General features: G+C 35.8%; 8 protein-coding genes, 2 long non-coding RNA genes and 1 pseudogene across 14 annotated transcripts; 6 read left to right on the top strand and 5 right to left on the bottom strand.

Annotated features, from left to right (window-relative positions):
* Window positions 1-15668: 15668 nt before the first annotated feature.
* LOC121982278 (peroxidase 64-like) lies at window positions 15669-17528 on the bottom strand. The gene is made up of 4 exons (XM_042535264.1): window positions 17293-17528; window positions 17026-17214; window positions 16232-16394; window positions 15669-16132 (listed from the first exon to the last, which is right to left on the bottom strand). Exons 1-4 carry the CDS (start codon window positions 17497-17499, stop codon window positions 15738-15740), a joined length of 954 nt encoding a protein of 317 aa, XP_042391198.1. The 5' UTR covers window positions 17500-17528; the 3' UTR covers window positions 15669-15737.
* A 1018-nt stretch (window positions 17529-18546) lies between these two features.
* On the bottom strand, window positions 18547-24120 carry LOC121982280. 3 transcript variants are annotated; one of them, XR_006112059.1, is made up of 5 exons: window positions 23494-24120; window positions 19739-20188; window positions 19031-19167; window positions 18880-18956; window positions 18547-18801 (listed from the first exon to the last, which is right to left on the bottom strand). It is a non-coding gene; the product is annotated as an uncharacterized LOC121982280 (long non-coding RNA). The 3 variants fall into 3 exon arrangements; XR_006112056.1 differs by having other exon boundaries at window positions 19031-20188; XR_006112057.1 differs by lacking the exon at window positions 19739-20188 and having other exon boundaries at window positions 23494-23810.
* On the top strand, window positions 24111-25052 carry LOC121982279 (GATA transcription factor 15-like). The gene is made up of 3 exons (XM_042535265.1): window positions 24111-24299; window positions 24393-24500; window positions 24580-25052. The coding sequence occupies exons 1-3, from the start codon at window positions 24264-24266 to the stop codon at window positions 24811-24813; spliced, it is 378 nt and encodes a 125-aa protein (XP_042391199.1). The 5' UTR covers window positions 24111-24263; the 3' UTR covers window positions 24814-25052.
* A 7723-nt stretch (window positions 25053-32775) lies between these two features.
* On the top strand, window positions 32776-36790 carry LOC121982277 (60S ribosomal protein L19-3-like). The gene is made up of 5 exons (XM_042535263.1): window positions 32776-32980; window positions 35677-35799; window positions 35870-36183; window positions 36388-36434; window positions 36517-36790. The coding sequence occupies exons 1-5, from the start codon at window positions 32869-32871 to the stop codon at window positions 36539-36541; spliced, it is 621 nt and encodes a 206-aa protein (XP_042391197.1). The 5' UTR covers window positions 32776-32868; the 3' UTR covers window positions 36542-36790.
* A 9429-nt stretch (window positions 36791-46219) lies between these two features.
* On the top strand, window positions 46220-49652 carry LOC121982276 (translationally-controlled tumor protein homolog). Its single transcript, XM_042535262.1, has 5 exons — window positions 46220-46369; window positions 48367-48440; window positions 48717-48845; window positions 48947-49104; window positions 49382-49652. The coding sequence occupies exons 1-5, from the start codon at window positions 46342-46344 to the stop codon at window positions 49497-49499; spliced, it is 507 nt and encodes a 168-aa protein (XP_042391196.1). The 5' UTR covers window positions 46220-46341; the 3' UTR covers window positions 49500-49652.
* Window positions 49653-60656: 11004 nt separating this feature from the next.
* LOC121980139 lies at window positions 60657-79175 on the top strand (annotated as a pseudogene).
* A 2235-nt stretch (window positions 79176-81410) lies between these two features.
* LOC121982275 lies at window positions 81411-87736 on the bottom strand. Its single transcript, XM_042535261.1, has 3 exons — window positions 87390-87736; window positions 86030-86157; window positions 81411-82013 (listed from the first exon to the last, which is right to left on the bottom strand). Exons 1-3 carry the CDS (start codon window positions 87556-87558, stop codon window positions 81729-81731), a joined length of 582 nt encoding a protein of 193 aa, XP_042391195.1. The 5' UTR covers window positions 87559-87736; the 3' UTR covers window positions 81411-81728.
* LOC121980138 (zinc finger CCCH domain-containing protein 6-like) lies at window positions 87600-89730 on the top strand. Its single transcript, XM_042532103.1, has 4 exons — window positions 87600-87720; window positions 88576-88757; window positions 89209-89388; window positions 89464-89730. Exons 1-4 carry the CDS (start codon window positions 87600-87602, stop codon window positions 89728-89730), a joined length of 750 nt encoding a protein of 249 aa, XP_042388037.1.
* Window positions 89731-90232: 502 nt separating this feature from the next.
* On the top strand, window positions 90233-94388 carry LOC121982274. The gene is made up of 3 exons (XR_006112053.1): window positions 90233-90473; window positions 91283-91346; window positions 94079-94388. It is a non-coding gene; the product is annotated as an uncharacterized LOC121982274 (long non-coding RNA).
* A 3324-nt stretch (window positions 94389-97712) lies between these two features.
* Window positions 97713-137320, bottom strand: LOC121980137 (piezo-type mechanosensitive ion channel homolog). Its single transcript, XM_042532102.1, has 15 exons — window positions 136957-137320; window positions 133234-133314; window positions 129861-130020; window positions 125225-125370; window positions 122246-122402; window positions 121929-122115; window positions 121535-121649; window positions 121358-121456; window positions 118655-121200; window positions 118132-118527; window positions 112447-112605; window positions 104661-105164; window positions 104429-104567; window positions 102969-103113; window positions 97713-98444 (listed from the first exon to the last, which is right to left on the bottom strand). Exons 1-15 carry the CDS (start codon window positions 137051-137053, stop codon window positions 98309-98311), a joined length of 5067 nt encoding a protein of 1688 aa, XP_042388036.1. The 5' UTR covers window positions 137054-137320; the 3' UTR covers window positions 97713-98308.
* Window positions 137321-138399: 1079 nt separating this feature from the next.
* On the bottom strand, window positions 138400-141904 carry LOC121982273 (haloacid dehalogenase-like hydrolase domain-containing protein 3). Of its 3 annotated transcripts, none has more exons than XM_042535258.1 (4): window positions 141738-141904; window positions 139692-139970; window positions 139038-139244; window positions 138400-138938 (listed from the first exon to the last, which is right to left on the bottom strand). In XM_042535258.1, exons 2-4 carry the CDS (start codon window positions 139947-139949, stop codon window positions 138627-138629), a joined length of 777 nt encoding a protein of 258 aa, XP_042391192.1. In that variant the 5' UTR covers window positions 139950-139970; window positions 141738-141904; the 3' UTR covers window positions 138400-138626. The 3 variants fall into 3 exon arrangements, with proteins under 3 accessions (XP_042391192.1, XP_042391194.1, XP_042391193.1); XM_042535260.1 differs by having other exon boundaries at window positions 139692-139966; XM_042535259.1 differs by having other exon boundaries at window positions 141613-141750.
* Window positions 141905-144179: the final 2275 nt, after the last annotated feature.

Here is a 144179-nt window from a genome sequence, read left to right as displayed (position 1 = left end):
GCTTCAACTAGACTCTGCTACTCTGACAATCGATAACCACTTCATTCATCTTTGTATTTGTCGGTATAATCTTTTAAAGTTTAATACTTGTACTTATTCACTTGTAAAAGATTTTCGATATTATAGTTGTTGCCCACCGAAAACAGTCAACAACCGCAGGCCTTCGAATAGGAGTTGAGATAGGCTCCGAACGAAGTAAACGACTGTGTCTTCTGTGTTTGTTATTTCCCTTCTTTTCCGCTGCGTTTACACAAACAATTTCCGAAATCGACTGTGAAAGCCACGAGCACTATTCACCCCCCTCTAGCGCTTTCGATCCAATAATAGGGAGAAAAGTCTAGGTGGGTCAAAGTTGCCTACACATCTGGTATACAATAAGTCCAAGTGGATCAAGATTGACCAGATACTTGGCACAAAGAAAAAAGTTCAAGTGATCAAAGGATAGACCGGACACTTGGTGAAAAAGTCTCGGTAGGTCAAAGTTGACTAGATACTAGGAAATGAGAAACCTCAACAGGTCATAGTTGACCGGATGTTTGATGAAGGGAATCTTAGACTTTGGTTTAGAAGTTAGAGTTTGATAATCATTTAGGTTAATCGATTACATCGTGTGTCAAACGATTAAGCATTTTGCTTAATCACTTAAGGAACTATTTGTTTGAAACATAAAAGGTTGTAATCGATTAGCGCAATCGATTACGACATGTTTAATCAATTAATGTAATCGATTAAGCAGTTTTCGTGAAATTCATAGAGAACTTCCTAATCGATTAGGAAGACTTAATCGATTACGATAATCAATTGAGTTGTTTTCGTGAGTGCACAGAGAGCTTCCTAATCAATTATGAAGGTTAATTGATTAGGGTAATTGATCAAGCTTCAGAAAAATAGTCTTTATGCAGGTTGTTGATATGGTAAGAGATTAAGGTGATTCTTAATCACATAAGGCGCCCAACGGTAACCTAAAAGGGCATGGATGTGTGCACTGTTTAAGCATTTCTTCTTCCACTCTCTTCATCGAGCCCAAATTATAACCGCAAATTCTTAAAGCTTCTTGGAGACAAGTGATGATACACTTCCAAGGTCAAGAAACATTCCCAAGCAAGAAAAAGAAGCTAGTTAGGGTTTCATTGTTATAAATCTTGTAAAATTTCATTTGTATTTGCTTCTATTTTCTTCTTGTTGTATTGGGAGCTAGTACGAGGCTTCTCCGCCTTTAGAGTATTTCTAAAAAGGAATATATTCATAATGGATGTGTGAGAGAGGGTCGAATCCTTGGATTAGTCACCTTATTTAAGGTGAATACCAAGTAAATCTTGGTGTTAGCATTTGCTTGAGTGTTTTCCACTGTAACAACTCATCGACCAAGCGAACGGAGCTAATTACCCCTCTCTTGCTCCCAAAGTGACCCAACAGAACACCAGTGAGGAGATGAACACTACAACGCTACACACTAAGTTGTCTAAGTCTGCCAAGGCTATAAAAACACTAAAGCATCAAGACATTAAAGAAATAAAGAGCCAAGGGCAATTGTCTGCTAAATTAGAGATTGTGACGGTTGTGTCGAAAGACATGGCCCCAGCGTTAGCTCTACAGTAGAGAGACATGATCGTCATTTTGGGCACAACCATGCCATGTGAGTTTCTGGACATGCTTTGGCTAGCTCCTGGGAAGACATAGCTATGTCTCATAAGACACGATCATGACAGCCGGAAGAACACGGTCATGCCAAGGAACACAGTCATGTCTATTTTTCCTCTAAAACTATTTCAATGTTCATTTTTGCTCCGTTTTTCCTCTAACGGTTGCTTACTATCAATGAAAATACACAAATAACATATCTCTGGATAAAAAAAATAATTATGATGACACAATGATGAAATAGGGTGCAATGACATAAACCATGCTCATGAAATATAAATAATACAAAAATTATATATAATCTATGCATATCACAGTCTCAGTTTTAAATCTTTGATTGTCCTTAAGCAAAAATTTAAAATCTAAACTCTTATATTGGAATTGTGCATCATAATTCTTAATGAATCAATCTAACTCTATCAATAGTTTCTGTAATAAGCATGATAATAAAGTAAAAGAGATATATCCTAACTTAAAGGTTAATTCAAATTTAAACTCCTCTATACATGCTAAAAATAATTGTCATTATTTACCCATGCAAAATTTTGGATTTAGATATCATGATAGGAATAGGGTAAATGTTAGAGATAACCCTAGGAGACCTATGCATGATAAATCTAGAAATGGTAGACCTAAGGAGAATCTAGGTAAAAATCTAAAAAAAGAGAAGACATATGCCTAGAAAAATGGATAGGTCTAGGAATGTCCAATGTGGACATGTTGACTCTAAGTTTAGAAACCTAGAAAGGGAGAATCAAGCTTTAAAAGCAAAACTTGATCGTTTAGAGAAACCCCTAGATAGATTCAATGTTGGATCTAAGGGTTTAGGTATGGTGTTGGGTAGTCAAAAATCTAACAATGATAGATCGAGTTTGAGATACCAATCTAATGTCTCTAAGGCTAAGGAAAAGTCTTATGCTAGGGTTGCATATAACTATAGCAGGAAGAAACCAATAAATGACAAGAAAAAGTCATTTAATAGTAAGGAGAAGTTAACCATGGACAAGATATCTAAGGTTAAAATGGTTAGATTTATAAGCCAAGTGTCACCGGAGGTGCACCGATGTGGCCTAGCGATTGTGAATGAGTCACCTAGGAAGGTGGCTAAGGTTAACAGCTCTAAGGGGAGTTCAAAGGGTCAATTTGGGACTCATGGCAAATGGATCTCAAGTGAGTTTTACTTGAGAGTCTAGAGGAGTCATGGAGTGTGCCAAATGGTTTGGAGACAGAGTTGAGTCTCAAGCCTAGGGATTTGGCACACATAGGATGTGTTTCATGTAAGAAATATGACATTGGGGTTATATTGCATGACAATTAATTTTGGATGTATATATGTCATATAAACCAATGTTAGGGACGCATTGTGGGTTGGTACGGGCAAATACATCAAGAGGAAGCCAAAACTAGGACTTTAGGTCAAGGTTCAATTGAACAATTTAGCTAGTTTTAGATTTTGTGTCAATCTTAGGATTAGTGATAGATACATTTTGTAATATATTTTTTTTCAAGTAGACGCTGGTAAAACATACCTCTCCACAAAATTTGAAAATTTTTAGAAGTCTGTGAAATTTCTGGTGCATTTCTAAAGTTGATCAGAAAAGGCTAATTTTTGCAGAAATATGATACCAGTCGATTGGTGCAGATACCAGTCAACTGGTAATAGTATTTTTTAGCACAGAATATCTCTGTAAGCTCATTTTGACGAGGGTAATCGACTGGTGCCTATATCAGTCGGCTCGTAACAGTATTTTTCGACCACAAAATACTTCTGTAAGGTTGTGTCGAGGGGATCAGTCGACTGGTACCAAGGTGCAGTCAATTGTTACCAGCTTGAAAGTGTTTTCAACACTGATTTTGACTGTATCAACTCGTTCAGATGTATGAGACCCATAGGGGGTAAATACATGAGTTTATGGTCAGTTTGATGATCAAGTTTTCGACAATTAAGATATTATTGGAGAGCTTTTTGAGTGTTAGGCAAAGGGGGAGAAGTAATGTTTAGTTGGAAAACCTTTTAGTACCTTTACGTAGGGGGAGCCTTGTGATAGATTCTTAAAAATCCCTACGGGAAATTCCTAGCTCATTGGGGAGCTTGGGTGTAGGGGGAGCCTTGTGATAGGTTCCATTGCATGTTTTGCATATTGTTTCGGCGGTGTAAGTTCAAGTGTGTAGCCTTGACAATGTAAGTCCATTGTTTTTTTAGCATGTTCATTTGCAATATGTTTTCCCTAATATAAACGTATTGTTAAACATCAAAAAGGGAGAGATTGTTGAAGCAATTCCAATGGTCCGTACGACCATGTGTTTTGTTGTTTGGGCAAAGGGTTTAAATTAGGATTACCTTCGTTATTTGATATGTGTATGTGAGTGTATAGGTTTGCGGATACACATATGACTCAGCTCGATGACTTTAGGTCCAGTGAAGGATGGAGCATCCTAGGGACCGTGGACAAGGCAGTAAGGACAAGGGTCGAGGGAAGCAACTTCGAGGTATACGCGAAAGATGACATTGGGGATGAGCCGCGTGCTTTAATGCATCCGAGGGACGAGAGCCAAAGGAAGTAGGCTTGAAGGCAAGAGGTCAAAACTGTAAAGAAGAGTCAAATGAGTCGTGAGGGTCCGAGTACGAGAGAAATGTATTCGAGAAGGGGAGATAGGGTTCTGCCAGTCGACTGGTGGTGAGAACAGAGAGCTTTTGTGCCTGAAATAGCTGGGATTAGTCGACTGGTCCATAAACCAGCCGACTAATAGAGAGTTGTTAAGAGAGTCGTTGGGTTGGCACCAGTCGACTGGTACAAGGACCAGTCAACTGGTAATGGTAAATCAGTATTGATGTTTTCTTCCAAGCTCTATAAGGAGCTTGGGATGGCCGACCATGGTGATAAAATTAGACTTGGTTAAAGTCTAATTAGTACTCTACTAGTTCTCAAGTGCTTATATAATCCAAGAGGTCTTAGTGAGTTTTGTGGTGAGGTTTCTCTATACACAAGGAGCGACTTGAGATAGTTAGAGTTTGTTAGGGATAATCCACAGACGGATAAGGATCGTCCACCTTACGAACAGCCGTGGAGAAGGAGTCATAATCTCTAAACCACATTAAATGATCGTGTAGCTTGGTTTGATTTCTTTTCTTGTCGTTAGCATTCGTATTTGTGTTTGTATTATTGTATTTTTGCTTGCGCACTAAACAAATACGTAGGAAGCTATTGAATTGGGGGCACGACTATTCAACCCCCCTTCTAGCCGACCTCACGATCCCCCTACACATCCTACATATGAGCTTGCATCCAGAGATTGAGTTCGCCAGTTGATCAGTATGGGGAAGGGGATAATAATCCTTCAGGTAAACTTTATTGATGTCTCATAAATCCACACAGACTCGTCATTTGCCTCTTAATTTGGGTACCAATACCACATTTGCCAACCAAGTCAGGAACTAAACTTCTCAAATGTGCCCAGCTTTTAATAATTTGGTGATCTCAGGTAGGATAATTTTATTCTACTAGGTCTGAAGTGTCTATTCTTTTACTTGACTAGCCGAGTGTCTAGAAGTATATTGAGCAAGTGCACCATGACTATAGGGGATTTGCTGATGACTTCTCAAGCCTACTAGATGAATATGTTGTTGGTGCAGGAAGCATCTGACGATCGAACCTAAGTTTTGATAATGGCAAAGGGATTCAAAGTTAAGATTCTCTGTTATCTAACATGTTGAATGAGTGTTTCAGGAAAGTCCTAACTGCGGTTAGGCAGGGAAAAATCCTAAGGGGGGGTAACCTTAGGTCCTAGGGGGTGGTAACCCTAGGTTAAGGAAAATCCTAAGGGGAGGTAACCTTAGGTCCTAGGGGGTGGTAACCCTAGGTGAAGGAAAATCCTAAGGGGGGGGGGTAACCTTAGGTCCTAGGGGGCGGTAACCCTAGGTGGAGGAAAACCCTAAGGGGCGGCAACCTTAGGTCCTAGGGGGTGGTAACCCTAGGTGGAGAAAAACCCTAGGGGCGGTAACCCTAGGTCCTAGGGGGTGGTAACCCTAGGCGGAAAGCCCAGTTGGTCTGGAGGACCGGACTGACATAAGGTAAATCTCCTGAGTGGAGTAGGTGAGGACGCGTTCCCCTAGAGGGAACAGTAGGCGTCGGGTCGACCTAGGGTTTCCGGTCGGAAATCCGAAGTCAGACCCGGACAGTCCGGAGATTGTCATAATATTCTTTATCATATTTATACTGTTGTTTTATGCTAACTTTGTGTTGTAGGATATTGTTTGGGACTAACATATCTCGCAGGTACAAAATAATGATATTTTCCCTCGGATGAACAGTGTCCGAGGCGGCTCCATGGAGCTTGGAGGCGCCTCGGGTGCAAAACCTGAAGCTGGCTGCGAAGTGGAGCTGGAGGCGCCTTCATAGGGATTGAAGGCGCCTTGGACCATTGAAGGCGCCTTCAGGTTAGGATAAGTAGTAGTCAGCGGAGGTTATCACAGCGCAGGAACAGGGATAAATTTTGGGGTTCAAGGCGCCTTGACTGGCACTGGAGGCGCCTTGAACGTCCAATAAAAGGACATCTCGACCAGCAGCTTGAATCATCGTCTTCCAAGTGAACTGTCTGCTACAAGCTGCCTACGAGACGATCCCGAAGTGCTGTAACGACACCCCGACAACCCGGAGCTTCAGATTTAGTCTTTTGTTGTCGGTATAATCTTTTTACTGCTTTGAATTGTAATTAGTTTGTAATAGTTTTTACGAGCTTATAGTTGTTGCCCACGGAAAGCGATCAAGGATCGCGGGCCTTCGAGTAGGAGTCGCCTTAGGCTCCGAACAAAGTAAATTCCTCTGTGTTTGTGTGTTTGCTTTTTTATTCCGCTGCGTCTTAATTACTCGAGTGTTTTACAAATCGAACGATTTAGCCACGAGTGCTATTCACCCCCCCTCTAGCACGTCTCGATCCAACAATTGGTATCAGAGCGGGGTCGCTTCGAATAGGTGAAACCACCATTCAAGCATTTCTTTTGTGGCTTTTTTGTCTATTTAGGCTAAAAATAAAACCTTACGCCTTTCGTTTTTTTCCTCCAAAATTATTTTTAAAAAATTCATTTTCATCTCTTCATGGTTTATTAGTATTGAAAAAATATTGAATTTGACAAATTTTGAAATAATATTTTTTAATAATATTTTAATATTATTTATTATTTTTTCCCAAAATTCGTGAATTTCTATTTCTATCCTCATACCGCACTACTAATCCAGGATTAAGTCATGGGACAAGTTTTTTGTTCATTTTTGTGCTAGGTTTTTAAATGGCCTATGAAGATGGAGACAATACCGCAAGTCTACCACTCTTGTCCAGCGAAAATTTTAGTTACTGGAAAGACCAGATGGAGCACCAACTAAAAATACAGGAGGAGATATGGACCATAGTCCAGATCGGACTCATTTCCCCCATCGAAGACGGAGTACCCATCACCTGTGACAAGTGGGATGCACAAATGATAAGAAATTTCGAGACAAATGCAAAAGCAACCTGTATTCTCCTATGCGGGCTGACAAATTCAGACCTTGATCGAGTTGGAAGGTTCAACACTGCTAAGGAGCTTTGGGAGAAACTGCTCAAGCTTCATGAGACTCCTTCAGAAGTTGAACAAGACTGCGAACTCGAAAACGAATCTCCAAAGTCAACCTCCGAACCAGACTCAGAAGAAACAGACCAGACCAATTTCATAACATTAATGGCCAGAGAGGAAATTGCTGAATCTGAATCTGAACTCGAGGTGACAACAGTCAAGGGGGAGTATCCTGTCATGAATCTGAGAGGTAAGATTGTAAATTCAAAATGCAAATGTCACATAATTTGTTTTAAGTGTAGGGAGAGAGGGCACTATAGAAACGAGTGTCCTACTCATAAGACTCGGTCGGTACAATCGAAGGAGAAGGAGAAAACGATCAAAAGAGGGAAGGAACAAATTAAATGCTCTAAATGCAAACAAATGGATCACAGCAAAAGACACAATAATCCAGAGGGAGAAATCAAGGTAAATAAATTTACATTGTATGAAAATCCAATTTTTACAACACATGATTGCAGTAGTTCAACTAATCCTGCTTGTTCTAGTATAAATTTTTCTTCAAAATTAGATACGCATGCTAATAATACCATGATTAAATTTGATTAATATCTAAACAAGAATAACTCAAAATTATTAAGTAAAAATAAGAAATTAACTTTAAGAAAATTAGGAATACAAAATAATATTTTAAAAGATAAAATTGATAAATTAGAGAAGATTGTTAATAATTTAGTCAAATCTCGAAATCTAGACTTGGGTTATAAGTCTAAAGTAAAACTTAAACACTACATACCAAGCAATAATCAAGTACCTTTTATTTACTAAACATAATCTAAATATAACCTAAATCTAATTCATGAATAAATAAATAATTATCTTATCAAATAAAAATTAGAAGGAGGATCCAGAATAGCTGGCACCCCCAACTTAACTACATGACTTGGTAACCCAACTTAATCTACCCGAAATGGGTAAACAAGAGTAGACTATCCGGTAGGGTAATTAAGGTTAGATAAAATGGGCTAAGTTTAACTTGACCCACGGTACTGGTGAAGTTTTTGGATGATAGTACGTTAGGGAAGCTTGGGCATCGCATGTCTAGGAAGATATAGTTTCGACCTGATGCATTTGGCCAAGTGGAACTGACCGAAGCTACCCTTAAATGGATCCTAACTAGTTAGACCAAGGTTTAGTATTAAGTTCAATGGGTAGGACTATTTGGAAAACCTCGAAGGCATGGTTACTTTAATGAGTTCCTTGTGACTCACCATAGCCCAGAAATTTATCCAAAGAATGTCTACTTGTTGAACCCAAAGTTAAATCCGAATCTAACACAAAAGTTAAACTAAACCCTTTAATTGAACCATAATTCATCTCACAAAAATTATAGGATTCCTTGATTGAAAATTTAGATCGGGTGAGATGACTAAGGAATAGAAATTCATAATTAAAATTAATTCTAATTCAAAATTAAATTCATAATTATAATTAACTCAAATTCAAATTAAATTCATAATTAATATTATTTATTTTTAAAAAAACTTAATTATTTAAAAAATTCTTTCAAAATCATTTTAAATTGTAATTAGTTTGTAATAGTTTGTAATAGTTTTTACGAGCTTATAGTTGTTGCCCACGGAAAGCGATCAAGGATCGCGGGCCTTCGAGTAGGAGTCGCCTTAGGCTCCGAACGAAGTAAATTCCTCTGTGTTTGTGTGTTTGCTTTTTTATTCCGCTGCGTCTTAATTACTCGAGTGTTTTACAAATCGAACGATTTAGCCACGAGTGCTATTCACCCCCCCCTCTAGCACGTCTCGATCCAACATATGTCACGATTGCGTAAGAGTCATACAACTAATTCTTGCTTAAAATTAGGGTGGAGGTCCATAGTAACCTGATTGGTTCCATTTGGTTGCTTATAATGGATTTGTAATTCTTCTTGCTCTTCTGTTGGTCGGGACATGAGTATATCTTGCACAACTTCCACTTTAGCTCCCTAAGTTCTTTGCGTTGGATCGTGAAGAACGCTAGAGGGGGGTGAATAGCAATCGTCAAAAATCGTAAATTAAATCGAGTATGCAGCGGAAGAGAAAATTGAAGCAACGCTAACAAATCAATTTTACTTGGTTCGGAGCTTTCGTCGACTCCTACTCCAAGGCCCGCACGTGAGAGTTTTCGCTGGGCAACCACAGACAGTGCCTCGTCGTAGTGGGAGGGTTGTGAGGCAACCTGAGACTCTGAGAGATTCATGTTTTTGGGAGAGTCTTCGGACTTGATCCGGGGTAAACATGAACCTGATCCCAGGACATATGACGAAACACTCCAAGATATAGATGCAGTATCTTGGCAAAAGGCAATGAATTCTGAAATAGACTCTATGTATTCTAATAAGGTCTGGGAGCTTGTAGAACCACTAGATGGTGTAAAAGCCGTTGGATGCATATGGATCTACAAAAGGAAAAGAGGGACAAACGGGAAGGTAGAAACCTTCAAGGCAAGGCTTGTTACGAAAGGGTATACTCAAAAAAAGGGAATCGATTATGAGGAGACTTTTTCGCCGATAGCTAAGCTAAAGTCTATCCGGATATTCTTATCCATTGCTACTCATATGGATTATGAGATTTGTAAATGGATGTCAAGACAACTTTCCTTAATGGAAGTCTTGAAGAAAACATCCATATGAAGCAACCAGAGGGGTTCAATGAAAATGGCAAAGAGCATCTAGTGTGCAAACTGAATTGGTCTATTTATGGACTGAAGCAAGCTTCAAGATCTTGGAACATCCGGTTTAAAGAAGTGATCCAGTCATATGGATTTATTTAGTGTCTGGATGATTCTTGTGTATACAAGAAGTGTAACAGAAACATGGTGATATTTCTTGTACTATATGTAAATAATATTTTGTTAATTGACAATAATGTCAAAGTGTTATCGGACGTAAGGGTATGATTATCCAAACAATTTGATATGAAGGACTTAGGAGAATGTGCACACATTTTTGGGATCAAAGTCATAAGGGATCGCAAGAAAAGGATGTTGTGTCTATCTTAAGTTTCATATATAGATACAATTTTTGCTCGTTTTAGCATGCAGAACTCCAAAAAGGGTTTCTTACCTTTTAGACATAGAGTAGCTTTATCTAAAGAGATGTCTCCGAAGACATCAAAGGAGAAAGAGAACATGAAGGCATTTCCTTATGCTTCGGCTGTGGGAAGCTAATGTATGCAATGCTGTGTACGAGACCTGATATCTGTTTTACCGTGGGCATGGTTAACAGATATCAGAGTAACCCTGGACAAGGACATTGGACTGCTGTATAACATATATTGAAGTACCTGAGAAGGACTAGAGATTATATGCTAGTTTACCAAGCAGATGACTTGCTCCCTGTGGGGTACACGGATTCAGATTTCCATTCAGATAGGGACAATAGTAAGTCTACATCAGGCTATGTGTTTACTTTAGGAGGTGGAGCTATTGCATGGAGAAGTTTTAAGCAGAAATGCATTTCTGACTCAACCATGGAAGCTAAGTATGTGGCAGCCTCTGAGGCAACCAAAGAAGCTGTATGGCTCGGGAACTTCCTAATGGACTTAGATGTGATTCCTGGTTTGCTCAAAATCATCACAATTTATTGTGATAATAGCGGTGCAGTTGCAAACTCGAAGGAACCACGAGCCCATAAGGTGAGTAAACATATAGAACTCAAGTACCACCTGATACGAGATATCGTCAAGCGAGGAGAAGTTGTCGTCGCCAAGATTGCATCAGCAGATAACCTGGCAGATCCTTTCACTAAGGCCCTTCCAGCGAAAGCTTTTGATCGGCATGTAGAGGGGATGAGAATTAGATGTATAACAGCAGATATGACAGCTTAGTCTTTTAGTATAAGTGGGAGATTGTTAGAGTGTATACTAAAAGCCTAGCTTTTGTAAACATTTATTTATGAAATTAAAGAATCACATTGGTCAAATATTTATATTTTATTTGTTAAGTGTAGTTGTTCAATTAATTTACATTGTAGATAACATGGTGTGTGGTGTCACACACAAAAGATCATGTTATCAGTTCTTTATAAATTATAAACAATTGCTCACGACTAAGATGGAAAGCAACAAACCATTGGAATAGTCGTAGTGTAATTAGGTATTAGTTTATCTTGACTAATAAATTACACTAGTATACTCTAAGTGTATTGAGTAGGACCATTTTAGGTAAGTTTTTTTTATACTGACTTAATAAAAGAACTAGACCTTAGTTATTATGGAAGTGTGTGCTCTTAATCCTAATATAATAACAAGCACATATATTTAGTATTTATTTCTTTAACTTATCAAAGGGTGAGATTTAGCTCGATAAATCAATAGGCCCGATAAGTTGGGAAATGATATTACTTATAGTGTGTGCTGTTTATTATAAAAGGAAACTGTGTCCTAGTAATCTAGGTTGAGAACGCCCCCAAGAGGAGCTCATAAGGATTGTCATGTTAAACTCTGCAGGTGGACTTAGTCCGGCATGACAATAAGGTTGAGTGGTACTACTCTTGGACTAAGACATTAATTATAGTGAGTTGTCAGTAACTCAATTAAATTAATAGGCATTCGTTATATTAAACACAGGGAGACTAACACACTCATGATAAGAAGGAGCCCATAATGTAATTTGGGATTGGTGCGATAGTGCATAATAACTCTCTAGTGGAATGAGTTATTATTGATGAACTTGAGTTGTGTGTTCGGGGCGAACACGGGATACTCAAGTTCATCGGAAGGTCAAAACCAATTTCTCCTCTAGGTCCCTGTCGTAGCCTCATTAATGCCTCAAGTCCATCCAAATAAAAGACCTTCTTGGTGTCCAAGAAAGGGGCCAACCCAAGGCTTGGTGACCAAGCCAAGGGTCGGCCACCATCTCCTCAAGAAGGGTCGCCCCTATGCTTGGTGCCCAAGCAAGTAGAGGTCGACCATAATAAATTCAAATAGAAGGGGTGTTTTGAATTTTTAAAATCTTCTTTTTGTAGAAAACTACAAGTTTTAAAAGAGAGATTTTAAAATATAAAACTTTTCTTATTTGAATTAGGCCACATGGTTTAAAAGAACTTTTAAAAGTTTTAAAACTTTCATTTTTTAACCATCCTCATGGTTTTAAGAAAAAAGAAAAATAAGTTTTAAATTTTGAAATTTTCTAACCATGTTAAAAAAAGAAATTTTAGAAGAGAATTTTAATTTTTTAAAACATGATTTTAATTTTTAAAACTTTCCTTTTTTAACATTCACTTTAGGAAGTTGAAAGAGAGCTTGTAAAATTTTATAAGAATTTTTTTCTTTGCTTATAAAATTTTTACAAAGGTTATTTCTTTCCTTTTTTTTGTGGTCGGCCACCCTTGCTTGGTGCCCAAGCAAGGGGCCGACCAATCAAGTTAATCAATCTATGTTTGATGATTGAATCAATCAAGAGGAAAGGAAAGGAAAAATAAAAAGGTTAAAGGAAAAAACAAGAGAAAGATTTTAATTTTCGTAAAAAGTTTTCCTTATTTGCCTTGGGCAAGTAATATAAAAGAAGGGGAGAGGAGGCCTTATGAGATAACAATTCTTATTCTCTTATTAGTGATCCTCTTGTGGCCGCCCCTCTCTCCCTCTCTTTTCCCTTTGCTCTCTTTTGCTCTTTGGTGGTGGTGGTGGCCGAAACATAGAGAAGAAGGAGAAGCTCTTTGGGTGGTGTTCATCTTGGAGGTTCGTTGCCCACACGACGTCTAAGGCGAGGCGAGGAATACGACAGAAGATCTCGAGGTCATTAGCATACAAAAAGAAGGTATAACTAGTAATTTTCTTTCCCATCATGTTAGTTATTTTTCTTTGTATAAATTCCAAACACAAGAGACATTAGATTCTAGTTTTTCTAATTTGTTATTCAAATTTGTGTTGTTTTGTTTTTCGAATTTGTGATTCGATTGTTCCTTTTGGTTAAACCTAGAGTTATATAAGGAAATTAAATATTAGCTTTCCTTAAAAGGCTTTGTCTAGGAAGTGGTGGTTGCTCCCATATCCAAGAAGGCCTAGTGCCTCGCCATGTTTAACCTGGAAGCCAATTTTGGAAATTAATATTTAATTGAATTTATAACATAGGTTGATTTAGATCAATAGTGTTAAGTTCCACTTGCGATCCAAGTCTAAACTATTAAGAACAGATAAGTTAAATTTGGAATCAATAATGTTAAGTTCCATTTGTGATTCCTAATTTAACTTCTAAAGAACACAATAGATTATTTAGGAAAGGTTCGACATTTGTACAATTTTTTTGTATAGTGGAACCAGTACGATTTTCCTAGGATTAACCAACATGGTCAACTCTTTAGATCACAATAAACCTAACTTAACTTACTTTGTCATTCATCAAAACTTGAGTTAGACCGTTAGTGTAACCTGCACCAACAATCTCCCTTTTTTTGATGTAATGACAACCTGAATTAAGTTAGGAAAAAAATCATGCAAAAAATGACATGAACTCTCTCTTCTTAGTTTCGTGTAGCTAAGTATGGTTGTAGTAATCTCCAATACATTTCCAAAAAGCTTGATCCTTTTGAGAGTTTTTTTATTGTTGAGTTGATGATAATATTGATATATGAATTTGCAAGATACTGCTCTTCTTCTACTATCTAAAATGTTCATTTGTTGCTCATCTCGGTATCAACATTGGAGTCATTTTTTTCCACCTCAACTTGTGCCGAATGTGATGGAAACTAATTCTCCAGGGGTGAAGATGGTGTTATCGGTTCTTTCTCGGCTCATGCACCCAAGGCCGTCTCAAGGTTCCATGAGGTCCCGAGCCAAAAAGAATTTTAGTCTTTAATAATGTTTTTAAAAAATTTAAATTTTCGTCACCCTTTTCCATTCGGACTTGGAACCGACAATGATGGATTTATTTTAAAAAAAATAAATCAAAATTAAAAATTTACGTCGTATAATTTTAATTTTATGATATTTTAAAATTTGACTATTACCTACACAAATACATAAGAAAGTATTAAATTTGATTTGAATCAATTAATTTAAGCGGTATATACTACCAACACTTAAAAATATATAATAAATCAAATAAGTGCACTTAAAAAGTATTAAAAATTTTATTAATTATATTTTATGATTTTTTAAGCGCATAATAAATCATGTTTGTGATGGTAGTAAATTTGGCTGCACCGAAAAAAGAAAAAAAATTCTCCAATTGCTAATAATCTATAGGAGAAGGATATCTTCTTAAAGAATCAACGACAAGGGAGGAAAAAATGCAAATCGAGATTAGTGAGAATGAGTAAATGATCAGCTAATTACAAAACGTGATTGAAAAAAATAAAATTAGGTCTAAAGACTTATATAGTTATATTGTAGCTCTAGATAGAATTTTAGGATTAGATAATATAATAATTATATTTAATATATAATTAAATGTAGTTGCCATTGGAATTAATTGAAGAGCAATATGGAAATTGAAGCGAACACAATTTCAAGTAAAATTGTGTGCATTAGAAGCCAACAAAATCTGAAGCAAAATCTAAAGAGCATCGGAGCGGAAATTGAAGCAAGTCAAATCTAGAACAATATTTGCACTCGTGCATGATGTAGCCTGGGAACTCGGCAACAAGACTATTAAATGTAAATTTTAGTTATTAAATCTATTTAATTTTTTTAATAATAATAGACCTAAATAAATTTTAACGACCTATGCCTTGAGTTGGACCTGCATGCAATATTAGTTTTTCTTGATTTATCCGAGATCATGACGGGTGGTTGTGGAGGAGGATACATATAAAGAGGACATTGTTGAAGATTTTGAAAATTTTAAAAATTTAGAATATATCGTGTATGATATGAAAAGTTTTATGGATATTGCGAGCATCAGGTAGATTTTAAAAATTTAATGGGTATTGTGGAGAAGAGGAAAGTTGAGAAAAATAAGAAATTAGAGTTAGTGTAACTATTTTGAGACGTTGCACTTTTTTTTTCAAGATTTTGCAAATTCAAAACATTACTAAAAATCCACTAAAATGGTCATCCATTTCGGATGAAAATGACTAGATAAAAGAAAGATAATAAAATTGTTAGAGTAATTATAAGTTATGAATTGACCTACGATAAATAGTTATAGTTTGAATGTGAAAATAAAAGAGTTCTTCATTTAGTCCTATCCACACTCTCAATTTTGAGAGAAAAAAAAGCTGTTTTGGAATTTCACAAGTGCTCTTAGAATAAAAACTTCAAATCTTGGTGCCCACAATATTGTCGGAACTTTTTTTTTTTTTTGTTCTTTTTTGTTTCACAAATCTTTTCAAACATCTTACAGGGGAGTTGTCCTAAGTTACATGATAGTGAATGGGTTTTTCCCACCAAAAGAAAACACACACATATACGGTAATAATCTTACCTAACTTTCTCCGATCAAGGTCCGTGCTTTTCATTTCACTTGATTCATCACTCAAATATAAACAAACATAATATATAAATTAAAGTCCAAGTAGCAGCACTTCACCGCAACCAAAATCCAATCACTTTCAATTAATCGCCCTGCAATTCTTCCTCACTTCCTCTCCACCTTCTATACTTCCCATCCTGATGATAGACTTCACAAAGGCCTGAAAGAATTCTTCCTGTGAGCTCGCGAACTGGGACACGAACCCTGCGGTTTTAGGATGGGTCAGAAGGGCCTCGTCCGAAGAGAACAAGCCCTGCCCTTGCAGCAGCATCTTGTAGTAGGTGTTGTCGAACACCGTGGAGGTGGAGTCCATGGCTGACCCCGCGCTCTTCACTCTGTTCTGGGCAGGGCAGATCTCCTGCAGACGCGCCGCGAAGCTCGGGTCCAGCGTGGGGTCCACGTCGCTCTCAGTGTCGAAGTCGTGGATCCGGTTCTGGAAGGAGGAGCAGTGAGCGAAGCCCAAGGTGTGCCCTCCTTCAACGAGGCCATCGACGAAAAATTAAGCTTCAATGATTGACCTCTCTCATACTTTGTAATGACTAGGAAACTTCACCAAAATTCTTCTTTAGTTACCTGAGAGCACCACTAAGTCTTTGGTGGAGAGTCCTCTCTGCGAGAAGCTCTGCTTCAGCTGTGTGAAGTTGAAGGTCGGAGCCGGGAGCTGATTTGTTTCGTTGGCTCTGGAAAACCGCCCGTCTTTTCTTCCCTTTGGAACCTCCCACGTTGGTCCACCCGACTACACGCCAAAGCAAATCGATCGTATCATACATGAACTGATCAACGAAAAAGTGATCGACCAAACAGTTGGTTTAATGTTTGGAGGGATGTAAATGAATTAAACAGTTCATGAATTATTTAGAATTTGGTTCGATAAAAAATTTGTTTGAGTTTGTTCGTTTATTTTATCGAGCCGAGTTCGAGTTCGATAGTTTTATCAAGCCAAGTTCGAGTTTAAGGATATTCGGCTCGTGAATTCGTAAATATGTTCGTTTGTAGACTCACGAGTAAAAAAACGAACCTTAAAACGAGTCTTAAATCGAATCAAAAAATGAGTTTTAAAATAAGTCAAAAAATGAGTTCTAAAACGAATCTTAAAATGAGTTTTAAAACGAACCAAAAAAATAAAATCTAAAATGAATCCAAAAACGAACCCGAACTCACTTAACGAATTAGGCTCGTTAATTATGATAATCGAACTAATAATGAGCCGAGGTCAAATTATTCACGAGTTTGATAATTTCAAAATGAACCGAGCTCGAACCTTGTAATAAAAGTTCAATTCAAATTTGAACCCGAATATAATTTAAACGAACCGAACTTTAAGTCTAATGCTGTTCGCATCCCTATTATGCTTTAAGCTGACTTACCAATGCAACTGAATCTCTAGCAGCCAAAGCTAAAATGTCAGCGCAAGAAACGACGCCAGGGCACATCTCCTCCACTGCCTTCTTGGCATGGTCTATGACGTAGAACGCATGGAGTGACTCGTTAGGTGGGCCGTCTTTCTCTGCCTTGTCGCTCCCCCTCGACTTCAGCAACACAGAAGCATCGCATCCCTGCAACAATAAGAAGAAACACCCTTCAGCTGAGCCAATTAATGGCACTGAGGGAGACAGAGAGAAAGGAGAAAGCACCCTGATGAAACAGTCATGGAAATGCAAGCGGAGTAAAGCTGCAGGAACTGTGTTGTCATTGGCGATGGCCTTCTTCACGACCTCAGTCACTGCCAATTCGGCATCCGGGCAGGTCTTCGCATAGTAGTCTATGCACAATGCATTGCCGGAGACAACGAGAGAGATGGTGAAGAGGATGAGAAGAGGAGCGACTAAGGGAGTACTCATTGCTGCTTTCGTTTAATTGAATGAGAAAGGCCGAGGTGGGATGCAGCATATATATACTAAGGTGTGACTCATGAGTGGACCTTCGCATGCAGAGATTGTGACTCACTAACAAACTGTAAGCACTCAGTCACTGATGAACGGTGATAAGGTTTTTTGCGATTTGGGACGACAAAGATTAGCACAATGATCGGATAATTAGTCAACCACTGGGTATCCAAATGGTGGTTGGAGTTGAACTATCAACAAGGCATAATTAGTTAGATCATAATGCTTTCTTGGCAAGCTTCATCTCCCAGCAGCATATATATAAAGCGATGATGTGATGCAGTAACAAGCATGGAGCTCCAAAGTGGGAGTAGGACTGCATTATGTATATCGTCCTCGCCTGAGTCAGAATCAATGAAATTCACGATGGTTAAAATATATTGATATTCTGCTGATGAATGATTGCAGGTCCTGTTTGCTTTTTTCTCTTTGTCGTGGAATATGTAGCTTTGAGCATTTCTGCAGTGGAGTTGAGTACGTGCATGGTTTGTGAGGGGCGCTAGGACCACGACGACTACGATGACGACTGAAGATAGCAATGATGAGCAAACGTTTGTGTTTATTGATAGAGTCGTAAATACAATTGCATGAAATCCGAATGAGTGGTACTCCCAATTGCATGAACTCGAGTGAGAACATTATGTATATTGAACTGATATAAAATAAATTATTACTAAATTAAATACTAAGTACTACATTTGTTCATGAATATTTAATTTATTTAATTATACATCGATGTGTGTGATTATCTTATTTATTAATGTTAGGTTAGATTGGACATCGGACCGGCCGGGCGATGAGAATTTGGTGGCGTCGGTGTGGCATGTGCTTGCTTGTCTAGGAAGACAAGCCGTTAGCAATGCACAAAATTAATTTAACGACTTAATGACTTTTCTTATTAATGATGAGTGGGAACTAGACAGCTTTATTTCCACAGGGAAAATATATATAAAGTGACCTGTCGATCAACTAAATGCATGAAAAAAATCAAGTTAGACCCCCTGACGAAGTCCTATTTCTCATGAAGGCTTTCTCGTAATGACATTCATGGTGAGCACATATCAAGTATCGACGGGCTTGATTGCTTTTGTAGAGAAGGAACATTTAAGGAAGAAAATTCATCAGCTAGATTCACTAACTGCAAGACACTTTAGGATTTACTTCGTCCTTTTTGTACATGGAAGGTTGTGGTGGCTGACAAAAAAAAAATCAGCTTCAGCTCCCATAGGCCATCCTACTAGAAAGCAGATTATAGACCTACAATAAAAATTAGAAAAAATTAGAAATGTTAATAAAGTGTATATTACATATCCTGCATTTGCATTTTAGAACTACCAAAAAATATTCATTCAAATCTTCGTATTCCGCCAGCGTGCATGTTTCGATTTGTCTCTCATGCTTCTCTCAGCCTCCTGTATTATAACAATCAAAAATCAAGATCAACCAAATAGGAAAGAGATTTAACTGATGAAGATGCAATTAGTACCTTTGCTATTGTTTGATAAATTGGAGTTACAACTTTTTCAAAAATACTTCTTTATCAACACCATATGCTGGCTTTATATTTTCACTAGTCACTGAGCCTGTATTCTCAGCTAACATTTCATATAGCTCAGAGGGCATCTGACGAAGAGCATAAAAAAGAAAGATTTAAAGTTGCAGCTTATAAAGTACAGGGATACCATGCTAAGATATAAACTAGAGTCTGAAGTCCAAACCCTACTTTCTACCGATAGTCCTTTCTCATTCTGCCCAAGGTTTCAGGCAATACAAGCACATGAATTTGTAAGATCATTAAGGGGGGCTGAATAGCAATTTAAAAAAATTATATATTTTCTAAATAACTCACTAATTCAAATGTGCAGCGAAAGGTTAATTGTTGATTTTAATTAATCTAATTTATAAAAATGAATTTAAATATGAAGAATAACAGCAAAAAAGAACTAAGTGACACAGTGAATTTTACGGGGTTCAGTAACTTTCAGGTTCCTACTCAATGGCCTAATAATCAGTTAGGTGAATCAACCTTTGTCAAAACCCACTATATTTTCTCTTTTCTGAAATATATTTCAAAGGAGAGGAAACCTCTTTACAAAAAATAATTTGGCTAACAAATAATCAAGAATCAATTTGCACAAGCCAAAATAAGACAGACTAATAATGATATGAACAGCTTATGGAAATAATAAACAACATTGAAATACTGAGCTGTCGCTGCATTGTGATGCCTATAGAGATCTTCTAGACAAATGAAGAGAGCTTTAGCAAGGTTTGGAGCATGTTGAAAGCCGCAGTGAGTTGCCTATAGAGATCTTCTACGAGCAAAGAGAGCTTTAGCATAGTTTGAAGGGTATTGAATTGTAATTGTTTTAGATGTCTCCTTCAAAGCCCTTTATATAGGTGTTTTTCAGATGCCCTGATTGACCAGAACGCCTATTTGATCACCTGAATGAACTGTTATCGGAACGACTGTTATTCATCTATTATCCACTATTTGGTGGCCTGTATCATACTTCCAGTCGTACTGAAGCATTCTGATTGACTAAAATAACTTCTTCGACCAAATAAGAGGAGGTTTCCATGCTGTCTTTCTGTGCTAATTAGAATATTCGGTCACTTGGATCTATATTGTGGTCGCCCAAAACTACAATCAAATCAAAAACTCTTACAGTCACCCAACAAATAAAATTTTCATGAATTAGCCAAAAAAGCATAAAATATGTTGTGAGTGATCAAAAGTGTCTTCTGAATTAAGGCATACAGTGGAAATTATTGCTGGTTTCTAGGATAAGCCAGCACCTAGTTGTACAAAAGCTACTCTCATCCCAGAGTAACAGTCATTCCCTTACAACTCTCATCCCAGAAGACAGCCACGGACAGCAGTGGACAGAAAGGCTGCTCTGAGGACTCAGCTGCAGATTTGAGACAGTGAATTGGAGAGGATGGCAGGCAGATGTTGCTCAGCTAAGTGGCAGAAAGGCTGCTCCTTTACAACTCTCGGCTTTGTTAGATTTTGAGGGATGTCCTAAGGCAATCATCTTAAGGTTTTTACTAAATATAGATTCACTATTTGAGCGCATATTAAATGTTTGATTGTCTTCAACTCATTTACTGAATGTCCGCAATACAATTCATAACATGAGAAAAATTGTGATTGGATCACAACTAGTGATTATCTCTACATGTGCAATTATGAACGTATTAGAATTTCTCTAGTCGTCGAATTGATATATTTGGACATTATCAATTCTGTAAGACTAGTACGGATTATACTCTTTGGTTCGTCAAGCAATTGTTTTCTCACTGGCTGAAGACATTGGGATGTTGATAGTTAAACGTAGATGCTAGTTATGGTAACTAGTTCAGTGAAGTGACTCGCTGTAAGACTTTATATGGTTATTTATATATATGGATATATTTGTGAAGCTGTTACTGCAGCTCGAGTGCAAGTTTCCTTCAACTTGAGGTATACAAGTCATTTTGGTCATGGAGTCTTATACTTTGACATCTTAAGCAAACATCTCATTGAGATGTGGACCTGGGATGATTGGGTATAAATCGAAATACCTGAAGATGTTTGGATAGCCCACAGAAGATTCACTGCTCCTTACGACGAGACGTATACCATATGGCCACTCGTTAAGATTATTACTCAAAGTTTTTTGCCAAAGCATATGTTAAAAATACGAGACTCTTGTACATATGTATGTACGAGTATTTTGAATGCGTAGAACGAGGAAGTATTACTTGGGCTAGGTGTGACATAGTCAATAGTCAGGACAGACACATATAGACCATGTCCTGAAGCAAATGAGTATAAAACGAGTGAAAGGAACAAGACACGACTCATGCTGAAGGATTTAGAATTACTTCTAAGATCAACTATGATTTGCTAGCTAATTGGGGATCATGATGACTGCTAGGTGTCACTCATGATCGTTCTATAATTAAGTAGTCAATTATGGACGACCAAGATAAACCGAGAATCTATTGGGTTATATGCACTAATGAGTCTCTAAAAGACATAAAACAAGTTAAAGAATAGGATTTTAGATCAAGAGATAAATGTTTGATTAGACCATACATAAGATAAATATGGAAATATTTATCATAATGGAAGCGTGGATGAGCTACATCTCTTATGATAGAGTTAAATCATATTTGGTTTAATCATGAATTAGTCATGAACCAACTTGGTTTAGTTGTGAAACAAACCAAGGGATTAACAGGCCAATTTTTGATTAAGGGATAATGAATTGAATTTGGGCTTTCTAATTCAACTCATTAAAGAGGATTATATATAGATGTAATTGGGAGAGAATTAGATACAAGTTTGGTTGATTGACTTTTGAAAACCCAATCCTCCTCTCCATCTCCTCTCTCTCCCGGTGCCAGGAACCCTCTTGTTGCCGTGACCACCACAAGGGAGAAAATTTCTCCCTTGTGTTTTTCTCTTCTTCTTACTCTTGATCCCTCTTTTTCGCTCGTGGCTAGTAACTTTCGAAGGAGAGGCTTGTACTTAAGGAGTTGTCTTGAGGGACTCAGCATAGATACAAATAGAGACGAGGTCCGACAACATCGCTACAGTTGATGCACTTCTCGTTACAGGTCATCCTTAAGGTATACCTAGCGTAAATTTACTTCTCATAAAATTTTAATTTTGTGATCATGTTTGGCATGTTGTATCCTTGTATGCGTGTAGTGTGTGATGTAATAATTAGGAATTGTTATTGTTTTATTTTCCGCTACGCATGTTTACGAAATGTGTTCTAACACGTACCCGCATCGGGCATATCCCAACAGACCCTCCTGTTAGAGTCGAGAGGAACTTAAAACCTGAGTGCAAGATGGTTAACCTTGCCATGTATGTCATCGATCGTGAGCATCTCGCCACACTCTATTCAAGATGATCCCGGCTTGGCTGACCCCAATAGGGTCTAGTGTTAAACTCGCAAAGACGTTGGTACCGTGATGGACTTCTCTGTGATGCTTCTTGCACTCGCTGCTCTCTTCCACTTGGCACTCTTATTTCCCTTCCGGTTCGTTCAGTGATGCTGACCATCGTGGTCAAGCTCATTGGACTAATATTTCTCCTACTTTGTTTGACAAGGCCGTTAAAATTAAAACCACCTTCACCATGTTTTTGTAATTGGGAATATACAATTCCCTCGGGATAGTACGGTGGTTAAGGTATGATATGTTGCCACATAAGGTCTTAGGGTCAAAACTTGATGTGTCCAAACATGTCTTCCCCCATGGGCCACCTGCACTAATGGCTAATAATCACCTATGATTCACCTCCTCCGTGTTGATCTAGGGACGGATTGGCGTGGGCACTAGGGGCGAGCGAATCACCTTTTGGCATATGTAATTGGGAATATACAACTCTATTGATAACTATAACTATATCTATAAAAAGAGGAATCTTACAATCCTAGAGGAAAAGAAGACAAAACTCTTACAATCTTATACTCAAATTCTTCAAGGATGTCTACTAACATTATAGCTGCTGAATAAAATCCAAGCACAACAATATGAATTGATTCCTTCCCCAGCTTGACAACTTTGCCCCGTGAAAAAATCAAGTGGTCGACTAAGACCAGTAGAACATGGCCACATCGAAAGCATTTGTGTATTCTATGTTACATATAGAGCAACTGCTTACTTCAGTATAACGTGATAATAATCCCAACACACTCTTTATAACTCAAAAAAGATGTAACTAAGAAACAACAAATTGGACCGAAACAAAAAAAATCCATTGCTATTGCATAATCAAGACAAACAATAGAAAGGGCATGAAGAAGATGAACAACATGCATGATGCATGCATCTGAATCACGCAATAGAGATGCACTGAAAAAGCCGTCCAACAGCACTTTGTGATGATTTAAAATGCATGTAATTAACAAAAGAGGATTCCATAAAGCGAGCAAGAAAATAACTCACAGAGATAAGCAACACGCGGGTTCTGTAACTCGACTTCGTTGGCGACTCGAAGAATGGGTGCGACCTCGACGAGGGACGAAGCCACGACCTCCCTGTCGAAGATGGACTCCCCAAAGACTACCCATCGTCTGTGTCCGCAGAATCCGTCTGGCGTCCGGCTGATTCTCCATCGCCGCCCTTTTCGACGAAGACATCTCCCCCTCAGCTAATACCATATTTCACCATGCAATTTGGCAAGTTCTCAGCAGCTCCTTCTCTGACCGTTCGATCTCGAACGAACGCCGTGCGATCTTAAGAATGAGAAGGTCAGTTTAGTCATTTCATTTTTTCCTGTCTAGGTTGAAGCCGAATCCTCCGCTAGGGTTATCGCAAGATTCCGCCGTCATCGCTGCTCTCGCTTCCCGCCACTTTCACGGATCGACTGTCACAAAGAGAACAGCCAACACTTAATTCTTAGTTCTTGGAGGTCGCATGATCGCATCCCTCTGTCAAAGAGTGACGCATGACGTAGGTTAGGTAAACTCTGTTGGAGGAAGAACAGCGGATCCGGATCGACTCTAGCTCCAGTAGTGTTCAATTATTAATTCTCGCCGCAAGGCCGATTAAAACCCGCATCCATCCCGCCATCTGTTTGTTTTATTACTCTCACCAAAATATAATTTATTCAAAAAAAAAGTTGAGTAAATGCAGTAAAGAGCGAGGAGGAGATCGAACTCTGCTGTCGTTGCAGGCTTGCAGCCTCTCGCGGAGGAGGATTGTGCTCTGGTTTGATGGATCAGCGCGCGGTGGATTCGGATCGTAGAACGGTAAGTCAGCTTTCGAGATTCCGCTGCTTCTTCATCCTTTTTTTTCCATATGCAATCGCATCGCTAATTTATCGTTGATTGTTCGATCTGCAGTCGCCAGAATGTGGAAACCCCAGTAGCAGCGATTGCGATATCAAGAGCTGCGGGGCATGCCGCACCACCGAGACGCCCCTCTGGCGATCCGGCCCTGCCGGCCCCAAGGTAATGCCTTTCCCCCAATCTGGCTTTCTTCGTGCATGAAAGCTTCGATCTTTACCGTCTCCTGGTTTCTGCTCTTTAGACGCTCTGTAACGCTTGTGGGATCCGGTACCGGAAGAACAAATCGGATCTGGGAACGAAGATGAGGAAGGAGAAAAATGAATTGGTCCTCGAGGTTCAGATGACGGGATTGGGACTGAGAAAGAAGCGATCTGTGATTCAGAAGCATTGGAGGAGGTGGTGGAGGAGGGGCATAATCGGGGAAGAGGAGCAGGCTGCTGTCCTCCTCATGGCCCTTTCCTACGGCTTTCTTTAGGACAGGAGTTGAGTGCATCACCACCTTTTTGTCATCTCTATTATCTATTTCCTTCAATCTTGTAGATTGATCCATGCAATATCCAACTTCATTGTTATTCTCCATGGAGATTATTTCTCAAGTGAAATTTGAATGAAAAAGACAACAATTTCATCCTTGCAATTTGCAAAAAAGAATGCTGTGCACTATAATTCAGATTGCCTCAAGCAGTCAATGCTTAAATGCTGCTATTAGTTTGATCTTTGTTTGGTTTTTTTTTTATCAATATGACTTACATGGTGCTGCTTTTGGTTTGTTTTGAATTTATCAGTGTTGAAATTACGAAGTAAACAACTTCATCTTTCAAAGTTTAGGAAGGATTGTATTTTTTTTGAGTTCTTTTATAGTTTCATCCAAATATTATACATACTATAAAAACATCATTTGATTGTAAAATAGTAATAATGAAAAAAATCAAAATAGTAGTGGTGGAATGGACTCAAATTTTCTAAACATCTGAGGAGAAAGCATGTGTTCAAATTTTATTAAAGCTTGATTTTTTTTCCTAAATATTTTTAACACTCAACCATTTTTATTTTATTTTAAAATTTTAAATTATATATATATATATATATATATATATATAAAATTAAATGATATGGATTAAAATCTCAATATTTGCATTTTTTTATTTTTAATTAAATATATAGAGTAAAAGTGCCCCAACAAATTAACAAAGATTCTTCGGTCAATAGTGATTCTCCAACGACCAACTTTTATGTTTTAGCCCAACTAATGACGATGCTCTAGTTGATCAAGAACCCTTGATCACTAAGAAAAATAAATAAATAGTTTTAAAAATATTTAGATTTTAGAGGCCTAAAATGCCCATATTTTTAAAAGAGAAGCCTTGGAGGGCAATTCATAAAAGAAATGGAAAATATACAATTTCTATGTTTCATATGCTTTGTGTTTTATTCTTAATTACTACTCTTCTACAGTGTAAAAACTACTTTCTGTAACAGAGAAAGGAATGTTCCATGAAGACTGCAAAATGATGCCTTATTCATGAAGTGACAAAAATGAACACAGGACAGTGAAGCAGGGAAAATGCCATAGAACAAGACAAGTGAGAGAGCTTAGCAGGCAAGCAGATTAATAAGCTGCTTAATGCACCAAACAAGATATAAGTCATTTTTAACAAGCATGTATCACTACTTGAGCATTAAGAATTATTTGCTCAGCTGAAACAAACAAACTACTGCAAGGGCACAAAACTGTCACTATTAATTTGATAGCTGACCTTTTGAAAGGGAAAAGAGAGCATTGCTTCTGCCAAACTTAAGTGTCATACCTTATGAAATCATGAGTTGAATCAGGAAAGTTTATACTACTACATGAGCATCAAGAATTATTTGCACAGCTGAAACAACCAAGCTGCTGCTGGGGCACACAGCCACACAAGCATCACTATTATTTTGATAGCAGGCCTTTTGGAAGGGAAAAGAGAGCATTGCTTCTACCAAACTGAAGGGAAATAATAAATACAATCCTTCCTAAACTCTCCTGGCTCAACTCAAGGTTTCATAAGATATGACACTTCAGTTTGGCAGAAGCAATGATTTCTTTTTCCTCCCAAAAGGTCAGTTATCAAAATAATAGAAACACTTGTGTGGCCAAGCAGTAGCTTGATTTTTTCAGCTGAGCAAGTAATTCTTAAAGTTCAAGTAGTAGTGATAAACTTTCCTGGCTCACCTCATGGTTTCATAAAGTATGACACTTCAGTTTGGCAGAAGCAATGCTCTCTTTTCCCTTCCAAAAGGTCAGTTATCAAACTATTTAGCAATGCTCTCTTTTCCCTTCCAAAAGGTCAGTTATCAAACTAATAGTGACAGTTTTGTGCCCCAGCAATAGTTTGTTTGTTTCAGCGGAGCAAATAATTCTTAATGCTCAAGTAGCAATAAATGCTTGTAAAAATGACTTATTATCTTGTTTGGTGCATTAAGCAGCTTATTAATCTGCTTGCCTGCTAAGCTCTCTCACTTGTCTTGTGCTATGGCATTTTCCCGGCTTTACTGTCCTGTGTTCATTTTTGTCACATCATGAAGAAGGCATCATTTTGCAGTCCTCTTGGAACATTCCCTTCTCTGTTATAAAAAGTAGTTTTTACACTGTAGAAGAGTAACACTTAAGAATAAAACACAAAGCATATGAAACATAGAAATTGTATATTTTCCATTTCTTTTATGAATTGCCCTCCAAGACTTCTCTTTTAAAAATGTGAGCATTTTAGGCCTCTAAAATCTAAATATTTATTTATTTTTCTTAGTGATCAAGGGTTCTTGATCGAAGAATCTTTGTTAATTTGTGGGAGCACTTTTAGTCTATATATTTAATTTAAAAAAAATACAAAGATTGAGATTTTAATGCATGATTTTCATTAACCAAATAATGAATAAACCAATAAAAAAGACTTAAATCAAATAAATAAATAAATATCTACAAAAATAAAAAAAATGTCTGAGTGCTAAAAATATATAGAAAATAAAAAAAATCAAGATTTAATATGTTTGTAAACTTAAAATAAATTTTGAACAAATACTTTATCCTCATATGTTTAGAAAATTCGAGTCTCATCCACCTCGGTACTATTTTAATTATTATTTTTCGTTATTATTATTTTACAATCAAATGATTTTTTTTAGTTTGTATATATGTAGATCAAACTATTAAAGTAAAAGTAAAAGGTAAAAAAAATCCAATCCTTTCTGAAGTTGAAAGATGAAGTTTTTGACTGTTTAGGGGGCGCTTGGTATATATTTGGCAATGGAAATGATAATGAGTTTTAATTGAGGAGTTAATGGCAATAGGAATGATTACTGGATTGATGGTGCTTAGTATATATTCCTGGAATGGATATTATTCCCATTAATATTTCTTGGTTTGACTTAAGTTATGGAATGAGAGTCGGCCAAAATTCTCATTTTACCCTTATAAGCAAAATATAAAAATAATCACACCGAGAGTCATGGACTGAATGATTTTATTAAAAAAACGCAATATGGTGGCAACAATTCTGTCAATAGTCTTGCATAATCAAAGCATCTATCTCGATATCAAAAATGATAGAAGCAAAAAAAGTATTCATCAAATCCAACGACATCACAAACATATTATTCCAAGCAACTGAGTATAAAATCTTCAACTTCAAAGGGATGCAATCTGAATAATAACTCAACCTTCATAGAATCTTTACAAATTACTTGAGCAGCCTTGTACTTGTTCTTACCAACGAAATCATACTTATTCAACATCTAAAGAACTTGTGGCATTTTTGAGGATTTACCTTGAACCCAAGATGACATTTACTCAAATTGTGAGTTAACAGTTTGCATAAATCCCTTAACCTGAGCACTGAGTAACTTGAAGTCAGAATCAACATTTTGTACAACTAAAGTCTTTGCCCTCTTCGAAACTTTTTTAACTCTAGCAACCGATGATTTCTTTTTCTCCTTAGAGTGAGATGCCCTTGATGTAATAGAAGGTTGTTGATTTTGCATCGAATCAACTTCAACTACTTTTTAAGCAAGTGAATTGTCATCTGATATGGTCAACCCAGCATCCACATCAGTGATGTTTTATGCAACCATCATAGGATCTTCCGCAACAAGGCTTGTTGCTCTATCTTTATCATATACCATCTCTAACTCCGAAAAATAAGGGAATGATACATTATAGAGACTTTTAGCGTCATTATGATTCTGTCCAAAAAAATAAAACATAACAATCAATTTAACAAAGTTTGATAGCGCATAATTTGGAACAAAAACCAATAATGACTAATACACATACCTTAATCCATTCAAGATACCATGTTTCTTCACAAGCTATCTTCTTTTCGACATCATTCCAAGTATAACCACTTTGCCTGCACATTTCATTGATGGCATGGAATTTCCTCTTTAAGTTTTTGATCCTAGATTCAATGTGATTGACAGATTTTGTGAAAGTTGGCAGCTTTTGGATCATAATCTTTCTTATCGCGACCATGTAGTTGTTCTTGAACCCTCCGTCTGTTTTCCAAAGAGGATCGGTTGCCATATCTTGCAAACATCTTATTAATATCCAACTGTCCTCTTTCGTCCAGAAAACTTTGTTTTTACCTCTTCCTCGTGCTACATTCTTTCCCACAGATTCCTCAAGATTACTTTCCATTCTACTATCTTGGTCATATAAGAGTCACATAAAATATAATATGAAGGGGAAAGAATGTTACATAATATGACATATAATATAACAATGAAATTACAAGAATATCAAATCTAGTTAAAAGAATGTTAATGACACATAAGAGTTTTTTTTATAGCCAACAAACCAAATGAAACAAACATCAAAATAAGGAGTACACATAAATTTTTTTTACAAAGTTGCATAAATAACAGAACAAACATCACAACAATAAAAGTCATTCTATATCAAATACTTCATTTTTCCAATTGTTAAACATTTGTTGTGCTAAATTATTCCTAAATGCAATCCACTGATTAGTTGGGGCAACTGTACGTATGTATTCCATTTCAGTCCCGCGATCACTATCAGCACCTTCACTTTGTTCATCTTCATCAGGAATACAGTCCTGAGGATCATGGCTCATGAATTTACAGATCAAGTTATGAAGTAAACAACATGCAATGATAATACGAACTTGGGTTTGCATTGGAAAAAATGAAGGGGAAGCTAAGATTTTCCAACGACTCTTCAACAATTCAAAACACCTCTCAATAACATTCCTAACTCTAGATTGCTTCATGTTAAAATATTCTTCGGCTGTCTCGGGATAACGACCTTCCTATTCATTGAGGTGATACCTATGCCCTCGATAAGGTGCTAGAAATCCATCTGAGTTGCAATATCCAGCATCGACCAAATAATAACAGCTTAGGACATTAGTTAATAAATGCAAGTATTCCGAAAATTTGAAACTCTGTCATAATTCTAACTTCAAATAAAAAGTTTTGTTATTTACCTTGGGGGACTTTAAGACCAGATGATCTACTGATGGCATCACAAAGTGCCCGACTATCATGGGCAGAACATTCCCACCCAGGTAACACATATATGAATTGCATTTGTGGCAACACACTCCCAACACATTTGTTACAATCCCTCCTTTTCTTGTGAGATAATGTTGATTTTCTTATAGGGGTGTCAAAAATGAACCCGACCCGACAACCCAACCCGAGTCGACCCGAAAAAAATCAGGTTCGGGTTGGGCATTTTCGGGTTCGGGTCGGGTTCGGGTTGGAGGGTTGGAGAGTAAAAAATTTTCGGGTTGGGTCGGGTTGGGTTCGGGTTGACCCGGGTTGGCTTAAATATAGGGTTTTGTGGATTTTTTTTGGGTTAAATCATATTTTATTTTAAAAATTTAGATATTTTTATGTATATTTGTATGATAATGATGGAGTATTGAGATAAAAGTGAAGAATTATAGGGAAAATAGCCCAAAAAAGTCGTTTTGAATCGGATTTTCAGGTTATATGGGTTGGGTTCGGGTTGATCGGGTTGGTCGGGTTCGGGTTCGGATTCGGGTTTAGGTCTTTTGGGTTGAACTTGGGTTCGGGTCGGGTTCGGGTTGGGTTAAAAAAAAAAAAAAAACTCAACCCGACCCGACCCACTCGAATTGACACCCCTATTTTCTTATTTAGGGGTTGTCACTTGGATAAAAGTACCGTCTAAAGCACCAAACAACCCTATAATAATTTTTAATTATAAGAATTATATATTGAAATAAAAAATACAATTAAACTGAAGAATTATAGGCGATTAAAAAATGCTTACCTTAAATGGTTTCCATCTATCTTCTTCATAGTTATCGCGTATCAGTTCAGGTTTCTTGAGCAATATGTTGTGTAGTTGTAAAATTGCTTGAAGACATAGATTGAAATGACAACTCACTGTCTCCCGACTTCGTTTAAAAAGGAGACTCATCGTTCATTTTTTTTATGATGTGCCAACACGTAGACAAATAAGGCCACAATTTCATCAATGGTGACATTTTTTTGTGGCTTTTAAACCTCCAACATCTTGAACCATATCACACAATATCCTGAATGTTCTCCTTTCCATTCAAAGTTCACTAATACTTATTTCATCGCTCTCTTTTGTAAGGTTGAACATCCATTTCACACGTGCAATCGATTTATTCTCCCTACTTTTTATTTGACGAATCCTACTTCGACGATATGCAAGTATTGCAATTTGATAAAGTATGACAACCAAAGGGTTCCTTGAGCATTCCATACATATTCCACAAAGTGCATAATAATCTACGTCTTCTATAGTTTAACGATGGTCGTGCCATGTTTATCTGCATTATATAACAACCGATGTCACCAATAATGAGTCAGAACCAAAACCATACATGAATAAATATCATACAACTTAATCTCAACATTTTAGATAAAAAAACATGTAACCTCATTGACTTATGTCTCCTACATAGAAAATTGGATTTAAACAGTGGTTCAAGTTAAACCAAGGTATAGAAAAGTGATATAAATTTAGGTAATAATTAAATAGTTTGTATGATTTTTTTTTCTTTTTCTTCTATGAGTTCTTTACTTTTCTGCATTATTAAAATTTACTAGGTTATATATTCAGAATTCTTGATCTAAATTTGTTCACCACTATCCTAAATATCAGGCCTTAGAAATTCAGTTGGAACGATATGTTTCACAAAGGCAATTATAAATCAAATAAAGAGAAGAGATCTTCTTACCCATTGGTTCATTAGGAATAAGCAAGTACCGTGAAATATTGGTTCATCGTCGTAGATTAGTAGAAGCAACAAGCTCTTGATCTAAACAAAACCTGATGAATAGAATTTGCATGACCTCTCAACTTTAATTTTTTACATGATTAAAGGAAATGTGTATGCTTTAGCAATTAATTAATGTCAATGCGTACAAAACTAAATGCATTGACATTTTACATACGACAAGTTACACAATTAATTTTATTGATCCGTACACATAAAGAAATTGCCTGCCACAACTTACCAAGGGTGGTCGAGTGGAAGAGGCGTTGGCGGCCAAGCAGAGAGGACGAGAAGAGGGGGGTCGGGGAAGAAGAAGCGCGGGCGATCGGGGAAGAAGAAGTGCGGGCGACCGGGGAAGCAGAGCCACGGGCGAGGTCGTGGAAGAAGAATCGCGGGTGGGGACGGGGAAGAAGAAGCACCGATGACCGGGAGGGCAGCCGTGGAAGCAGTCGTAGGTGGGCCGATGAGCGGGGAAGTAGAGACGCGGCGGCGAGCGAGGAAGAATGACGCTAAGATGAAACACGAAAAGCAAAAGAGAAAAAAAGAAAAGAAGAAAAGGTTCGGAGGAGGGGGTTGAGCCGTAAAAAAACAAACGAATAGGGAGTAATGAGTTTAACGATAACCTAGGGATGAGTAGATTATGAAATTAGGGGTATCAAATCCATATTTTGATTCCGATTCCCATCTATCAAGCATCAAGAATGGGAATAAAACAGATTTCATTTCCATTCCAACATCCTAAACCTGCCTACCAAGCACCTTCTTAATTTCAACTTTCAAATATAAAATTTTTGCACTTTAATTTCTTTTTATAACTACATACTGCAAGAGCCAAACGACGAACGGAACAAAATAATTATGAAAAACGAAGACATAAAGATATATTATTAATCTTTCATAGGGTCATATTTAAAGTTTATATACTTTTAATCTACATTGCAATTTAAATTAAATTTATTATACAAATATAAATTAGTTAAAATCTTAAAAAACATAGATGATTTTTTTTTTTAAAAAATAAATATAGTTTATTCTCACAAATTTAATGGTAATTTATGCTGTATTAAATGATTAAGCAGGCCGCAGCCCAATCTGTTGTGGCCCAACCTGGTAATGGAAGTATTATTACAATTTTGCCATTGAATGAAAACCCTAGATGGATAGGGGAATGGACGAGCATTTCATCTACAAATAGCCTCCGCCGCCGCCTTCTTCACGTTGTTCCTCTGTGCACGAGGAAAGCAAGGGGAGGTGGATCGATGGTGTCGCTCAAGCTTCAGAAGCGGCTCTCCGCTAGTGTCCTCAAGTGCGGCAGGGGGAAGGTCTGGCTCGATCCCAATGAGGTCAGCGAGATCTCCATGGCCAATTCCCGTAAGGACCACAACTCCTTTTCTCTTAGGTTCAATCTTCACCTTGAACTTGATCAATACGAGAGGAAGGTGCCGTCTTTTAAATTTTAATTCAGTTTGCTTGGCCTTGGCTGTAGCTATTGCTTTGCTTTTGACTGTTTCGTTCTTGGTTTTGTTTTGGCCTGAGATTGCCTCATTTTACATGTTCATAGGTTCATTTAGTCGTCGTACACTTGAAACCTGAAGACCTTTTCTTGCGTTTGTTCAGTATCCTATGCCAATATCTTGACATTCTTAAAATATGTTTTAATTTTGTTATTTATCTATAAGATTATTAGTTTTTGTATGGTGAAAAAGTTTTCCGCTTAAAGTTTTCGCCTTTCAAATCATGACTACACGCTATGTTTCTTATATTGTTTTTTTTTTTTTTTTGCTTTCCCGTGAACTTTGATATGTGTCGAGATCTATGGCCAGTGAATTGTCATCTGTATTAGTTTTTAACTGTAACTGAGGCTTGTCTCAATTCAAAGAAATGGAGCGAATACGAAGGAGAAGAAATGAAGTGAGAGGAATGAGATTATATCACTTTAGAGGATCAAATTAAAGGAGTGGCAGGGAGCTTCTTCCCTGCCCAATGCAATGGAGGTCGGTGCGTTAGCACATTATCCTTCTTGGTTGCTTAGTGACCTGACCATTAATTAAGGAGAATACAAGTGTTCTCTCTTGTAACCCCTTTTATTCTATCAAATGTTATATGTTTCCCAGCCTTTTAGGGTGTCACATTCTTTCACCCATGCATCATTAGTTTATGCCAGACCTACATGGACTCAAAGCAACGTTGAGCAAATTTTCTGGTAATGTTAACTATTAATTTCATGGGATATTCAAATGGATTGGTAGGTGGCTTGAATTTGTGCTGTGTGGATTAATAATATTTTCTGGCATTAATCTTACATGATTTTGTAACAATTTGAAAATGTAGAGAAGGAAAATATAGAAAAAAATTAGTTATGGACCAGAACTTCATTTTTCTGTGGGAGCATCGCGACTTGGGTATTTCCTGATGAATTTTCATTATAATGAATTTCAATAACAAGCCCTTCAAGACTAGTCTCTTGAATATCCACCATCACCTCACCTCTTTTTTCTCATGCTGCATTATCTATTGCAGTAGCTGTAAATTTTTTTTCCAACTATCTAACCCATATCCTTTATCCAACTTCATCAAATTCATGAGCCAACTTGTTACTTGTGTGGGTTTACAAACTGGCACTTAGACATAGTCAGAAATGACCTAAATGTGGAACTGAATCCTAGTTCTTGCTGACTCGTGTTCCAATTCATGCACTTGTGATTTGTGAATTCTAATTGGTTTCATGAGTCCATTCAGCGCTAGTTGACTTATGTGGCTGCGGAGCCAACTTATGCTTGTTAAGCATTTAGCTGTCTAGTTTTTCTATTCTGTCTGTTCTTGTTTAACAGGCATAATCTCTTACTCAACTTTATTTTTCTTGTTTGCTGTCTTCATCTTGCCTTGTTCTACAACAGTCCTTTTCTTCTCTAGTGTCTTCATCCTTCAACTTTTCACCATAGTGCTATCTTCTTATCAGCTGTCTATCTTCTATTTTGTCCTGTATTTGTCAGTCGCCTAGTTCAGATTTGGCTTCTACTGTACTTCTGAATTCTAAATGTCAGATGCATGCTGAAATTTTCATTCTTGTTCTATGGTAATTCTGTGGCATCTGCCTTACTTTGTTGCTTAATTGTGACTTTTAGTTGTTTATCCCAGTGTCTCTTGAGAGTTTTAATTGTTTCCTTGCCTATAGTTCTTAAAGCTTACAGTATACATAGTCTCATTAAACTCCAGCAAGCATCTGCTTTGCACTTTGACTGAAATAATTCTATAAACGAATATGATTCTATTACTTTTGCACTTTGTAATAATTTGTAGACAATTGAGTTTATGATATGGGTTAAAAAATATTTATACTAGTTTATGTGGGGAACATGAGACTGACAACCTTGCCCTATTCATGGCTTACATTTACTTCTTTTGATTCTACTATACCTGTTTGTTTTGACATCAGATTCCTTTTGAACTATCATCATTTTTCATATTTAAAACATTGGAAAATGTTGATGGTCCATCAACATAGAGATTTACTTGAGTTTTTAAAGAACCCTTCTGAATTTTCAACATTAGCAAAATTACACAAAATGACTTCTAGAGTTTGTCTGATCGTCATTTGATTTCTACATACTAATACTGTTGTTTGAAGAGTAGCTAAACTTTTCATGTTGAAATGAAGTTTCCCCTATGAACACTGTAAACATGCTCTTGTTTTTTCTGGTGGTACTAGGACTGGCCAAACCGATTCAATTTAGCCCTCATAGCAATTGTCTATGTTATTTCCAACACATGCTGTGTGAGTGAAAAGACTCATTTGGAATGAGAGATACTCTTTGGATCATTATTTATTATCAAATCATATTATGTCCCAGCTTTGGGGTATAGTTTTAGGGTTTGAAAATTTTTAATTCAAGTTGTCATGGTCTAAAACAGCCCTCAGCCTTTTTCACCTGGATTTGGGATTGCCATTTATGGTTTTGAGTCATTGTTTGCATTAGTGGACATAATTTGGTTATTTATGATTGGAACATTCACTTTGAAGTTGTTCAAAATTTAAATATTCTCAAACCGAAGATTTTCAACGGCAGGCCAAAATATTAGGAAGCTCGTGAAAGATGGTTTTATCATAAGGAAGCCAACCAAAATTCATTCACGTTCTCGTGCAAGGAGGGCCTTAGAGGCAAAGAGAAAAGGCCGACACTCTGGATACGGTAATTATCTATATTCTAAAAAATTCTCTACTTAGCATTCAGTTAATATTTTTTTTCCTCCATATTGCAGGTAAGCGCAGGGGTACAAGGGAAGCAAGGCTTCCCACAAAGGTACTTTGGATGCGCAGGATGCGAGTCTTGAGGCGCTTGTTGAAAAAGTACCGTGAATCCAAGAAGATCGACAAGCACATGTACCACGATATGTACATGAAAGTAAAAGGTAATGTATTTAAGAACAAACGGGTCCTCATGGAAACTATCCACAAATCTAAAGCCGAAAAGGCCAGAGAGAAGACTTTGGCAGATCAATTTGAAGCTAAGCGAGCCAAGAGCAAGGCTAGCAGAGAAAGGAAGATTGCTAGGAGGGAGGAACGCCTTGCTCAGGTGCAATATGATTTCTTTAGTTTTTCTTTCATTACAATTGGTCATGCCGCTCGGATTTGTTCTAGTGGATTAATTCGTCCATTGTCATGTTTGATAAACAAGAATGATAAACAATTTTTTACCATGTTCTCAGCTCCTTGACTGACAAACTGTTCCATCTCTCTTGTTTTGCTTACTTTTCTGTGTTGATTTTGCGGAAAATAGGGTCCTGCAGATCGCCCCGCCGCTGCACCTCCTGTTGCCCAAACAGAGTAAGCCTATTGTTCTTTGCCTATTACGCATAAAGTCTACCTATTTTGTTCATACAGTGATGGTGGTTTGCTATCCATGCAGAGCTCCCAAGAAAGCTAAGAAGTAGAGTATCGGTGGTTGCAGAATAGGTTCACGGGGACGACGTAGTTCCTTACCTGCTCTTCAAGCAGTAACATGTCGGGAAAACACTGTTAGATTTTTTTTTATTTGCTTCGAAAATCCATGTTTTGCTTCGGTGGACTTGAAACCAATTTCTATTTTCTAATGCTGGTATTGAATTTTGGTTGATTGACTGTGTCCTGTGGTTGCAGCCTTTATATTTGTACTTCATTATAACAAATGTTCTGCCTTTGTATGTCTGCTGCCTTTTTCTTTGTGGATTTTAGGAAAGATATATATAATTATAATTATTATTTTTAAATATTTGGTATAATATAAAATTGTCGTTCAGTAATTTTTGCAGGATTTTAAGTCATTTATCATAAGCTGTTCATTTATCTTATTCTAGAGTGATAGGTAGGCTTGGTGTGAAAAAATATATTCTATAAGAACTAAATATGAGAAGATTTTTTAAAAACATTTTTTATTATTACACTCGAACATTAAAATAGTTTTTTTTTCTCTATAATTTTTTAGAATGTGCTTTTATTAATAAATTGTTGTTTGCCAAAGAAATACAATTCTGATATTCCTACACGATGTATCATAAAAAAAATCAAATATAATCTTCTGTTAAGACTTTTATTTCGGCAAATTATTAAAGAGGGCACTTAGTTTATTTTTGGCTAAAAAACACGCTACTACTCTGATAATTCACTTTTGTCTCTTCTATTTACTCTCTCAATTGTATGTAATATGTAATTAATGCATGCACTTTCCTCTCTGAATTATCTTCTCCTTTTCCCACTAAAATTAATTTAAATCCTCTAAATTTATTTTTATTTTTATTTTAAAATTTCGATAAAAAATTTAAAAATATATAAAAGAAAATTAATAAAACATCAAAATTATATTAAAATATTTTTAATATCTAATTAGAAAAATTAATAAATTAAAGTTAATGAAGATTATGTTATTAATAAAAATAACAATAAAAATAAAAAAATTTGGTGCTAGTCTTTAAAAATCAACAACGTAGCACAAATATCAATATTGTTGTGATATTAGTTTCAGAAGACCATCACTACAGTTCTCTAGATGTCGAGTCAACTGTTGCGCCTCAACGCATTTCGGGGAGAACCAACTAGCTCTAGGTTCGAGTGGTGTTTCACCTCTAACCACAACTCATCCGCTGATTCTTCAACATCAGTCGGTTCGGACTTCCATTTATTTTCACCCAAACTTCATCCTGATCATGGATAGATCACCGAGGTTCAGGTCCATAAGTAATGACAATTGTCCTATGAAGACTCACTTTCGCTACGGCTCCGGTAAAGTTTCAAATCATTTTGAACATTGTTGGGAGAATCTTAAAACATAGGTGACTCAAATTTTTAAAAATATGAAATGAGATGGAAGAGGTGAGTGTGTAGAAGAGAGATATAGACATATAGTGAGAAATTAGGATCATGTGTCTCGTACACAAGGTTATAGACCTATACCAATTGATACAAAGTTTGAAACTTTCTAAACTTTTGCAATGCTAGAAATCTTTTATGATGATAACGGAGGACACTCTTAGACTCTAGGGTACTGTATAAACCAACACGAGTTGGAATGAGTTAGATTACGACTCTCTAGGTCCATTAATGGGTTTGACCAAAACTCATTGATAGACTTAAATGACTTGAATTTCTAAATTTTTGTAATGAGATGGAAGTGTAGAGTGTGTAGAAGGTAGATATGGTGAGAAATCTGACTTCCTACATGAAGTTATAAGCCCTTGTCAAATGATACAAAGTCTGAAACTTTCTAAATGTTAGTAATAACCCTAGTACCAATTATGAGATAATTGTAAATAACTCATTTTTGTATCATATTTTATTATTAATAAAAGACAAAGTTGGTTATTATATTTATTTTAGTTCAGTGCCGATTGAATAAGTATAATAATGTCCTTTGGTAGTAAGTTCTTATCTATAACATATTAATTGGTTGAATTGATAGTGAAATATTGTAGATATACATAAAATATTACTCTTAACTATTCTTAGTCAAGCATTAATATACAAAGACAATATTAATGCATTGAAACTAGCATGCAGGTCAACGGATAACTTTATCTCACAAGTCATGAATATGAGATATCAAATTGACACATGTGTATATATTAGAGAATATGTACAGAATGATCCGCCATGAGAATGTTTCATGGATCATTATATGAGTGTCATAAACATTCTCATGTGACTATTGGTATGAATATTCCTTAGACTTGAAGTCACTAGGGTTCCCTATATAAGAAGTTGTATACTTTGGTATCGGCAAACGTCACCTGTAACAAGGTGGACAATAAAGTTGATCATTGGGTATGCAATGAATTATGCGGAGTGATATGAGTGATGTAGATGAGATCTATCCCTTCTATATGACGAAAGCGATATCTGTAGGCCCCTTGATTAGTAGGACATAAGAAAGCATGGACATGCTCAAATGAGTCAATATGAGATATTGAGCTTATTTGATTGAGTGTGTCTACTTAGAGATCAAGAAACACAAAGGTTGATAAGAAGATAACACGACCTATGCCTCATTGGTCAATCTAGATATCAAGGATAGAGGAACCAAGTCATACAAGATAATAGCCACGGGAAGGCTAGGTCGGATCTCGACTTTCTCGTCACTTGGGTAGCAATGATGCTTTGCTAGATTTCACTCATTGCTTATGTATCTAAATGTTGATTTGGATACATGCCAACGTTATGAGAACCTATTAGGTTACACAGAAAGAACAAGTAGATTTGGAGATTGATTCATATAATGAATAATTGGATTAAGTCTAATCCGAATTGGACTTATTAAATTAGATCCAATTGGATATAATTATTGGGTTGAGTCCAATTCAAACTAAACTCAAGGAGTCCATTCGAATTAATGAAATACTGATTCATTGAATTCGAAATTGCATGAGATTAATTAAGTTAGACTCAAGTGAATCTAACCATATGGTTTCAATAAAATCCGAATTAGACTTGAGTTAGACTCAAGTGAATTTATTCACTAAAGAGGATTAATGGAGATTAATTCATTCGCTTGAATTAGAAGAATTTCAAAATTAATTATTCATTTAATTTTGAAATTGAATTCAAAATGATGAGTTCAAAGGTGGTCCTGAATGGAATGTTAAGTCTCATTAATTGAATTAATGCTCATTATTCATTGGATGAAGTACAAAAACATTTTTCTCTCATTTTGATAGGGTAGATTTACCTTCTTCTTCCTCTTTTTCTCTTGCATTGGCCGAAACTCACCTTCTTGGTTGCTAGCACAACCTTAGGTAGTTGTCCTTCTCCACTTTGTGAGTTTATGAGACAAACAGAGACACTTGCTCATGTGGATACCGAAAGAGGCACGGACACTTGATCGTACTGAGATCCGAGCTGTCGGATGATCGTGTGCACGCATCAAAGGTATAGCCTTCTTATGATGTAAAACTTAGTATATATTGTTATTTTATTTCCCTTCGCATGGATCTTCTGGAGGAACTAGATATTTTCATTGCGCTTTAGCGTGTTTAGTGCTCTAGTAATGCTGAGAATCTTTTACGATGATAACGGAGGGTACCCTTGGACTCCAGGGAGTTGTATAAACTTATAGAAGTTGAAATGAGTTCGATCAAATCTCTCTAAGTCCATCAATGAGTTTTGATCGAAATCCATTGATAAACCTAAATTATTGGGACACTTCGGATCTAGAAGGGGTAGAGAATAGCTCTCTCGCTTCACTTCGATGGTGATGTGCAACAGAATGGACTCAAAGTAATGCTAACAAAGAGATATGCTTGGTATTCAACTTAAGAAGATGTGACTAATCTAAGGATACATGTCTATCACACTCTCCATTATGAAATACACTCTTTCTCAGAACAATCCGGAGGTGGAGAAACCTCTACAACTCAAAAATAAGAAATATAACTCGAAACAAGAATTAAATACATAAATACCCATGAAAAACTTTCTTGCTTGATCTCTTTTATAAGCTTCGAAGTGTAGCAACACTTCATCCCTAAGCTTCCAAGAATTGGCGGAGAAGATGGAGCGGAGCGATGATGTTGAATAGTGCACGTGAACACCTTTAATCGGACTCACAACGACTAGTTTTCAAGCGTAATCTATTTCCCTAATCGATTATGCCTTCCTAACCGATTAGGAAGCTCTCTGTTCGCACTAAAGTAGTCCATAAGCAATTAAGCCTCCCGACTTAATTTCTTACCAAACATTCTGTTTCTCACAGAATGGAGCAAGCGATTTAGCTCCCTTCTGTTTCTCGCGATTCCAAGCTTAAACGATTAGGGTAATCACTTAAGTTAATGCAATCAATTAGCCTAATCAATTACCAAACCCTAACTTTCAAACCTAAGTCTAAGGTTCCTTCACTCAACATCTAATCAACTGTGACCTGTTGGGACTCTTTCTTGCCTAGCATCCAGTCAACCTTGACTTCCTGGGACTTCTCCACCAAGTGTTCGATCAATCTTTTGACCCCACTTGAACTTTTCTCCTCGTGCTAAGTGTCTGGTCAACCTTAACCCACTTGGACTTTTCTCCTCTAGCCAAGTGTATAGTGAATCTTGACCCACTTGGACTTTCCACCCCGTGTCAAGTGTCCGGTCCTCCATGACCCACTTGGACTTCTAAACACCAGGTGTCCGATCAACCTTAACCCAAATGGATTTCCTCATGCTTGGCTTCACTCACCAGAGTTTTTTATCACCTAGGTTTACTCACTAGGATTTCCATTTGCCTAGCTTCACTTACTACTCACTAGGGTTTTCCACTTGTCTTTACTCACCAAGACTTTTATCTGTCTAGTTTCACTCACCAGGACTTTTCAACTTCCTGACTTTACTCACCAGGACTTTCCATCACCTAGCTTCATTCACTATAATTTTTTTTCTTCTGCCAACCTTCCCATTGGTCTTGCCCTTGCCTAACCTCTAATTAGGATTTTCCAGTCAAGTATCCAGTCAACCTTGACCTACTTGATTCTTCTTCACATTGAATTAGTCAACCTTGACTAATCTCCTCAAATGGATAATTGCACATGCAATTTTCATATATACATCAAGACTTAAGTTTGAGTAAACTCTGTTGGGGTTGCAAGGTTGCAAACATAGTCCCACATTGAAAACACATGGGAAAGATCATGGGTTTATAAGAGAAAAGATATCTCTATTGGCATGAAACCTTTTGGGTACAATCCAAGAGCCGACACCAGACACCATGCAGAAAGTCCTAGTTGCGGCTAGGCATGAGGATTTTGGGGAGAGCCCAAGAGCAAAGGCATGAGGATTTAGGCCCAAAGTGGACAATATCATGTCATTGTAGAGATATTTAAAATTCTTTTCGATCCTACAAACTCAAGCTTAGTCAAACTAGTCAACCTTGATCTAGGGTAGGTAAAGTTATAATCGCGTGCCAACTAGTACAAACTATGATGCTGATTTTTGAAGACTAGCATCAAAGAGCAGCACCACAATGTTGGTCAAAACCAACATTGTGATGTTGATTTCAGAAACCAACACCATTATGGTGCTGGCCTTTGGAATCTAGGAGTGTAAACGAGCCATGTCGCTCGTAAGTTATTTGAGTCTTGGCTCGAAAAAAAATCTGTTCGAGTTCACTTGATTAAGTTAACGAGCCGTGCTCGAGCCTAATTCTCGAAAACATTATCGAGTCGAGCTCAAGCTTAACAGTATTTGATTCGTGAGTTTGCGAACATATATGCTTAGAGGCTCGTGAACGTATTTGTTAAGAGAATCACGAACATGTTCATTAAGGGGCTCGCGAACATGTTCATTAAGAGGCTAGTTTATCTTATTATATATATATATATATATATATATATATATATATATATATATAATAAATATAATTATATATTATTAATTATTATAGCTAATTAGTTTAAACGAGCTCGAATTAAGCTTGTTTAATTTTTAAATGAATTTTTTTTAGCCGAACTCAGACTATTTAATTTTATTACAAGTTGAGCTTTAGCTTAAGAACTAAAGTTCGAATCGAACTCGAGTCAAGCTCGAGCTTTGGGATAAACAACTGAGTCCAAGCTAGAGCCTCTTACTGTTCGGCTTGGCTAAGTTCGATTGCACTCCTATCAGAAGCTAGCGACATTAGTGGTTAAGTTGCGTTGTTGGTTTTTGAAGACAAGCACCACCATGAGCACATACATTAGATTCCCCGTATGCTTAAAAGTCATGTGATCGATGTGACAAAAGATACATCAGCCATATGAAATCTAATGTACTATCTTAATGCTCCATCTCCATTCGTATTTTCTTCTGTACCTTAATCTGCAATGCATATACGAAATTGTGCTCTAATGCCATGGTGATCAAAAGTAGTGTAGAGTTCGAGGGCAGGGATCCTCTGGTCCAGGATTCCTGAACCAATCATGGACCCTTACATGTTTATTGGATGGATGGACTGTACCCTACCTGTTAAATAGGTGGGGTCCAGTTCATTCCACCAATGAACATGCAGGACCTTCTGTGGTCCAGAAGATTCTGGACCAGAGGATCTGACCTCATAGTTCGACGGGACCAATGCAGGAGGACTAGCCTACGAACGCATCTATGTCACTTAATTTTTAACACCAATTTCAATTTCTTAAACCTTTCTCGAAGGATAGCGAATGGAAGTTGATTGAGAAATTAATGAATGTCATAATATATTTTCTTATTATAGCATTAATAAGTAAGACACAGAGAGGACTATTGGATATAGAACTTGGTAAAGAACAAATACCTGCTCAATAAAAACAAATCACAATATGACCAATACGAGATGTCAGATATCAATGTGAGTGTTCTATTTATTTTTATAATTATTGTATTTTTATCATTGAGAATTATATGCTACTTATTTTTTCATTTAGTATACTGTACTCAAATTTAAAATTATAGATTTGACTCTGTCGGTAGGTTGATCATGCTATCTCGTGACGATATATTTATGGAGCAAGTCATCACATTTAATTCAGAAATGTGTAAACTAGATCTCTTTAAATTTAAAATTCTGGATCCACCCTAATTACGTACCATAGTAATTTTTATTTTATTTTATTATTTTTATTAATAAAATCAGTTTTAATTATTTATTTTATTTTATTAATCATTTATAATTAGAGATTAAAATAGAAGATATTAAATAAATATTTTTGATGTTTTATTAATTTTTTTTATATTTTAATTTTTTTTATTAAAGTTTTAAAATTAAAAAAAAGTATTAACAAATTTAGACTGTTTAAATTAATTTTAAAGAGAAGAGAAGAGAAGAGAAGAGAAGAGAGAGGCAAATGAATTGATTAATTAAATGTTACATTCAACGGGGATATAATAAGAATCTAAGTGCATTATTAGGAAGAATGAAATTTGAGTGTCTTTTGGACAAAATTAAATTTGAGGTGCGCCCTTTAGAAATTTCTTTTATTTTATATTTAATTTTAAATTATTTACATATGATTATATTCTTTTATATTTAATTTTTCTGTTAAAAAATAATGAATAATTATATTGGAGAATAAAAAAATACACTAACGTTTGTTTAGTAGAATGTAATCCAGCTTATAATATAATAAAAATTATATTATAAAATTAATATAATAAAATTTATATTATAAAATTGATTATTTTATTTGATATAATTTTAAAGTCTTAATATAATATAATATAATATAATATATATTACAAAAGGTAATGAAATTTTATAATTTAGATTACAAATCAAATATTATGTAATTGGATTACATATGAAATCATCGTTGAACTAACATTTAAATAGTAAATATGTTCGTAGTTCATTTTCGACATCAATCGATCATCGACGATTCCTTCCACACCCCGCCATCGCCATCGACCGGCCACCGCTGCCGCCAGTCGCTGGCCGGTCGCCACCAGTCGCCAGTCACCAGTCGGTCGTTGCCGGCCACCAATCACTGACCGACCATCGTCGATCACCGGGCAACCGCCACCGACCACCTCTGAGCACCGTCGTCGGTCATGATCGTCGACCACTGCCTCCGATAGAGGTACGATGTCAACTTCCGACAGGGACGGATTTAGAAATTAGAATTATACTGGGCTATAATTTTAGATAGATTCTTGTCTTAATATGTATAATTTGGTCTCAAATAATTAAAATGATAAGTGTTGATTAAAAGAAATGATAGAACACTCAGTTTAACTTTTAATTTTTCCCTCATTTTAATCATGTTAAATAAATATCAATATTAACTCATATTTAATATCAATTATATACCCATTTTTTTTTAAATAATGATACAATATATATATATATATATAAAGACAAATACACTCATTTATATGTATAGAATTATCTTAAAGATTTGTCTACTATATCTTTTTTGAGTTCATAAAAAAATACTTTATCATTTTAATATAATCCTAAATAACATGAGTAATTAATTTTTAGAATTATTAAATTAATTAAATAATTTAATCAATTTAAATCATTTAATTTTATTTTTATTAAATCATTTACAATTTACACTCTTAATTACTTGACAACTTAAATTCACATTTAAATTATTTTCTAATTACCAATAAATTAAAATTATTCTCAATCAATCAAAACTTTTTTGAATTACCATATTTAATTAATTAATCTGTACCCTTTTAGTTTCTTTTATTTTGAACCAAAAATTAGTTTGTACTCACATTTAATTAAACTTTTCTTCTTTTCCCTTCCTTTTCTCCATTGCGATGCAAACTAGTGGAAACTCTTGTTGCTTTTTTGCTTTCCCTTCGTTTTCTCCCTCAATAAAAACTTCAGAACCTCAAAGGAAAGAAAACTTCTGTTACTTTTTATTCTTTTCCTTTCATATTCTCCTTACAATGTAAAATCAATAGAAACTTCAGAACCTCGGATGATGGAAAACTTCCGTTGTTTCTTCTTCTTTCCCTTTCATCCTCTCCCACGTTTTAACCGGCGATGATCACTCAATAGAGGCAACCAGGGAATGATCTAGGAAGAACTGGGTTATAGCCAAGGATAGCCCTTGCTTGGATCCGTCTTCGACCTCCGATAAAAATCATAGGATATTTTTATTATTTTATAATAATATAAATATATAGTAATATAATAAAATTCTATTATATTACAAGTATCCCTAATTAAACGTAGCATAATGTAGTATAGAGATGCATTGTATCGTTTAATAAAAATATTTAATAAAATAATTGACACTTTGGCTTTGTATTTTTAAATTGCACATTATACTTTGTATTTTATGATGCATTTTTTCAATAAAAAAAATATTTTTTTTTATTTAAATTTATTCAATGTGAGTAAAGAATTTTTTAAAATAATTTTATGGAGGACTTTTTGAATATTTTTTTATGATATTAAATATTTTAAATTTACGTTAAATTAGTAGATAGTTGAGTCAAACTGTTCTCCAGGTTTTAACCGTTTTTAATTTTTTATTAAATAAAATCATTAATGAAACTTGGAATATATTATATTCTACAAAACCACTTCCAGTTAGGGTTAGATATGCGCGGCTGAGATCACAATTATAGCCGTTGGATCATCATCCTGCGGTTAAGATGAAAGAGTAGAGCCGAGACGGAAGGGTACACTGCGTCGCGAGCCCTAAACATCCACTATAAGTTTATCGGCCTCCCTCGATCAACTTCTCTCTCTTCCTCACGCCGCCACTTCCCTCCTATTCTCTGCGTGAGGTGTCGATCAACTCATCTCGGGCATCATGTTGGTTTATCAGGATCTCCTTTCTGGTATGAGTAAAAATCCATTTTTTATTGTTTTTTCCCTTTCTTTGGCTACTTGTTTTTCGATTGGTCGTAGTTTTCGTAGAATTGAAGTAGGGATCTGGCGTAAAATTGGATCTTTGGGGCTATTCTTCCATAGCTGATGTTTTTTCAGTTTTTCCCTTCTTTGCTTGCCAATTCTATGTTGCTGCGCCGCTTTCTTATGCTCGTCGAAGCATGAGTACGATTTTTTTTTTAAATTTCTTTTTTGAGATTAAGGTTCGTTCAGAAGAATTGTTCCTGAATAGCTACCTAGTTCGCAAGCGGTGTGGTGGTGATTGCCTCGTCTTGCAAAATGGTCTCTTTCATTTTGATAATAGAGTCTGGAGATTTTTACGCCGCTTGGTTTTTGAAGCTTATGATCTTATACTAAAATCTTACAAAATTGTACTTTCTATAAGGAATTATCTCCACAGTTTTCTTATTTGACGCTACTCTTAGAGTTTTAACAATTCTATAAAATTCACTATTTCTTTGATTACAAAATTTGTTTTTTTATCTTTCGAAATGCTTAAATTTAATTTAAGATTTATTGCAGTTTCGTCGCAGCACTTATATTTTTTGTGCTTTATTATGCTTCAACTTGGGCGTGGAGTGACTTCTTGTCAGGAGTAGATCTCCTTCAATTACGTTGCCAATTTTTTTATAAGCTCTCTTGTGGATTAGAACACATGCATAAATCCATGTCTTGTATGAGGGTTGATACATGTGTTCAAAAAAGTGCTATTAATCCATGTCTTTTTAACTTAGGATCCTAAATTATCTACTTATTCTTGAATGACAAAATTGCAAATAAACATATTATTTTACTTATAATTTCAAATTTCAGTTTTGTAAATATGCAGTTACAAATCAGGAAATCATGCATTAGATCAATTGGATTTTTTATTTTTATTTAAAAAAAAATAGTAATAGAGTTTTGTTGATTGGTAACTTTGCCCTTGACTTTGGAACACACAAAGTTCTTTTGAAGCAGATCATTATTGATATTTGGACTATTTTGGTTAATTTGTTATATTATATTTGATATTTTCTGATGATAAGTTGACACTTGAATGTGAAAAAATAGTTAAAGTGAAAAAAATATAAAGTGTAGGAGAAACGTTAAAATAAATAATTTGAAAATCATAATAGGACATTTTGGGAATATAATTCTAACTAAACATCATTGAGCTAAGTTTAGTTGAAACTAATGGTTTTGATGGAATTTTGTAGGGTTAGAGACATGTGTAATATTAAAATTTTTAAATGGAAATATTTTATTCATTGTTTTGAAAGGTTTAGTGTGTACAATGCAACATTGATGTGGAAGTAACTATGGATAGACAATAGAGCATAAGTCATCTATATTGAGTCCTCTTTATATATATGTTCATCAAAGATGATTGCCATTTTGGTTTTTGTTGTCTGAAATATAGGCAACTACCAAAAGTTGTTGTCTATAGGTTCATAATCAATTGGCTGAGTTGAGCTTGGATACATTTTGAATGTGTTTCACTTTGAATGTTTCACAATTGTATTAGTCATTAGTTGCAATTTGAGTGGAAGATATGATGATTCTTTTTCCTCCCTATTCTTGTGTGACAATGAACGAATTCATGAGTAAACATGTTATATTCACTCTAAGATAACAAACAATTCATATATTTCTCCATTGCATAGCCTCTTGAGAGTTCCCCTTGCAATATTCAATTCAATTTTTATCCATGCACTGATTTCACTCAGAAATTAATTTGTTTCTAATGCAAAATCTTATTTTTGGGTAGTCAAGCCTCTTTGTTTTAGTGAATAAATTAGAGATACAAGTGCATTAATTATTCATCATCTTGCGCACATCTTAGTCTTCTTTCTTAAATTGCTCTTTTGTCCCTCTTTCTCAATATTTTTCAATGCTGTCGGTGTCAAATAATGTCTTCATGTTCTTTCACATTTGTTTAATCAAATGTAATTGTCTTATTTTCTAGGTGATGAGCTCTTGTCTGACTCATTTCCATACAAGGAAATTGAAAATGGGATGCTCTGGGAGGTTGAAGGGAAGGTAATTTATTTCATTCTTATTTGATTTCAAATTTTTTATCATTTGATTTTAAATTAAGTTGATCAATCTTTGCACTTGATTTCTATGTTTGTTTTGAATGTTCCCTGTCGTGAACTGACTATAATCTTCTATCAATAGTTATGTTACTTTATTTTGTTTGCTCAGATAACACTGCAATTAGTATTCTAGTGTTCCTTGGAAGATAAGAGTACAAATATTATTTTCAAATTTTCACATGTATTATTCAGTTTTGAATATATTAGATATATTTGGCAGTGGGTAGTCAAAGGAGCCGTTGATGTGGACATTGGTGCAAACCCTTCAGCCGAAGGGGGAGGAGAAGATGAAGGTGTTGATGATAGTGCCATTAAGGTTGTCGACATAGTCGACACTTTTAGACTTCAGGTTAATATTTTTTCTCTTTTTCCTCTTAAATAAGCATATACTTCATGATCTATTCTTTCAAGATATCAACTATAACTTTTTGTTTCTATCATGGTAAACAGGAACAACCCCCATTCGATAAAAAACAGTTTGTGACCTTCATTAAGCGTTACATCAAGCTGTTAACACCTAAGCTAGATGAGGGAAAGCAAGAACTGTTCAAAAAACATATCGAAGGAGCGACAAAGTTTCTACTTCCAAAGCTCAAAGATCTGCAATTGTAAGAATTAAATTTTCTTTTATACTCCATTTAGCTAGTGCTTAATAAAGTATATCATTTAGAAAATTTTGATATGCCCATAAAGAACGCTCAGTGCACAGTTGTTTTTCAATGTTGGGGAGAAGGTTTCTAATGTCTGTAGCTTTACTCGAACCTGTCATCGTATGACAACAATTTTATTATTGCTCCTGGACTCTCCTTCAAAATTTTGTATGTGCCCATGATAGTTGTAAAATCTTCACGTTTCTGACTAATCTTCTTTTATCATATTTGATAGTTTTGTAGGGGAGGGCATGCACGATGATGCAAGTGTTGTTCTTGCATACTACAAGGATGGCGCAGTTGATCCAACTTTCCTGTATTTTGCTTATGGATTGAAAGAGATTAAGTGTTAGAAGACATGCTTGCACCAATGGAATAAGTTTTACTTATTTTTTCTACGAAGAATATTCAAGTTTATGTATTTGTACTCTTTTGGAGTTGTTCAAGTGGATGGTTTGTACGACGATTTTTGTCTATTTAATTTATGAAACAAGTATCTATGGTTATTCTCGTTGATTTTAATTGAAAAAACAATGTGACTCTAACTGAGATTTTGAACTGTTTTTTACTTAAATTGGCTCTTAATTTTACTTAATAGCACATTTCAGTTATTTTATATGATATGAATTTATATATTTAAATTTCTACAATTTGTGTATATATATATCTATTCTTTTGTAAACTTTTTTTTAAAATTTAAGTGTGAATATGAATTTGTAGTTTATAAAATTATAGAATATGAATTTTTTATATTGATTTTCAGTATAAGTTTAGACTTTTAGATAGAAACTTGAGCTATAATTCTTAACAATAAAATTTCATAATCAGACATTCATACCCTAATGGATGTGAACATCTTGAGCTATAGTTTGGGTATATATATTTGAAAAGGTTTAAATTTTATTTTATTTTTTATATGAACAGTAATCCAAATGATATTTTATATGAAGAGTAATCCAACTTAAGTTTTGAATTCTTTTGGGCAAATGAAGTTTTAAAATATTTAAAGAGAAATGATATATGTTTTGAATTTCCATCTCCAACTTTCATCTCGACCCAAGTGGCTTCCTGCGTGGACATTTCTACATCAACATCAAATTTTCTTTCCGCCATATTTCTCTCCGCCTCTGCTCCATCTCGAACTCCCATTTCTCTCCGCTTCCCTAAACCCTAAATCTCTCCACTCTCCGCCCCCATCCAACACCCTCTCTTCGCTCTTTGCTCTTCGATCTCCGCTCTCTCCATCTCGAACGCTTTGCCCCAAGCCAACCTAGATTCTTCCCCCCCGCCCTCCCCTGCCCTAAATCTGTCCTGAATCCAGGTATGAGGTGCTACTTAGCTGATTTTACAATTTTTGTGATTTTTTTTTTGTCCAAATCAACTTTCTTTGATTTTGATCTTAATTTTCCTCGATTTTCTTCTGTTTAGTTGCTCGGCTCACCCCAAGGTAACTGTTGGGTTCGACTCTCCTTGCAAACAAGACTAGACTGTGGCACAATACACTGCACCTTCCAAAGCAGGTAACTCTGGCAGACTGAATAATAATCTTTTGTGAATGTTGTTCGATTTTCTTATCCTATTTTGATGCTTGTATACTCTGCTTTAGTATGTAGTACCAAACTATTTTTTTGAAGAAACTACTTTGTCACTGAACCACAACTGCTTTTGAAGAAACCACGAAAGTTCAATTCAAGCTCTTGTTTTGTTCTGATTGACTTGTGCCTGTGCTATCCACCTGTTTGTTTTCAGTTCCCACATCTTCCATGATTATCTGATATGATCACCAGGCACTTAAAAATTTTTTTAGACTTTTTTTGAGTATTGTGAGATTAGTTACTTCAATCTGCTCATTTGCTCACGGATGAGATTTAGTGATTCATGTTCAATTAATTACATCAGGGGGCTGCTGTATCGGATGTGCCTAACACGATAAAGGGGAAGACTCCCAAAACTATCCACAAGACATTCAACCTCAAAAATGACTTTCATTATTGTATAGTAATTGATCCTGTCCGAATCGTTGAATCAACGGACGCTGGGCACGTGGCGCTCTCCAAGTTGCTGACGTAGATCTCCGGCCGGTCGTATGGAGCTCCGGCGAACCTGCAAAGAAGTCGGGCCGGGAAGGGGTTCCCGGCGACGACCCTCCGATGCTCAAGTCAGGCAAGTGAGCAGCAAAGAAGTGGCTCCGAATATGCAAGAATGCGTACCTCCGGTGAAATGCGAGGCTCCTTATATAGAGTTGGGAAGGAGCTCATGCACACATACCGAGGCGAATACGTGTCCCCAGCCCATACCTCAATAAGGGCTTGTCAGAAAGCTTGCCTGACACCATACTGCTACAGTCCAAGCACGTCTTCGATGGGACAGTGGAACCCTTTGTCGTAAGGTTTGGAGTATGGCCTGGCCATAGAGCATGCACATTGTCAGAAGATGTTCCTTGTCCTTTTCTCCTTATTCCATGACGGGTGTCCGGCCGGTCGGCACTCCCCTCACGTCCGGCCGGTCATATGTACTGGTCCACTTAGGAGATTCCCGGTAATGTGCTCTATGGAGACTTTGCAGTATGCTACTTTATGCCTTCGGCCGAACGGGCTATCCGCTCGGCCATATGCCTCTGTTCAACCCGAGCGTCGAAATCCCTAGTCTCGTAGGGTACTCTATGGTTCAGCTGGGACCCCGTTCAGCCGACCGGTCTACCACGGGTCTCCGGTCGGACGTCTGGTATTTTGATCTCCCACGTGGCGTTGACTCCCCAGAAAGGGGGTCCCCCGTTCTTACCGCCGGATCAGTAACCATAGACCAACACACCCACGAACTGAGTTAAGAGCAAAGTTTGATTATGTTTAAGCTTAATAAACTGAGACGTAATCTAAAAAGTTTATGAATCAGATCAATACAATTTATTTGGATCAGAGTCAACCGAAACAAAAGTCATTTTGATAGAGGACAGTACTGCACTGATAGACATCTCTTATAACTTTTTTTTTAAGCATCTCTTCTTTACCATTTGGAATGTGGATTTAGCTTAGCAACTCCATTCCTTTTTGCTTCCCTTAATTAAACTATGGTCTACTCATCACTATTAGTGAACTTCTTTTTTCAGTCTATGTCTTTTTGATATATTTTTTCTATGTTCTTTCTCTATCAGTTTTTTTCTTTCCATGAAGTGAACCCTCATTCTTGTATTTCAAGAGATGTTCTTTCTCTGATTTATACAGTAATGTAAAAATCGCTTATTTTCTATTTTTGAATTGATTTAGCATACAATCTATGAGCATTTAAAAACATTTGAATCTAAGTAATTCTCATTTGCTTAATAGGGTGGTATTTCATGTCATCATCAAGTTACAACTCCATCGACAATACAAAGTTTCAACATGTACCATGTAAAGACTACGGACGAAGAACATTGGCATGTGTTTCTAGATCGATCAAAAATCCCGGAAGGAGGTATTATGGATGTGGCCAACATGGCTGGCAAAAATGGATGGTAGCCGATACTTTGTCTGATGAAGATAGCAGTGAAAGATGTCTTGGAAGGTTAGGAAGAATAGAGTCAAGGTTAGGAAGTGAACACATTACTTCTCGTGGACATATTCTAGGAATTGGAATGCACCATCAGTGGTCTGGATATTAGTTATAGTGAATTTGACTCTTTTGGCCGTATACCTTATTACTCTGTTAATTCGGTCTTGTTAATTAGTGTTGAGTAATGTTGTTGTAATATGACAGATTAAATGTTTGTAAGAACTAGCTGAAGGCTAATTGGTTTATTAGTTTAGGTGGTTAATTAGTGTTGACTAATGTTGGTGTTGTAATGTGATAGGATAATTAGTTTTTAGTTAAGATGGATGATGCGGAACATGTTATATAATGGTTTGAACATTTTGTAATGATTTATTTTGCGTTGTTCGTCTTTCGGGACTCATCTCTTATACTTGTTTAGCCAAGTAAGAATGTGAAATTATATGGCAGTATTACGTGTTATGTTAAATCCAAGCAAAAATAGTTATATCTCCCTCCAAAACATGCCTGCAAGAAGCAAAAATAGTTATTTCTATATGGCAGATAGAAATTGCTTGTTCTAGAACATTCCTGCAAGAATGATCCAAGCAGTGCAGAAGTAAAGAGGGCCGTGGATTTACTATATGACACAACACTAATATCCAGTGGTTATACTGTGAGTCACAGCTCGACCTATTTCATTCACATTTGTTCATCAAGTCATATCACCTGTATTTTTTTTTCTGTGGATATACCGATATTCTCTATCCAAACTTTTGGGTTAATCAAAATAATAATTTTTGTTTAAGAAAGAAAATCTCCAATTTCGTCAATAACCAAGATTTGTTTATTCCTCAACCTGACAATCTTGCTGAAGTGGGAAACAAAATCTATGAGATGATGGCCATTGCACTTGGTGGAAGGTGGGGAAGAACAGACTCACTGGGAGCAACAGAAGAAGCTGATGCCGAGGCAACAAGCTCTGAGGGCAGCTTTGAGACAGCAGAGGTAGAGGTGGTCGAACCATCGGAAGTGAGGACAGAGGATGATCCTTGGAAGGATTAAATCGGTTCCTTGAGATTATTTGTGGATTAGGCCAAGGTGATGAGAAGGGGCCAAGGTGATGAGAAAGGGAGTAGTGTAGGTTGAGGGTATTAATTTTGTCATAACGATCAGCGAGAACGAAGAATTCCTCATATATTGGATGTCACGTAGGCGTTCAATTATTTATAAATTGACATTGCATCAGTGAATTATTAATCAAAGGTATAATCATTATGTTGGCTGAAAGGCCCCAGGGTTGACTGTTGGTATTTGTATGTGTATTGTTTTAATAGGTCATGAGATCGATTTGTGTACGAAATGCATTGCAGATCATTTGACCCCTTATATCAAAGGTCATGAAGTTTTCGTGATTTATTTATTTTCTTTTCGGATCATATGAGCAATCCTGAAGGGTAGCATAGCTTCAATGCAGTTATTTTAGTAGGAAAATTAGCGATATAGAGTTTTCTTAAGGTATTTTGATGATTTTAAAAGTTCAGGTCTTTTAAGGAGGTATTCAAACTGGTCTCACCATTCTGGGCCGGGTCACTGTATCGAGAACTACCATGGCTATCAGCACTTTTTGATCTGGGTGACCCCTTGAAATAGTCACTAACTGGTCCTTTTGTGCCGACGTCAAAGGCAGATCTCCAATCATCGCCTGAAGCAGCATTTCTCCTTGGGCTGCTTTCTGCACAGCAAGAGAAAAAGGTTTTGGTAAGTTGTTCAGCATGGATAATCTTCACAGGTTACCAAAAGAAAATTTCAAGAAGATGATAATAGCAATAGCAGAATATTAATCAGGTTGTCCTGTTTGCAAAAAAAAAAAAAATCCTGGTTTAATGTAATCAATGTCTTCAAAATATAAGATCTTCACAGGTCTAAGCAATCAATGTCGTGCAAAAGAGAATTATCAAAGCCCCTCTTTAAGGTAAGGCCGGAAGTATAAGCGAGGGGAATTTCACACATTAAATTGACAGAACTAGAGTAGGATCACCAACAAACAATATACCTATTTCAGTGTCACCATTAGACCAGCTAGCTCTGATGGTCGGTTATCATGAGCGCTTAGCTGGCGTGTATTCTTTGAAAGCAGAGCTTGCTGCTTTTGGAATTTCTCTCGTTGACGCTTCACATTTTGGTCCTCTAGGAATAGTTCTTCAATCCTTGCTATGCTTTGAGCACTATATGGAAATAGGAAGAATACAAAGTATTGAACTCGCATTACATGGCCTTATAACCTTTAGAGAATAAGCATTAATTATCACAAAAAATCTGCTCAATCAAAACAAAAGTTCAAATCATATTTCTAAAAAAAACTTCGTCTCTAATAACCAGCAAAAAAAGGGGTGAATCACAAAGTAAAGTCTCTTTACTGAGTTCCTTAGAAACAAACTAAGAGAGAATGTAGGCAGAAAGTAAAGTCTCTCAGAGCTTCTGCTTAGTCTTCAGAACAGTCTTCAAATCTTTTTTCACCATCAGAATGTACAAGGGAATCATGCTTGCCATTTTCCATGTTGTTGAGCTCTTCTACACTCACCGTTGGGCCCTCGATGACCTGCAATCAACTCAGTAAAAACCAAATCAACTTAGCATGATGGATCATCAAATAATTATAGAGAAATTAACTTAAAAAAAGGTGGGAACCACCAACTTGATAGTTTTGACTGTTTTAGTTGTAGTTTTATCTTTGCAATGTCCAAGTGTGACCAAAGACTTTATCATTTCTTCATCAGTTTCAATTGATCCAATTAATTTGTTATCCGGAGAATTTTGTTACTAGTTAGAAGATATCCAATTGAGAGGAATGCCCAAGCTAAAAGAGAAACAACCATTCTTGTTAGCTGAAAATTCTGTGTGCCAACATGCAAAAGAAGATTGCTGGAAAAGTCTGTGTGCCAACATGCAGAACAACCTTTGTCTGCATTCTAGTGAAATTTCGTCTTAGTGATGGATGGAACCTCTTGCCTCATTTCTCATTTAGAAATTGCTCTCACTTCATGGTTATAGAATAAGAGAAGTAATTGATAGGAAGAAGATCCATGATATTAATATCCATCCATGTGATATTTTGAGTTTATTTTTTGTGCCAAACATTGAAAATAGATTCCATCAGAAACTCACTGGGGATGGAATGTCATTCATGTAAACCAAAATGGCAAAAAGGAATAGCACAAAAAATGATCGAGAGAATCCTCCTATTAACTTTCAATAATATCTATGACAACATAGCAGTGTACTGGCAACATCTCAAGAAAATAATATCTATGACACTACTTAATATTGTACAAACGCTATTAACAATTTGGACAAATTATAGGGACTAACCTTTACTTTGACATCATATTTTAAGAAAAGCATATTATGTTGTTCATTGGCTGGTTGTCACAGAATGAATCACCTGAAATTGTATCCAACAAAGAACCCTATAAATAGTAAATAGATATTTGACTACAACAAAGTATATAAAGCAAAAGTTATCTCATAGGTACCGAACAATAATCCTCTATCGCTTAAAACATAATAAAACATACCTTTTTTCTGGCCTTTGCAACTGATTTCTTCACAATTTGTTCAATCTTACATTGTTTCCTCTTTGTGGGTGGACGACCTCGAGATCGTACTTTTAATGGAGAGTGTATTGTTTTTGAACTCGATGTAGATGCTTCTTTCAGTTGGTCCGCCCTTGAATGATCTGTCTGAATAGCAATCAATTTTTCCTTCGCATCTTTTAAGATTTCAACCAAAATAGGACAACCATTATCATTATTTGCTCCAAGTTGTTGAACCTCTTGTATCAATAGAGTGAGAATATTATACCGATGTCTTTCTCCATCACAAACATATTCATCATAAATATTAGTGATACTTTGATAACCACGCTTAATATCTTTGCGCCATCGATCCATAATATAATTCATAGAAACCTTAATCACCTTCATTCGTATCAATACAGAGATCACATGCCTACATAAAATTCCCCGAAACTCAAAAAGATGGCATAGACACTTAACTTGACGATCTAACTCAGTATAGTGTACCTTGAAGGAAGCATCTCTTATAGGATCTCCATTTTTTCCCAACAAAGTTTCTACCACTTCAAATATAAAAGCAACCCCTTCTTGCCTCACTAGTGAGGTATTGCAAAACATCAACCCTCTTATCTCATCTTGGAACAACTTAAATAAGTTGTTAGTATAGAAACTTTGAAATTGTCTTTCAATAGGATAACCAGTAATTACTGGTATCATTGAATTAAAAGAACCAAAATCCAAATATTTTTCTTTTTCAATCTTCTTCTTCAGAGCATTATCATACTGTTCAACAAATTGCTTCAAAGAAGTTTTGGAATGAATATATTCATCAAAAAAAGCATTCATACTTTCACTCCTTTGAGATGTGGACATACCTGCCCAAAACTTATCTTTGACGTATATAGGTATCCATTTATTCCGCTGTTCATACAAAGATTTCAACCAGTCATTATTCTCCAAATTAAAATCCTCAATCATTTTCATCCATCTCTCATCACATTCATCAACAGTAAGCGAGTTGTAAACAATATTTTTCAATTGTTTCTTTATCATTTTATATTGAGCATGACCACCTAACTTTGTTGGTAGTTTTTTCATTATATGCCAAAGACACAAACGATGATGAGAATTCAGAAATATCTCTTCAATAGCAATTGCCATGGTGCGACACTGGTCTGTGATTATGACCTTTGGAGCACGTCCAAACATACATGTCAGCCAAGATTTGAACAACCATATGAATATTTCTGAATCTTCGCTTGATAATAATCCACATCCAAGCAAAATGGATTGACCATGATGATTCACCCTAATAAAAGGAACAAATGACATGCCATAACTATTAGTTAAAAAAGTTGTATCAAAAGTCACGACATCAGAAAAGTAATCATATGCAGCCCTACATCTTGCATCTGTCCAAAAAACATTTCTTATTTGAGACTCTTCATCTAAATCAAGCACATAAAAGAAGTTTGAGTTCCGACTTTGCATGCGGCAAAAATAATTACTCAAGGCTTCAGCATCTCCATCCCCTAACCTCAACCTTCTAGCTTCTGAAATAAAATTCCTACACTTTCTCTCATCAAATGACAAATTCTCATAGCCTCCAGCCTCAACTACCAATGAATGAAAACATTTACTTAAAGTTTTTTCTGCTTGATCATTTAATTCAAGTTTCCTCTTTGTAGTTGAATTCAATAATTTATTACATCTAAAATGCCGTGACTTTCTCGGGCTCAAGACATTGATTATGTTCAAGAGATACACTACTTATCACAAAGTTATCATCATTCCGAATAACAACATTAATCTTACCTTTGCAATTCGTCTTAGTAGAAGGTCTAGGGTACAAAGCATTTTTGCTTGAGATACTGTTTTACCACTTTTGGCACATCCAAAACAAAAATATTTTTGCTTTTCATCATCTCCCTTCTTTCCACCTAATTTGGAAATACCGAAACCAACATTCTGAGCATAGGATTTATAAAAATTACGAACTTCATCTTCAGATAAAAAAGTCATTCCAGTCTTAGGAATCATGACTTCATTTAAACTAGATGGAGATAGGTCTTGATGCACATTCTCGTTGTTATCATTTACCTCATTTGAATCACTTTTTCCTTGTTCCATGATTATTTTTCACCTACATTTATTCAAAATAGAAGGCAGGTAAGTATTCACCTACATTTTTTTTTATAAAAAATAGAAAACAGATTCAAAAAGCGAAGTATCCAAATAAAAAGTAAGGAATTCTCTTCCATAAAAGAAAGGAGGGAGTTGAAATCAAATAAGGAAAAGAGTCTTATTCAAAGGAGAACCCCGAAAACTCAATCCTAGATCTTCTAGTTTATCTATAAAGTGACAGTGAGGACAATGGTAAAAGAGGCCTCTCCCAAACATTATCGTCTCTCCATCCTTCTGCCTCTCCAACTACTGTAAAACCACACACAAAAGATTATTATTCAGTCTGCTAGAGTTACCTGCTTTGGAAGGTGCAGCGTATTATGCCACAATCTAGTCTTGTTTGCAAGGAGAGTCGAACCCAGCAGTTACCTTGGGGTGAGCCGAGCAACTAAATAGAAGAAAATCGAGGAAAATTAAGATCAAAATCGAAGAAAATTGATTTGGACAAAAAAAAATCACAAAAATTGTAAAATCAGCTAAGTAATACCTCATACTTGGATTCAGGACAGATTTAGGGCAGGGGAGGGCGGGGGGAAGAATCCAGGTTGGCTTGGGGCCAAGCATTCGAGATGGGGAGAGTGGAGATCGAAGAGCGAAGAGCGAAGAGAGGGCGTCGGATGGGGGCGGAGAGCGGAGAGATTTAGGGTTTAGGGAGCGGAGAGAAATGGGAGTTCGAGATGGAGCAGAGGCGGAGAGAAATGTGGCGGAGAGAAAATTTGATGTTGATGTGGAAATGTCCACGCAGGAAGCCACTTGGGTCGAGATGGGAGTTCGAGATGGGGGTTCGAGACATATATCATTTCTCATATTTAAATCATATAGTATAGTAATTGATTTGTGAATTTTAATTTGATTGGAAATAAGTTAAAAAAATTATTGTTCTAATGTGTCAAATTGACGTTTGATAACACTGATAAATTTAGAAGAATTATAATATTAGTTCTTCTGATTGTATTTTTTCAAACATTATTTTCATATCTCATATTAAGAATAATGATTTTTCAAACACGCCCAATTCGATGGGATGTATGAGCATTGTTCGTAAGACGAAAGACATTGGAGTTGAGGTATCTATATCATCTCTGATGATTTAGGATAAACACGGGACGAGGATAAATCACTAAATATTTTGGATTCGATGGCTATTTATACTTGTTTTAAAAAATATACATAATTAAAAACTCTTGGTCGGTCAATTAGCTCGATCATATCCCAAATATTTAACGATTTGTCCTCTCCCCGTGACTACCCTACATCATCGGAGATGGTCCTAACCTCCACGGTAATGGTGTAGCCATCCCAAGTGAACTACCCAAGCGGTGGGTCATGAGCGTCGATGCCAACGTCATTCCAAGCTAGCCCTCTCTTTTCATCGTCAACATCATCACTCTGAACTAACTTTCTTTTTACCCAGATGAGATCTCTGGTCCGTAAATTATGGACCAGAGAATGATTTACTAATTGTGATTGGTAAATTATGATGGACCCATCTATTTAATGATGAGATCCATCAAAATAAATCATCCTATGGTCCGCAAATTGTGGAAGATCCGTACTCCTTTTCACCGTGTTTTTTTTTCTCTTCCTTTCACGTAAATATCTTTCTCACCCTATTGGGCCTTCAAGCTAAAGCCCAAGTAACCATAAACTGGCTCCACCCTTACTCCACGATCGTCAGTCTCACTAAACAATTCTTTTACATCCTACCGAATCATCAATCAACGTCCCCATTCGAGGAAATGCAGCTGGGACGAGGGGGCGACAAAAAATCTCCCGAACCCTAATTCTCCTGAACTCACCTTGAAGACGGGCTTGAGTCCGCCCTCGCGGAGTTTATTCTTAGGGCTAAACTTGTGAATGGCCGCCACCAACACCTCACACCGGAAGACGCTTCGCTCCTTGGACACGATCGCCTCCATGCCCTCCTTCTCCCTCTCCTCCTTCCCCTCTATTTTCGCCACGAGAAGCAAATGAATAAGCCTTAAAAAAAAAAAAAAACTCAAAATTGAGAAAGTGGCCATATATCCTGGCTGTCACCTTTGGTTCCGTCGAAGAAGTGGTTGATGAGGCTCTTTTGGAATTTTTTGGACCTAGGCACCGCCGTCAATGATGAATAGGAGAGGATTTCGTAGATCCATGATCCACTAAGTGGCTTGAAAGTGTTCGACGACTTACGCCCATGATAAATAAAAAGTTGAAAGAGGAATTTTGATATATCATTGTTTCGATATTGACTTCTACATGGGGGGTGTGAATTCGTCCATTTTGTTTGACAATTTTGACTACGCCATTGATTACGAGTGTGAGTGTGAGTGGGAGTATGAGATGGCTAATGTCGTCATGTATGCCATTGATCTGGACCATTTTGACACTTTATTCGCGATGATGCTCGACCCCAACTGGCCGGTTCCATGAGTTATAGTGTTCTACACTCTGTGCATGGTTGACTGAATATGCTTAAGTTATTTCTTTAATTTAATGAATATCAAAATGAAGATAGATAATCTATGAATATTCCGCTCCTATCTGTTATATTTTTGTTGTTTGGTCACAAACTTTAATGGTCATCGACTTGTTTGACATCCACTCTGAATTTTAATATATTCGTGAATATTATGTTTTCACAAATATCTCCACTCAAAATGAAATTTATTTTAATGTGGAACTGAAATACATTATGATGTAGGTAAAAACGCCTTCCTTGATAGTGTTGTAACTACACGCTCCACTATTTGCCACCTGATCACGACGGTAAACCCCACGGACTGACACAGTACATTCATTAGATGATGTTATTCTCCAACTTAGGATCAATTTTTAATGTCAGCGTCTCTTACCGTCAGGATCGGACCTGTGCGGCCGATAAAAACAGATGAATTGTCTAGAAATAAAAATTAAATCTTTTTCGTCTTTACAAGAAAATTAATTAAAAAGAAAAAAAATAAGAGATAAATATTTTTACTTTGATTTATAATCCGGAGATTACTAATATAAGGCGTTAAAAATTTACTATCAACTTTTTTTGTTTTTTTTTTTCTGAAGAAACCTCTAACAGTAGTTTAAGAATAGAACCGAAAAGAATTTATTTACAAGTGATGTTTTGAATTATTAAATTATTAAGACTGGGCTCTATTTAAGGTTTAGGGATAGTTCTATTTACCTGTTGGTTAAATCTGACTGTTTGCTCCGAGTTAAGTTAGGTCATGTGTGTATTTGATGTCTTGTGTCTAAGTGTGCAGGAATTTAGGAGTACAAGAAGACGAGCGAAAGACGCAGCTAATGAGAAGGATGACACGAGAGAGAGAGTAGACGGGCTCGGTACATCTGAGGGACGACATGCTGCAGAAGAGAACACTGGTGAACGAGAAGAAAACGTGCGACATTTCCGAGGGATGAGAAACTGGAGTAGAAGATTGTTCGAGGAGAATGCCGGAAGATAAGTTCGAATGAACCCAATTTCGGATGGCCGAAATCACCCAAGTGAACGGGACAGGAATAGAGAAGAATTCGGGCAGTCAACTTGGCGTTGACTATCCGGGCGCCTGGACCAAGTCCAGGTGTCCGAATAGTCCAGGCGCCCGGACCCCAGACACTTAGAGGCACCTCCTCAATGTGCTGCTAAGCGAGAACACGTCAACCGCATCCGAGCGTCCGGAGTCCGGACATGCTCGGGTGTTCGGTGTCAACGTGGATAAAGTTTTATCCACGTCCAAATGCTTGTATCTATATATCAAAGTTACTTTGGGGTACTTACAATTTTCCTCTTTTTGATGTATATTAACCCGAGTTAGAGTTAGGGAAACACGTATAAAATATATTGACAATAAAAACTAGAATTTTACAAACTACAAAATTATAAATATAATTTTTCTTAGATTTAAGCTCTCATCTCTCATTCTCCCCTTTTGATCATATTAAAATAAAGTTAAAAAAATACAAAAAAAAATATAGAAATATAAATTTGTGAGTTTCCAAGGAGTTAAGGAAGTAGATACCGATGTGAAAAGTTTTTTAAAAATATATATTTTTTCGAAAAAATGAATTTCTAAGATTAATAATCATATTTATATAAATTAATTTTAAAAATAATTTAATGCTTCGAAAAATTCAAAAAAATTTCCACAACATTAAACAGAATGATATGGATCATAATAGAAAAATTTCAGAAAAATATCTAATTATTTTAACATAAATAAATTATTTTGTATAGAAACATATTTTTTATAAAATAAATAGAAAAAATAGATTCTGATTTAAAAAAATTCTTTCATATTTTTTTAAAGTATCAAAGGCAGAATAAATAACAACACAAATATTTACATTTTTGAAAATAAAATTTTGTGAATTTTTCCATTTAAAAATTAGTTTTTCGATGAATAATTCATAGAAATTTTATTAAATTTAAATTTTAAATTATGATTTTTCAATCAAGAATTAAAAGGAAATTATTTATTTGATGAAAAATCTCAAAAATTTTTATATGACAAAGTTGTTTATTGTTGCAATATTGAGAAAATTTTAAGAAAAAAAAAATATGGAAAATAATTATAATAAATTAATTTTGTAAATAAAATTAAGCAATGAAATTCTGTTTTACCATTAGCCACGAAATCGGCTTATTTCTTCTTCGTCCACATGTATTCTTTTTTATTAGTTTCGTGTTGATCCTTAGGTGCTACAAAACTATACTTTATAATTAACAGAATCTCAAAGTCAGTTTTGAAGAATACCTCTTTTTCTATATTACGAAATTTCCCTCAAATTTCAATGGGTAGATCAATGCTGGATCCAACCATTTCTTGTGCTTTGGATGGTGATTAATCCTTTTGAAGCATCTTGGTTCTGATACCATTTATAGAATCTGTGCGGCCGGTAAGAACGGGGGAATTGCCCTAAAAATAAAAATCAAACCTTTCTCGACTTTTCAAACTAAATTAAGACATACTTGTTTAAAAAGAAATAAAAAAAAAGAAAGATATTTTTACTTAATTTATAATCAGAAGATTACTAGTCCAAAACATTTAGAAGTTCATTATCAAAACTCCTTCGAATGTTTGCAAAATCAGGTTTGCAGACTGTGTTGCACTTTGAATGTTTCCTGGCCAAGTGTTTAGTCATTAATTTGTTGCAATTTGAGGGAAGATATGATGTTTCTTTTCCCTCTCTATTCTCGTGCGACAGTGATCGAACGAATTCATGAGTAAACATGTTGTCTTCACTCTAAGATCACAAACAATTCAAATATTTTCTCCATTGCATAGCCTATTGATAGTTCCCCTTGTAATATTCAATTATTTTTTCATCCATGTGCTGATGTCACTGAGAAATTAACTTGTCTCTGATGAAATTTTTTATTTTTGGGTAGTCAAGCCTCTTTGTTTTAATGTGAATAATTAAGAGATGCAAGTGCATTTATTATTCATCCTCTTGCACACATCTTATTTTAGTTCCTTAAATTGCTGTTCTGTTCCTCTTTCTCATTTTTTTTTGTAATTTTTAATGTCATCCAATTTCATATCAATTTGCCCTATTTCTCTTTGTTGTCTTTAGATATCCTGATTAATTGTTTAAAGATATGTTATTAATACGGTGGTTAAAGTGGGTCTCATGAGATAGGTCAAAGTCTAGAAGATCGATTGACGTGACGATTAAAGTAATCAACAAACGGTCAACCATATGAGTCAAGGTTTACAATCATTTAGACTGAGAGCTTGCCTAATTGGACCCTCTGACCGGTCAGGCCTCGAGCTCCGATCTACTAAGCATTGAGGTGTTAGAGTGTATACTAAAAGCCTAGATTTTTGTAAATATTTATTTTGAAATAAAGAATCACATTGGTCAAATGTTTATATTTATATGCAAAGTGAAGTTATTTAATTAATTTCTATTGTAGATAATATGGTGTGTGGTATCACACACAGAAGATCATGTTATCAGTTCCTTATAAATTATAAATAATAGCTCACGACTAAGATGGATAGGAATAAACCATTGGAATAGTCGTAGTGTAATTTGATATTAGTTTATCTTGATTATAAAATTACACTAGTACACTTTGAGTGTATTGAGCAGAACCATTTGAGCTAATTTCTTTTATACTGACTTTTTAAAAGAACAAGACCTCTGTTATTATGGAAGTATGTGCTCTTAATCATGATATAATAACAAGCACGTATACTTAATATTTATTTCTTTAATTTATCAAAGGATGCGATTTAGTTCAATAAATCAATAGACCCGATAAGTTGGGAATGATATTATTTATATGGTGTGTTGTTGATTATAGAATGAAACTGTGTCCTAGGAATCTAGGTTGATGATGTCCCCAAGAGGAGCTCATAAGGATTGTCATGTAAACCCTGCAGGTGGACTTAGTCCGACATGACGATAAGGTTAAGTGGTATTATTCTTGGAGCTAGATATTAATTAAGTGAGTTGTCAATAGCTTATTTAATTAGTGGACATTTAATATTTTAAACACGGGGAGATTAACACACTCATGATAAGAAGGAGCCCATATAATAATATGGGATTGGTGCAGTAGTTCAATAATAACTCTTTAGTCGTATGAGTTATTATTGATGAACTCGAGTTGGGTGTTCGGGGCGAACACGGGAAGCTCAAGTTCATCGGGAGACCAAAACCAATTCATCCCCTCGGTTACTGTCGTAGCCTCTTATTTATAAAGTCTTATACCCAACTTCTTACCCACCTTAAGGTGGTCGGCCAAGCCTAGCTTGGAGTCCAATCTAGGGCCGGCCAAACCAAGATATGATGGGTCAAGTTGTGGCCGACCCTAGCTTGAACCCAAGCTTAGGTGGTCGGCCAAAATAAAATAAAAGGGGAGTTTAAATTTAAATCTTTCCTAATGTGGAAGACATGGTTTTAAAAGAGAGTTTTAAAATTAAATCTTTCATTTTATAGCTTTCTATAAAGGATTAAGGAAAATGTTTGATATCTTTCCTTATTTGTAATTTAAAGGAAGATTTTATTTTTTGATAAAACTTTTCTTTTTGTAATCATCCACATATTTTAAAAGAGAGATTTTAATTTATAAAACTTTCCTTTTATAACCAACCATGAAGGAAATTTTAAAAGAGAAATTTTATTTTAAAAATTTCCGAAAATAAATTAGGAAGTTTTAATTTTGTATTTAAAACTTTCCTTTTTTGGAGGAGATGGTGGTAGCTGGCCATTAAGAGTATATAAGGAAATTTTTAATTAATTTTTCCTTCTTAACATTGGCAAGGAATATAAGGAAGTTTTATTTATAAAACTTTTCTTATTTGCCAAGATCAAGGAATTTAAAAGAGAGGGTAGAGGTGCCTCACCTCACAACATATCATCTAGTATTCCTCTCTTCTCTTCCTTGGTGGTGGCCGACCCTCTCTTCCTCCTTTTCTCCCATTCTTCTTCCTTGTGTGGCTGGCGACATCTTCATCTCAAGGAGCTTGGTGGTGGCCGGATCTTGTTAGAGGAAGAAGGAGAGATAGGAGGCTTTGTTTCTTAGCATCCCTTGGAGCTTGGTTGGTGGCCGAAAGTTCTTCATCTCTTGAAGATTGTTGGTGGCCGAAACTTGCTTGGAGAAGAAGGAAGCTTGGGTGGATTCTCGTCTCGGTAGATCGTCGCCCACATGATCCCCGAGATAAGAAGAGGAATACGACAGAAGATCGTGAGGTCTATAAGCTACAAAAGGTATAACTAGTTATTAGTTTCCGCATCATAACTAGTTCATCCTTTTGTTTAGATCTTGAAATACCAAACACAAGAGACTTATGATTCTAGGTTTCAGATTTATGATTCGAATTTGTGTTTCTTTTGTTTTTCGATATTGTGATTCGATTGTTCTTATTGGTTAAACCTAGGGTTACTATAAGGAGATTAAATATTGAATTTCATTGAAAGGCTTTGTCTAGGAAGTGGTGGATGCTCCCATAACCAAGAAGGCCTGGTGTCTCGTCATGTTTAACCTGGAAGCCGATCTCTGAAATAAATATTTAATCAAATTTGTAACATCGGTGGATTTGGATCAATAATGTTAAGCATCGTTCGCGATCCAAGTCTAAACCTCTAAGAACAGATAAATTGAATTTGGAATCAATAATGTTAAGTTTTGTTTACGATTCTAAATTTAATTTCTAAGAACACAATAGGTTGTTAGGAAAGGTTCAGAACTTGTACAAAAAAAAAATTGTACAAGGGAACCGGTACGATATTCCGAGTAGCGACCAACATGAGGAACCTTGAAGTCAAGTCTTAGCTAGCCCGACCGAGTGTTTCCGTCGATCGGACATAATTTAGACCGAGAGGTTGTCCAATCGGATCGGCCTGACGGGTTGTGAGCTCCGATCTCCTTATGAGCGGACAAAGCTTGGAACCAAGTATTAATTAGCTCGACCGAGTACTCAGCTGATTAGACATATTGCTCAATCGGACATACTGTACATTTAATCCAAGTGAAGAAGTCGAGCGAAGGCCAAGTCGTTGGCTGCATTGAATAAAGCTGACCTGGAGACTCCTGCGAGTGGTGGTTGGTCGAACTACATTAGGGACTCGGTCGGCTGGTCAAGGGAGCCTATTGTGGGTCTCATAGTCCAACAATCTCATATTCCTTTTTGACATTTTATGCCATGGAAGATAGAGAATATTTTGTATCTAAGCTACACATTCGAAATTTCCACCTTGTCACTCGCAGAGATTACGGGTTCATTTCAGGAAAGGTGTGATAATCTTTTTATGGTCTACCTTTTTTTGAAAATGTTTTGAGATTCGTGCATAGATACAACATCAACACTATAAAAAGAAATTTCCATCTACAGACATAGACATACAATGCTACATAATTTTTTATACCCATTGCTACTGTTCTTTCTACTATTCATCTCCTTGAACCAATCATTGACTTGAATGTCGAAGTACCTACGTCAGAGATCTCTTCTCTGAGCTGGTTGCTAATGCTTCTTTAATTTTGACATGCAAGAAAGTAAAGAGTCTTCGTTTGGTTAACATGAGAGTTACGTTCCAATCAGTCACCTTCATCATTTTAAAGAGGATCATTGAGGAATGCTGTTGGTGTCAAACAATGCATGTATTCTTTCGTATATGTTTGATATTTGTATAATCAAATGTAATTGCCTTATTTTCTAGGTGATGAGCTCTTGTCTGACTTATTTCCATACACGGAAATTGAAAATGGGATGCTCTGGAAGCTTTAAGGGAAGGTAATTTATTTCATTCTGATTTGATTTAAGCTTTTCTTGTTAGTTAGAGCCCTAGAGCCAATTATTTGATGATTGTATGGACTCATGTATATCATATTCTTTTATATTAATAAAGGCATTTGTTTGGTTATTATACTTATTTATATTAGTGCCAAATAGACTAAGTATAATAGCGTCCTTGAGTAGAAGGTTCATACCTATATCAATCGATTAGTTGAATCGATAGTGAGATGATATAGGGAACACTACTCTATATCATTCCTAGTCGAGTATTAGCATTCAGGGACAATGTTAATACAATAAGACTGGCATGTAGGTCAGCTCGATGACTTGATCTCACAAGTCATGGATATAGAGATATCAAGCTGACACATGGGTATGCATTAGAGAATGTATACTGAATGACCCGCCATGAGAAAGTATCATGGATCGTTATATGAGTGTCATATACTTTCTCATGTGGCTATTAGTATGACTATTAGTCCTTAGACCTGAAGTCACCATGGATCCCTACATAAGGAGTTATGTACTTTGGTTTCGTCAAACGTCACCCGTAACTGGGTGGACTATAAAGGCGATTACTGGGTATATAACGAATTATGTAGAGGGATGTGAGTGATGTAGATGGGATCTATCCCTTCCATATGACGGGAGCGACATCGGTATTCTTGATAGAGTGAGACCACTAAGTGCATGGCCATGCCCAAATGAGTCAACATTAGATGTTGAGCTCATTTGATCGAGTGAGTCTACTTGGAGTTCAAGATTTAGATTGATTAGAGGATGACACGGTCTATGCCTCATATTGATCAATCTAGATGTCTAGGATAGAAGGACACTTGTCATTATTTTGTGAGTAGTCACAATTGGTAGTCACAAGGTGATGTCGGATCTCGACATTCTTGTAACTTGGGTAGTAATGATGTGTTGCTAGATACCGCTCATTACTTATGCTCCTAAATGGGTTTAGGGCATTGCCAACGTTATAAGAATCTATAGGGTCACACACTTAGGACAATTAGATGGAGATTAGGTTCATATGATGAACCAAGAGGATTTGATTCATTTGATGAATCAAATTGGATTAAGAGTAATCCTAATTGGGCTAACTTGAGTTCGACTCAAGTTGATTCATGTGTTCAATGAGTCTAATTTAGATTTTGACTCATTGAATTAATTTAATTTAATGAATTAGATTCATTATATTAAGTTGACTCGAATCAAATGGTTAGATTAGATCAACCATGGTAGAGATTGGGTCAAGTTTGACTTGACTTGAGAAGGAAGTCCAAAGGTCAATTTTGACTTGACCTTTTGCCACCTCATTGGTGAGTTGGCATTAGGTGGACCAATAATGATATTCCACATCATCATGGGTGCCACCTCATGGAAGTTACAAAGCCATTTTCTTATTAACTTCACATTAATTGCATTTAATGGGGAGTTACACAAGAAGAAAGTGGCCGGCCACTTTGTGAGTGAATGTGAATTCATTTTCATTCAAGTGTGGTGATTCTTCCTCCTTCTTCCTCTCAAGCTCTCCCTCTCCCTCTCCTCCTTGCTTGGCCGAATCTCACCAAGGTGCTAGCACACCTTTGTGTGAGGTTTTCTCCACCTACGTGTCCGTGTGGATACTTCTAGAGGACCGACACTTGACGGTCTAGAGATCCGGCAACTTCTTGGACGAGCGGGAACGCGAAGGGCTTCGCTTCGAAGGTATAACTCTCATCTAGTGTAGATCTAAAGTTTTACAAACTCGTACAAGAAAAGGTTTTTCGAAAAGTTTTGTTTACGAATCTTTGCACGGATCTACGGCTTTGGGTGACTCGGGGTTTCCGCGACACGAAAAAGCGGTTTTCGCGGCCCGAAGAACCCAACAGTGGTATCAGAGCCACGTGCAAAGACTTGTACGAGTTGTTGGTGCAATATCCCTCAGGTCAAGGTTGACCTGGGTAACCAAGCTGAGTCTTGGTTTAGGTTTAGATGTTTGACAATAAGATATTGATTGAAGAAGAGTCAAGTAGGTCAAGGTTGACTGGATACTTGACTGGGAAGTCCTAACTGGGATGTTAGGCAAAATGGAAGTCCTGGTGAGTGAAGCTAGGCAGATGGAAATCCTGGTGAGTGAAGCCAGGTGAAAATCCTGGTGAGTGAAGCCAGGTGAAAGTCCTAGTGAGTGAAGCTAGGTGAAAGCCCTGGTGAGTGAAGCCAGGCAAGGGAAAATCCAGATGGATCAAGGATGATCGGACATCTGGTGCTGGGAAGTCCAAGTAGGTCAAAGGATTGACTGGATACTTGGCATGAAAGAAAAGTCCAAGTAGGTCAAAGGGATTGACCGGATACTTGGCACAGAGAAAAGTCCAAGTGGGTCAAAGGGATTGACCGGACACTTGGTAAGGGAGTCCTAGCAGGTCAAGGGAGTGACTAGATGCTAGGCATGACATACCAACAGGTCAAGGTTGACCGAATGTTGGTTAGGGATGTTTGGGACTTGGTTTTGGACAAAAACCAAGTTCTGGATCGATCCGTGGATCGATCCAGGATCTGGATCGATCAGTGGATCGATCCAGACCTGTCCCAGCGAACAGAAAGCTTCTGGATCGATCCGTGGATCGATCCAGATGTCCCAATCGATCAGTGGATCGATTGGGACGCGGCTGCTTCGCGCGATAAGCGCTGGATCGATCCAGGCGCGTTTCCAGAGCACAGAGGCGCTCTGGATCGATCCGTGGATCGATCCAAAGCCTCCCCGATCGATTGGGAACATTCGAATCGATCGGGATCCGACCGTTGCGTCGGGTTTAAAGCCGCAGGCGAGCGTGGTCTTCGATATATCTCTTTACGAGCTCTTCTCAGATTCATTCCAGCTCCTCCACAGCTCTCTACAAGCACGTGATCGCCAGTTCTTGAAGGTTCTTGGAGGCTTTCCAAGTCAAGAGGCGGATCTATTGCAAGAGGAAGAAGTTAGGGTTAGGGTTTTTACGGCACATCTTGTAAGCTTTTGCTTAACTTGTATTTCCCTTTCTTCTTCTTGTATTGAGAGTGTTGTAGGGCTTCTCCGCCTTTGGTAGTTACCATAAAGGAGTGTTATTCATAGTGGAGGGTGTGTGCGTTGGTGTGGATCCTTGGATTAGTCACCTCTTGTGAGGTGGATACCAAGTAAAATCCTAGTGTTAGCGTGTTTGTGTTTGTTTCTGTATTTTCCGCTGCGCATTCTTGAAGAAACAAGCAACACCGAGCAACGAGCACGCGACGAGCTATTCACCCCCCCCTCTAGCTACTTTTGGTCCTAACACGAGTTCGTTTGTATTTTTATGAAAAATATATCTTCTGTGATTTTCTGTAAAAATTGAGTTTTTAGAGTTTTTATGAGTAATTTTTCCGTAGAAGCGAAGCACAAGTGTCTCGGCACTTGTAGGCTTCGGCTACCGGAAAGTTTTCTTTTAAACGGCTTCGTTTTGCCTCAAATTAGTTTGGGACAGCGGGGTCGGGTGCCATTAGATCGCAAAAGAGCAACTCACGATGGTTAGATCGTGGGTAGGGGTACTGCCCCTAACCCCGCAAGGGGATTTGCTCCGCGATTGCACCCGAAATCGCTAAAAACGAACCCGCCGGGAAGATTTTTCCGAAACGACAATGTCTCGGCCCAAATCGTTTTGGGACAGCGGGTTTAGGCGCTGTTGGATCACAAAGGAACCCTCGCGATGGTTAGATCGCGGGTAGGGGCGCTGCCCTTGGGCCCCGCAAGGCGATTGCGCCCGAAACCGCTAAACGGGACCGCCGGGAAATTTTACTCGTAAAAATTGTAAAAATTAATTTTAAAATTATAGAAAATTATGAAAATATATAATTTTGAATTATATATAAATTTTGTGATAGTCATGGCCCAAAAACCCAATATGATTGGTTGTGTTGTAATTCATAATACGGCCTGCGTGCCGTTATGTGTTTGCGCGTGTTGTATGTTTTTATTTATTCGCGACCTGCGCGTCGTGCCTTCTCTTATATTTTTGTTGTAAATTAGATTTAGACTCGAATGTAACTCGAGTTTCAAATTGTAATGTACAAATTGGAGCCGTGGAGGGTCCACACGAGACGAAGTTCCGAGGCGGGCACGAGCAACACAAGGTGGTCAAAGGGAGGAGCTTGGAAAAGCTGTTGACCCTAGGTTGACCAATCGATCTTCTCATTGGCTTGAGAAGATCGTACTAGGGCCATGACTAAATCACAAATAGATTAATTAATTAATTGTTATGTATTTGATGCATGTTTAATAATTAATTAATTAATTAGTGCCTTAACGATTAGATTATATCTAAGTCGTGCACATGATGCACCCTTGCGATTAGATTAGATCTAAGTCGTGCACAAGATGTATCCTTCTCGATTAGATTAGATCTAGATCGAACCAACTCTAAAATGCCTAACCGTGCCGTGATACCTATCACTACCTCGATCACATGTATTGTTGAATCTGCCAAAGCAGAGCAATACATATTATCTTGGTAGGGTACGGAGGGACAATCTTGGTCCCGCCTATCAACGCATGGGTGAATACAAACTCAATTAGATTGAGTATTCCTAGTTACTCGGTTGGATCGAGTCAACTATAGGCATTCTTCCAACGGTTGGAAAAGATAGGTCAAAATCACATCTATATTAATTCTCGGGCGTATTAGCCAAAGCTAACTCGAGTTTTAATATAAATGCGGATATTGATTTTATAAACAAGAGTTGCATAGAGATGTAATTGGTAATCGTTACCTACCGATCATACTAAGCCTTGGGCGTATTAGCCAAAGCTAACTCAAGGGTTAGTATGATGTAGATCTTGTCCCACAAGAATTATATAATTCAGTGGGAGCATCATTTAATTAAAGGCCTAATTAAATGATTTTTAAAAGAATATGATATTTATTTCTGCAAATTTTCTGTTGTAAATAACCATGACGTCAAACACGAATTCCTTCTCCCTGCGATCTGTCCTTGAGAAGGACAAGCTCAACGGAGCGAATTTCCTGGACTGGTACAGGAACTTGAGAATAGTTCTCACCCAGGAGCGTAAGCTGTACGTTCTGGAGCAGCCCATTCCGGAGGCTCCTCCTGCCAATGCCCCGCGAGCCGACAAAGATGCTTACAAGAAGCATCAAGACGACGCATTAGATGTGTCCTGTCTAATGCTCGCGACCATGAACTCAGAGCTTCAGAAGCAACATGAGTTGATGGGCGCTTTTGATATGGTTGAGCATCTTCGCCAACTATATCAGGGACAAGCGATGCATGAGAGATTTGAGATCTCGAATGCACTGTTTCAGTGCAAGATGTCAGACGAGGCTCCTGTAGGTTCTTATGTACTCAAGATGATTGGGTACATAGAGAACCTACAAAGACTGGGGTTCCCACTTGGCCAAGAGCTGGCCACTCACTTAATCTTGCAATCCTTACCGGATAGCTATAGTCAATTCGTTCTGAACTATAACATGAACGAGATTGACAAGCCACTGCCCGAGCTCCTTAGTATGTTACGAACTGCTGAGATTAACCTTAAGAAGGTTAAGCCCATTCTGATGGTCCAGAAGCATAAGGGCAAAGGCAAGCCCAAAGGCAAAGGAAAGTCCCAAGCTAAGGGCAAAGGCAAGGCACTGAAGCCTAAAGGAGGGGTCGCCAAGGATGCTACCTGCTTCCACTACGGTCAGACCGGGCACTGGAAGAGGAACTGCAAGGTATACTTGGAAGATCTTAAGAAGAAGCGAAGTGAGACTTCCACTTCAGGTATATATGTTATAGAAGTCAATCTATCTATTTCTACATCATGGGTATTAGATACTGGATGTGCTTCTCACATTTGTACTGATGTGCAGGCGCTGAGAAATAGCAGAGCATTGGCAAAGGGTGAGGTGGACCTACGAGTAGGCAATGGAGCACGGGTTGCTGCTGTTGCTGTAGGAACTTATCAGCTATCTCTGCCCTCTGGGCTTGTACTAGATTTAGATGATTGTTGTTATGTGCCTGCTCTTACTAAGAACATAGTTTCAGTTTCTTGTTTAGACAAGAAAGGATACTCTTTTATAATAAAAGACAAATGTTGTTCTGTATATTTAAAAGATATGTTCTATTGTAGCGCACCTCTAATAAACGGACTCTATATTCTAGACCTTGAGAGCCCTATCTATAACATTAGTACCAAGAGGTTCAAGTCAAATGATATGAACCAAACCTACCTCTGGCACTGTCGCTTAGGTCATATAAATGACAAGCGCTTATCCCAGCTCCATAAGGATGGTTTGCTGGACTCATTTGATTTTGAATCATATGAGATATGCGAGTCATGCCTACGAGGCAAGATGACCAAGACGCCCTTTAGTGGGCATAGCGGGAGAGCAACTGATTTGTTAGGACTCATACATAGTGATGTATGGGGCCCTTTCAATGTTGCTGCTAGAGGCGGTTATAGGTACTTCATCACATTTACTGATGATTTCAGTAGATACGGTTATGTGTACTTGATGACACATAAGTCTGAATCCTTTAAAAAGTTCAAAGAATTCAAGAATGAAGTACAGAACCAGCTTGGCAAGAGTATTAAGGTACTTCGATCAGATCGAGGTGGTGAATACTTAAGCCATGAGTTTCGTGATTACTTAGCTGAGTGTGGGATTTTATCTCAACTCACTCCTCCTGGAACACCACAGTGGAATGGTGTATCCGAAAGGAGGAATCGTACCTTATTAGATATGGTACGATCTATGATGAGTCACACAGATCTTCCGACATATCTATGGGGATATGCTCTAGACACGACAGCTTTCATACTCAACCGAGTTCCATCAAAGGCCGTGATAAAGACACCATATAGGATATGGACTGGGAGAGATGCCCAGGTGTCTTTCATGAGGATTTGGGGGTGTGAGGCTTACGTTAGACGTCAAGTCTCAGACAAATTAGGACCCAAATCCGACAAGTGCTTTTTCATTGGATATCCCAAGGAAACTAAGGGATATTACTTCTACATTCCCAGTCAGCACAAGGTAGTTGTGGCAAAGACTAGGGTCTTTCTAGAAAGGGACTTTGTTTCTAGAAAGACTAGTGGGAGCGCGTTCGATCTTGAAGAAGTTCAAGATGCGAACAATAGCACTGATGCCTCGATGAAAATTGAACTGGAACCACAAAGTGTTGTGGATGATGTTGTTCCACAAGGAGTTGAGGAACAATAACCGGTTCAAGTAGACATACCTCTTCGCAGGTCTGATAGGGTACGTCGTCAGCCTGAGAGATACTCATTTCTCTTATCTGACCATGATGACGTTATGCTCATAGAGGATGAGCCTACCACCTATCGGGAAGCTGTGATGAGACCAGATTCCGAGAAATGGCTAGAAGCCATGAGATCCGAAATGGAATCCATGTACACCAACCAAGTATGGACTTTGGTTGATCCACCTGAAGGGGTAAAACCCATTGGGTGTAAGTGGGTCTTTAAGAGAAAGACTGACATGGATGAACTTATTTATAAGGGTCGCTTGGTAGCTAAAGGTTTCAAGCAGATTCATAGTATTGACTATGATGAAACCTTTTCTCCAGTAGCGATGTTTAAGTCCATTCGGATCATGCTTGCTATTGCAGCCTACCATGATTATGAGATATGGCAGATGGATGTCAAAACCGCGTTTCTGAATGGAAACCTACTCGAGGATGTGTACATGACACAACCTGAGGGTTTTGTAGATCCACAGCATACTAGTAGAGTATGCAAGCTGCATAGGTCCATTTATGGACTAAAGCAAGCTTCTCGGAGCTGGAATCTTCGATTCGATGATGCAATCAAACAGTTTGGTTTCATCAAGAACGAAGATGAACCTTGTGTCTACAAGAAGGTTGTAGGGGATATAGTTATCTTCCTCATATTGTATGTGGATGACATACTACTCATTGGGAAGGACATCCCTATGCTTCAGTCTGTCAAGACCTGGCTAGGGAGTTGCTTCTCAATGAAGGACTTAGGTGAGGCATCCCACATTCTAGGGATACAGATCTATAGAGATAGATCTAAGAGATTGCTTGGCCTAAGTCAGAGTACATATATTGACAAGGTACTCCTTCGGTTTGCCATGCAGAACTCCAAGAAGGGATTTGCCGATGTCACATGGCGTGAGTCTTTCGAAGACTCAAGGTCCCTCTTCTAGATAGGAGAGACCGCATGGATCAGATCCCTTATGCCTCAGCCATAGGATCGATCATGTACGCCATGCTTGTACTCGACCGATGTCTCGTATGCTTTGAGCATGACGAGCAGATACCGTCGGATCCGTGAAAGTCATCGATAGCGGTCAAGAATATTCTTAAGTACTTACGAAGGACTAAAGAATATTTCTTGATATATGGAGGCAATGATGAGCTAACCGTAAAGGGTTACGGTGATGCTAACTTCAGACCGATCGGGATGATTACCGATCGCAATCGTGGTTCGTATTTTGCATTAATGGTGGTGCCACCGGAAGAGTTCAAGCGGATACGATGGCGATTCTACAATGGCCGAGTATATTGCGCATCGAGGCAGAAGGAGGCGCTTGGATCCGCAAGTTCATTCTGAACTTGGGGTGGTTCCTAGCATCACGACCCAGTTGAGCTCTATTGTGACAACAATGGAGCTATAGCACAGCGAAGGAACCTCGCTCACACCATGGACCAAGCATACTACACGCTTCCATCTCATTCGAGAGATTATCGATAGAGGAGATGTGAAGATTTGCAGAGTACCTATAGAGGCTAACATCGCAGATCCCTTGACCAAGGCTTTGGCACAGAGGAAGCATGATGGTCACACTAGGTCTTTAGGCCTTAGAGCCTATACTGATTGGCACTAGTGCTAGTGGGAGATTGTTAGTTAGAGCCCTAGAGCCAATCATTTGATGATTGTATGGACTCATGTATATCATATTCTTTTGTATTAATAAAGGCATTTGTTTGGTTATTATACTTATTTATATTAGTGTCAAATAGACTAAGTATAATAGCGTCCTTGAGTAGAAGATTCATACCTATATCAATCGATTAGTTGAATCGATAGTGAGATGATATAGGGAACACTACTCTAAATCATTCCTAGTCGAGTATTAGCATTCATGGACAATGTTAATACAATAAGACTGGCATGTAGGTCAGCTCGATGACTTGATCTCACAAGTCATGGATATAGAGATATCAAGCTGACACATGGGTATGCATTAGAGAATGTATACTGAATGACCCGCCATGAGAAAGTATCATGGATCGTTATATGAGTGTCATATACTTTCTCATGTGGCTATTAGTATGACTATTAGTCCTTAGACCTGAAGTCACCATGGATCCCTACATAAGGAGTTATGTACTTTGGTTTCGTCAAATGTCACCCGTAACTGGGTGGACTATAAAGGCGATTACTGGGTATATAACGAATTATGTAGAGGGATGTGAGTGATGTAGATGGGATCTATCCCTTCCATATGACGGGAGCGACATCGGTATTCTTGATAGAGTGAGACCACTAAGTGCATGGCCATGCCCAAATGAGTCAACATTAGATGTTGAGCTCATTTGATCGAGTGAGTCTATTTGGAGTTCAAGATTTAGATTGATTAGAGGATGACACGGTCTATGCCTCACATTGATCAATCTAGATGTCTAGGATAGAATGACACTTGTCATTATTTTGTGAGTAGTCACAATTGATAGTCACAAGGTGATGTCGGATCTCGACATTCTTGTAACTTGGGTAGTAATGATGTGTTGCTAGATACCGCTCATTACTTATGCTCCTAAATGGGTTTAGGGCATTGCCAACGTTACAAGAACCTATAGGGTCACACACTTAGGACAATTAGATGGAGATTAGGTTCATATGTTGAACCAAGAGGATTTGATTCATTTGATGAATCAAATTGGATTAAGAGTAATCCTAATTGGGCTAACTTGAGTTCGACTCAAGTTGATTCATGTGTTCAATGAGTCTAATTTAGATTTTGACTCATTGAATTAATTTAATTTAATGAATTAGATTCATTATATTAAGTTGACTCGAATCAAATGGTTAGATTAGATCAACCATGGTAGAGATTGGGTCAAGTTTGACTTGACTTGAGAAGGAAGTCCAAAGGTCAATTTTGACTTGACCTTTTGCCACCTCATTGGTGAGTTGGCATTAGGTGGACCAATAATGATATTCCACATCATCATGAGTGCCACCTCATGGAAGTTACAAAGCCATTTTCTTATTAACTTCACATTAATTGCATTTAATGGGGAGTTACACAAGAAGAAAGTGGCCGGCCACTTTGTGAGTGAATGTGAATTCATTTTCATTCAAGTGTGGTGATTCTTCCTCCTTCTTCCTCTCAAGCTCTCCCTCTCCCTCTCCTCCTTGCTTGGCCGAATCTCACCAAGGTGCTAGCACACCTTTGTGTGAGGTTTTCTCCACCTACGTGTCCGTGTGGATACTTCTAGAGGACCGACACTTGACGGTCTAGAGATCCGGCAACTTCTTGGACGAGCGGGAACGCGAAGAGCTTCGCTTCGAAGGTATAACTCTCATCTAGTGTAGATCTAAAGTTTTACAAACTCGTACAAGAAAAGGTTTTTCGAAAAGTTTTGTTTACGAATCTTTGCACGGATCTACGGCTTTGGGTGACTCGGGGTTTCCGCGACGCGAAAAAGCAGTTTTCGCGGCCCGAAGAACCCAACATTTCTATCATTTGATTTTAAATTAAGTTGATCAATCTTTTCATTTAATTTCTATGTTTGTTTTAACTCTTTCCTTTGTGAACTAACTATAATCTTCTACAAATAGTTATGTTTATTTTGTTTGGTTAGACAACATTACAATTAATCTTCTCGTGAAGAAAAGAGAGCAAATATTATTTTCACATATACCATGCAGTTTAGAACATTTTAGATTTATTTGGCTGGTCAATCAAAGGAGCCACCGATGTAGGCATTGGTTTAAACCCTTCAGCGGAAGGGGGAGAAGATAAAGGCCTTGATGATAGTGCTGTTAAGGTTGTCCGCACAGTCAACACTCACGTCAATAGTTTGTTTTTTACTTTTCTTTTTCCTCTTAAATAAGCATAAACTTCATGATCTATCTTTTCTAGATATCAATTATAACTTATAAAAACAGTTTCTGACCTTCATTAAGCGGTATGTCAAGCTATTAATTCCTAAGCTAGATGAGGAAAGGCAAGAAATGTTCAAGAAAATATTGAAGGAGCCACAAAGTTTATACTTTCAAAGCTTAAAGATTTGCAATTGTAGGAATTAAATTTCTTGTATACTCCATTTAGCTGGTAATATTAATGCTCTTAAAAGGACAATCCGGTACCTGAAACTTCTTTCAATATGCAATCTTGGAGAAGAGTTTGATTAATTAATTTTTACGCTTTTGACAATTTTGTGAGGGAGAGCATGAAATGATGGGGGTATTGTTCTTGCATACAACAAGAATGACGCAATAGATCCAATCTTCTTATATTTTGCTTATGGATCGAAAGAGATCAAGTGTTAGAAGATGATGCATATACCAATGAAATAAGTTTAACTTAGTTTGCTATGAAGAATATTCAAGTTTATATATTTGAACTTGTTTGGAGTGGTTTAGGGGTGAAAAAAATATTAAAAATTAACTAATTAAGTATACATAGATAACATATCGAAATATATTGAATCATATTAATATTATCGATATATCAAAAATTTTGATATGGTATTATATCGTATCAAAATTTTTAGTATCAGTATTGATATGAGATTTAGTATTGGTATATTACATATACCATACTACCATCGAAATTTTAATATAAATAATATAAAATTTATACCATACCGAAAATTTAATATTTCAGTATGAAATTTTTTTATACCAATTTTTTTGATACGATATATGATACTCGGATTTAGAGTTTGATATATCGCACCAAACACCCTTAGGTTAAGTGCAAATTTGTAAGAGGATTATTTTGTTATCTAATTTATGAAACAAGTTGATCATGATTATTTTCTATGCTTCTTTCATTGAAAAAAATAATATGACTTGTTACTTAGCAGAGATTTGGAACTATTTTTAAGTGAAATTTGTTTTTAATTTTACTTAATGGTATATTTTAGTTATTTTTATATGATATCAATTTTTATATTTAAATTTTTACAATTTATATATATATAACTCTAAATATGTATGATTCTTTATAAACTTTTTCTTCTAAAAAATATTAAAGTTTGGATATGAATTTTCTAAACTAATGTTGTCAACTTCTAATAAAAATAGTGTTATAGATTTTGTAGTTTATAAAATTAAGACTCTCTTTAAAAACTATAGAAGTTTAACTTTTTATATTGATTTTCAGTATAAATTTAGATTTTATTAGATGAAAACTTAATTTATGAAATTTTATGATCTGAAGAATTATTTATGAAATTTTATTGATAGTCTTACCCTAATCAACTTACATCTTGGACTACAATTTGGCATTTATTTTTTATAATATGACCTTATGATCTTTTGGTATATATATATATATTTAAAAAAGTTTAAATTTTATTATTTTATATCAAGAGTAATCTAAATGATATTTGTCAATTTATTTTTTTCCTACTAATTAAGACTAATTTAATCCCAACTTAAATTTTAAATTCCTTTTGTAAGTGTCAATTTAGTTAGAAGAGATACTTATTAGAAGACGTAACTAGAATATGCGGCCCACTTTAGATTAATTTCCTTCGGTAGGAAAATAACCTTGATCTGCAGATCAACACATTATTTGAACTTTCAAATCTATCCTGACAACTTGCAGAATCCATAAATTTTTCGAGAAATATAAAGAGGAAGATAGAGCTTTCTTATAGTCATGTTGGGGCTTAAGGTGTCTTGTTAGAGTTTCTTGTGACTTTGTTTAGAGTTTAAAATGTTTTGCAGGAAAAAGGCAAATCTTCTCATAGCTATAACAAAGGATCGTGGTATTTAAAAAGAGTTAAAATTTTATCTTTTTTGACAAATTTTATGAAGACATATCTATGGAATATTTTTTTTTAAAAAAATAAAATGAATGGATTTGATCCATATATTAATTTCGACTCAAACTACTAGGTGGGTATTTTTGGAGCTTATCTATTCATAAAAAAAATTTAAGCATATTGACGAGGGTATTTTGGGAGGGGGAAAAAAATAAAAGAAATCAGAGTATAATTAATAGAAAATAAAATCCACAAACAACTTTTGAGAATTTTATTCAAAAATCTACAACACAAATAATAAGATTTTCTCCAGTTACAGCAAAGCATATCTATTTATATGAGCACGGATCCGTAATTTATAGATCAAAATATAATCCACTTTATAGATTAATCTATTTTAATGGACCCATCACTTAAACAGATGAGATCCATCATAGTCCACCAATCACGATCAATGGATCATCTTCTAGTATGCAAATTATGAGATCCACCATAGTCCACCAATCACAATCAATGAATCATCTTCTAGTCTGCAAATTATGGACCAAGGATCCCCCGTCTATATCTATATCTTACTTATTACATAAAACAAAGAAACTCTTAAATAAAACCCAAAAAAAAAACAAAAAAATAACACAAAAAACATGATGAAGTTGAAAATACTTGAGATCGCTCTCAATTGAAAGTTTAATCACAGCTCAAATGCTGATCTTTAGCAATTCTGATCCACATTCAAGTCCTAAATTGAACAACTAAATCTCTTGCTGTTTAACATACTTATTTGATAATATTATCGAATGCAAAATTAGTATTACCTCGTAAAACCAAAACAAGGTCGCAATCTGATTTTCAAGGACAAAAATATTCATTATATCTTATTGCAGAAGGCTCATCTACTCACTGTAGATACTGTTTGGATCCTCAGCTTCTACTGGCATGAAAAAAAAACTTACAGAAAATATGATAGGTCATGCCGAGATACCGAGGCATTCTTCTTCAAGATCATTGCAGCTGAAAGATAACTTGTTCGTGAAGGTCTGGGTTGAATTTATTGAGTCTTATGTTAAGCATGCGAAGAGATTCAAACAAAAGTTAGCAGTTCTAGCCGCTATCTATTGCTATTGTTTTTCTTTCCGTCTTCTGGAGGCAGTGACATAAATTGTATAATTTGCTGAACATGCTCAACATCAACTCCATATCGTTTGGCGATGTCTTGGACATCCATTTTACCTGAGTGGTCCTCGGCTTTACCCTGATGCAAAAGGATTATTTGACGAACATGCTCGATGGAAAGTGTCCCAGGAGGTAATGTATTCTGTTCACTTGCTCCAGGCTCTGCTCTTGAACTCCGAAGCTTTGGCAATGATCTAGTATATCTTTCACGTACGATAGCCTACAATCCATGACTTAAATTAGAGTGAACAATTTGACCAAATCAAAGGATGCATACTAATTACTATCACATCACAATTGTAGTCTCATGCAGAAACTTTGTTAGTGATTATGGCATTGGTTAACACACCGATTTGGGGGAAGCTGATGGATGAGATGCTTGGCGAAATAGAACAGAAAATTGAACCCCAAATGATTGCATTCTGCTCATTGGTCAATGCAGGGTGTCATCAAATAACATATAACAGGATTTCAGGAATTGGTGTTGGAACTACTACAGCTCAATTGTGAGATTGAACCTATGACATGGCACAAGGGTTTGATTTCCTCCCCTGGGGATGGAAAAAACTGAGATACCTTAAGTCCTAAAAGGGATCTTTCTCATGTTGCTTGGATTAGAGATTTGAATATGGAAACTAAAAGCATAGTAATAAAATAAAAATAAATAAATAAAACAAACTGCGTTTCAAGTAAGGTAAAAAAATTGATAAAACTAGAAGTAGAACTACTCACCATTAAACTGCCTTAATTATTAGATACAACGACCTTTTTAGGTGATAAACAGTAGAACTACTCACCAAAAATAGAACAACCTGCTACATTCAGACTATCAAGTATGATTATTACAAAATCAACATGTTGTCTTAGGCTTAATTATTTAGGATCCAACTATACTCTTAATCATTCTCTCCAAAGACTAAAATTCTCTTTAAACCTTCCCTATGATTAGTCATTCAAACATTAATCAATAATTTAATTAATGAAATTATATCTATATCAACTCTTTTAAATTTCAAAAGCAATATCATCCAAACTAAATTTTTCCATGACATTTTCTTAAAAGCTTCTTTAACCTCTTTGTAATATTACTAAATCTATCATTAGGAAAAGTGTATATTGATTCTCAAACTTACCATATTTTCAATATTTAAACCTAAATTAAAAATGATAGCGGTGTAATATATCATAATTACTACAGTTTACTTAGTTACTGATGACTTAGTCACTAGCCACACCCTGATGCTGGCAGAGGTATGAAGAGAAAGATGTCACAGAATTGACAAGGGATCACTAAGTAGGATGCAGTGGTTATGAAGAAGATGAGGAATTGGGATAAGAGATGGAGTAAAAAGTAACGAGGGTAAGAACAGGACACTGGAGAATGGGATGTGATATAAAAAGGGAGACCTGAATGATGGAGAGAAAAACAGATCACAAAAATGATAGGAGAGAAGGATAAGAGAGCAGAGAAGCAGAAGGGGAAAGAATACAAATAGAAGTCTAAGTAGGAGACAAGGGAAAGAGAGTTAAGTGAAACAGAGTGCAGAAGAATAAGAGGAGGGAGAGGGACATGAACAGGAATAGAAGAAGAGGGAGAAAAGTGAAGAAGCAAAAGTTTAATTCCAATACCAAACAGATTCAGGTATGAGAGAGGCAGTGGAAGAAAAAAAAGTCTTCAAATTACGATCACAATTAGTTAACTAAAAAATTAGATAGGAAGCTTCTTAAAGACACTAAAGAAATGAAAATTATCCACTAAAATGAGAACTAGCTTGACTACAAAAATGCAAAAACATTCTTAAAATCCCCCGTCCATCATTTCCGAAAGGAAGGAATAAATCTACAATCAAATTGGAAGACCATGCTTGGCTTTTTTTTTGAAAATGATAAAGAAATGATGATATAGAATCCAGGAGAGTAGGAGAGAAAGGCAAGGAGGTTTTCCTTATTCCTTCCCTTAAAATGACTGCAATTAAAACGAGGTGCAAAACAGAAGCAAACAAAAAATGACCAACTCATAGTTGAGTTTATCAACTTTTGCTTTGTGATAAACAATGAAAAGTATAGGGCGAACGCGCATTTCATAATTTTTCTTTTTCATGTTTTCCAACCACATTTCTTATCCTTTCAACCTTCAAGTAAATAGTATTAAGAATAGTCTACTATAGATATAGAAGATTTTAGATAATAGAATACTAAAATTAGCTGTAGAACCATACCAGACTAATAAGATACTCCAAGAGCCCAATGAAAACGTCCCACAGAATTTTGTATGAAGAAAATGACAAGGAGTTTACAAGAGTTGAAAGAATCAAGTTAGGAGGGAATACACTAACACATCAAACATGGGATATCATGGTTACCTTTGAATAAGTTCATACAACAATCTCACCCAAATTTCTCATAATTTATCATCAACTAGCTGCACCTAACTACCCTTAGATACCAATATTTTTTATTTTATCCGTTCCAGTAATGCTACACGTCCAACAATTATAGGGACATTATTTGTTATATATCATAAACTTTTTTACCTATAATTGAGGCTGTAAATGAACTAAACGTTCGTGAACAAGTTTGGTGTTCGACTTGGTAAGAGCTTGTTTATGTTCGTTCAATATACACAAGATTAATTAAACAAAAAAGCTTGAACAGCTCGTTAAACTAAACAAACAAGCTTGAACACATATGTGTTCAGCTCGTTAACGTTCGTGAACAACGCTCACGAACCATATTCATTAATAAAACTCTTTTCAATATGCTAAATAAATAATAAAATAAAATAAACAAATAGGTTTAAATTATCAAGCTCAATAACCAATCAAACAACTAAAAGTTTCAAACAATCAAACAAACTTGATTGAGAGCTTAATAACATCTAAACGAACCAAACTCGAACCAAGCTCAAGCCATGCTTGAATTGAGAGCTCGATAACATCCAAACGAACCAATCTCAAGTCAAGCTTCAAACGAGCTTAAGCTCATAAAAAATAAACCAAGCCAAGCTTGAACAATCATTTCAAAAGCTTGGTTCATTTTAAGCTCGGCTCGATTACCTTATCAAACAAGTTTGAACACCCCAAAGCTCGGTTCAGCTTGGCTCGTTTATAGCCCTACCTATAATTTCCATTAATTGTCAAAACTTTTGGTACTTGACATTTCAATTAAAAACTACACGTGCTAAAATGGACGTGGACTATCAATTAGTAATTATGATTTAACATATATGATGGAATTAAAAAAGGTATTTATCGTAATGCAAAAAAGCAAGCATAGGGGTCTTGAAAGTGAACCAATCCATGTACTGGTAAATTAAAACTTAACAAAATAAAAACTCATATCAACCAGTATTAGAGAAACGATCAGGCATCGATCAACAAATAAATGTTGAAAAAATAAAGAAATGAAAAACTTGTTAATGAAGAAACAGATATACTAAAATTCTTTAGAAATTTTCCGTAACATGATCAGTTAGATGCATCAGAAACAATACTGATACTTAATGGAGTATAGTTGTTGTTAGTAACTCAAAACACATTGTTCTTTCCTTCAATCAAAGTGACAGTTAAATGGAATAAGTAATATATTCCTGAAGATTCATAAGTGTCTATGCCTCGAGGATTTAGACAAGAATATGAAATTTTCTAAGGGCAATATGACAGCATGGAATAACACATAATTGACAAATAAGAAACTAATATTTGTGAAAATATCATCAGCTACATGTCATATAATATTTACTAAAAGTACGTTGCATAGAAAAAACCCCTATTCCTTAACAATTGAAGATACTAATTATTGTCAGTGAGGTGCTCATGACTGGAATTTCCTCTCTACAAGGAATACAAAAAAGACAACTAGATATCATTCTATATAGTTACAACGTTTTGTACAAACAAAAAATGCAACATTTAAAAAAAATCACGCATTTCAATTATTACATGACTTAGGGAGGTAGATCCTAAATATTTTGATTTTGATGTTCATTGTTGCAAAGTTGAATATTATGAGATGAAGCTTTAACTTTTATTCAGATGCACACCACTGTTACATTGGCTAAAACACTTCATATGATTATGAGAAGGTTGCTCATTTGTGAGTACATCACAAAATGAGAGAAACAAGACAAAAGCAACATTAGATAGCCATATGCAACTGGTACAAGCCCCAGGTATACATGCATTTACAACAAAAATATATATATTTAAAAACACACGAACAGATTTAATTTCTCACCTCACCCATTACTGCTTTCCCTCCTGGCCTAGACCTTATCCTTCCCACCATTTGTTTAAGCATATCATCATATTTTGGATCCCTGTCTTCAAGGACACTACTCTCATGTTCCCTCGTGGCAGTGATCTCTGTGAAAACAAAGGTACATGACAGTTAAAATGGTTTGATTGTGTATATGAAATTAGTACACAAGAAAAATGATTTCAAAAACAAAAGTAACTCACAAGACAACTCTACATAGTACTAGGAACATTCAACAGGGGATAATATAACACCTCTGAGATCCAAAAGAATCATAAAGTTAAGTTTTCAGTACAAGGATAAAGTTCTGGTAAATCAAACAAGCATAAAGACAATGTCAAAGGAATTTAAACAGACACGACTAGTGTTCCTATACTTGCAATAACGACATGATTGATAAGACTCCAATTCTCAAGCATACTTCATAACTGCCATGGCAGGGTTTCAGTGAAATCTGAAGTGAGCATCAAGGAATAAAAGTTCTTTGTCAATACTGAAAACAAAATATAAGAGAGAAAATTTAAAAGGAAAGCATGGAATGATAGTTAGGCATCTATAATGCATCCACTTGTAAGGGCAGCCATTAACTAGGTAAAGGAAGTATACATCTGATTTCCCAAGAAAAAAAAGGAACGAAATACATTTCATTTTGTTAATTTCCTTTAGTTTCTCAAGGATGCTAGATGAAAAGCATCACATATGGAGGACACAAATTTACTGATCATGAAATCTAGTATAACTCTATTTCAGTTCTCTCAAATTATTAAAAGCAACCTAAGGAGAAAAAGATTTCAGGGCCCTTTCCAATTTTGGTGAGAATGGTGCAGCACAACCATGCGGGCCTATAGTTGTATGTGAGAAAACTAGAGATTACTATTCAGTGGAATATATAACAGATTTGCCCTCCTAATTCTTTTCTTAATATGTTCATTTTACCCCGTAGTCACCTTATCGTGAAAAAAAAGGAAAAAGAACTCATGTTCATTATAATGATTATTTGTGAATTCACTATTGTACTAACCAACAATATAGACTTCCTGTGAAAATTAAAAGAGATTGTAGAAATGGAATTGAAGCACAATAAAGATGTAAAGAGAAATTAACAACAAAAATGATATTTCATACTAAGCAGAATGAAGTCACCGAGCCCTTCCTAGTTAGATCATAGCCCTTCCTAGTTTTATCTTTTTGATCTTCCGTATGAAAATAAAAAGAAAACCCAAGTTTCGTTCATTTTCCTACGAGAAGAAAAGTTAATGGATAACCAGGTCATAGGACAAACGATAACAGGAAATCTACTTCATTTCTGCACCTACGAGAAGAAACGAGAACCGGATACCTGCATCAGGAACTCCAAGCTGATCTGGGGCATCTGTGGACGAGGCAGCAGGAGGAGGCGGGTCAGCAGCGGCGGAGGGGCGCGCAGGTCTCTGCGCCGGAGGCGGCGGCGGCGGGTCGATCCGGCTGGGCCGCACCCTTCCGGTAGCACGCCGCAGGGCCTGCCCCATTCCACCTTATCTTCGTTTCTTCTTCTTCTTTCGAGATCTCTATGGTGACACCGACGGAAGAGGCTGCAGCAGCACCCCCGCCGCCCTGCTGGCTTGCAGTTGCAGGCTTCTTCACAAGGGGGAGGATTCGGGAACCGAAGGACCTCCCCTCCGACAGATTTTGTGAATAAAGTTGACCCAAATTGAATCGAATAGGTCGGGTTAGGTTTTGATCTAGCGAATTATTCGATTTGCTCCCTGTAAATTTTCAATATGTTACATTACCCCCTCCTACATGCTCTCCTCTGCTTCTGGTGTAAATTTGCTTCTTTATTATTCGAACTCTTTTAATAAATTTTTTCTTTTTCTTTTTTCTTTTTATAATTATTTTTATTCTAACTAAATATAATTCACAAGTAAATGTAAATCACACAAAATTTGTTTATAATTGTTCAAATGACAAGTAAACTAAATGATAATTTTTCTTATTTTTTAAATATTCTATTCACTTTTATTTTACCACTTGCCAATTCTTGCATGGCCGTTACTGGGGCAGACACTTGAAACGTTTCATAGAGTTATATGTAACGGTGACGTCTACTCCCTAACATCTCTATTACTAATATACCCTCACAGTCGATGTATAATCACATTATAATTTATATGAAATGATGAAAAAAAAGTATAATCAATTCAGGTGAGTGGCATTTTGGTAAATTACGGAAAAATTAGGGTCCTTTTCATACTCATAGATTCTTTCGGCAGTTTACCGTTTGAGGACGTTAAGCTTCGGCCGCGGGCACATAAACCAGCAGCTTCCTCTGGAAGAGCAGCAGCGTTTAAAGCCTTCAAAGGCACGCCGGAGAAGGTATATAAGTCCCTCCTCCTCATCTCTTCTTCGTCTCATCGATGGCCGAGGAACGCGACGACGATCGGCCGACCGACTTAGAAGGTGCTCTGCTCGACAAGTTCCATTCCGGCTGATGTTTGCGCTCCTCATTGATCTTGTCCTTCTTCTTTTGTTTTGGTTGTACTCAGATGAGATAAGGACGCTGGATTTGGATGAGAGAGGAAGCCAGCTGTGGCCGCCACCGCCCACGGCGCCGGAGGCCGCCTATCCTGAGAGACCTGGGCGACCGAACTGCGACTTCTACATGCGCACCGGAGCCTGCCTCTACGACTCCTCCTGCCGCTACCATCACCCTCGCGATCGCTTAGCGGTAATGATTCCCCGAGTTCTTTAACAAGATCACCAACTATTTAATTTCTTGTTCTTCCTTGTATGGAATCCGACTGATCAATAAGCAACAAACCTTCTCAGGCGATCGCCGGAGAAGCAAGAAGCGGCCAAGTGGCACGCAAAATCCGAACTCCATGCAGGGTATTTCAGCAGCAAATTGACAATTTTAAACTTTTTAAATTTTATTTTATTGCATCGATCGACTGATACCAGTTTCTCTTGTTCTTTCCAGTTCTTTGCCGATGCCAGGACTTGTAAACATGGCGACGCATGCATATTTGAGCACACAGGGCAACATCGACATGCACGTTTGACACCTACTAACAAATATGGATTCCCCCTGCGTGTCGTCAGTCTTCTCTTCCCTTATTTTCTTTCAGAAATCCAACTCAAGCAAAAGCTGAAATTACTGTCTTCTTGAATATTTTCAGGGCAAAAAAGAGTGTTCCTTCTACATGAGGACAGGGCAGTGTAAGTTTGGAAGAACCTGTAAATTCAACCACCCAGAAGACTATGTTTCTTCCAGAATTCTTCAGTCCTCTGTACTGCCTCAGACAAACTTGCAGAGCTCTTTTGCACCCATGCAAAATCTTGGACCGAACAGTTTCATGGTCTGTAGTGATCTTTCTATTCTTTCCTTGATTCCATGTTTGTTCAAGATGTGATGATGCTTCATGCACTCTCAGGCCAGCAACTTAAATGCTCCTCCTACACAGCACAATAATATTGCTCTTCGGGAACATTCACAATTTGGTTCAGGGATGCCCTTTGCTACCTACATTGTTCCTCAACTAAATTTGGGTGTGTCTGATCATGATGATTATAAAGAGTTTTATCCGAGAGTGGCTTCCTCGATCGACCAGTCCAGTGATGATCAGATCGAACACATGCTCCCGGACACTCTCGATCTCGAGTACCCGGCATTCGAGAAGGAAAGTTTCAGAAGAGATTGATTTTCCAAAGCTTTTGAATTACTTTAAAGGCGATTTAAACTTTATTATTTTCCTTGTCATTGTTCTTTGAATTACTTTTGCTTAAAGAGATTGAAAATTTCTGTTTCTGATTGAATTGATGTATTCATATGTTCAGAAATTGTTCAAATTCTAATAGTTTCACATGGTTGTGTGTATCTGAAAGTGATTTAGGATATCGAACGGTTAGTGTTAGAGAGTAAACCTACACTTTCATTGCTGTGGAGGGCCCTTGTAACATAAATAAAACCTTAAGAGATAGGATCGATGACCTGAGTTTATCCCACCATACGTCTAATACCTGCGTACATGCATATATCTCTTTCCTTATCCATGGGACCGGCACTAGCAGCTAGCGGATCTGTATATTTTTTTTTTTCCAAAAGACACATTTAAAGATTGTTAAATATTAGGGGCTTTCTAAAATTTCTCTTTTTAAATAGAAAATGGCATCAAAAGGTCAATAAAAGAACACTCCGGGTGGTAAATGGAAAAAAGAGCGATTTCTTCGATCCCTCTGCTTGCGACGACCAGCGGAATTCGCCGAGCTGGGCCATCGGTGCGGCGGAGACAATGTACAACGGCGCCAGCGACGAATAAGGCGGCGGACACGCTCTCGCTACGCATAAGAAGATCCCTTCTGCGTCCTGGGTCCGAATTCTTCGGCGACTGACGGATCCGGCGCCGGCGTTCAGTTTCGCCTCCGTCTCTAATTCGTTTCTTTGGTGATAATCTTGTCTGACTCAATATTAAGTCATGTTGTTGTTTAGGTGATGGATAATCTTTATACGAAGCATTGGCATGTGGGATTGGGATGACCAGCAACTTCTGTTTTTGGAACTTCTAATTTGCTGATGGTTGCTCTTCTTCTTTATGTTCTATCTGGTAACTTAATCTCTATTTAGAAACTCTTGAAAAATGTGCATCACAAATTCACAATCCTGTCACAGTTAACAATCCTATGAGGAATGATAATCCAAAATTTCTCCTTTGGTCACAATTTGGAAATATAAAGAGTATTCATACTATTGTCAACCAGTTATCTGAAAATTTTCTAGTATAAATGTTCTCATGTATCTTCTCTTTTCTTTCTTTTAGCATTAGGCTTCCCTTACACAAGTAAGAATTGATATGAGTGAGCTTGATGAAGATTCTGATGGTTTTTTTTTCTACCTTGCGTATCAAATAAACTTAATATTTAGAGTTGAAATTAGTAACAGATCTAAAATACCTTGGTTTTCTACCCAAATTTAACTGTTAGTGGACTGCAGGAAATGGAGCTTATATATTTCCAAGATCTTATTTCTAATTTGGCACAATTTCATGATATGCCTGGAACCTTTGTTAAGATGTGTTTTCTAATAGCTGCATGCACATTCTTGTTCTTCTGTGATCCTCATAGGTGAGGTTTTTCATCAAACCTTTGTACCAATTGAAATATGCTGCAGAAGGACTTACCAAGTTTCTACTAAAGTAAATTGTTAATTATTGGTTAACGCTAATATGGATTTGTTTGAACTTTGAATAATCATAGGAAAGAATGCATAAAGAAAGTACTGCTTAGCAACTGTCTGCAGGATCTCATGGAACTTCACCAGGTATCTTTTCTACTGCAGATATCTGCCTTTTTAGTGCTACTTAGTTTTTCAATCATCAATGACTAAGCTATACAATTTTGTCTACTGAGAGATTTGCACCGTGATTGATACATATGCATGTCTATTCCTATTTATTATTTGCTTGGAGAACAAATTTTTTTCCTTCTTATTTTTCTTTTTTCTCAAACAACTTGTAATATCTGGTAGAGTTGTGCCTCTTTTGAAAAGTAGGCATGACTTCTTCTTCTTTAAGGCTTGGTGGACATTTAGTTGAAATGTTGGATGAGTTTTTTGGTTAGTATTCCATCAAAAATAAGACATTCTAGCCTAAATTGGATGTTTTCCTTTTCTTGTAGTCGCTTTGATCAATTTTGCTTTCATTTCCAAGTATCACTGATCAATTAGTTTTTCAGGTTTCTTTGGTCCTTGAGCTTACAAGTTTTATGCAATATGGTATTCTGGCCTGTGTTCTTCACTAGGTCACCATGCAAGACATATATTTGATGCTTGACTCAATGTATCTATAAAAGAAAAGGGGTCAAGCATAATTCAACATGTTCAACGAAATAAAACAGAGTTCAAAAGGCATAATACAAGTAGTAACAAGCAATTATGTAGAAATACCTATGTCTGAGCTTTTAGCAAAATTAGGTATGTCGATGCATGATTCCCTTTCTTGTGAGTCTTCCTGATTCAACGAGAGTGAGGACAAATAAACTACCACTGTGATTTACTAAAAATCAATAATAAATTTCTATGATTATGCAAAGGCACTTGTCATTGCAGTCAACACCCGAATTGTATATTGTGATAAAAACTGCTAAAACATATTGGCACTAAGGAATTTACACATTGAATTGTCTGCTATTTCTATGCTCCTTTCTATTTCTATGATCAGTAGAATTATTATTATTATTTCTTTCCTAGCATTATCAAATCAGAATTACATGTTAATAAACAAAGCACACTTTCCGGTGTGGACCAGTTCCAACAATAATTTGCTTTCAAGAATATGTTTGGTCTCACTTTGCCATTATCCTCTTATGCTTGATTGAATGCATACGTATTGAGAACTCAAATCAGCATCTAATCAACTTATTGCTTTCAACCTTGTTTATGATGCCTCCATAAAAGCTCATATCTTTAACAATACATTAATACTGATAATTGACAACATGAAGGCTAATTAATTTGCTCTATAATTAATTTTCACACCTCGCAACAGCATCAGTAAACATGAACTCATATGTGTTATCTCTCCATCTATGTTGATGGTTAGAGCCATAGAGCACCTGCTTCCCTTAGCAAGGGCACAAGATTGCCTCCAAGGTGCAGCGACATGACTCTGTCCGTTAAGCCAATAAGCCGGCCACCAATAAAGACGGCTGGCACTGGCGGCCTTCTCCCCAACAGTTTTATCAATGCCTTCTCCATCTCTGCTCCTCGTGGTTCCTGGTCAAGCTCGTAGACTACAGCATTAACTCCTAGCTCATGGAACAGGCTTTTCACAGTGTAGGTCATGTAGCATGAGCTCAAGCTAAAGATGACCACGGCTCGTTGCGAGGCTAAATTCATCACCTTATCCATATAATTGTGACCAAGATTGTTGGGCAATGGCTGAGTTGTAGTTAGCTATGGGGTGTTTGAATTGTGTATATATAGGTGTGCAAAAGTTGCACTAGGACTTGGAATATCAACAATACAAGCGATTTGACATCAGAGGAGGGAGATAAAGTTGGTAGTTGAAGGACTTGAATAATGTGTCCTTTTTTCCATTTTTTTTTGGGTTTCAGGTGCATATATAGATGTGGCCAACACAACACTTGCAGGAATATTTTGGATGCCAAAAAAGTGGATTGGATTTTGATAAGGATTGAAATTCCCTCTACGTGGTTTTGGATTGCAATGTGTGTACTGGGGATGTCTCTGGGCATAGGAAGATGCATGTATAAGGGAATAAAATGTGCTACTTGGCAGCATATGGGCAGATGGCAAACATGATCACATGGAGATTGATGGTGAAGATAGCCATTTGCAATTGGGAGTACGATAGCGTTGACATCTTAAGATACCCTGCTTTGCTCTCTATGACATCCTCAAGTGATGGATTGATAGCATTTGAATGGAAGGAGAATAGAGGAGGGAATAAGAATAAGATGCATTGACTTTTAGTTATATTGCAACTTGAAGTGTTTATCATTTTTATCGATGTTGAAGATGTGGAAAGTAATCTTTGAAGTTAAGATGGGGAGGGATTTAACTTGCCGTGCCTATTTTGAACAGGAATTAGTCTCATATCTAATATGGTGCAGGGATGCCTGCGATTAAGTAATGTACCCGGAGAGCATATGCTTAATTAGGTGAAGGACCTTCTTTTAGTTGTAGAGAACACTCTTTGTCGATTAGCCGTAGAACAAGTTTAAATTTCAGTCAAACTCGACGGCTAAAAGGGTGCAACTAGCCATACACCGAAAAATCTTATGGAGGGTCCCGCCATAAAATTTCTGTTCTATAATTTTTTTTTCTCAGAATATATTCTTCATCTTCCTGTAGCATTATCCTTGCTCAAAACATGAATCTTCCATCTGTTCAGCTATGTGCGCATTGCATATATGAATAAAATCCTGCACCATTATACTTTTTGATGAAGGATCAGGTCTCAACCTTTGAGCAAATTAAATAAATTCATGTACCTCAAAGTTGATGTTTCTTGAGCTAAAGTTCCATTGCAGGACTCATCTTCTTCAAGTGGATCGGGTCATCACTTTGTCAAAGAGATTTTGAATATTTTCTTCCAAAGTTATATTCTTCTAAAGAGATTTAGTGTCATTTTTTTTCTTTCTTTTATGGAGAAATATTGTAGATAATATCATGTTTTGTTTTTGTTTTTTGTTTTTAAAAAGCTTAGATGCTTTGATGCGGCTTTTGTTGTCAAAGTGATGGCTTTAAGAAATGAAACATTTTTATTATTGTAGGGAGAAAAATGGTTTTATAATTTTTATCTTTTATTTTTATCCTTCAATAATAATTATGTTTTTTTTCCTTCTTTTGTTTATTGAACATGTAATGTCTCGTAAGGTATGGTAGATATATCATTATTGTTTGTTGGTGCTACATATATTGCTTTTGAAAATAGCACCACTTTTAGTTTTATCGATTTTTTGATAGCCCTAGACATTTTTTTCCCATTAAATGATATATGTGGTATTTTCTAGCAAGTAAACATTTTAGCTTAGAATCAATACAATAACCACATATAGAAGGCTCTAAAAGCTCATCTCTATCTCGACTAGAGTTTTTAGTTAAAGTTATAGGTGGAACGATAGAATATTGACTAGGGTCTTCAAGTTTGCCAAACTAATAGAAGACTGCTTAGACGACATAGGCTCAGGGGTATTTCAAAAATAATCAAAGGACTCAGAGTGCATCTTTTGCCAAAGTTACATCCTATCAAGAAGGGGTTGTTAGAGCTAGGAAGCCCCCACGGGCTTAGCTGAGGTGGTAGTTGAATAACTATTTTCCACTTGAGGTCAAGGGATTGAATCGCAAGACTGGCAAAGCGTAATGTAATTTCCTGCACCTCGTATACTCATCCTCCATTTACCTATTTATTCAATTATCGTGATTTATCTCCTTCGTATTGATCTTGTAATGGGCTGGCGGGGTTGGTGAGGGCAAGTGAATCGTCTTTTGCCATTAGGAAACGCATTGCTCTTATTTTATTATACGAAGCTCTTATTGAGGGCACAATAAAAGAAGGATATAACCAACTTTCTTACTCAATATTTTGTGGGTAAGCAAGTGAAGGTAAAACATTAGCACTCCACTAGAAAGCTCTGGAGGTCCCTATTCTAATATTAAAATAGAAAAATATTACTATGAATTTTGTCTCGGTGCTTCTACGAACTCGGATGCGACTGACTTAGCAGAGTTGTATTGTCGAGAGATCATCGAATAGCATAGTGTTCTAGTAGCAGATCGAGACTCTTAGTTTGTAGTTTGCATTGGGTTATAGGCTTGGAGTTGCATTTTGGTATTTAACCGACAACTAGTGTACATCATCTCAATAGTTGAGGGTATGCTTCGAGCATATGCGTTAACTTTGCTAGCAATTGGGAATGTCCTCTCCACTTTGTTGAATTTGCTTATAATACTAACAACCACTTGTGCATTTATTAAATGATACGCTTAAAGGCATTATATGGTGACGAGATTGAGATAATTGAGAGGATCAAAGAGAGATTTAGGGTTTAGAGTTTATAATCTAGAGTAGATAGAAGAGGAGCTATAATTTTAAGTTCTTAATAGGTGATTATATATCTCTATCAAAGGTGTCGTAAAGTTTGATCACTAAAAGAAGTTGCTTCCTTGATGTTTCTAACAATTTTAAGAGCGAATCAAATACACACTTGCTTTGCTTTCTACTTCAAGCAAGGAGCATCAATCTTCCATGTTTTGTTGTTGAGAGTGTATGATTCTGAATCTAACATCCCATCTATAAAACTTGTGAAGAGACTCATACAGTTTTCTTTTATACACAGCTTCTAACTTCATAAAATTTAGCAATTGGCTTGCTGAAAGGTTATATCACCGGTCTCAGGCTACTGGTTTTGGAAGTCGAAAGTAATCTTCTAGTGTCGATTCATATCGTTCAGATATCTCGTCGCATTGTACTCCTCTTCGCCATAGACCTCATCAGAGTATGCCCTCCTGCTGACCTGGTCCTGATACACTAATTCTGCTCTCGTCGTAGCCTTGGAACCTCGACACATCAAGAAGTCTGTTATCCTTCTTCTACTTGCCTAATGAGATCGATAAAGGTGCATTTTATTTCTTCTTCTTCTTCTTTTATCCTGTCTGAGAAAAATAGTTAATTTAATTTGTTGAGTTCGAGCAGAGATGGAAGCATTGTCAGTCAAAGGAGGAGGGCAGAGGGAGAAGAGATGGCCGCGACAGCTCCGCTCGAGGAGAGGCTAAAAATGGAAGGAGGCTGGCAATATCACCTAAAATTGAGCGAAAATGAATTCTTTTTTTTTGTTTTCTTTAAAAGATCGTCTTAAATTCCACAGCTTAAACTCTCACGGTGACACTATCAGACCGTAAACTCATGGTCACGATAATGTCATGAGGGTACGACGATCATGAGTTTCCACTGGGCTTTACTGGTAGTTGGGATTGAAAGACATACAATTCCAAGACTTGATCTCGCTTGCATAGGAAAGATTCATGTACCAAGGCCAACCTCATCTCCGATCAACCGTGCTGGTAGCAGCAGCACCACAGCAGCAAGCAAGAAGGCTTGTGTTTAGCATTGTCTTGTTTTGCCGCTGCTCCTCATCACAATCTGTGAAAGATGCATGGAAGGTTAGAGATTAATAGATAATAAATGGCAGGGAAGGGAACAAATAAAAGAAAGAAACCACAAAAGAGAAACAAATAAATGAGAGGGCATGGAAAAAATTAAAAAAATAATAATAATAAATCCAGGAAACCTGGAGAAGCAGAGTTTCTCATCTGTAATAATATTATAGATTAGCAAAGCTATGAGAAAGAGTGAACAACTCTGGTACTACTAGCCTATCAAGTCGGTCAGATGATGAAAACATAATTCACAACAAAGATGATTGTAGTTTTATTTTGTTGACAAAGCATATGAACACCCATTCCATGGAAATATAGATGAGAACCAAAACCAATGAGTATTTGAATCTCCAAGTGAAGGAGCTTTTGTATGTTACAAAGGGCATGTTACAACTATGACTTTCCTTCTATGCAAATATTCTCTCAATAAAACTCTATAAATATGAACCTTCAAATCTTAGACAGATATATTCCCTCAATCAGTTGGAGAGATGAAACTTCCTCAAGCTGGCAAACTCCAAAACTTGGTCGACTTATGACTGTTGGCATGGCAAACAAATGCTTCTTATGTGGTTGCTTTCTTCTTTGTTTGTCACTGGCATGCAGTCTTTCGAATTCATTTCTCTCCTTGTATGAATTAAAGAACCTGGTGGATCCTGTTGCACAAGGAATATGTAAAAATATCAGATGCCAATTTTATGACTCGTAGGAACTGACAACATATTGTATCTTTATCCACTGCGTGAATTGAAGCAGATAAATGAACATGTAATTTTACTCAGAACTCATAGGTGATTAAAATAGTTGGGGAGATTACATGGACAAAATAGTGTTGCAGCACTCTTGTTTGTCCCACCTTGGTGGAATCCAAAGTTGATTAATACATTCATTCAAAATGAACCTGTAATAAGAGATTGCTACCAAAACTAATATGTTTTATGTGAGATAAAGAGAAGCTCAAGTCATGAAACAAGAAATACACTGACCAACTTGAAGGTTTTTTCGACTTTGTAGATACTTTTGTTCAACAATTGATGAAAAAAATGACTTCAAGCTGTTTTAACTCTGAAAAAAATCAGAAATAAACTAAAATACAAGATCAGTCACATGAGTTGAAAGCAAATAAATATCACCATGCCACTAACCCTGAATGTACACTTTTAGCATGAGAGTTCCAAGAACAAGATACATTCAGCCTATAGAGTTCCACAATAAAAAAAGGACTTGCATGTAAGTTTGCAAAGTTGCACAACTTGATATAAGACAAACGGTGTATAAATACAAGAAAAATTAAGCTTTGTAAGTAACATCTATTTACATATATTGTTACACCTAAGATTAACGAGGTTATCATGGCATTTGGATGTTGCCAAAAAATGGCAATCCAATGTTACCTATTTCAGACAAACTCATCTGCAAACAAATAAATAATTAATTTGATAAATCTAAGAAGAGCTAAATTCAAAACTTCTCAAGTACATTTTGATGCCAAATGAAATAAACAAACTTTTGATTTTGATGTCAATTGCTGTAATGTTCTTCACATGTCTGTAATCTTCTTTGTGTGTCCAATCAATCTTTAGTGACATGGATGCCTAGTTTCAATCTGACTTGGTGTACTCGAGAAGCATGTGTGGAGATCTGTAGATCTTTATTAGGGTCCAATAGAGAACCTCCTCAACTTCTAACTCGCCTTCAGCTCGAGCAGCATATATGTTCTCACATATTGCTATCAGTCTACACCCAAAGATGTGAAACACTTTTATGATATAATAAAGAGAATGCAAGAAATGCTGAGATACATATGATTTTTCATGGATGATTTAGTTTTCTGACATTGTAAAATAAAGATCAAGAGTTTGAGAAGAAAGAACAAAACTGCAAGCGAATTAGCTTTGCTGTTGTACCTTTTATCGGCTGTGTTTTTATACCGTAGAACAATTAACAATAACAAAAAAAAATTGAGTCTCATACAACATCTATATGAATCTTTTTTAATCATTGAGCTATATGCGAGGTCATATGAAATATTAGAAATCTGATTTTATAGAGCACTCCTATGTCCTAATCAACATTATAATTTTATAGAGCATGAGTCATGCAATATTACTGAAGCATAAAAAGTTTTCCTTGCTAAGCATTTGAAGGAAGCTGACCAAACCTGTAATAACATGCCACTGAAAATATATAGATAAAAATATCAACTTGTGACTAATTTCCATTTTGCAAGACTTTCTCGTCCTAAGGAAGCCTATTCATGTAAAATGTATCGATAAAAGAATATTTTTAATTTCCATCAATATCGAACAACTATCTACATTGGAATCAACATTGAAAATATTACGACTTAATAATCAAATGCATTAGTTTATGAAATATATAAATCAATTAATTGATTGATTCATATAATGTGCATGCATGATGCTCAAATCATGTACCCCACACATACCATTTGCAAGTCATCTATGCCACTTTTTAAATAATTTATGTTTTAAAATACAAAAAGTACAGTATTGTCAGATTCATTCTTCCAATTACACAAAATGAAATAGTTATATTAAATGAACATTTTTTTTAAAAAAAAAAATTGCACCCTGAATTCATTGATTACTACATAGCATGATTTAAATCATAAAAAACACATGTAATGCCTATGAAATTTTTTTTAAAAAACTTTTTAATATAAAAATTTAATTGCAATTTAACCAAAATTTAAATTATTTGAAAATTTATTATAAAGTTTAGTGTGTGATTGTTAAGTCAAATATAGATTTACTTCAAAAATATATTTATCGTCCAAAACAATAAGATATTTCATTTTAGACTTCTTGAACTCGACTTCTTATTTGATCCAATTAAAGTACAATAAAGTATAGGAGTATTGATGATAAATTTTAGATATTTATTTTGAAATAGTAAATAAAGGATCTATAAACAAATATTACATATTTAGGTTTTATTAGGTATTCAGGTGTAGTGGATTTAGTCCCACATTAGTACTTTTAGGTGTAGGTTTTATTAGGTATTCAGGTGTAGTGGATTTAGTCCCACATTAGTACTTTTAGGTGTAGGTTTTATTGCTCCCTATAAAACATAGTCTAAAATTTCATACCGTATCAAATCAAACTGTTGAAACATATCGTTCTTGTAAATTACCAAAACTCGATATTAGTTGGCAAAGGTAATAATATGAATATTACTCGGCACAGGTAATGTCTCATGTATCGTTGTGTCAACCATACTAATCAGTATTTTCTTATGCCACAACACTCAACACCTCTTACATACTATAATATAAGTCAAGATAATGTCCAAATCGTACCATTTTAGGCGGCAAACAAAATTTATATTTAAGTATATAGTTGTATTATATATAATGGATCCTTCCCTGGGACCCCGCATGGCGGGAGCTTCGTGCACCGGGCTGCCCTTTTTTTAAGTATATAGTTTTATTATCTTTTTTCCTTTTTCCACCTCCAATTCCCCACCAACTGCATACATTAGAACATTGACACAATACTGCAACGTCAAAGATTGAAACTCTAGCATAGCTCAAGATTTTGAATCTTGCTATAAAATACTATGTAATAATTCTCATCAACTAATACAAACTTCACATGGTGCTAGAGCTAGTTTTCAATTCTGGGACCTATGGGTTGGGCACATAAATATTTCCATCGCACCACCCTGATCCAATCTTCTCTATATCATTTTCCTGCTCCTTGACATCTCTTGCACGTGGGCAGCTACTGCTCACACCACATATGGCAATCCCTTGATGACTTCTCTATGAGCCAACTCCACAAGAACATCTCCACATGAACATCACCAATTCAACGAGTTCCTTGAGTTCTTCTTCATCAATAGATCCAAACATTGCATCTCTAGATTAAAGGCTTTTCTTTATTGGGTCATGTCTAGAGCCTACACTAGTTAAAGGAAGCAATAAGAGGCATTTGATTTATCAGTAAGGTATAGTGGGATAATCATGTATTGGTACTTTTAGGTTTTTGGAAGCACCAATACATTAGAAAAATAGTCTACAGTTCTAGGGAAAGAAGTGTGGTAGGGAAAAAGTTTGTAGGGAAAGGATAAGAAAGATTTTACCTTGTTGATGTTCCTGGAAGGAAACTATTAAAAAAATATTTTTGCATTCCGTAGTGCGGTACTTTGCTCCTGCCATGAGTGTTTTAAAGAGCTTTTCTTCCCTTGGGGACATGCTTTCTCCTATTGGATTCTCCCCTGCACGCTATCATGTCCTGGTGTATGTGTCCCTAGTGCTTTACTTGAAGGATGAGTGTATCCTTGTTGCTTTCGATATGCGTCTGAGCCTCTCCAGTTTGTTCGCTTAGACCGTTGCTAGTGTCGACAGAGACTCCCCTAGCGGCCCTTTTGTAATCAACCCTATTTGGACACGTAGGCCTACTCCCGTACATTCCACGTAGGGTCATATTCCTATTTACCCATCTAGCCATCTTCATCTACCTGTTTGCCGTATATTGTGGTACTTACATGGTTGGCTTTCGTCAGTTTCTTACGCTGCGAATCTACGTATTTGTAGAGCCTTTAGTTTGTAAGCCCGCCTATGCGTATCTCACGCATAGGATTTTCTGGCACCAGGTCGCAATTAGGAAATTCCGTCTTTTGTTGTTTTGTAGGTTATTAAGCCCTCTACTCGTTCATCTTGCATTCGCCTTCCCTAGCGCGCCTTAGGGTTTCTTTTTTAAGTCATGAGTTGTCTATTGTCTCATGGCTGCGGGTTTCGTACCCGCTGTTGGATTTGCTCTTCCCGTCCCATTCACTGCTATTGCACTTTTTGTGGTGATTTGTTTGGTCTGGTCGTGGGCATTTCCCTTTCCCCCTTATTATGTTCCTAGGCGTTAGTCTCTTGGGGTTACTGTGTCTGTCGAATTAAAATGCAATAACCTTTTCGGAGTTCAGAGTCTTATGGTTCTTTGTTGATGTGCGTACTGCACCTGGATTTGTATGAGTACCAAGTTTCTGCGGAATAGCTTGTGATTCCTTTGGTGAACCTCTGGAACTTCCCCAACGCAGTAAATCCTTGGGTGTGTTTTTTTCGATTGGGAGGTGCCAGGGTAGTGGGTTTACCAACAGGGCTCTATCCTTTGTACCACGGACTGTTTAGGTCTTGACTTCTCAATTGAAGTCAGACGTTCGCCTTTATCCCTCTCTAACTGTATCCGCACCGAGCAACTTTCCATGGTCTCATTTTATTTTGAGGGTTCTCTCGCATTTGAATCTTTACGTTTGACACGTTTCTCAGTCGTGTGAGTTATCCATTCTCGGCCCTTGGTTGCCTTTCTGGAACTCCGTAAACCACGTGAACCGTCAATGGGTGGTTTTTGTACGCCAAGTTAACTCCCTTATTGAGATTTATCAGCTCCGACTCTGGAGTCCGGTTCTCCCCTTCATCTAGTTCCTTTGGCTTTTAAAACTAATTTTTCTAAATACATTAAAGTAACTAAATAATACACAAGATTTTACAAAACATATAATTATAATTCTATTTTTGGGCTTAAAATCAGCATTTGGGTGGATTTTGGTGTTTCCACTTGATTGGAGCATAAACCAAAATGGCATGAGGAATGGGTACCAAGGAATTTCTTTCCCACTACTTGTTTCCTTCATTGGTCTTTCCACCGTATGGTTTATAACAGATATACATCAACTTTTAGAAATGTAGCAAGTATAAGAGTTAGTTGGTAGAGTTGTAAATTAGCCGACTATGATTTTTTTCGAGCTTATTTTTTAGAAAAATAATTGATCTAGAACTAAATTCAATATAGATCAATTTGAAAACTTCTATTTTCAAGCTTATTTATTAAAATGAACCTGGCTTGAGCTTTTACTGACCTCAACTATAGGAATAGTTGCCTCATAAGTTTATAGTCAAGTTCATTTATCTTGTTGAACTTTATGTTTCAATTATTTTCCATTCTCTTTTCTTATTGAAAAAACAAATCTGTTTGCACAAGAGCATTTGGTTCATTCATTTACAGCCATGATCTTTATGTTCAAGAACAACTCTGTCTGCCTAAAATAAAGGTTAACCATATGTGACTCTAATTCATGATTAGATGAAATGTAAGACAATGAATTGATTTTTAAAATGATCTATAAATCAGTGATTTTGTAGTGGAAATTGGAGGAAACCACAGCCATAGTTTTACATGTTATCTTCATCTACTATTTTCTGTCCATATTAACAAGAGAGAAGTCTGAAAAAAAAAAACTCATTACCTGTCACATGAGGGGAGATTCTCATAGGGTATTCTCATTCTCAAGTCAGAACACTGAAGTCTAATAAATCGTCCAACAGCCAGAACAAAAGTAAGATAGAGACTCCAGATGCTGAACTTGCTAATAGTTTCACCAAGGATACCTTCTGGAAGAAGAAAGAACAACACTCGTGAAGATACTAAAACAATAAATAACATGTTAGGTTAATCCCTGTAAAAAAGTTGCAATATGGATCTCAGTAATAGTAGTCACTAGTAATAAGGTCACGTGGACTTTTTTTTTTCTCTCGAATAGATTCCATACTACAAACAACAGAAACTTTACAAATGCAACCTTTAGGCTTTGGTACAAGCCAAAAAATAAATTTATTCAGACTCTTAAGCAGTTTCATCAAAAAGCAAAAACACTAAAAACTTCACTAGATTTTCAAGATCACAAAATATAATAATTTGAATATCATCTATTATCATATGAAAAATATCGCCGACCCCACCTAGTGGGATAAGGCTTGGTTGTTATTGTATCATATGAAAAATATTCTCATTAAATTAAAGGAGAAACAATTTTATCTTTCTAAAATAATTACAAAAGCAATGAACATAACTATATTTCTTTCTTCATATATATTGTTAAGAACCAGAACATACATTGCTCTTTGTTGATCAATGCTCCATTGTCAGTCTACTTAAATTTTCTTTCCGCACTCCTTTCTATGCTATCTATTTTCTTTTCATGTTTTTAATCTTATTGTGTTTTCCTTCATCTCCTTTTTACGCAATCTTCATCTTTGTTGTCCATTCAACCTCTTCTTTGTGTCTCTTCACATACTTCATTCTCATTTAAGGGCTCACATATTCTTTTACTAAATGCAACAATGTTTTCTTTTCCTCTTATAAGTTACGACCTGTTCACTAGTTTTCATTTTTTTTCCTCTTCTTGTTTTCACTGAAAATATTGAACGTGAATTAAAAAGAAAACATTTTACCAACTCTGTCATTAAATTGTTGGGGATCATGGTACAGAATTAATCAATTAAAGCATGATTAACCTAAGCCATAATTTGACAAATTCCTTATTTCTATAGCTACAATGGGTTTTAACAAGCTTGAACTATGTTATAAAGTAGACAATATTTGAATTAAATTGGATATCGAGAATATATGTAAGAGTTAAGATAAGCTTCAAATGGGGTTATCTTTCGAGAAAACACCAAAATGCCACCTGGGCAAGAGAATTTTCTGCTTTTTATATAGAGGCTACCATGCCAAACTTAGTAAAGGCATTCTTCCTTAATAAAATATGTTGAGGAATTGACAACTAGAGATGACTATGATAGCTGGGTCCAAATGTTAAGAACCTGTTTAAATCCATAGAAATTTATTCAATAGATGCTTGTTGTATACTTATGTATTGTACCCAATATAACAAGAATGCAAAAAAAAAAAAAAAACTGTACATACGTGGTGTCTCTTCAGACACAACAACAACACTTGGTCCAATCAGTCCATTGCATTCTTGGGAATCTGTAACATTAATATTGAAGGACCACCATGGAGGGTTCCCATTATTTATGAAAAGATCGCCACTTACAGATTTTACCTGCATTTTAAAGGACTAGGATCATTTGTTGTTTTGCAAATTAAGCCATTGCCTTGTGGGAAAATATTAGGCAGAGTCACAAGAGTTACATACAAGTGCTTCAAGAGGCCTTACTTCACCAGAGCTAGTTACCCGAAAGTATTGAGGATAAGCATCAGGTATATTAAATCCATCTAGTGTGCCAGTGCCACTCAGCACTTGTTTGACATTATCTAAGCAGGGACAATTTTCAACATTTGATTCATATTTCACAGCTTCCTTCCCCTTTGGCCTCTCCCTTGTGAAGATCCAAGTGAAAATAATAGTGGTATTTTGATCAATGGATCTGGCATATCTGCTCTGAACTATAGAGGGGGCCATAAAAATGGTGCTTGAATCAGCTTCACAGCAGATCAGTTGAATGTCGTCGATATTGTATGTATCCAGATAATTATGAAGGTTAAGTATGTCATAGTTACCCAGACTGCCCCCGGGAAATTTTTCACATATAGTTGACTGGTATAGGGTGAGCCTCCCACCCAATGATTTGATATCAATTTGAATACTAACATCAACTACAGGATTAGCTATGTTGGTTGGATTACCACTGCTGTATATCTGTAAGGAAAGATAAGGCATCATTTTAGCAGACTGTAACCTCATGAAAGCAAACAAGATCTACAACATCAATAACTGGTAAATTAAGACCGTGTATGGATTTCGCCAATAGACATCTGAACTACTTATCACAATCTATGCCAAACTACACATCACTAGGATTGATGATTTATTAAGAAACGTTCAAGCATGGTGCCAGAGTCATACTAGTGCAATGACATTGTATCAAATCACGATCAAATTTGGAGGTCCAAGGCTGAATTTGAGAGTTCTTTACCAAATTACATTTGAGGGCCAAAGTACCTTGGGAGTTAATTAAAATATTAGGTAAACACATTTAAAGCGTTTTTCCTCTAAAAACTGTATTTCAAAAGCAACTTTGCCAATGCAATTGGAAGAGTATTTTTTCCAAAGAATTGTTTTAGATAGTTCAAAAAAATAATATTGATATTTAAAATAAATAATAAAATATTAATATCAAATACCATGATTATTAATATTGAATATTTAAAACAATATGAATATAAAGATATGACATATTGTATCATAATATTAAATAAGAATTTGATGTATAAATTAGTATTTTATAATTCTGCTAACCGCTTCTTAACAATCAGTTACTTGATATGTACATCTTCCCTTTGAACTTCAACAAAATGAACAAAGTTGCTCTTACAATTTTAGAAATATTTCTTGGGTTAGATTATTATGATGTGAAATTTCTCTCTTAATTGATTGACCAAGGAAACTATCAACATTTATACAAAGTTCCACATTTGGTGTCATGATCTGAAGTTTTCATGGATAATGATGCAAGAACCTTTTCAAAAGCTCAATGTTAGGAAGTATTCATCTTTCAATTTGCTTGTACTTGAGATGTTGCTCTTGCTGAATTTTTATTGTCATGTGCAGACTGGAAATGTTGAAGAGATTGCTTTAAAGATATCAGCAGTGCCAAAGGCACAAGGAACCACAAAAGGACTACTATTATCACTCAAGGTTGTGATCCAGTAGTTGTGTCAGAATATGGGAAGGTAGGACTTCATGAGAATTTTTAATTCATGAAGAAAGCATCTAATTTACAATCAAATTTGTTCCCGCATGCAATTGGAATACATATGTTTACCAATAAACTTTACAAATGTTTACTAGTTGCATAATAGCAAACTCCAAGTATTCAAGAGAAATAGAAGTTGACGAGAAAGCAAAGTATCACTAGCGAGAAGATTAAAACATGGTTGTAACTTGAAACATCATTGCCTTTTGACACTGTGTCTAAAGAGATGTTCAAACTGAAGATACCAATGCCAACAACAATACAACTATATAATTTTTTACTCCAACACTTGAAATCTGGACATGTGAGTAATGTTATACAAATGCAATTCAAGATGATGACCATGACACCAAGTTATCAAGAGTACGATATAAGAGTGACAAACAAAATGAAACTCATAATTATAAAATATATAGGAGAGTTTAGCTGATTCTGACCAATAAACGAGGCTTATCATACTCACAACCTTTCTTAATATAGATATGATGTATCATATAGTGAACAATTATATTAGAACTCAAGAATATATGTGTATTGTTATTATATAGTTGTACCAGTTTCAATTCCAATGGTACTACCAATCCAAGTTCAAGACTAATTATTTACTTTGGGGGTTAGAAAACTATTTAGTTGATCCAACAAAGATGTTGCAAGAAACGATATTCACATCTGATACACAACATTTATTTCGGCATTAGTGAGTTGGTTGAGATTCTTATAATAATTTGTAAACTATTATTTTAAATTATCAATGAAGTGATCTTTTTTCTAGTTGGCATACACTTATACTGGAAATAAATAAATAATAAAACCCTAATGGCATAATACAATTTAGTACCAAAATTACATCATTTTGATTAGAAATCAAAACTCCAGCACAACTCAAGATTTTAAACTTTGCATTTAAACATTTATCATGTAATTATACTTTGTTGTTTTCTTTTAAACTCTTCAAACTTGGTTTGTTAACAATATAAATACACAGATTGATATCTTCCCTAGCTAATAGCTTGATTTTTCTTTTTTCTTTTTTGACAAAATGGCTAGCAAATCAACATTGATATGTATAGAATAGGCTTTGTGTTTGATTCTTGTCAATTTTAGTATATAAAAATATATTGCCCTAGTTAAGTCAGTCCACTTATTGGGTTTAGGCCAATGTAGCTCCTTCACCCACATGTAACTAGGAATATTTAGAATAAAAAGTGTATACATTGGTCCATTTTTGACAACTTTAGTATTTACATAAATTTCAACCTTAACAAAATTGGAATATTATAACTTTGATATGTATAGTGGGACTTATGTAATAAAGCCTCCTTCCTGCATGGTATATTACAAACATAAGATTGATCCACAAACAAAGGCGTAGAAGCTTATAGCCATAGGGATTTAAGGAAAGGCTGTTATATCCTGCAATTCAATTAGGGATTTATCATGGATTAGAGAGTTAATTAAGGTAAATGGTTGTTTTTTACATTGAATTAATTCATCTAATGCTGAATTTTTATATAGGGGCTGAATTTGATGTACACGGGCTCCATTGGCATTCCATTGGAAGTTTGTTAGGCTCTTTAAGCTCATGGTTAGGTGGAGCTCAAGTTAATATTGAGTTGGGCTTGAAATAGGCTTGAATGGGAGTCAAATTGATTAACTTTGGTCAAAACCAAAGGAGATGTTTTTTAAGTTAGGGCTTTAGCTTGGTTCGAGGGAGAATACCTGGTCACCACCATCCCCTACTCTCTTTATGAGCTCCACCTTTGTAATTCGTAGCATTCTACTTTTATCTCTACTTTGGATGATGTATGATTCACTAGACTATTTCAGAAGTTTCAACTAATCCATGATGGCGATAGATTACAATCAATGACATAACATTAGATTCTAATGGCACATTGAACCTTGTTAATATTCCTTTTAGAAAGTCTATTGTATGTTGCAAGCGGGGACTTATTATCTAAACATCCTAATGCCTCCATCAATAAATTTAAAGCTCAGTTAGTGATGAAAGAATATACTTGGGTATATAAACGTTCACTAAGTATATACATTCTCTCTCATGATTATAATCTATAATTCCATTCCTCACCAATTAGAAAAAGTGCAACATCTCGTTCCATTTGCTAAAACAGACATGTGGAAGTCTTCCAACAATGAAACATAATTACGACAGCACAAGACTCATATGAGGCTTCACCCAAGGCTTTCCTATGATCTACTGTGATGTACAATGACAAGCTTCCCTAAGGCAACACATTACAAAGACGTGAGACTTCATGTGAAGATGACAAGGTTTTTAATTGGTACCTGAGATTACCACGAGGCAGGTGACTATCGACCTACTCCATTGCTTAGCACAACCACTAACATTGAACATCCTCATACACCTCTTCCTAGTTCTTTGTTGTCTACTAGGGTTGGTGCTCGGCACACAACCAACCTATCTTGATTCAGTCAATGACCATCTCTAGCTTGGAATAAGATTCCAAACCTTGATGTGACTAAGATTACCTCAATATGCCTTTTGCATATATTGATAGGTATATCTTTGTGGTCATTATATCAATTCAATATTAAAAGTTCTTTCCTTCAGAGTGATCTAGATGAAGTATACAAGGACTAACCTTTGGTTTATTGCACAGGAGTAGACTAATCTTGTGTTTAGGCTGAAGAAGTCTTTATATGGGTTAAAGCAATCAACTAGCACATGATTTGCTAAATTCTACAATACTTTTCTTTAGTTTGAGATAATTAGAAGCACTTAAGATCTATCAACATTTTATACTCTTTCTTAATTTAGAACATATATTCTTCTTATCAATGTTCAAAATCTCAAGTTGTATTGAAGTTTCAGTCTTTGGGTAAAACAATATTATTTCAATATTGCATCGACGCTCCAATGTATATGTCAGTGATGAATCAGTGGTGAAAGGAAATGAAGAAAAAGAAGAAGAAAAAAAAGAAGACTTTGTATGCCATGTGAAACGATACAATTTTAACAATGTATATTATAGAAGCATAAGTTACAAAAAATTATATTAGTTCAATAATCATAACGCATGTTGTAGCAAGCCAAAGGTTGTCGAATGCCAACATAACATAATACTAATTGACAAAACGCTACCCAAATTATTATATGCGGCAAGTAGTAACAAGCTTTGGAAATTTATTTAAACAATAGGTTTTGACCATAGTACCCAACACCAACACACTGAGATTTCAAGCGATGATTCTTATTGTTTACGTTCATGGCATTCTTATCGCCTATAATGATGCTATAAGAATCACAGAGTTTGAAAACTATATTTATCAACACCTTTCAAACCAAGCACTTAGGCATTCTAAAGTATTTTCTCTATATCCATAGAGGTTGGTTGCTATAGGAGAGACATCTTAATTTCATAAAGGAATTATATAGTTGATATGCATAAAGAAGAACTCAAGAAAGTACACTAGGAGTTAAACTAGTTATAACATCCTAAAGTATGCTAAGATCTAAACTAATTAAAGCACTAGAGGAATTATTATCCGACTCACACAATAACATGAGATAAGTAGTTGAAAGTCTCAAGCAGTGTAACAGTTTTGACCATACAATGCTAGGGTGCTGAAGTATGCTAGTGGCAAATTTGAGATGGAGGAAGCAACGAAATGAAGGGGAAAATAAAGATAAGAATATTCCTAGGAGTAAGATTTAAAGAATGTGTTATATTGTTTAAATTTTCAAGGACCTAGTTGTAAATTTACGAACCCTGATCCATATATTTCTCCCTTAACCCTAATCTTCTCCCACCCATGAACCCACCACCGCCTCCTCCTCATAACCTCTGGTGAAAACCTAAGGCTCTGTTTACTTCGAATGATGGAAAGGGGAAGGAAAGGAATTGATGGTGGGAAAAAATCCATAGGGCAGAGTAAAGAGAAAAGAAAAGAATTTGAGGGAAAGGAAAAAGGAAAGAGAAAAAAATGAAGGAAAAAAAATCAAGAATCGTGTGGAGCCACCGGTCTCGACCGCCCTAGGCGACCTTGCGCTGGGCCGATGGAAGCGGCCACATGAGGTCGCCGCTTCATAGGGATTGCTAATCGTGGTGGCACTGCGTCACCTTGCGTGAGACCTAGTTGCAACTTTTGCGAATTGGGTTGGAGAAATTCGACTACAAAGCGAGTTGGGAAGGAATTGCTTTCCGCCCGATTTGGGCGGATAAAAAATATCAAAAATGGATCCATAGACAAATCCATAATTTCATTTGCTTATCTGGTAAACAAAATAAAGGAAAATAATTCATCTTTTTTATGAAGTAAATAGGGGAAAGTTTTTCACTGTAGAAATCTTTCTATAGTTTTTTATTTCCGTCCTCCCAAGTAAACATAGCATGAAGTCCTTTTCTCAAGTTGTTGCCATCGTGACCCATCATCGTTGCTACTGACACTGCCGCTGACACCAGAATGGTTGCAGAAATGTCGTTCACAAAGTTGTTGCCCCTCCCAACTGTTGACACCCATTATAGTTGCGCCACTCGCTGTTGGTCTTGCACTAGCGTTGTATCTTTACAACTTCTTCCATTAACAAGGTAGCAACGACAATACCCATTATTTATTCCGCCACAGTAGAGAAGTTTATCCGATATATTTTTACTTATAAGAGTAGCAACCCTAAGTTTCGTGTTGGCTTTGACAGCCGACTCACAACACAATGATATATTCATGAAAGGAGTGTAGCGTTTCTTAAGGCAAACCAGTGTGATTTGAGCCAGTATCAATGGAGGTTTTTCAATTTGTTTCGTTATAATCATTTTATTCATGATTAAATATAGAGCATTAGTAATATTAGATAGCCATGATAATACCTTCAAAAAAGAAATCATGAACATATTTGCTTGATTATGAAATGAGAAATAAATAAAAAAATTGTAGTGGATTTTTCTTACTTGGTTCTCTTAGCAAAATTCTCTTGTGCATGGTTAATTGGATAAAATAGATGCTATAATTTTCTTGCTACTTGACAAATTTCTATTAGGTTGCTTGTTATCTTCATATTCTAGTTGTTTAGCTATTTTACCTATTCTTTGTTGAGGCTCATCTCTTACCAAAAGGTAACTCTGACTTAAAATCAAACTTTGCAAACCTAGGATAGTTCCCTTAAAAGAATTGAAACTGTCATTTGAGCTATGATAAATTAAATTATAAAATTAATTATCTAGACTAGGCAGATAATAAATAAATCATATAAAAGAGCTTCGGTTCTGTGCTCTAACTGAGTTAGATGATGTATCTGACTAAGTTAACAATGAAATAAATGCAACTCAGGTATCATTGAACTTTGGCTCTATACTTATATAAAAGTGCATAACTACTTACGCCAGAATAAGAATTTAATAAATTCTTATAGCATTGGTTCCACGCTCAAAAAGAACTTTCAAGTCTTTTCACACATTCATACGCTGTGACCATATTGCATAAGATGTTTTACTCATGCATTAGTTCTGATGATCAATTAGTATATCAGCCAAGTGTTCAGAAGGTCCTAGATTGCTAGATTGAGCATATTTGTAAAAAAAGCTAACACTCTTGCAGTATTTTTGAACCAACTTGGAAGAATTTAGGGGACTACCTATATTAATGTAGAAGGGGACTCCCTTAGGAGAATGCCCTAAAAGTTCCCCATTGACAATTATGGTGGTTGTCAGCCTACAACCTGTTATCACGACAGTAGAGAAGTGAGGATTGGAGCAGCAGGTTGGGGAACCCATATGGGACGCAAGTTTGTCACATTCTGACAAAGCACATGAACTTACATAGGCCATGGCAAAGACTTCATAGAAAATGGGAGGCCCTTCCAGAAAGATGCCAAACAAAGCAGTAACATTATTCCATGTCTGTGACGACTGAGATAGATAGGAGGAAAAATAATGTTTAAAATGGAGGAAAAGAAAGTTGCTGTCTTTCTAATTTTAGAAAGAAAGTTGGGTGTTTTGATCTTCTTGTGCTTCTTCACTCTCACTTTCTCTCCCAGTAACCAATATTTTTTAAATCTATTTTCCTTCAAGCCCTCCCTAATTTCCCCTCCTTAAGTTCTCCCTGAGTAAAGAGGGGTTAAAGAATCCCCTGGCACACAACTAACTGGTTTTCTGCTTCTATCAGTGAATCCAAGTACCCTTGCCAAGTCAATATCAAATATCACAAACTCAAGAAATTCTCAAGAACAGAATTAGTGTAGCACATTACCAGCATAGGGGCCCAGATTACACATATTAAAATGAAGAATAAACAAATGCCACTGCAGAATTTGGTCATTTTACTTTGTCTTTGGCCTAGATTGTGTCTTGCTCTGTTTAGATCAGCATCACATTTGACAAGAAATAAACTTGCATAGATGTCCTCCAACTATCAAGAAAGAAATGTCATTTAAAAAGAAAAGTAACTTTGAGCAGAAGCAACATAAACTATTATATCAACAATCGCACTATCATTAACCAAACTAAACAAAATATAAGTGATATTTGGAAACAGTACAAATAATATAAGCATCATAACCTGATTATTTTAAAAAATAAACATTTTCTCATGGATAATAAACATAGTGTTCAGGCCTATGTTGTGGACCATGGTCAGAACAGTTTCACTGATCAATATTTCTGAAAGATTAATTCAACAATTTGCCACTTTTGTCCCTAGTTTGCAGTTAATTTCTTTTAGTCTCTATGCAGTATTAAGCCTACTCAGGTTCCTCGAGACACAATATAGAGAGATGAGGTTAAATCATGGTTTGAAATATCATACCGTGCCGAGTGAAGAGGTCAAAACTTATTGTTCCAGGAAATCATTGAAACTCAATACACTCAACACCAAAGTTTAAAATCTTGAGTGATCTTTGATTTCGGCACTAGGGGGGCCGCTAAGGTAGTGGATCTACCTTTGAGTGATCTTTGATTGGAAATATATTTTTCCAGTATCGTATGACGCTTTGATGCATGGTGTTGGTGACAGATTTAATTGTTGAAAGAGATGAAACATAGGAAGGAGACATTGTCTAGCTGAGTGGTATTAAGTTTCTACCATAACATTCAGATATGTTTTGATTATTTTACCTGACATGGTACACTCCTTCCTATGTTTCCTCTCCTTCCTTCTTTAACTCCAATCCATTACCCATATTATGTATCGAAACATATCGTTCTAGTCAAAGATCGAAAACTTTGACACAGCTCTAGATTTTGAACCTTGACTTAAATGATCTCAACTTGGTATTGCCTAGTACCTAATTGGTTACTTGTCAACAGATGTAGGGCTGAGCAATCAGTTCAAAAACAAACCGATTTATCCAAAACCAAACAAACCAAAATTTTTTCAAGTTAACCAAACTGACCGAACTTTCAAACAAAAACCGAACAAACAGAATCAATAAAATATAGGGTAATTCGGTTTTTGATCAAATTAACGAAACTTTTCAATATTGATACATTTCTATCCGATTTTAAATTTTAAGTCTAACGACTTTGACAACATGTGTTTGCCTATCATTGCTAGTGACAACTTTAAGAATGCGGTTTCATTGAAGATTATCAAAATCACAAGTTAAATATTATCTCTCATCCAAATCCCTAACAAAATTTTGGTTTATTCGATTTAACCAAATTAGAAGTTTTAAAACCGAAACCAAACCGAATTAATAGAAATAACCGATATTTTTTTAAAAAAAAATCAAATTTTCAAAATAACTGAACCGAATTTTTAAATTCGATTAAACCGAACTTGGATGTAGTGCTAAATATGCAAGAGTTCGTATTGCAAAGTTCGACTGTAACGTATCGGCAAGGACCACTACATCTCAATAAGAACTTGAGTGTAGTGCTAAATAGGCAAGAGTTCTTACACCATAGGTTGAATAAGAACAAATATGATAGGAGAACTAATAGCTTAAGATTTGGAACATGGAATATAGGAACCCTCGCTGGTAAATCAATGGAGGTAGTAGATACGATGATTAGGAGAAGAATTAGTATTTTGTATGTAAAGAGATAAAATAGGTAGGCGAGAAGACAAAGATGATAGAGAACTCGGGTTTTAAGTTATGGTATAGAGGAAAGAGTAAAGCAAAAAATAGAGTGGGTATTGTTATAAATAGTTCGTTAAAAGATGAAGTTATAGGAATAGTTAGAAAAGGGGATCAAATTATAGCCCTTAAGATAATAATGGCGAAAGAAACTATGAACATAATTAGTGTATATGCACCGTAAGTATGATTAGATGAAACTACCAAATCAAGGTTTTGAGACGACTTAGATGAAGTATTACAAAACATTCCACTAAATAAAATGATTTTAATAGTAATTTAAATGGGCATGTCGGAGTGAAAAATGAGGAATATGAGAAGGTACATGGAGGTTATGAGTTTGGAACGAGAAATGAAGGAGAGAAAACTATATTAGATTTTGCGATAGCATATAACCTTATATTAGCTAATATATTTTTTAAGAAAAGAGAAGAACACTTAGTCACGTTCAAAAGTGAGAATAATAAATTACAAATTAACTTTCCTATGGTGAGGAAGAAGAATAGAAAGATTTGTAAAGATTGCAAGATCATCTCGAGAAAATTTAACTACCCAATATAAGTTGGTAGTGTTGGATATACGCCTCAAGCATAATATCAATAGAAAGAAAATATATACAACTTCTACAATTAAGCGGTGGAAGTTAATATATTTAAAGAATGAGAAACAAAATATATTTACGGAGAAGATAGGAGTACAAATATTAAGTGACATATATTGTGACTTTAATATGACATGGGAAGATGTATCAAAGTTGAAAATAATAGCTAAAAGTGTACTCGGTGAATTAAAGGGGCATGCACCACTAAATAAGAAATCTTGGTGGTGGAATGAGAAAATACAAGAGAAAGTAAAGGAAAAACAAAATTCTTGTAAGGAATTATATATTTGTAAGATTGAGAAAATTTTTTAAAAATATACAATAGTAAAAAAAAAAAAAGGCTAAGAAAGTAGTGAATAAACCAATTCATAAAACTTTTGAACGATTATATCAAAAACTAGATACAAAAGAAGGGAAAAGAGATATTTATAGAATAGCTAAAGTGAGAAAAAGAAAGACAAGATATCTTATCCAAATAAAATGTATTAGAGATGAATGTAATACAGTACTAGTAAACGAAGGAGAAATAAAAGAGCGGTAGAAGATATATTTTGATCAACCTTTTAATGAAGATTTAAGTGACCAACTTAACTTATATAATTTAAGTAGGTCAAATGAGTATAAAAATTTAATTTTTATTGTAGAATTCAAACTTCAGAAGTAGGACAACCGTTGGACCAGATGATATTCCGATAGAGGTATGGAAGTACATAAGGAAACAATATATTGAATGAGTTACAAAATTATTTAATATGACATTAAAAATGAAAAAAAATGTCAAATCAAATGAAGGGTAAGTACTCTAGTTCCTTATATAAGAATAAGGGAGATGTATAAATTGTGCAAACTATAAGGGTATTAAATTAATAAGTCATATCATGAAACTTTAAAAAAAAATAATAGAAAAAAGATTAAAGAAGGAGACCACGGTGACTGAAAATCAATTTGGGTTCATGCCTGGAAGGTCAACAATAGAAGTTATATATCTTCTAAAATAACTAATTGAAAAATATCAGGAGCAAAAACAAGATCTACACATGATATTCATTGACTTAGGAAAAGCTTATGATAGTCCCGAAAGAAATTATATGGAGAATTCTAGAAAAGAGAGGTGTTAGCGTAACATATATTGAACTAATTAAGGATATGTACGAGGATGTAACAACCAGAGTAAAAACTTCAAATAGTAGTATTTCCAATAAAAATAGGGTTACATCAAAGATCAGCTCTGAGTACCTATCTCTTTTACACTAATTATAGACGAACTCAAGACACAATACCGTGGTATATGTTGTTTGCAGGCGATATTATTTTGGTAGATGAAACACGTGAAGGAGTAAATGCTAAACTAGAATCTTGATGGGAAATACTAGAAGGGAAAGGTTTTCGATTTAGTAAAATAAAGACAGAATATATGAAATTTAAGTTTAGCAATATTTTACGTAATGAGACAATTGCTAAGATAAGAGATGATTTGCCTGGAACCGAGAGCTTTAAATATTTAAAATCATTCTTGCAAAACGATAGAGGGATTGAAAGAGATATCTTACATAAAATACAAGTAGGATAGTTAAAATGAAGAGGAGCATCGGGTGTTTTATGTGACTGTAAAATACCTCTAAAACTTAAAGAAAAATTCTACAAAATTACAGTTAGACCTGCTATGTTATATGGAGCTGAATGTTAGACTATAACTCGAGCACATTAGCAGAAGGTGAGAGTTGTAGAGATGAGAATGTTAAGGTGGATGTGTGGACATACAAGGATGGGCAGAATAAAAAATGAGAGCATTAAAGAGAAAATCGGAATTGCATCTACTAAGGAAAAATTCCGAGACACACGTTTAAGATGGTACGGGCATGTACTTAGACGATCAATAAATGCTCTAGTTAAGACAAATAAACATATCAAACGAGAAAGAGGAAGGCCAAAAAAAGAGTTGGTTAACAATAATAAAACAAGATAAAATTTATTTAAGTATAAATGATACAGTAAGAGATAGAGCTCAATGGCATAAAAGGATCCATATAGCCGACCCCACCTAATGGGATAAGGCTTGGTTGTTGTTGGTGGTGGTGGTTAAACCGAACTTTTGCTCACCCCTAAGGAAAGGTACCAAAACACTTGTCAAGATTGGATTGGGCGACCGCTTGTCCCATAAGAATGCATGCACAAAGCATGGAGAAGCCCAAGGCCAATACCAACAAATAGTAGCATATGTAGAATCCAGACAGACAGGATTCAAACTGATGAGCAAGGGTCTTGGTATCATCTTAAGATACGATTGTGTGATCATTTCTCCAACACGCTAAAGGTATCAGAAAATAACCAAATTTATAGATTTATAATTTCTGTCACCATGCCAACTCACTACCTAACTATGTTGGCAAGTAATGAAAGGAAAGGCAACTAAAAGACGCAATGATAACTGTAATTGAACAACTGGTCATTTTTATGCTTGAGAAAATTCAATTTTCAACATCACTAACTAGTATTCTTAGTTGCACATTTAAACAAGATGAGAGGTCTTGTAATGTACAAGATGGGAATCACCATATGGCAATCAGTTTCCTTATTGCTTAAAATATGAGGATTGCCAAAATCATATACCTAACTTTAACATGTTATTCAGCAAGTATTAAACTTGGTCAAATTCAGTTGAATCTGACAAGTTCCTTTCTAATAGCTCGAGCTTGATGGGTAATTATTGTGTCTTGACTCAAGGGATTCAACCTCTTCATCCTTAGCCTGTTCTTTTATGTTGAATGGGCTGTTGGTGCATGTGCCATTACCTGCTTGACTGCTCTTACTACTGGATATGCCTCCTGGGGTGCAAAAGCAGAAGCCAAAAACCAGGATTAGAATAATCAGATGTATGAGCAAATCTGTCAAGGCAAGAGCCAATTCCATGGGCACAAGCTTCATCATGAGAGTCAAATGCCTTTCTGTCGGCTCTTTGGATTAATGGTTGACTAAAGGGGTGCTACTGCCAGCCAGCAAAACTTCAATATTGTTACATTTTGACATATTTTAAACAAATGAATATAGTGTCAATTCCAGAATAAGCGGATTACCAACTTGAGGAAAGGAAAAAATTTCACGCATATTAGTAAACTTATGTCCTAATAGCAAATATTTAAGTAAAAGATAGAGAAATAGATAACATCATAAAAAGAAGGTACATACACTATTCTTTTTTACTCATAGTACTAGCTGGAATAAATAAAATCAAATTTTTAGATGAAACATATATTACCTTCAACCAATCATAAATTGTCAGAGATGTATATGTGCATGACCAATCCAGTACACATCGGAGTTCGTATAAGAATGGTATAACACGGTAAAGTCTAAAACCCAAATAATGTATTTGTGTAACTTTGCTTGTCAAAAAATGACGATATAAGGTGCTTTTGTTTGGAATCCCATAGCGGATTTGTAATGCCTGTAATACTAAGGAAATAGATTTTGTTACAAATATAGCTCGAAGAGCGAGTTCTCCAATATGATTGCTTGATATTCTCATAGACCAAGCATAATCTGTGATTGAGTATGTGAAGAGGATGAGATTGAAAAGGTAAAAAATAACTTTGGTGATGCCAAAAGAACATAGGTATATAATGCGGTCAAGAACAATTAAGAAAAAGAGTACCTGTACAGAAAGATAAAAGAAATAACATTAGAAACCATAACTATGTAAAGATTAAGACACGACAACATTTACTTAATAGCAAGATTCAAACATGCAGAGGAGAAATAGAATATACGAATGCACTAACCATCAGTATGAAAACAAATTCCTTGGGAAACTGATCTTCGAGTCGATAAACATCAATAAGCTTGCTATTGTTCTTGATAACTGATTGATAAAACATAGCAACTAGAAAGAAAACTGCCAAATCAGCACCAAATACATATGCATATAAATCAATTTCTCTTTTGCCGCCTCCAATCACAGAAATAATAGGGTATGGGAATTGAATATTTTTGAGAATTCCAAATTCAAGAGAGTTCTGAATCTCTGCTGCTACATCTGCAGCTGGAGTTAATGATCTGTACCATTCTACTGGGACACATCTGACAGGAGCACAAGCATACACAACTTCAAGAACAGCAAGAATGATATTGTTATTTTCTTGACTTCTGTCAATGCTTTGAATTCGAACTCTACTAGCAGAATGGCATGGCAATTCATCTTCGGCATCACATTTTTTTTCATGAGATTTAATAAGCAACTCATTTATTTTAGATTCTATGCTCTCTGGTTGGATTCCACCATCTGGCCATGGATTAACTTCCATCGACAGTTGTACAAAGTATGGGGGTGCCTCTGATCCTCGAGTAATTGACCTCCAGTACCTAGTGAAGCTTCTCGATATCATCCACAATGGATTCATTAGTGATGAAATTAGCCTTTGCATCTTATCCTTCCAACCAGTTACTGACCTAAAGCCTTCGTCAAAATGATGTTGGCCAAATGAAATTTTAAAATCTGCCACTGGTGCCCACTCACCGTCTTTGGCTGTTATTGAACTTTGCAGAAGAGTTGATATATACACAAGAAACAGAGGTAATGTGCTTACAACAAAGGATGCCTTTATTTTATGTTCAGGGAACCCCAATTTTTGCAATAGAGGTAGCTCCATGATCAGTCCACAGTGCTGGATAATAATCTGATACAAGTATTGCACCAAAATATTGAACTCAGTGTAGATCAGCATTATAATCCAGAACATGAAAGTAGGGCCAGAATTTACACAAAGGGCATAAAGGAAAAGAGCAGCAAGGTAAAACATTGATAGCAAACTAAAATTCCACAGAAACACAAGTATGAAGCAACAGTAGCAAACAACATCATTATTTGAGCGCATTTGTGACCATATAAACTGAAAGATCCTTCCTATTTGCAAACTAGCTGATGGTCTTGTTGTGGCTGTACTAGAATTAACAGAGGACATTTCATCCGAATAAGCATATTCTGCATTCCACTGTCTCTCTAGTCCCTTATCTATTGCAGCATCTGTATTGGAATGCCCAGTTGAATTAGGGTCTTCAGGCTCAATGTTTAAGAAACTCACAATGTTAGTAACTGCCTGATTTCCAAGAGACTGAACTTGTGAAACACCATCACCAATTAGCTGCACGGCAGAAGACAAAGGATTCTCTTTATTCTTGATCTTGTCTCTCTCTCTTCTATGTGTATTCCACAATGTTAATTCATCTATATCACCAACTTCGCTTATCTCACAAATATTATCTGAGTTATGCTTCATATCTACAGAAATTGAGCTTCCGCTTTTTGCACTAGTTGGTGAGCTTTGGAAATCAGATAATAACTGAGACGTGACATTTGTGTATATTTCAGGCACTGCAAAGTCAAAGGAATGGTAGAATTCATTATTGCTATCCTCATCCTTCTTAGAAGGTGATCTAAATTTGTTATCCGGCATCCAACCTACTTTTTCTTTACTGATGGATGAGCTTCTGTGTCGAAGACCTGTTTGCAGTGTGCCATCGTCAAGAGGCTGAACAGAGTTAAAGCTATTGAGCTGAACTTGTAGATTAAGCATCTCAGATTTTATCTTTTCAACTTGCATATTCCGTTGACATTTTTGTTCTAATGTTTTACGGGTATGCTGCAATTGTGCAATTTTCCAAGAAGCCATTTTTTCTTGCTCTTGAACCATAGCACCAATATGTTCTGCTTCAAGATATCTCGCTACATAATCAAACTCTCCAGGGTAGAAGATATATGACTGCACAGAAACTAGAAGAAAAATTATTATCTCAACCAACGCAGACCTTGATGTTATTCTGAATCCATAATCATATTTATAAAAACCAATAACCTCATATATGTAGTCAATCTGCTCACACTTGCCAGCACTAAAGACACCAAGATAGGGAGATTGATAGGCAAGAGAAAGTACAATGACTGTAAAATTATATATTCGCAAAAATTTGAAGATTTTGTTCTTCTTTTTAAGTATTTCTAGTCTCATCCGGAAGAACACAAGGGCAAAGCCAAGGTATCCAAGATGCAAAACATCATATTCCAAAGTTCCAGTAATCAAAATTAAGGCAAGTACAATATCTAGTAAATGGCAATAAGAGTACAGCCTCAGATAGTCAAGAAATGTCCAGAAGCTTTTTGTTTCAAATGAGAGATCTTTCCATACAGATGCCCTTATCCTTTGGGACATCATCTGAAAGTAGGTATGTGATTCAGAGAAGCCTAAATAATGATCAGCACGGAGTTTGAAAGAAGAAAAGATAAAAACCAAATAGTAGCTCACAAGCATTCGTGAATCATCAACAATCATCCCTGCATTACAGAAAAAATAGTTGTTTCTTCTAGTTCAGAAATGATAAATAAAAATCTTACAAATACATGAATGTATAAATGGATGAAATAGCTTTGCGCTTCTGCAAGTATGTTCACTGATATGGAAATCAATTTAAACATAGTCACAGAAGTGTACCTAGCCAACATTGCTTGCAAAATCTGAAGTAGCGGTCTGACTTACTCCAACAATCATGGCAGTGAATTTCAACCCCACTAGTTTCCCTAGTCCATGGAACTTAGTGATTTTCAGTTGATCTTGTGTGCTAACATTTCAAACCCAAGCAGTATGCAAAGCAATTGAGATGCTGATTACTGATATAAACAAATGGCGATAATGCAAAATAGTCCCTAAAAGGTAGCAGGTAATGATCAGAAGAAGAATATGGATCATAAATGCCAATAGTTATACATAAGAGGCATACTGAAGACTAGCAGAAGATAAGACATGAAAGGCACCTTTTTCGCACACATATCAGATCAAATAATTTATTCAACTTGTAGACACATTTATTAAAAAATATTAAAGATGTACAATTAATACAACGATGCTATCATCTGGAAACCTAGTTTAAACTTGAACCATATTTTGGATAAGAGCCTAGGAACTCTTAGTGAAAGTTGTAATTGGTCATCAAATTTGAATCCAGTTGAGCTTTTCTTTCTGATGAATAATGAAAAAAAATGAGAAAAAATAGCCCAATGCTTACCATGTAGTAAAATAAAAGAAGAGATGCCCCAGAACAGAGTTCGGGAAAGTCTGATCTTCCTGTTATTTTGTACAGGCCAACAAAATCAGCAAATGTGAGGAACATGTTAGGAAAACTCACAGGAAGCTGGTAGGTGTAAATGAGAAGAATACTGAAGCAAGTATATATCAGGAGAGGCCTCCACCACCTAGAAATATCATAATTGATCAAAATTGTCATAGGAAAAAAAGTCAAAAAAGCTAAGAATCTACCATTGCCCTGTTAATATTGCCCAAACAGTGTGATAATGTGAAATATGTGCCTTTTCAAATGCTTACCGAAAAAGGCCAAGAAAGTTGCTAGTTAGAGACCAATCAACAAGGCCAATACAACTACAAATAAAGAAGGGTAGAGATATCCAAGATGGATGACTAATTCCCACAACCAGCTGAATAGCTGGAAGGATTAAACAGCAAACAACTCTCAGGTGATAACCTAGAAAATAAAATCAAACATGGCTATTAGCAATATAATTATTACAAATTAACATATGCATCCAAGTATATATAAGCAAATTAATTGATAAAAACATATAAAAGCTCAGCTGCATGTTACAATAAGTTGTCAACCATATTGAATTACTCTTTATAAAGCCTCTATATGTAGATCAAGGAGACATTTTTAAAATCTTTAAACGTGCTGCTAGAGTATGGGTCTCTAAAAATGGTTCCAATCAATTAAATTTTTAATATTAGTGACTTGTTAAATGTATACTTCTTTCGTATATGTCATAATGGCATACACTTAAAAATTTACTCAATGTTTGAATGAGCAATGAGAAAATAACTTTCCCTAGTCATCTATAAATTGGAGAATACTTTCTTTTAAATTTGCAACATTGGAGCAATCCCAAATTCGAAGACTCAAAAGGTATTTATTACTGCATATGTTAATTAATTATGTTTTTGACTTGTAAGTTAAGTATTTTTTTAACATTTCAGTAAAATATTGCATTCATCATAATTTTTTAAAACTTGAGTTCAAAGTTATTGTAGATTGTAAAGTGTGAATTTTTATGGAACTATGTAATCACTTTTGAAATTTGTTTATGAACATCAAAAAATTTTAAGCATAATTTTGTTTGATAAAATCCTAAACAAAGCTCATGGATATAATGAAACAATTCAAAATTCTATCATTTGATTTTAATTTGGTTATGCTCCTTCCATGTAACTACACTTATTCAAGTGGAAGAAAAATAGAGAAAATCTAAAAGAATTTAGAGAACAAATTTTATTTGATTTTATAAGTATAAAATCTACAAAAAAAAAAATGGATGAGACTTGACTCAATCAAACATGAAGATTTTAGAGTTAAGATTTTTTCAATAAAATCAAATTTGAATTTGAAATTTTGTTATGCATTCAAATTGAATGGGATAAAATTATATTATATTTTATCCGCTCATGACGAACCAGTCATGATCGATCCCAAGCCCAGATAAAGAAGGAGGGTTGTGTTTAGTTGTCCGCCAGCGTTAAAACTATGGCAAATATTCAATGAATGAATCCATTTTTAAAGATATTCCAACAAAATGAATTAAAAATAGTAAAAGAAAATTAAATGAATTATTTTCTCAACTTAATCAAATATAATTTTCATTTAAATAATATGTCATGCCAAACTCTAGTTACTACGATATGCGACGGAGCATAAGCTAAATACTTTGAACCTAATTTTTCCGTCGTTTGCTTACACGATCTCCCTGTCTCTCCTATTGTCACAGAAGTCAAAACACAAAGATCAAGGCAAATTTATCCTATGTAAATTTTAGCATCTTAAATTATTTTTTTAATGTTAAGAAATTAATTAAACTTAACTGAACTAATACTTTGGGGTTTGGAGACCATAAGAAATTCAGTTTAGGGTTTTAGGGATGAGTGCAACCCATCTAGTAGACAAAGTTAGGTGAATTTAAATTGTGCTATATTTGGATTTATTTTTTCCCTTTAGATCTAAACCAACCAAGTTTATATATAGATAGTCTTAATCAATTATGTTTAATTAGGTCAGTTAAATTTTTAAATAGCTAGGAATTATTAAATTTTCCTCTCTCTACATACTCTCATCTTCCCTCTCTTCCCCCATCATTCCTTCTCTTCCTCTACCTTGCTCACCACCGCCTGCTTGCACTATTTGCCAGCGAGTGCCAATCCCATTCTCCTGTCTCCAGAACCTTTATCTCTCTTTTAGTCTTTCTTGTGGTCTCTCTCCTTGTCTCTCTATTAGTGCAACATAAGTTGCCACCGTGAGGGATAGAGTTACAAAGTAAGGAGATCTAATTGAATTTGCCTCAGTTGCAATATAAAAGTCTCACACGCTAGTCAACATGAGGAATGCTAAATTCCACCTATACCGACTAGCATGGCTCGTCACTTTAATCCATGGTTATCATGAAATCTTGGTATTTAATTAACCCAAATTGTATAATTAATAAGTAATTATTTGGAATTAGATCTTAGTTAAATTTGGTTTTAAAGGATTTGAGTTGGATTTCATAGGATTTAAGATTGTTTAGCCAACTAAAGTTCATATCATGACACCACTCACGCATCCTGACTTACTTCTGGTACACTAGCAAAATACTATCTATTGCTCATGTCGATCGAAGTGAATGAATTTTACTGAACACTTGAGATTCCAAGTTCATTAGCTAACCTCAAACTTTAAGTCCACTCTGAACTGGTAATCTCAAAGTAGCCAAGTGACCAGAGAGAGAGATCTGATTTCTCTAGCTGAGTAGACTCCCTATAACATCTTGCACGAAAAACATTTGAAATCTACTAGTTCTACCATTAAGTAGGAGTTGAAGTTGAACACTCTTCATTAGATTTTACTACTGTCCACATAAGGAAGCAAAATCCAGTTGACCAATGACCCCACAGATTGCACCCAGTAAGAACAAGTTATGTATATTACAAAGACTAGAAAATGTTTAACTAGAAAACTTGATTAAGAAATAGTAACTAGACATTCACTGCTAAAATTTAAACTCATCATTATTACCAAGAAGAGTAACCGAGTATTATATTTGTTAAGTACACTAATTATACAATAATAATAATTGTTTTCATAAAGAACCAATGAAAAATCATCAATTTTCAAATAAGTTATCAAAGGAAGAATGTTAAGTGTATAGAACTCTCAAAATCCCAGCACATGGGATATTAAAGAAACTCAGCTGTGGCTTCTGGATTCCCACATCATGGAAATCAAATATTACCTAATAGAAAAGAAGAAAAAGACAAATGGCCAACCTATATCATTTGTAGACATTGAAAAGTTTAGCAAGAAAGAGCCTTGGTGAAATCTATTACTGAGAACTTCAACTAAAGCAACAAGAGCAGTTGATAGCTGTATAATAACAAAATAAATAGCTGATGTTGGTCCCCATGGCTGGTCTCTGCAATAGAAGCACAATTTGTCATATAGAGCAACTCCAGACAAGTTAAACTAATAAAAACTTGTTCAAAAAGGCTAACAGAGATGGCTAAGGTGAGATGCTTTGATTACCTACATATATTGCAAAATTAAGTAAGAAAAAGAACTAAGACTAAAATGAAATGTTCACCTTATGCGTAGGTTTCAGGAATTACCAAATTTATTTTAAAACAGGAAATATAGAACTAACAAAATTTACAGGAAGATAAATTGGTCATAATACCCATCCCAGTATTTTGCAGGAAGGAACTGAGGGTGGTTATTAGATCTATCAACTTTTTAAGATTTTGAAAAACCAAGTGGATTACCGATATTCACTCTTGTTAGAATTACTAGTTTTTAGTCCCACGTGAAGTATTTTTTCTATGGCTTATCATGGTTGTTTATCTATGAGACTACTATCTCATTTCTTTTAAGAAAAATGGGGAACTTATTCATGTTTCTTACCCTAGACGATTCCCTCTATATGTACTCATATTCACTATTATTGCTTTACACTTTACACCCTTTACTATTTACAATTAGCCAGCAATCAGATTGACCCAAGTCGCAACCTGCCCAGCCTATTTGGCATCTCTAAGTGGCTTCTCCTGTCTTAACACCAATTTGATAATCCACAAGATTTTACACCTTCACTATTTACAATTAGGCCACAAATAGACTGGCCACGGTGGCCACCTGCCGGGCACATTTGGCATCTCTAAATGGCTCCCCATCTTGACACCAATTAGATAATCCACAAGATATGCCCTACACCAATTATCTTGCCTATCCTCAAACCCCCGATGAAAACAAAAGTATAATTAAATGTTACAAAATATTTTTTGAACTTACTATGTCTATTCATGGGTAATAAGCTCAATAACTTGAGTATTTGAAATACAAATATAGGGTCAACAATGGTGATAGAGAAACACCCTTGGTCGTTGTTATGAGACCTACTGGCTAGTGATATTGGTAGGACATGTTACCGGCATCTGAGCAAAGAAAGAGATGTTACCATAAATGTGCTTAGATCTTGTATTGTTCAACTTTTCTATGATAAACATAATGAAGCTCAAAAGTCCTAAAAGACTAGTGCTAGGAAGCATCGAGAAAGTATTCAAGCAATATAACATTTTGAATTGAAGGGAGCTTCCCAGGAATAAGGCAAACACAGAGAGGATGTTGTTATTGTCTGAAGTAGGAGCTACTCACAGGCAAAGAGGACATGAAAAATATCTGCTTTCTACCCTTGATATGATGATGAGGTGCTCTCAAAATAAGAGGAATAGAGGATGGCGGGAGACGTCATGAGAAAGATTCTAGTAAATGGGCCATGGACTCCAAAGCTACTGTTGTGTTGGAGGTATAACCAGTAGGCATTGCATAATGTTGGAGATGCAATGCATAGAGGAAGGATTTTGGCACACCAATTATTGCTCGTGAAGTAGCAGCTAAAGAGAAGCAATTAGGAATGGAGGAATCGGCAATAGCTAGTAGGTATGCTTCCCAGTCAACTTTGATACGATATCAGAAATATTAGGGAGATTAGCAGCGCTGTGTTAAGCATATAATTGTACACTAATTATACTACAAGAGATCAAGTTCACAGGTGATGCACAAAGGGAAGAGAATCCAAAGAGGGGGGCACCTCCAAGCTGCCAGGAGCTAGGAAACCTGTTTCCCTTCTCTTCTTTCTTCCCATGTTGCTGTGAATATCAAGTCCTGACAAAGCTTTCTGTGTGCTATGGACGCTGGAATTGCTGGAAGTAGCAGGTATGCTGTGATTGCTAGAATGATTGCAGGAATAGCTAAAATTAATACTGGAACCACAGCTGAAATGGCTGAATGGTGGCTGTGGATGCAGAAACAAGAAGGACAAGGAGAAGTTGGAAGGAAGAATGAGGGAAGCCCAATTTCAATGGAAAATTAAAAATTTTAATTGATTGATGATGCAATGTCTTATATGTGAAGATTATAGACTTTCTACATGCTGTAATGATTATGTAATGAATACATTGAATAATGCAAAAACATAATTGCCTCTATGTTAAGTTATCCTTATATGGGCTTGATGTGATCGTGCATGGATGCTGGTGGCATCATGTTGAAAGTTTCAATTTATCCTTATCTCCTTGTGCAGTTGTGCTGGACAAGATCATGAATGAGATTGTAGGTATGCTTCTACTGGTGTTGAAAGCTTCTCAAGTAGTGATTGATTGAAAAACTCAATTGACTTGGTTTGCTTTCTCTTGGATATGCCACCTTCCATGGAAATACCTCCTGTAAGTTACAAGGTGCTTGCCCTTAAGCAATATGCCATCTTAGTGCAGGTGTAACTTCTCTGCTTCACATGAAGCCTCTGCTGATCACAAACCTAGTTAACAGAACAAAAATTCCCTTTTCCTTGAATCTGAGAGTCCAAAACAATATATGATGTTGCCAAGACAAGACCATCTTTGAAAGTAAGCAGCATAGGTCCAGTTGTGTCTGAATATCTACTAGGCAGGCAAGCCAATTCAAGAGCAACTTTACCAATATGTCTTTTGATGTGAAAGGGCCCAAAAGTAGTAAGAAAAAAGTTTCTTATTGCTGCACTAGAGTAGAAATATCTAGCTGTATGTTTGTAACTTCAAGAGAAACAAATCACCATCTGCAAATCCCAAGTCCCGATGACTTTGATCACAATGTTTAATAGTCTGTTGTGTCTATTGGAATCTCTTGTGATAGTTATAAGAAATCATCTCATTATAGCAGAGCATGTCAACCATTTCTAGTTGTGAGGTGCCAACTGATTAGTTTCAAAATAGGGAAGATGATCATAAACAACTTCAAGGGGGTGAGCTTCAAACTGGTGCTATAGACGCTAGCATTGCAATAAAACAGATCAAGGAATCCAGTCAACCAACTTTAATGATTTATCACCAGTAGAACATATAAATATATTTCAATGCAGCAGCTGATGACCTAGGTTTGACTGCATGTTCAGTTGATTTGCCAAACTGAACTTTAGAGATGTACCACTGAAACAAAATCACTCTTTCCAAAAAGATATTGTAAATGTCAAGACACAGTCACAAATGAATGGCAACTGATGGAGCTTTCGTATAGAGGTCACAGAGTAGGGGTGAGATAATGGCAAGAAGTGAGTATATTTGAGAAATCTATTGACTACTGTTAAATGAGTAGTGGACCCCTTGACTTCGACAAGCCATCAATAAAGTCAATTAACAAGTCTTCCAAAAATTGAGTAAGAATTGGTAGGGACGATAAGCAACTTGCAGGCTAAAGTTATTCAATGTTGTGTTTTGACATGTAACAGGTTTGAACATGTTTTTGCACATATATGTGCATGCCTTCCCATACAATTTGGCTCCTACACAGTGAAGAGTCTTTTGATACTCTTCATGAGTATAGTCATCAATCTCTTTAGGCATTTCCTTTAACAATGGTAAATTCGCAGGTAGGAAGAGTATTTTTAAAAGAAACCAAGTTATCTTATATCCTCCAATTTCTGCAAATTCTTTCAACTTATACTACTAAAACAAGACTCTTAGGGTCTGGGTTCCTAAACGTTTTTACTCTCTTAAAGGGAAGTCATGGTTTGATATAGCTATGAGAAATAGGATTCATTTTAGTACTTCAATTGATATTTTATTCAGGAATTTAAGTTCATTTGTTATTTAAATTGATGCATATGTCCTACGGATAAGAGTAATATTAGAATTAACCTTTTCTTATGGATTTTTAATAGGGAAATTTTAGAAAAGGAGGCCTTGTTTGGGCATTTTTGGACAATAGGGGCCTAATTTGAGCTTTTTCCCTTTCATAAAGACTATTTTGATCCAAGAGACAAGCTCCATTGAGATCGCATGCACAATTCATGGATAAAAAGAGATCGAACGCCCCATTTAGGTAATGAGATTAATAACTTTCCCGTGGAAAAATTAATATAGAAATAGTTTTTCAATTTCTTAACAATATTGTAAGCTAATAAGTTTTTTTCTAACATTATTTCTGAAAGACCATGAGGTTTATCTTTTCTAATAATTAACTTTCTACAAATTTTTCCTAAAACAAAAGGTTCTCGAGATTTTAAACCTGGACACTTCATGAAGCCTAAAATCTGAGAGCCTAATTCCTCAATCTAGATGGCAATCCAATTCTCATATTTAATATGAAACTGTTTCGCACGGCAATTCCAAATGCTTGGGAATGTCAGAAAGTAATTGAAACAAACATGGCAGATAGCATTCCCTTAATACATTATTAGGATTTTTTTACATGAATTAAATACACTCAAAAGGTTATGCAATGGTTGTATATATTAGGGCTATGAGGTTTCTTCAAAACAATTAATGTTTTTCAAAACAATTGAGACACCATTGAAAAATGGCTTTGAGTAACAAGTGGCAAGTCCGTTCATCTGAGAGTAAAATATAAAATGGAGAAAAACAAGATGCATGTCACCTCACAAATCCAATTAGCTTGAACCAGCCAGCATCAGCAACAATCCATTTGTCCCCTTTAATATGCCAAAGAATATGAAATATTGTTTCTGCTATAAGCACAAGTACTGAAAAGATGACAGTACAGCAAGCTATAGTATACACTCTCCAAGAATTGAATCCTGCCAAAATGAAATAGCATATCATGAAAAAAAACTAATTGGCAGAAACCAAAGAGATTTATTCCAAAATAATCTAGTAGCTAATCTGAACCATCACATTAAAACTAAATATTCTGCTTGTCAGCTTATTGGAAGAAACCAAAAAGAATTATTCCAAAACAATCTAGTAGCTAATCTGAATCATTCACATTGAGACTAAATGTTCCACTTCCTCGCTTAGATTTCTGGAAAAACAATATGACAGCAATAAAAATCAAAAAGATCAGAGATTCAGAATTAGAAAAACTTAAAAGAGAAACATAAATATAATAATAATTACATCATGAAACAATGGCTGGCAAATCAGGTCAAAATTTGCTGAGATTAAATTAAATTAGATTTTACATCTAGAAACTTACATTTTTTAGCGAATTTCAGAGCAAAGCATAATAAATTAGAAGTTCCGAACTTCCAATATCTTCCAAGAATATAATTGTGAATTAGAGTATTTGTATGTACTTATTAGACTTCCCTATATAAAAAACCATGTTGGGGTGAAGAGAAAAATTTTATTACATGCAAACTTTTAAGGCAATGAATATATAGCGATATAAATGGAAAAGTTGTGGAAGAACCAAGCGATGGTTGTTCCCAAATGAAAATATGGGTCTGCAAGAAGTGTTGACTTGCAAGTAGAAGAAGGCCAAAGTTGTCTACGATACTCCTGCAGTGCAGGACTCTTGAGCAATTGGTGTTGAGGTGGGAAGCTTCACAAGGCACTAGATAGTATCACTAATTTATATAAGTGAGGAGATAACGTGCAAGAGGAGCTAGTGTCACAAATGAGATGTCAAAGAGATAATGTGCAAGTGGAGATAGTATAACTAATTTATATAAGTTATATCGTTCTCAAAGAAGTATCCAAAAGAACCCAATGAGATGAACACCAACCAGATGGAGGAAAACGGGAGGAATAAGAAACTTTACCTCTTTGCCTATTAACCTTTAATTGAACTACAGGATTTGATTTTCAAGGAGTAGTGTGATGCCAACTTGGAAGAGCCCTTTGATAACACTCTAGATGAACCATTTGACGATAAGAACTTAGATGATCCTCCTATTGACTTGACCCTTTCGAAGAATGATAGACTGCATCTATCTGACTAAAAATATAATTCATTCTGCTACCCTCACATGCATTCACTGATTGCAGGATACCAATTTAATGATTAACAAATCAATTAAGACGTATACTATCATGTGTCCATTTGTGGTTATTCATGACTTTAAATCTTGTTAGCCTAATGAGTTAGTTTCCTTATCTACTAATGTTTTTATCAAGTGACTACTGATTATTATAAAATTCTTAGTGATATGGTAGATTATGATCTTGCATTCATAAATTTAAATCGTCTCATAATTACTTCTCCAAAAACATTCATTTCTTTATTTCTTATTGTGAGGAAAATTAATACTCATGCTTATTTAATTTATCATATTCTTTAACCAAAAGTTAAAATTTTAAATTAGAGAATATGCAAATTACTAGCAATATTTAATTCCATATTAACTTTCTCAAAGGTGCTTCCAAACAAAGACCATAGTGGAGCTACAAAGAGCATTCCTTCTTTATAATTAGCCATTAGAAGAGGCGGCTCAAAAGCAAAAAAGGTGTCAATGAAGTCAATGCTTAGTCCCTCAAGAATGGGAAAAATAAATAAAACTATTCTTTACTAATTTGAAAGAGTGTTCAAAGAAGAAGATAATAAACTAATGTGATTTCTCAAGAAATAAAGCGAAGATAGAGATAAACTGGTTTCTCTTTTTTTAGGAAATAATCCTTGACAAAATTGATGAAACAATTGCTCCTACCCTTGGAGTCAAGTTCACTTTAGCAGAAGAATAATTCAGATAAAAATTTAGGGTTTAAATTATCTTTAAATTATAAAAGTTATCAACAAGTGTTCAAATTATTTTATGAATTTCAAAAAGCTGACAAGGTCATTATTGTAAACTTTAGAAAATTTAAACTGGTCTTAGGAGACTTCGAACAGTTCGTGTAAAGTGATTCTTCAATTTTAAAAAAATTCTGCTTTCCTTAAAGTCTATGATTACCTCCTTTCTGAGATCATCTCCAGTGTTGTATCAGGTGTTCTACCAATAAAACAAGGATAGAATATAGAAAAGATAATTGGGGAAGTACTAAAAGTCTAATGTCCTTTCTTAGCACCAAATCTCCTTAGTGATATTCACTCATATGTCATATCATGTGTGAGCCTGAAATCATAATCAGGAGAGTCAATGAAGAAATGATATGGGACCTCTCCATTGAACTTCAACTCAGCAAGGTTCTGTGCTAACCTCAAATAGGGTAGAGAAAGTTCCCTTATAGGAACTTAGCATCAGCCAATTTGCAAAATCTTAGGCATTCAACCTCTATCCTTTTACAATGAACAAGGTTTAATACCTGCCTTAAATAGGGTAGAGCAAGTTAACTTGTAGGAACTTAGCATCAGACCATTTTTGCACATGCCGTCATTATCTGGCCCATTGTGTTACATGCATATTAGTGTACATATGACATTAAAATTAGGATCAAGAAAAAGATAAATTACAAGCAAACATATTAGGTAACACCTTCAGCACACTAGCCCTGAAGAAAAAGATAAGTTCTCAACCCAAATCAATAGTTTGGACTTATTGCCTAAGTTCATCTGAATTAGGTAAAAGGTGCAAGGGCCGTATGAGGTGGTTATTTAGATGGAGTGAATACAATGGATATGTCATTTTTTTCCCTTGGCTTTGCTCATCTCACATAAACCTTATTTCCTCGTATTTATATTTAGCGGTGGAGTTCTTTTTCCTCGTATCTGTGTGTCTCCACTTCCATCTAGTTAAACCAAATTAACCAGAACCACATCAAGCAAAGCATTTTGATGGAAAAAGCTGGCTAAAAGCTTGAATCTATAACTTTAAGACATGCAAGCATATCCATGTTTACTTTAAGAGAAAAAAAAAGGTTGACAACAATAAAAGAACTGCTTTATCATTTGGCTAAGAATTTTTTTAGCAAAGATCATCATCAACTTATAAAGAAGGTATTTTGAGTTCCTTAAAACGAAATAACAACTAATTTCCCAACATTCTAAGGAATTGGAAAATTGGATCCTAATGAGCTCCACCAGAACAAGAATCCAAAGTATGCAAATAATTCATGTAAGGGAAAAATCTTACCTACTCTTGGAGTAGTAAATTGAATGGCAAAAAACAAGAGCATATTGACCAGAGAAATCAAATTCCAACCAACCAAAGAAGCTGCAAAATAATAGGAAAGTTTATTCACAGAGGAAATGATAGGCATATTCCAGTTTATTATGAATTTTCCATTAAAATAAAAAAGAACATGTGAGCAATTTCAGCACATATGTGCCACAAAAGAAATATGACAACAAGCATGGTAAGAACATTTTAGTTATTCCACCAAAGAAAATTAAAATTCCAGATTTATAGCCCAGGTATATGTAGATGGCATAGCATTTGGGTCAACCAACTTAAAATTTTTAAAAGAATTCTTAACTTTAATGGAAAACGAATTTGAAATGAGCCTAGTTAGAGAGTCAAACTATTTTTTAGGACTACAAATTAAACAAATTAAAGAAGGAAATTATGTTCACCAAGCAAAATATACAAAAGAACTAACTAGGAAATTTGGTATGGAAAGCTCTAAAGAACTAAAAACACCTATGGCAAGTACCATAAACCTAGACAATGACTCAAATAGTAATTCAGTTGATTTAAAACACTATAGAAGTATAATAGGAAGCTTACTATACTTAACTGCAAGCAGACCCGACATATTATTTGCAGTGAGTATGTGTGCTAGATATCAAACTTGCGCTAAAGAATCTCACTTATCAAATGTTAAAAGAATAATTAGATATCTAAAAGGAAAGGTTAATGTAAGAATGTGGTACCCAAGAACACCACAATTCGAGTTTGTTGGCTATTCTAATTCAGATTACTTGCTGTAAGTTAGATAGAAAGAGTACAAGTGGAGGATGTCAACTGCTAGGATCATCTTTAGTTAGCTGGTTTAGTAGAAAGCAACATTGTGATTTAGATCAGTAATTCAAAAAGTTGTAATAACTATTAGACATAGTTCAAGAAAACAAGTAAACCATAATTTGTGGGCAAAAACAACTTTCCGGGCAATAAACAGCAACAGTTGCAATGCCTTCCAAGTATCTCTAATAAAGAGAACTGGATTGAGAAGAGAAATAGACTCCTTAAAGCAAATGGGACGAATGCAGAGGAATATACTGTTGAATTAAACAATTTGTCAATGAGACCAATTGTTTAATCCAATACAGCCACTAGGGATGAGATGAGGGTGAGCGCGTTTAATCTAGAAGATGCTTAACTGTGAGCGAGTATAGCACTACAGATCTAGAAGGCCTGAAGGGGAAAAAAAACTATATTCCAGAAGTGTATGGTGGAATAACATTGAGACCAAGCCACCGAGGTAAATGAGAAAACTAGATGCCAGCAAGTTGAAAGTGGTAGAGGGTGAAAAGGCAAAAACATAGTAAATAATTGACAGAAACAACACAATCTCCACAGGGCCACTAGGGATGAGATGAGGGCGAGTGTGTTCGACCTAGAAGATGCCTAACTTGAGTGACTATAGTACCACGGATCTAGAAGGCATTTATCAAGGAGAAATGCTTCACGGATCTGAACAGAAAAAAAAAACTATATTCCAGCAGTGTGTGATGGAATAACATTGAGACCAATCCACTAAGTCAAATGAGAATACTAGATACCAGCAAGTTGCGAGTAGTATAGAGGGTGAAAAGACAAAACCATAGTAACCAATTGAGCAAGACAATACAATCTACACTAATTAGTGATGATAAGTCAAACTGAGTGTGACAAATTTAGTGATCAGTACAGTATTGCATATACCATTATCTGGCCCGTTGTGTTACATGCATATTAGTGTACATATGACATTAAAATTAGGCTCAATAAAAAAGATGAATTACAAGCAAACATATTGGATAATACCGTCGGCACACTAGCCCTGAAGAAAAAGATAAGTTACCAACCCAAATCAGATTCAATAGTTTGGATTAAATGTGATGATTAATAGTTTGGCACACTATTACTGGATAAATTGTGATGAATAATTATTAGTTAGTCATTTAATTTTAAGAATAATATGCTATATTTTTATGAAAAGGGGTTAAAATGATGTTTTAAGGATTAACGTGCAGGTATAATCTTGGATTGGATAGAAGCAAGGGATGGAATGGTATTTTAAATATGATATTATATCCCCAGTCCATAGACACTTTTTTTATTTTGCTTTACCTTCATATGTTGAATCTAGGATGGCAATCTCTACATACACTCATTTAGATACGAAATATGGGCTTTTCATGTATATTTTATAATGCATTAATTAACTTTAATGGAATAAAAATATGGTTAACTTAGGTTAATCCTAATGTTGTAATGAATTATGGAAGGATGATAACTGGAGCATAACGTGATAGAACTTAAAGTGAAATATAAAATGAACCAAATGATGATTGAAACACAAGAGATTTATCAAGAGAATTAAAGTGGAAATGGTGAAAAATTAATAGCCAGGCCACATGATCTTATTAGGACTTCGGTCACTTTCATTGGGGGGCTTCAACTCATTGTTGTATTTTTTTTTTTTTATTACAGCTTCAGTCCTCATTCTTGAGTTGAGAATTAGGCCCATTAGTGTGCTGGCTAAAGGCTTCAACCCATGTATGGTCAATGAATATGGCTATTGGACGTCACTCTAAATAAGAGGTGAATTGGAAATTAAGATTATTAAAAATGATGATAACTCTAAGCTCGATAAATTGAGATTTAATAAAAATTACAAAAAAAGTAACAATTAAAGAGGTAACATTGGAGATAAAAATTAACAACTTTTTATTTCTTGAACTTTCTAAGAGATATAATTCATGCACATCCATTTCAAACCCCATATGCACATTTGGGCTCACTCTGTTATGTGAGATATGATGGATATGAATGTCTGACATATACTATTAGGGATACGGTGGTTGTATGATAGAGACATCTTCCTAAATGAAAAACTTAATCCTTCAAAATGGACAAGAAAAATCTTGCATCCTCTCAAGAAGAGGCATCTATTTTCCTTACTAGTTCCACAGTTGAGAAATTTGACAAGAAAAAAAAAATGCAAAGAAGTAGTAATTGCCCATGCCATGACAGACCACGTTGTTGATAGTGGAAGAGCAACTGAAGTTTTTTTTTTTTTTAAAGGAATTGGTGCTGTTACAACTTCATGACAGGTGATTTGCACATGCTCTTGATGTGAATGACAGATATGTTCAAGAGACTAAAATAAGTTGAAGAAGGTGGGTCCTGAGATATATGGCAAGATGAACAAAACTAATCTAATCCTAGGGGAATGGTTCAGCAACATTCTTGAATAAATTTTTCCAATTCAGTTAGCACTGCTCTTGTAGAAGCACAGACTGAAATTTGCCTAAACCTCACTTTTCTTAACATGTGTAAGAATATGTGGTTTACCATTTTGGCCATTGAATAAGGAATTATGTCACACGCAAGAGCAGATTCTGAAAGTTAACTCAATGGACTTGAAAAGAACAAAATTAGAAATCTATGGGAGAATTCATTTCCCTTGACGAAAATAACTAGAAATTGATTTTATTGAAAATCACTTTTTTATTGAAAATGAGAAGAAGAAAAAATCCCCACTTTAATTCTCAACCAAATTGTACGCATTTAACCTACGTAAAGACACACATGAAACCTACTCCACCAGTCTCTATTTAATAAACCAGTCACCAGATAAAGAAAAAGGAAAGAATCATGAAGGCAGATAGCTGCGCTATCAAACGAGGAGAGAAGGGTTCGTTGACCGACCTGCCAGAAGCAGTAGAGGCAGCAGGAAACTACCAAGAAATCCCGTCATCGGTCTTGTCCGGGCACGAGCTGACAGATCATCAATCCAGGGAGGCATAAACCCTATCTCGAATTCCCCCTCTGCCGCCGCCGCGATACATCGGCGACTTCCGGCGAACGCAATCGCTCATGGGGATCAGGAGAAAGCCAGGATGAGGACGAACCACGGATACGCCGATTAGAATGTGCTCGTCACGGGACGGATCGGGCTATTGCAGCCAGATTTGGGCTTCGGGCTCGGGCGGCACGAAACGGGATTCCCCGTTCGCGGTCGGACGAGGCACTGCGCTTCCCAAATTAGACTCCGCAGTGAGCGTTGCTCCGTCAGAAAAGAAATAATGGCAAGCTTTTCACACTCGATTACGGATCACCCGTCAGCACACCCGGGAATGACAATCCTCTACCATCCAATTCCTAGACGGGTTTCAGTCGAGCGACTGGTAATTCCAGTACGAATACTAATCTCTCGAAAAAGACTGTAACGGTCGGGGAAAGGCAACATTCTTGATGCGGCCGTCCATCGCGCTAGACTGGAAGGTGAGATCCCGGGAAGGGGAGCGTGGGACCCACTAAGGGCAACTGTTGCTAAAATTTTGTGGGGACTTGAAATATGCGGACGCGTACATATTTTACTTCTGCCTGGTAAAATTGTTACCTACCGTCAGCAACTATCTCCTATTTATCATATACTAATAAAAAAGATGAAAATTATTTTGAAAAGAAAACTCCAAGAGTGATTTACTTCCGAAGACACGGAGTGCAGATTACACTTTACAGTTCAAAAGATAGATTCATTGATTGATTTAGATAAATACTACTTATTAAGTAAATGAGATATATTCAAATTAATCAACCTAACTTATGTGATCCCACCTACCGGAGGCAGATTAACAGAGATGTTGGACCATTAAATTCATCAATTAATTTATTAAAATTAAAATTCAAACCTTACAAACCTAAAAAACTGATAAAACACTTGAACCATTGCCTCAGTCTAATAAGACATTCTTAACGTCTATATGAAAGTATACCCTTTTTTATTTTTTTATTTAGATATCCAACTCCTAACTAATTCTAAAAATGATTGATCCGGCCTAAAAAAAAATTAACCACATAAGAATTTTTTTACTGACCATCAAAATAAATCAAAAAATACTAAACTCATTCAAATGATCAACATCTTAAATTTGTCATCCCAGAGAAAAATATCTATAGCAAAATTTCCCATCAACCAACAAAGTAAATCAAGTCTATCCAAACAGCCAACATTCTTATATTTACCGTCCCATTAAAATTCAAACCTAAAGATGTCTGATTAAGAGTCTAACTGTTTTACGGTAATCCTGATGGCATATGAAAATTTTCCTAATGCATAGACTGAAAGAGTAAACACCAAGGAAAAGATGGCCTACAAGATCAAATTGTTCCTTCACTTGTGTTTCCTATCAATGATAGAAACTCATCCCAGCATATTACAATCACAGTAGAGTTTCAAGAATCTCAGCCAGCCAACACTACCTGTAAGAAACACAATTAATAGCCAAATGAAGGTAACTTCTTTCTCCTCCCTTTTTTTTAGTCTTTTTTTTTTTTTTTGTGTGTTTGTTTGCGTCTGCTTGTGATTGCAGATTCTAGGCTTCTTGAGCTGCGTTAGCAGTTTCTTCCTTGGTGAGCAATTCTTGAACAGCCACCAGATCAGGAAGCACAATTGCACCAGATTGTCTCCAACTTTCGGCGTCTGATGTCTTAAATCTATCCAATAGTATACTGCGCATACCGACGCTTCTGGCAGGGATGTAATCCTTGCGCATGCTGTCCCCGATGTGCAGTGCTTCGTCTGGGGCAATGTTTCCTGCCATCTCAAGTGCAATCTCGTAGATCCTTGGATCTGGTTTCTCAACACCCACTATGCCTGAGAATACACCAAAGTCCCACTCTGACCTCTGGAAATGCAATTTTGTTAATCTAACGACATCATGCGCCCTCATTTGGAGATCATAACATGTGGACTATAAAGGGTGAACAAGGAGACAATCTAATACCTGATTGAGTCCTAAGGCAGGAAGAATTACATCTTGATATCGATACTCTGCATTGCTGACAATCCCAACTTTGAGGCCCTTACGACGTACCCATCTAAGGAAGGGTTGAGAATCAGGAAATACAGAATAGGGTGCAGAAGATCCAAACGTTGAATATATGCGCTTGAACACCTTTTCAAATGTCTCATTGTCATATTCGTAGCCTGCCTGCAACAGCCAAGAAAGGTAAATGGAAAACTTCTAAGTATCAAAATAAACACATGAAACAAGCTATTTTGACATGTGAGCACACATTTATTGAATATAATCACAATAATCATTTGAGAATACTGTCAATCTTTGACAATTAACAGTCTAGTACCATTTAGCAAACCGACAACAAATCTTATAAGGGTGAATTAGCATACCATAGATTCTAAAGAGTGAAAAGCCGCAACAAGGTCGACAGAGGGAAAAATAGAATAACCATTTAGTGACATGGCAAATTATTAAGAAAAATTCTTTACCTGCCTGAATATTGCATTCACTTGTGTGTATATCCCAAATACTAACTTTATCTAGTGACGTCATGACAAAAGCTAACAGAAAAACTATAATAAATACCGAGGAATGTATTTAAGAAGTTTGTTTCAACGTAGACTATGTTCTGCTTACCCTGATAAATGAATCTTTAACACATGATCTCCACCAATCAATATTCGACATTTTAGCTGCGTGTCCAAAACATGGATGCTCTTTTGCCATGTCTGTATATGCAGACTTGAAGCCTTCGTGCATGCGCTTGTAATCAGGACAAGGCAACCCTACTGCTTTAGCTGCCATGCAGTAGTAATCCCCAAGTTCTCCCTTGTAAGCTATTAGAGTGCCAGTAACATCTACAGTTATACAGCGCAGCTTGGACAACATCGACATTACGGTGGTAGTTGAGTCTTCCTTCAAATGTACAACTGACTTCTGTTAGCTCAAGTGATGTTACAGCAATAAAAAATTGATCAACTGGCAGTCAAACAGCTTGAAACAATGTAATTCATCCTATGCAAAAATGTTCCACATGTGAAATTTATTACAAGTATGATTATACAACTTAACAGCTGAAATCTCAGAATTGCAAACTTTTAGTTGCAAAAACGTAAACCAAAAGGAATTAGTGCTTTCATGGAGATTCAATGATACAAAAATGTTGCTGAACTTCAAAGTTAAACATAACCAAAGTCACCAATTGAAATCACAAAATAGAACTATAGAGATCATTAAAAAAAAAACAGGCAGAAATTATTAACTCGTCTAGTTCACCAGAACAAAGATTAAAATTTATTCTCCGATAAGGAACAGTTTTTCTGAGAATTACATTTGCTTCAGTTGATTGGTGACTTTTCAAGAACTTGTTTGGGGATGAGAAACCCTATGACACCATTAATAGAATAACACAAGCTATGACAAAAAGAAATGAAGGAGAAAAAAATTGGGCATCAGGATATTTTGTCCCTCTCTTATTTTGCTGTAGCATTTGAAAAAGTATGACTAGAATAAAAAATGATTAATCAAGGACATGGAAGAATTTAGCAACCTTAAATTAGTGATGAGTGGAATCATGACATATAAATTAGTGAATCCCTAAAGTGAAATTGTTTTCAAATTCCATTCTAGCTACCATTTTTTATTTTTCAAGTCTTGACAATGAGGTATTCCTACACCACATTGGATGTGAGACGATTCCCATTCAGGATGGAAGTGATAAGGCTAAACCATTCCCAAAAGTGACATTCGCAACAATGTTATTAAAAGTATTCAAGCCCAGATGCTTTGACAGAAAGTCGTTCTGATCTAGCAACTAATTTTGCTGTGCTAGAAAAGCAGAAAGATAAGATTAACTTTAATCCTGATCAGAGTATTCAAACAGAATTATTTCCATTTAATCCTGATTCTTCTCATTAATCCAATAAACCGGGCCATAACCAACCCTATTAAATCTTGTCAAGGGAAAAGAGATGTCATATGACCACATAAGAGAAATAACAACAGATGAACCAACCTTCGTAATAAGCCAAAACAATAGAATCACACAAGCACTTGATGACTCCTACGCAGAGGAACTATGATCCGGAAGTTCCTCAGCAGCAATATAGATGAATAACATCAATTCATTTATATGATTTCCATATGATACAATAACATCAAAACAATTTTTTATTTCAAGGGAAAAATAGCTAAAATGCAAACTAGTCAACATGAATTTCAAACTTTATCCTCTTCGAGCTAGGCTTATGAAATCATTTCTAAGAACAAACTAGACAAATTCAAGATTATTCTTTCACCCCGACAGAAACTTTGTAGAAGTAGAGGAAATCAACTGAAAGATCAGATCTTAAACCCAAACGCAACAACCGGAACAACGAATATCTAAAAGGGATCTGTCTACTTGTTCATCTCACATAAGAGAAGTTCAAAACTACATAGAAACACATCAAACATCAGGGGAAAGCAAAGCAGCAGCAAGATCTGATTTCTCCATACAAAAGAAATCACGAGAACGAACAAAAACATACGCAGATCCTCGGATGGAAAAGGGACTAACCGAGCCAGGAGGAGAAGACAAGAACGCGAGACTTTTGGTAATCGAAGAAGAAACAAAAAAAAAAGGCAAAGAGAGGTCCGCAGGAAATCCAGTAGCAGGAAGCGAGTATTAATCGCGGAGCTTACCGCCGATCTCGAGCTCGAGGTTTTGCGAAAGATCAACGATTTCGTCGAAACCGAAGTGGTTTTGTCGGCATCGGAAGAAACCAGCGGAGCTCAGACGCTGGTTTTGGGCTCCGTTCTACTCCCTCTCCTTTGGGCGGTTCTGATTCGAGCAAAAAACAAGTACGTTGTAAAAACATTTTTAGAAAATGAAAGTGAATAAATAGAAGTCGATCAAATTAGAAATGTATAGATCAAATTTGATTATCTCCCCCTACTAGGGGTGTAATTGAGCTGAGTTGAGTCGAATTCTTGGATGTTTGAGTTTGACTCATTTATAATCGAGCCGAGCTCGAGCTTTATTTAATGAATATATTTATGGCTTACGAACTTATTCGAACTTTTATCGAGCCTAAACGAGCTTAATAAATATAAATTATAAATTTAAATATTTATTAAAAATTAAATTATATATTTTTAAAAAAAATATAATATTCTTGTTAAAATTTCTAATTTTATTTTAATAAATAAATTTAATATATTTGTTTATATTTTTCATAAGTATAGTATAAAATCTATAAATTCAATATCAAAACTATTATTTTTTTTATTTAAAAGTTGATTTATGAGCTTAACGAATATGTTCACGAGCTAACGAGTCGAATATTGTGAAGCTTGAGTTTAGTTTGTTTATCTTAACAAGCCTCATTAAACAAGCTCAAACGAGCTTTTATCGAATCGAGCTTCAAATAGCTCACGAGCAACTTGACTCATTTACATCCCTACCCCCTATTAGCCAACTATAGCTTCTTGATTTAACTCCCATCTTTTTGCTACAATTTGATTATGATTCACCAGTTTTCTTATCCAAAATATATAATTTAGGATAAAAAATATATTTTCTTAAATTTAGATACTTATTTTTCATTATATAATATATTAATTTCCTTATTTTTTTTCTCACCTCTATGACATTTAGAGCATTCACATCAGTTTTTTTATTACTATATCTAAAATTTAGGATAAATGACTTACTTTATTAAATTTAGATAATCATTTTTTACTACACATTACATCAAATACCCTAAAATTTTTATCATCCTTAATTTTTTTATTTTCTTCTCTTTCTTCTATTTTTTATTATTATATTTATGAAATGAGTAGGAGGGACATTGAAAAGATTGAGTAGAAGGAGAGAGATTAAAAAGAAATATTATTTTTTTTTATGATAGAAGTTTCATTCCCTAAATTTAGAGAATCACTATTTATCAAATCTAATTTTAGGGAATGGATAGGGTAACTAATGCAGAGGGTTTTAGTTAACCTATCAAAAATTTAGAGTAAAATCTTTGGATAGGGTAGCTGATGTTGATGCTTTATTCCCTAAATTTAGAGAAATACGATTCATAGGATTTCAGATCCTCTGTCCCAACAATCATGTGTCCCTGTGTCCCCTCGTCGATCGGACTAGTCGGATCACATCTCAAGCATACATTGCACATCACGAGGATATCATACTCATCTCGAGAATGTCACGATCGTCCGATCGATAAGGGGGCACATTATTGTTGGGACAAAGAATCTGAACTCGATTCATAGATGTTAAATTTTAAAAATGGATAGAGTAGTTGATGTAAATGTTTTTTAACTATCTTATTTAAAATTTTAGTTAAAATTTTTAAATAAGACAACTTATGTGGATTTTTTTAGTTTGTTTTTATAAGTTGTACCTAAGGGTGAGCAATAAGTTAATTCGATGAATAAATTAATCGATTTAATATTAGCTAACCGAATCGAATCAAAGTTTTACTAAAATCAAATTAACTGAATCTAATTAAAAAGTGATTATTTTAGTTAACACCGAATTAACTAAATTTATTTAAATAATAATAAAAAAATGTATACAAAATTAATAGCAAAATAACTAAATTTATTTTAAAAATAAAATAAAATATACAAAATTAATAGTAAATTAACTAAATTTGTTTAAAAATAATAATAATAATTTATACAAAATTAATACTAAATTAACTGAATTAATTAAATGTTCATTCCTAGTTGTACCCAAATTTTATAATATATATAAAAGTTTAAATTCAAGTGAACCTTGGCAAATAACGGAGATCGAGCAGATGTCTAAGGTCATCTAAGTATTTGAAGTATTGGTTCAAGTGACCGGGATCAAATACACTTGAAGATTGAGTTCTAAAGGGTGTCAAGAAGGCCTTAGGGGTGAAACACATTTAAAACGAGAGAAATATTGTATTCGACATTTTGGTAGAAGCTTTCTACTTAGTAAATAAGAAGGTATTGTCACATGCTTAGGATAAGATTGTTCGACAAAAATCTGACAGCACTTTCTTTGTAACAATGACAATTGAAATCTAGATACATAGTCACACGACTGAACAAAATTAATAACATCAGCCCATAAAGCTAGAAACAACTACAACCACGTAAGACAAG

Source organism: Zingiber officinale, chromosome 5A (assembly GCF_018446385.1).
Source record: "Zingiber officinale cultivar Zhangliang chromosome 5A, Zo_v1.1, whole genome shotgun sequence".
NCBI classification, from domain to species: domain Eukaryota; kingdom Viridiplantae; phylum Streptophyta; class Magnoliopsida; order Zingiberales; family Zingiberaceae; genus Zingiber; species Zingiber officinale.
The sequence above is the reverse complement of the archived record's forward strand: the minus strand, read 5'-3'. Positions and strand labels throughout refer to the sequence as shown.

Bases quoted from the DNA above. Each gene is read 5' to 3' on its own strand.
- LOC121982276 (XM_042535262.1), top strand. From the start codon at position 46,342: ATGTTGGTTTATCAGGATCTCCTTTCTG. The intron at 46,370-48,366 runs GTATGAGTAAAA...CTTATTTTCTAG, and splicing joins TTATCAGGATCTCCTTTCTG to GTGATGAGCTCTTGTCTGAC. The intron at 48,441-48,716 runs GTAATTTATTTC...TATATTTGGCAG, and splicing joins TCTGGGAGGTTGAAGGGAAG to TGGGTAGTCAAAGGAGCCGT.
- LOC121982277 (XM_042535263.1), top strand. From the start codon at position 32,869: ATGGTGTCGCTCAAGCTTCAGAAGCGGCTCTCCGCTAGTGTCCTCAAG. The intron at 36,184-36,387 runs GTGCAATATGAT...TGCGGAAAATAG, and splicing joins GGGAGGAACGCCTTGCTCAG to GGTCCTGCAGATCGCCCCGC. The intron at 36,435-36,516 runs GTAAGCCTATTG...CTATCCATGCAG, and splicing joins CCTCCTGTTGCCCAAACAGA to AGCTCCCAAGAAAGCTAAGA.
- LOC121982278 (XM_042535264.1), bottom strand. From the start codon at position 17,499: ATGAGTACTCCCTTAGTCGCTCCTCTTCTCATCCTCTTCACCATCTCT. The intron at 17,215-17,292 runs GTGCTTTCTCCT...TTATTGTTGCAG, and splicing joins TCCATGACTGTTTCATCAGG to GGATGCGATGCTTCTGTGTT. The intron at 16,395-17,025 runs GTAAGTCAGCTT...TTTGGCGTGTAG, and splicing joins CTAGAGATTCAGTTGCATTG to TCGGGTGGACCAACGTGGGA.
- LOC121982273 (XM_042535258.1), bottom strand. From the start codon at position 139,949: ATGTCGATGTTGTCCAAGCTGCGCTGTATAACTGTAGATGTTACTGGC. The intron at 139,245-139,691 runs GTAAGCAGAACA...TGGCTGTTGCAG, and splicing joins TTAAAGATTCATTTATCAGG to GCAGGCTACGAATATGACAA. The intron at 138,939-139,037 runs GTATTAGATTGT...TTGCATTTCCAG, and splicing joins CTGCCTTAGGACTCAATCAG to AGGTCAGAGTGGGACTTTGG.
- LOC121980138 (XM_042532103.1), top strand. From the start codon at position 87,600: ATGGTGACACCGACGGAAGAGGCTGCAGCAGCACCCCCGCCGCCCTGC. The intron at 87,721-88,575 runs GTGAATAAAGTT...GGTTGTACTCAG, and splicing joins CCTCCCCTCCGACAGATTTT to ATGAGATAAGGACGCTGGAT. The intron at 89,389-89,463 runs GTCTGTAGTGAT...ATGCACTCTCAG, and splicing joins TTGGACCGAACAGTTTCATG to GCCAGCAACTTAAATGCTCC.
- LOC121982275 (XM_042535261.1), bottom strand. From the start codon at position 87,558: ATGGGGCAGGCCCTGCGGCGTGCTACCGGAAGGGTGCGGCCCAGCCGG. The intron at 86,158-87,389 runs GTATCCGGTTCT...TTGTTTTCACAG, and splicing joins GCTTGGAGTTCCTGATGCAG to AGATCACTGCCACGAGGGAA. The intron at 82,014-86,029 runs GTGAGAAATTAA...CATGGATTGTAG, and splicing joins GGAAAGCAGTAATGGGTGAG to GCTATCGTACGTGAAAGATA.
- LOC121980137 (XM_042532102.1), bottom strand. From the start codon at position 137,053: ATGCCTCCCTGGATTGATGATCTGTCAGCTCGTGCCCGGACAAGACCG. The intron at 133,315-136,956 runs GTCGGTCAACGA...ATTATTTTGCAG, and splicing joins GCCTCTACTGCTTCTGGCAG to CTTCTTTGGTTGGTTGGAAT. The intron at 104,568-104,660 runs GTATGTAACTCT...TTTAAAATGCAG, and splicing joins TAAGGCCTCTTGAAGCACTT to GTAAAATCTGTAAGTGGCGA.
- LOC121982279 (XM_042535265.1), top strand. From the start codon at position 24,264: ATGGATCAGCGCGCGGTGGATTCGGATCGTAGAACG. The intron at 24,300-24,392 runs GTAAGTCAGCTT...TTCGATCTGCAG, and splicing joins TGGATTCGGATCGTAGAACG to TCGCCAGAATGTGGAAACCC. The intron at 24,501-24,579 runs GTAATGCCTTTC...TCTGCTCTTTAG, and splicing joins CCGGCCCTGCCGGCCCCAAG to ACGCTCTGTAACGCTTGTGG.